At 41.6% G+C, this 144,179-nt stretch overlaps 4 protein-coding genes across 7 annotated transcripts; 1 reads left to right on the forward strand and 3 right to left on the reverse strand.

The window, feature by feature from the left end:
- Nucleotides 1–1,300: 1,300 nt before the first annotated feature.
- Nucleotides 1,301–73,415, reverse strand: DDX58 (DExD/H-box helicase 58). Of its 3 annotated transcripts, XM_045840247.1 has the most exons (19): nt 44,893–45,124; nt 39,125–39,259; nt 37,725–37,906; nt 34,078–34,225; nt 33,193–33,312; nt 31,633–31,734; nt 29,958–30,111; nt 29,184–29,442; nt 27,322–27,484; nt 25,714–25,833; nt 20,144–20,301; nt 18,677–18,812; nt 17,782–17,930; nt 15,587–15,677; nt 13,192–13,362; nt 11,918–12,069; nt 4,726–4,869; nt 1,868–2,019; nt 1,301–1,435 (listed from the first exon to the last, which is right to left on the reverse strand). In XM_045840247.1, exons 1-19 carry the CDS (start codon nt 44,996–44,998, stop codon nt 1,378–1,380), a joined length of 2,700 nt encoding a protein of 899 aa, XP_045696203.1. In that variant the 5' UTR covers nt 44,999–45,124; the 3' UTR covers nt 1,301–1,377. The 3 variants fall into 3 exon arrangements, with proteins under 3 accessions (XP_045696203.1, XP_045696204.1, XP_045696202.1); XM_045840248.1 differs by lacking the exons at nt 1,301–1,435; nt 44,893–45,124 and adding an exon at nt 73,286–73,415 and having other exon boundaries at nt 1,525–2,019; XM_045840246.1 differs by lacking the exon at nt 1,301–1,435 and having other exon boundaries at nt 1,525–2,019; nt 44,893–45,123.
- TOPORS (TOP1 binding arginine/serine rich protein, E3 ubiquitin ligase) lies at nt 64,196–75,151 on the reverse strand. Its single transcript, XM_045840245.1, has 4 exons — nt 74,955–75,151; nt 73,981–74,057; nt 73,286–73,480; nt 64,196–67,743 (listed from the first exon to the last, which is right to left on the reverse strand). Exons 2-4 carry the CDS (start codon nt 73,990–73,992, stop codon nt 64,888–64,890), a joined length of 3,063 nt encoding a protein of 1,020 aa, XP_045696201.1. The 5' UTR covers nt 73,993–74,057; nt 74,955–75,151; the 3' UTR covers nt 64,196–64,887.
- On the forward strand, nt 74,851–75,557 carry SMIM27 (small integral membrane protein 27). 2 transcript variants are annotated; one of them, XM_045840250.1, is made up of 2 exons: nt 74,851–75,000; nt 75,337–75,557. In XM_045840250.1, exons 1-2 carry the CDS (start codon nt 74,956–74,958, stop codon nt 75,448–75,450), a joined length of 159 nt encoding a protein of 52 aa, XP_045696206.1. In that variant the 5' UTR covers nt 74,851–74,955; the 3' UTR covers nt 75,451–75,557. The 2 variants fall into 2 exon arrangements, 1 of the variants encoding a protein (XP_045696206.1); XR_006785854.1 differs by having other exon boundaries at nt 74,857–74,964.
- Nucleotides 75,558–76,194: 637 nt separating this feature from the next.
- On the reverse strand, nt 76,195–89,225 carry NDUFB6 (NADH:ubiquinone oxidoreductase subunit B6). The gene is made up of 4 exons (XM_045840249.1): nt 88,938–89,225; nt 86,464–86,556; nt 79,692–79,736; nt 76,195–76,375 (listed from the first exon to the last, which is right to left on the reverse strand). The coding sequence occupies exons 1-4, from the start codon at nt 89,115–89,117 to the stop codon at nt 76,307–76,309; spliced, it is 387 nt and encodes a 128-aa protein (XP_045696205.1). The 5' UTR covers nt 89,118–89,225; the 3' UTR covers nt 76,195–76,306.
- Nucleotides 89,226–144,179: the final 54,954 nt, after the last annotated feature.

The raw sequence follows: 144,179 nt of genomic DNA on the forward strand, positions 1-144,179 counted from the left end.
TCATCTCCACCCCCCTTGGAATGTCCTAGGTGCTGAGAGTGACAAAGATGCCTCTTGTTCTGTTCATGAAGTGACTGCTGAACCACCAACATGAGTTACAAACAACTAATCTGAATCTGTTTTAGAAAGATGTTTAAATTACTGCAGAGCCCACCCTGAATTCAACACAAGATCCTGTGGCCTGGAGAGAAACAGCAAATCTCAGGCAGCTGTCTCCATGTCTGGAAAACCCCACACTAAGCTCTGAAGCCCCAGCAAACCTAGTTAAACCACGGGAGTGTCATTTGGATATGCACTCTGATTTTTTAAATAAAAAGGACAGCCAAATTAAACAGCCTCCTCAGTATCATCCAAGGGAGCTGAGAACAGAGTCCAAGTATTGACTATTAGCCATTATTGGGAAATGGCTTGGTTAGACCACTCCAAGGGGACAACAGCACAGGCTATGAAAACAACAGGGCAAGATGCACGATAAACTAAAAGAACAGAAATCAGCTTCTCAGGAAGTACTGGACCACTTACATGCTCCATTACTAAAAGTCCTCCTCTACAGAATTTTAAGATTACATGCCACACACATTGCTAAACAGAAAACATGAGCACGTGTCACTGTTACATTGATATATATGTATATATGTTGAACCCTTGGAATTGTCAACATTTAAGGGATTAGCAAAACGGAACCAACAGAACAGACTGAAATAGAGCTAGAAGACACAGAAGCCAGGAAAGAGTTCCAAGAAAGGAGTACCCAATAGGGCCCCAAGCAGCAAAGAGCTTGGAGAGAACTAAGAGGTGCCCAGCGGATTTGGGCACCAGAGTCATTGGTAACCTTGACAAGAACAATTTCAGTACATTATTAAAGGCAGAAGCTGGTTTACAGTAGGTTAAAGAAAGAAAAGGAAGTATGAAAAATCTTTTAAAAAAATAACATTTTGTTAGTTTATTAAATGGGGAGTCATAAACACCATTGTTTTTTTTAATTGATTTTTGGAGAGAGAGGGGAAGAAGGAAGAAAGAAACATGTTGTTCCACTTGCTTACGCATTCGTTGGTTGATTCTCATGTGTGCCCGGACCAGGGATGAACAACCTTGGTATATACAGTGGACACTCGAACCAACTAAACTACTCAGCCAGGGCATTGAGAAACCTTTCAACATTTCTTTCTTTCTTTCTTTCTTTCTTTCTTTCTTTCTTTCTTTCTTTTCTTTCTTTCTTCCTTCCTTCCTTCCTTCCTTCCTTCCTTCCTTCCTTCCTTCCTTCCTTCTTCTTCTTCTTCCTTCCTTCCTTCCTTCCTTCCTTCCTTCCTTCCTTCCTTCTTCTTTCTTTCTTTCTTTCTTTCTTTCTTTCTTTCTTTCTTTCTTTCTTTCATTCATTCATTCATTCATTCTCATGTGTACTGAGTGGCTACTGGGTATAAACCAGTGGTTGGTTCTGAAGGGAAGAATGGAAAGAGAAGTTGAGGCTTTAAAATTTTTCCCAAGTACTTGGAGCCCTATTGGCCTATGAAGCATTCAGTGTTCTGACTCACTCATGCATGCTTTATGTATATGATATAGTACAAACTGTTGAAAGCAATGAATAAAAGGTGAATTAAGTGATCAACATTCAGTGCAGTATCAGCCTCAGGTAAATATCTTCACAGTGGTATGATTTCTCCACTGGGGGTAATTCTCCACTCAAGATCACCCATTCTCTGTAGCTGAAGATGAGTCCTGAGGTCATTTGGACATTTCTGCAGCATCAAATGGTAGCTTCTCAAAATGAAAGTCCCTCCACTTTGCATACAGTCTCTGAGCTCCAGTGGCAATATCCTCCACCACAAAACTTTCAATTTTTATAAGTGGGATGTCAAATGTCTTGTACCTCACACAGATCCCCCAGTCGTGGCTGCAGTCCTGTCTACCGCAGAATATCTTTGCTTTCTTCTCAAAAATCCCCAAATTCTTTGGTTTGGGATGTGATCTAGTCACAAAGCACTCCCTGAAAGCATCTCCAACCACAGTGTAATGGCATTCCTATAGAGGAAGGGATAGAACATACAAAACAGAATGTTACAAGTTCACAATTGTTTTTTAAAAACCTCCACAATAATCTGAGATGAACAGCAGGTGGGATCCTACTTATTTTACATAAGGGGAAAGAAGGAAATATGGATTCACCTGAAGGCCAACGTAGAATCCATACAGCCTGATGCACAATTACAAGTGAGGGCTGGGGGTGGAGGGGCAAGTGAGTTGACAGGGGACTCTCAAGAAGAGGAGGACTAGGAAGTTTCCAGGCAACCTAGTTTCTTGAAGTAGATACTCTTTATTAGTTTAGAAAGAAAAGGGGTATTTGTTGCAGATCCGTGAAGCCTGAGTTTACCAGTGGCCTGACAGGCATCATTCAAAAGATACAGGGAAAAACAGCAAAGGGTCAGTGTGGATCTGAACAGGGGGAGGGACTACGTGTCCACAGGCCCCACCTACAGGTAACTTTAGAGAAAAACTTAAAAAAAAAAAAAAAAAAAAAAAGGCTGCACAGAGCAAATGCAGATCCAACTTACCAGTCCCTCAGGAAAACACACAGTCTAAAAGGGCCATTTTCAATAGAAAAATCACCCAGCTGAAAGGATCTTTTATAGTTAGAGAAGCAAACTCAGAAAGGTCTGGAAACCTGCCAGTATTGCCCCTAATACAGCTTTCTGAAGAGCAAACAGAACCCTAAAGAAATAATCATCTGAACCAGCACAGGCCCTCCACCCAGCCCCCCAATAGCAGCAAGTGAGTAATATCCCATTTCTGTCTTCTGAGATTTTTCTAACCTTTTATCTAAAAGTGAAAATAAATAAATAATATATATAGCATTTATTTATTTATTTGTATTTATTTATTTATTTATTTATATAACCTGCAGATACTGTGTTTTAAAAATAAGGAGATATTTTGCTTGTAAAAGTGATTTGCATCCCAAAAAGAAAGTTTGGAAAACATAAAAAGTACACAGAGAAATAAATCATGGAGTCTTGCTGCAAAATAATAATACATGTTAGTATATTTCCTGTAGTTTTTTTTCTGTATAGTTTTTCTGTATTTTTATACTGATAGTGGTATTGCTGCTACTATTTCACACAGCTATAATCGTAGCATGTTTATAATTTTGTATCCTGGTTATTTTTCCACTTTACAAAGAGTTTGTAAGGAGTTTTCCATTATACTATGTAAACTTCATAATCACTTTAATAAACTACTTTGGAATACTTTTAGATTTATACGTAAGTTACCAATGTAGTCCAGAGAATTATTATATACCCTTCAGTACCTTTTCTGAATACTAACATCTTACATACCATAATGTATTTCTCCAAATTAAGAAGTTAATATTGATACATTACTATTAACTAAACTACAGATTTTACCTCTTTTCCTAGTAATGTAACAGGGTACAAAGTGGGGGTTCCTGAAAATAGCAAAGCATTTTCCCCACAAACCTTGATTGGGGGGAGGGGGAGCAGATAATATGTTAAGATACTTTGCATAACAATGGCAAGTCAATAGCTGTGCTGCCACCCTGGGCAAAGGTGTACATGACAGTCAGAGCATTCAGTGACTGATGACATATCCAGGGGAGGTGGATGACCCTGTGTCATGGGAAACTCTTGCCTTGACTAATGATGGCAGCCAAAAAAAGGTAAAAGATAGCAGGGAACTGGTAAAAGTAGCACATGGTAGGAGGGGCTGGATATGAGGTCACAAAGGAAGTTCTGGGCAGAGCTTTCAAAATAAGGGTGGGCTAAAAGATAAAGGGGTTCCGCCTGAGGTCTGGAAGAGAGGAGGGAGAAGCCATGCAGGAGGAAAGGGTATAAGGAGAGAGCTGATGGAGCTGTGCAGGAACCTGCCTAACCAAGCACAGATTCCTGGGAGATGCCTGGAGCTGAACTGAACTGTGACCGGGAATGCTGAGCTGCAGACTTCGGCCTTTCTGCAGGACATACGAAGAAGTCACTCTCTTGGGACGTGTGCCTTTCCAGATTTCACCATGATCCAGTGCAATAGGCATATGTTTTCCTGAACCACTACATGGAGACTGAGATCAATGTACCCCAGGTCCTGAAGGAGAGAGCTGCTGCGACAGGATGGCGACTCTGAAACCCACAAGAGCATTTCCAGAGGGGATGGAGCCCTGCTTGTGTAGCTGGCTTAAGAACAGATAAAGATATGAGAAACTTCTGGGCATGGTTTTGGCTTATAGCCTTTTGGAGAGCAAGGGGAGTGCTGGTCTTGTGGGAGAACAGGGCTCTGAGCAGGAGTGCTCTCAGCATCCCCCTCCCAGGTTGGAATTCTATAAATAAAAACCTGTTTCCTTCAACACTAATTGTTGGGCCGTGCATCAAGGTGCCACATGGACAAGCCCCTGGTTACTTGGTTACAGTAATACCCTTTTCTCTGTTCTAAAATCTAATCCAGGAAACCACAGTGCATTTAAGACACCCATTATTTTTAATGGCTACATAATTTTTAATTAAGTGGCTGTGCAGAAATTTTTAAAACTATTTCTTTTTTGTTGAAACAAAGGGTTTCTTTTAACTTCTTAGTTTTTGTAAAATACATGGACTATAACATGATAAAGTTGTATGGAAATAATAGTAATCTCATCACAAATAACTCATCATTAGTTGGTTATCTTTAATTAGTGCTAAAAAAATGACCCAGTGCTCTTTGTGGAAAAGGCTGCTTACTTACCTCTATCACTCTTATATCAGCCGTATAACATGCAAAGGCTTTGCACTTTCTGCAGAGCAGCTTTTTATTTTCCTTATCAAGTACAGGTTCTGTTTTTCCTTGATTATCCCTGATTAATTTTTCAGTAATCTGTATCTGGCGAATCTAAATGGGAAAAAGAAAACCCTCATAAATGTAGTTTAAGTATAACTAGGACACACACAACACACACACGTGTATCGTTTACTCTGCATTCACATGCACTTCCACGAACATGTCATACCTGGCAGCTGTGTAAAAATCCCATAGATAATTTTATTGGTTCGCCTAACTTTCTGTTAGTCAATGTTTAACTGTGGCCTCCAACTAGTCTTTTAATTTCCTCATCAAAGTTGCCTATAAAAGCACTAAGGATGGCCATAAAATAATTAATGTGAACAATGCTTTCTACTTCAGTAGCTGGCAAAACTTAAAATGTCCTTCACAAATAGGCATATGATATGCATTGACTGTTTCAGACATAATGACACCCACTTCCAAGGCAAAAACCCACCAAACAGAATGGCAGGCAGAAGAGCCCTCACCATTTAAAATCTTTTTATCTCTCTCCTCTTCCAACCACAGAGAGTACTGACTGCATTCTATTTCAAAATTTAGGCCTTGGCCAAGTACAACTTATGTTTATTTAAAATTAACATAAGAAGGTTCTAAAGGGTGCAGAGAGGAAGGCAGACCAGCTAGGAACCTTGGAACCCTAGGAGCCCTAGGAGCAGCACGGCTGTGAGTGCCCTGGGTTTTCTTTTCACCACATCTACCCCAGACTGGAGCCGAAGAAGCGGGCAACCAGAAATGCCTGTGGGCACAGATAAAGTCTTGACAAAAGCTTACTCTCTCCAGCCAAAGGGCCAGGAAAAGAGCAGTCTAGAAAGACAGAAAACTTTTAGCCAGTAAACATTTGACTCCAGCCAAACACCAAAGAATAAAACAAAACAAAACAAAACACTGTGACCCAACCTCCATCCACGCCAGTGCAGGCTCAGAGGGAAACCTCGATTTTCACTCTGAATGGCTGTAACGAAGCACCCCAACACTCCCGCCTGGTGGGGTCAGGGAAGGCCGAGAAGAGAGCCAGGACTTCTATCCCTGCTCACTAGTAGCTCCCCTTGCCTCTGGTGTCAGCAGAGTCCACATGGGGAGCCCAATCTCCCACTTCCACCCAGCAGTAACAAGGAGTCTCCCCTTGTTGGTATCAACAGAGGCTAAACGGGGAAGCTAGGCTTGTACCTCCACCTACCAGTGACAAGACAATGTCCTCCGCCTGCTCTGCCAGAACAGAAGGCAGAAAAAGCCAGCTAGCACAGAAGGTTAAATAAGATCTCAAGCCTCATAATGTAATATGAAAATGTTCGGGTTTTAATTAATAAAATCACTCCTCATATAAAAAGCTAGAAAGATCTGAAACTGAATGAAAAAAAAAAAGACAATCGATACATGCCACCACTGAGAAGACAGAGATGTTATAATTATCAGAGAAAGATTTTTAAAGCAGCCATGATAAAAAGGCTTCCATGAGTATTCATAAATGCTCTTGAAACATGAAAAACTGTAAAGGCTCAACAAAGAAATGGAGGCTATGTAGGAGGACCAAATGGAAATTTTAGAGTTGGAAGACGTAATAGCTAAAGTAAAAAGCTCAGCGGATGGGCTCAGCAGCAAGATGGAGCAGACAAAGGAAAGAATCAGTGAACTGGAACAGAGAGTAACAGACATTACCCAAATGGAATGACAGCAAGCATGCAGAGTGGAAAAAAATGAGCAGAGCCTCAGGGACCTTCAGGACTATCAAAAAAGACCTGACATTCATGTCACTGGAATCCTGGGCAGAGAGGAGAAACAGAGTTTAAAAAGCACTAGAAGGAATAAAGGCTGGACATTTTCTAGATTGAACATCATGTAATATAAACTTACAGATTCAAAAACCTGAACAAACACCAAACAGGATAAACCCAAAGAAATCCACACTAAGATACATTATCATTAAACTTCTGAAGACTAAAAACATAGAAATGATGCCTTACCTAAGGAGGGAAAACACTCTGAAATTACAGCAGACTGTTCGTCAGAGACCATGAAGGCCAGAAGAAAGTGAGACAACATTTTTCAAAGGCTGAAAGAAAAAACTGTCAACCTGGACTCCCATACCCAGCAATATGCTTTCAGAAATAAAGGGGAAATCAAGACAACCTGAGATGAAGGGGAACTAAGAGAATTTGTTCACCATCGGAACTTCCCGAAAAGAATGTCAAAAGGAAGTTCTCTAAACAGAAGGAAATGATGAAAGAAGGAATCTTAAAACATCATAAATGAGGAAAGAACATGGTGATTCCACACTGTCAGCTGTAAAGGGTCTGCCCTGTCTCACCTGTTTGTGGGGTTGACTCTCTTTTCTCAGATTGTATTTTATCAGGGTTCCAGGTAGAACCACAGCCCAGGTGCAAACCCTGTTCCTATCAGCTGTGTAATGTAGGGCAAGTGCCTCAGTTTCCTCGAATACAAAATGAGAACAACTATAGCATCTACTCTGTGCGCTGTTGGGAGGTGACATGTGTGAAGGACCACCTGGCACAAGCTAAATGCTCATCAGTGTTATCCTCGGCTTATTAGGCTAATCATGTGCTTAAAACAATGAAAATATTAATGACAACATTTTGTGCTTTAGTATTGGGTTAGGGCAATCTCCACTCATCACTTATCTTTTCAGAAATATCACAACCATGTTTATGCATTTTCTGTATAAACTCTGAAACCATTTTATCACGTTGGAAACATACTTTGATTCTGGGTTATGATGAGCCTCAAAGTGAATTTGAAGCAAATACACAACTTTAAAATATCCAGCCATTCCATTCAAGAGCAGAGCATTTCTTTTCTTTTGTCTTAACTTACCTCATACATCTCAGTAAAAGTTTAATAGTCATTATTCACGCTTCAAACATTTGTGGTTAGGCTAGTAGGTGTAGTAGTTAAACAGGTGAGCTTTGCCAGCTCTACCCTAACTGTGTGATTTATTGCTGCTGAAGCTCTTCATGCCTCGGTTTCCCTCCTATAAAATGATGTTATAAGAGACTCTACCGCAGGGCTTGGTGGAGGTGGATAATCCATGTTCTGTACGTGTGAGTTACAATTATTGTTGTCACTGTGAATGGAAATCTCCCTCTCCTTCATATCTTCTAACTAGTTACTCATCAATCATAGAAAATGCATTGATTTCTAAAGCTCTTCAAATTCAAATAAAATTTGACTTAAATAAAGTTAGAGCTGGAATGTAGGAAAACAATCAAAATATGAGTTCCCAAACCCTACTCCCAATTCTTTCACCTGAAATTATCTTCACTGTTTTTGTAAAAAGAAAGAATGTTTATGCCTCATATTTTTCTTTTTTTTATAAAGATTTCATGTATTTATTTTTAGAGACAGGGGAAGGGAGAGAGAAAGAGAAGGGAGAGAAACACCAATGTGAAGATGACATATCAAATGGTTGCCTCTCAGGTGCCCCGAACCAGGGACCTGGCCTGCAACCCAGGCATGTGCCCTGATGGGGAATTGAACTGGTGACCTTTTGGTTTGCAGGACAATGCCCAACCCACTGAGCTATACCAGTCAGGGCTATGCCTCCTTTTTTCAACTCAATTTTTCACTGCTGTAAAACTGTTACATTATGTGTATTTATTTCCGTTTCCATTGCCATTATTTCCTTTGGATAGATTTCTAGAAGTGAAATTCCTGGGTTACATGATACACGTTTCCCTTTGAGCAACTTAATGTCCTTTTCCCAGATATGGATCTAGTCACTACTTAGAGCAGACGGGGGGGTGGGGAGAATGTGATAGGAATGAGGGTAAAGATATAAACTTGCCCTTCAAGCATCCAACTTTTAAAAATTCACTTAAATCCAACGATATTAAATTATGTACTAAAATTCGATTAAATACTCATAACCCGAAATATTTTACTTTATTTTTAAATCTTTATTATATTTTATAATCCCAAATATTTTACATGTTACTACAGGTAATAAATCCCAGTGAGTTAAAACTATTACAGCTATACTTAAAACTAACTCAATAACTGGACAAAGAGACTCAACCATCACCACAAGTTAGCCTGCACGGCACACTGCCTCTCCCCTCCACCGGCGGCTGGAGAAGCCGCCCAGTACTGTGCCCTGAGGCAGAAAAGAGCAAAACTCTGAAACCCCAACTGTGCTGTCACGGGTACAAATCACACTGGAAGGTCTTTCATCAAAATGAACTTTGTTTTACCCTGCATCTCGTTCTCTGCTCTATGAGGAAGGAAAGTGGGCTTCCTCATTTTGATTTCAAATTAGAACTGTGAAAAATACCCTTTACATCTTATTTCTCTAGAGTGAAACACTCCCAGATTCTGAAGCTTCCCTGACGGCAACCAGTCCTTGGATACCCCTAGACCACCCACATGTTAAAAAGGCAGCAGAGTAACCAGCGATTCCCCAGGGACCACCGTGCTCTAAGGCAGGCCAGCCACAGCAGGCAAGGGACAGCACGGCTTTGGGGCTGGGGAAGAAAGCGTACACTCTCCATCTCCATCCCCCCGGTGACTGCCCTAGAGAGCACCAAACTTGTCCCCTCTCTCCTGCAGAGTTTCTTCCTCCCATTAAAACCAACACGCAGGGGCCAGGGTGCTCAGATCCAATACCCGAGCCCTTATCTAGACGGCACAGAGAGGCGTCTCACCCCAGGAAACATTACTACTTTCAGTTTTAAGAGTACAAGGTTGCCCCTCCCTTGTTACACTTCCACTAAACCTCTGAGAGCAAAGCCTTCCTCTGTCAAGGGAGCAGCTGCTCATCTATGACAGGTCAGGGGCGATGCCAAGCCCCTGGGCTCCTAGCGGCTACAGAATGACCCCGAGCTGCATGTGTCTGGGTTCCCTCTCATTCTTTGCCATCTCTGCTGATTTTCTTTTTCTTTTTAAATTTTTATGTATTGATTTTAGAGAGAGAGGGAGGGAGAGAGAGAGAAACATCAATTCATTGTTCCACTTACTTATGTATTCACTGGTTGATTCTTGTATGTGCCCTGACTGAGGATCGAACCCACAACCTTGGTGTATCAGGACAACACTCTAACCAACTGAGCCACCTGGCCAGTACAGGGACCTGTTCCTCGTGGCGTGGGAATGTAGCCCAGCTCTCACTCGGAAAGGCCAGTGGGAAGTGAGGTTCCGGCACACAGGAGCCACGCCCATGGATAGGTTCTCCTGTGGGGAATCAGGCCTGCATTGTACCTAAGCTGCCATGAGACTTGCTTTTGCTAAAACTCCCTCACCCTGGATTGAGGCAGCAGGTGCTTACTGTGACTTCCTAAAATCTGTGCTAAACCTGGTATGGAGTGTAACCAGTTCAACGACTTTACCCCTTAATCTGTAACATCCTTCTCTTTGAAGCAAGTAGCAACATTCTTTCCTTTGTTATCTGTAAAAGGTAATCACCTACAGCAAACCTGTGCGTAGCAAATGAGGACCATCCTCAATGTAACGTACCCAGAAAAGCAATAAAAGCCTGTCCAGGTAGGGGCCAGGGCCCTCTCTCTCTCTCTCTCTCTCACTTAGAGAGTGGCTGTGCCATCCCTTTTCTCCACAGGACTTCTGCAGTCCATGTGTATTTGTGCATAGCCGCCATGACACACAGATCCTACTGGCCAGGGTGCACGTCAGGCCAGGGCACTGTTTTCTCTCTGTGGGTGCCAGGGGAATCCCAAATGCTATTCAATAGCCCAATTCAACAGATCCATAACCTGTTTTCTCCCCACTCCACGACCTGACCTGGTGTGCTGGCTACAGAAGACTGTCTATGCCTGGTCCAGCCTCCATCTTCCTCAGTCGACCTTTACTCGGTTGTTCTGCCACGTGTGAGTCTAATAAGTAGCTTGTAAATTCGTGGAGTAGATAAATATTATCCCACAGGTACTAAAGCTAATATGGTTTTAAGGCCTTTATTGGCAACATCCCAATGTCCTATAGGCTCGGTGAAAGTCCCCTATCCCTCAGTAAAACTAAGGAGGAAACTCAGGAGGAACTAAAGAATTTCCCTGCAATTCTTCTTACTGAAAATATGGAAGAGGTGTTTTCAAATATCTTGGTCTCCAAACTTTAGGAATAAACATTTTTTAAAATGAGTAAACACTGACCTAAAGTTGCATTTTTTTTGCTAAAAAAATGGTCAATTTCCTTTACATCAATGTTTCTCAGTATTTTTTAATCATTGAGATTATGACTTAAAGTTGTGGATACTGTGGAGTTGCTCTCCTGAATTGGAAGGTCCATCTTCATGAAAATCGTGCCTCACACCTGTGTCCAAAAACGACTCATTTTTTGAGCTCTTATTTTATATCAGCCCTGTACTAAGCAATGCATACACTTCATTTCATCCCCTAAATTTCCCTGAGAGTTTACTGCTGTTATTTCTCCAACTTCACAAATGAGGGAATGGATGATTTAAGACAGAGTAACAACCTGAACTCACTCATAAGTGGCAGCACTGAAGCTGGGACCACTGATGGTTACAGCTGTCCTCTGGCCCTATAGTGCTCGATGATTCCAGAGATCCTGAGATGGAAATCTCTGCAAAGCCTGGAGAAAGTGTGGGTGTGCACGCATGTGCGTATATATGCATGCGCGTATCTTCATTTCCCCTCATCTCATTCTATGTGTCCGAGGTGTAAAGGAAATTACATTAAAATGAAGGTTACCACCAAGAGACTGAACTGAACTGAAAGGTGTGCCACTCCAAAGTACACATTATTATCCATGCCTACGATCAGGCATTCCGACACCATTCTGGATGTTAGAGAGATCCGAGGAAAAGATCGAGAAGGGCTGTGTTTTGCGGTATTTGGGTGTTACCCTCAAGATAAACTGTCAACAGCAATCCTAGCTCAGTTTTCCTTTTACATAAAAAAAAACCCCAACTTTAGGTATTAGCATTAATAGAATATATTTTAATCTCATTGAGACTTAAAAGTAGAATGAATCTGATGTTCGCTGCCAGACAAATTTTTAAGCTTACACTTATTGTTCTAAGGTAACACTCAGCCATCTGATGCAACATGCTCACATTCCCCATTTCTTACTGATGGTCAGATTCTGAAAGAGTAGCACAGACAGAAAGACTTACCTTTTCTTTAAATGCTGCTTCATCCCATGTCTGAAGGCTTAAAATGGAGGTATTCATCATTTTTTCTTTGCACATGTTCATTTTTTCTTTTTCAATTACATCAGCATTACTAGTCAGAAGGAAGCACTTGCTACCTCTTGCTCTTCCTCTGCCTGTTGGAAAATAAGTATTTCATTTGGCATCTTTAACTTAAAACACTGATAAATCTAAGAACTGGTAAGCAAAGAGAAAGGGGTACTCCTAAAATTCCACTCTGGTGTACTGGATCCTGCTTTGCAAGTAAGCTGAGCTGTCAGGGCACAGACTCAGGTGCAGGTAGGCACCTGCACCCTGAACATACACGTGAACTAGGAGTCCGCCTCAGACTGGCTCCCTCGGAGTCTCCATGCTGTCATGTGATCAGAGAGCCACATCATCAGAAACACTGCTTTAAAGGCAATCCAACATGAACCCTCAGGGTGACACCGTGAGGGCTCTAAGCTGAGTAACAGAGATCCTCACCCAGGAGCCTCCTAGGAAATGGGGAAATAAGCTATGTGCACACCCACCAGAATTAGGTGCGAAATGGTAAGTGCTGAAAGACAGATGTAAAGAGCTACAAATGTTCAAAAGAGAGATGATTGACAGCCAGGGGAATTAGGGACAGGTGATATGGAAGGAGAGGGAAAGTAGCAGTACATGAGCAATTCCTTCAACAAGGAAAAAATCATGAAGTCAGGTTGGGAAACAAGGTTGGAAAGGTACGTGGGTGCTAGATTTGAAACCTGTGTAACATCCAGAAAACTGGGGAACCACTGGGGTTTCTGTACAGGGAAGTGACACGCTCAGAGCTGTTTTCCAGGAAAAGTAATGCGGCAGCTGTTGTGACAGAAACTGAAAAAAGGAAGACCAGTTAGGAGACCCTCTAGTTCAAGTGGGACGGAAGTGCCCCGTGAATACAGAGGGCCCAGCGGCAGCACAGGCACAACCGGGAAAGGCCCACGTGGTGACTGTCAGAGCCTTGGTCGAAGTGAGAACCATCCTCCCGTAAACATGTCAGTCAGTGCTGGTCAAGTGTGTGTTTTTCTTCATGAACGGGAATTAAAACAGTGGACAAAACTGTAGCCACCTGGTCCTGACCAAATAAGCCACATTTATAGCAGTGATACCACAGCGCACCATGCCATTGGTCACACACACAAGTATGACCCGCTAAAGAAGGCCAGAGCGGAAGACACACTCACACATCAGACAAACTGGCAGACACTGAATACAAGCACTGATGCTGCCCTCACCTCTGGTCTGGATCATTCGGATGACGTTGCCCACATACTCGTACAGGATGACCAGATTGCACTGCGCAATGTCAATGCCTTCATCAGCCACCGAGGTGGCGATCAGGATCTTGTTGTCTCCGTGGGTTCTGAATGCATCCAGTACACACTTCTGTGCTGGGAGGGTCATTCCTGTGGCAGAGTCAGAGGGCAAGACATAACTCACCAAAGAGGGAATTTCACCCTTGAAAAAAATAGCTACTAATAATGGGGTGCTTATTACATGCCAGGTACTGTGTAAGTGCTTCATATTCACGATCTCCCAGCAGCCCCAGGCAGTAGGGCCTATTCCCGTCATTGTTGCAGAAAGGACATTTAATGTGGTGACAATTTGGACTCTGCTCCAAGACTGCCTGAGTTCAGATCCCAGCCTCAACACTTACTAGCTGTGTGGCTTTAGCTGTGTTGTCTCAAAACAAATACTGATTTTTTTTTTGCAAAAATAAATAGTAGTGCCTCTGCATGTGTACAGGAGTTCACAGCTAACAAAACACTTTCATCTACTTACTCACTGGAACTTCACAAAGCCCTTTCAAACTGATGTGGCCAGTGTTATGATTCCCCTTCGTGGATGAAGGTTTTGGAAGTGTGGTAAACTGACAGCCTGGCTCGCAGCGGGGCCAGGCCTTGACTTTTTAAGTCTAGGGAGCTAATAGTGTGCAGTTCTCAGCCACTGATACACTGAGCGGAGAAAGAATTTCAGAGATCATCGCTTCAGAGTTCATGGAATTTATAAAAGTTCCATTTTTTCTAGTACAGTGGCAGTCAAAATCTTGAGATATGTTTTGTGAAGGCCAAACTAACTTCTTTTCACTATCTCCTAAACAGTGAGCATGCCCAAGACGGACACCATACTTTATTAATTTCTGAACTTCTCCATCTATCTGCACATTAAACATTTCTTCAGCACTATGGTTTGTCAAATAAGGGCACAGTGGTCAAAGGCCCACCTTCACCCACACGGAGCTCACAGGTGGAAGGAGAGGGATGTCACGGGAAGCTAGGACTCCAGTCGACGAGCGGTGAGATGGAGGCAGGACAGGGTGCTGTGGGAGGGTGGAGGGGCGCGGGGGTGGGGCGGTGCTTGGCAGAGGGACAGTGGCTGGCACAGAGTAAATTCTAAATAAATGTGGATGGATGGGTGAATAAATTAAGAAACCAATAAGAAAATGTTTTCTGAGTGCTTATGTGTGGGGAAATAACAAAGTTGGCAAATCAAATTGCAGTCTCAGAGTCAGATGGCAGAGGACTTGGAATTCCAACCTCAACAATGTGGTTTTCAACTGCACATGGCAAGCCAAGTTTTCAAGATATGAATTTGCTCTTTAGAGTCATGAAATTTAAAATCTGTACAAGGGGGAAGTTCAAATGATGACTGAGGACTGGTAAGGTGGGTACTGCTTATTATAAGCCACATGAACTAGGAGGAACAGAGTGAGGACCTGAAGCATGGGGAGCAGAGCTGTGAGGCTGCCAGGTGGAGGCTGGCTGCCTGGGCTCCTCCTGGGTGATAACGGAGGCAGCCTTACATCCTCTGACCTCCTTGCCAGATTTCAAGATTGTCTGCTTGGACTATTTTTTTTAAGATTTTATTTATTTATAGACAGAAGGAAACAGAGGGAGAAAGAGAGGGAAAGAAACATCAATGTGTGGTTGCCTCTCTCACGCTCCCTACTGGGGACCTGGCCCCCAACCCAGGCTTGTGCCCTGACTGGGAATTGAACCAGCGACCCTTTGGTTTATAGGCCAGCACTCAATCCATTGAGCCACACCAGCTGGGGCTGCTTGGACTATTTTTTAAATTATAAAATGTATAATATACACAAAAGCATCTACAGTTTAAAGAACAATAAAATAGAAGCAGATCATTTCTATTTCCAGTTAATCTATTGTTAAAAATCTATATGTTAAAAAAAAAACAACAACTTTGGTTTTGTCTGCAGCACATATGGAAGGAGATGTAATTAAAGTTCCTAACCAGTTGACATTAAGTTAAACAGGGGTTCCCCCCTAGGTGGGCCTGACCTAATCAAGTTAGCCCTTTAAAAGACAGCTTTGGAGTTTCCTGAGCTCAGAGACTCCGAACAGCTCATGCCTATGGAGTTCCAACCTGCTCCTGACCACCTACCCTTCAGACTTAAAACTTGTTTTGCCAGTAAAATAGTATATTCCAAGTCCTTGTAATAAATCCCTGTGAGTGTATGTACACATATGTGTGTATGTATATATGCATATATGTACATATATATAATCTTCTACTAGTTCTGCTTCTTTAGTTGAACCCTGACTGATACCAACATTAATAAAAAAATTGAATTATATATATTCTTATATATAGTATACCATATATAAATACCTATGTTCTGATTTGTTTTGCCACGTCCAGTCAATATGCCAGGTTTTAGAAAGCTGAGTGTAGAATGTTCCTCAATCCAATTCTTTAAAGCCTGAAAATGAAAAGCAGTTATCAGTTGGACATTATTTGTATCCCATCTGTATTAATTCAATACTGAAATGTATGCAAGAAGAAAAAAACTTTAAGTTAGTATGCAGACAGGTTTCAGACTGATAAACCTAAGAAAAAAAGCTTCTGGGAACTGAATCATTTATATGCAATAATTAATCATAAAAGTACAAATCTTTGTGATCTGATATGGTTTAATTGCTAAGATATTTTTAAGTGAGAAAAGCAAAGTTTAGAAGAGTGTATATGTAGAACTGAGAAGTGAGCTTATTAGCAAGATCTGAGGACACAAGATCAGCATACAAAAATCAGCTGTATTTCCACATACTAGCAACAAAAAATAAAAGGACCATTTACAATTGCATTAAAAAGCAATACTTCAGTACAAGTCTAACAAAACATGTGCAGACTCTGTATGCTGAAAACAACAAAACACTGGTGGAAGCAAAGATGTGGCAGGTGCCCTCTAAGGCAGCCCTCCATGATCTGTACCCCCGGTATTCAGATCCTCATGTCTCTCCCCCTCAAGCATGAGCTGAACTTACTGACTTGCTCCTAATTAATGAAATACGACAGACATGATCAGATACCACTTCCACACCAAAGTTACAAAATGACTGTGACCCCCATCCTAGGCATTCTTTCTCAGTCTCCCTTGACCACTCGGTCTAGGGGAAGCCAGCTGCCCTGCTGTGAAGCAGCTCTGGGGAGAGGCCCCATGGGTGAGCTCAGAAGCACCTGCAAGGCCTGCCAACAGCCAGCTAAGTGAGGCTGGAGGTCCAGCCCTGAGGTGACGGCAGCCATGGCCAAACACCTTGGTTACAGCCTCGTGAGAGACCCTGAGCCAGAAACACCCAGTTGTTTCCAGCTTCTGGATCCACGGATACTATAAGATAATAGATGTCTTTGTGATAGTAGATGTCTTTGTCCAGTCACTAAGTTTTGGGGCAATTTGTTATCAGTGAGAGAGAGCTAATACAGAAGCCCTATATAAGTGAACAGATATACTATGGTCAGGAATTAGAAGGTTCAATAGTATTAAGATGTCATTTCTGCCCAATTTGTTTACAGATTCAGTGCAAGCCCAAAAGAAATCCCAGTAGACTTTTTCACAGATGTGAACAAGCTGATTCTAAAATATAAACGGAAAGGCAAAGGAAGATAACTAAAACAATGTTAAAGAAAAGAAAAAGTTAGAGAACTCAAACTAGCTGATCTTAATAGTTACTATAAAGCTATAGCAGCCAAGACAGAGGGGAATGGGTGAAAGAATAGATGTATAGATTTATGGAACAGAATAAAGAATCCAGAAATAGATCCAAAAAGTACAGTCAACTGATTTTTGAGAAAGCTACAAAGGCAGTCAAGTGCAGAGACAGCAGAGTTCCCCACACACAGCACTGCTGGAACAGCGGGGTGTCCACAGACAACAAAGGGGAAAAGCACCTCAACCCACACCTCAAAGCGGATTGTAGACCTAACTGCAAATTGTAAAACTACAAACTCCTAGAAGATAACCCAGAGAAAGTCTTTGTGATCATGGGTAGGCAAAGTGCTCTTAGATACCAAAAGCACAATCCACAGAAAGAAAAAAATCAATTAACTGGGCTTCATCAAAAGTTACACTGTTGATCTGTAAAAGACAGTCTTAAGAGAATGAGAACACCAGAACAAAACATTTCAAATCACATTCCCGACAGAGGACGTTTTCGTGAGACTATAAGAACACTTAAAAACTCAACAGTAACATGACAAACAATCCAACTACACCCAATTTTAAAATGGGCGAAACATGTGAACAGACACTTTACCAAAGAAGTCATATGGATAGCTAATAAATACATAAAAAATGTTAAATGGCATTAGTCATTAGTCAAACGGAAATTAAAACTCTAGTATATGTATTACTATATACCCATAGAATGGCTAAAATTTTTTACATTGATGAAAAGAATAAAAAATGCATAAAGGTACCAAGACACCATTATAAACTATAGAGTGATTACGACAGTGAAGTGAAGAAAATAATTTTTTCAATAAAATGGTGCCGAGTCATTTGTCATCCACAAGGAGGAGAAGCAGCTTACGTCCACAAGCGCTCTGGTTTTCACAAAGAGAATGGTTCTGGTCTCTGGGTTCAGGTGGTACTCCTCCTGCAAGACGTAGCAGAGGTCCCTGAGTTTAGGGTTCTCGTTGCTGGGATCCATGGAAATGCTCTCTAGTTCCTGCAGCTTTTCTGCAAAAGAAGAATGTTTTTATACATGACTTATAAATTCTAAAAATCTAGAACACACCGTGACTTTCAGCTATAGTTCAGGTAATCTCTCAATCTATGACCAGAGTTTTATAAGTGATAACTACTGATTTAATGCATACATTTAATACACTAATAAATGCATTTTCCCCCGAGAGCTGGTTAGCAGCCCATCACTGGGTTACACATATGCGTAGTAAATACTTCCGTATAGTCCCCCCAAAATTACTAACTGTAATTACCTTTGGGGGAAAAAATTGGGGGAGAGGGAAAAGGAAGACTTACTTTTCATTTAGTATCTTCCTATATTTTTCTTAATATGAAGGATGTGGGACTATGAGCCAGTTTGGTTTTTTTCTTTACACAGAAGTATATGTAAATTAGAGTATTTTAAATATCATTAGAATACTTTTTTTGCATTTTGTAAACCTCTATAAAATCACTAAAATTAAAGTAAAAATATGCTATCAATTAACTATTTCTATGGAATGTATCCTTTGCACATCCTACTAGTTTTCCTTCTTCAAAACTGGAAATGCAGTCAGCTGCAGATTCTTTCCCTAAGTACCAGACCCCACTGAAGCTTAACAGTCCTGCCATCTACGATACCCTCATAAGCCCAGGACAAGTCTGTGAGCATCACCACGTGCTAAGTACAACACCACACCACTATGCAGCCACTGGAGTCACCAGGCCCCATGGCTCCCTCCACTGGGAACACCACCCACCTTCAAATCTCCGAGTGAGATCCTGCTCAATCTCATCAAATCCTGACGCTCGGACATTACGGAAGAAGTCTTTCAAGTAATCCAGAGCATCTTTTGTCCGTGCATGCTCATTGATAATGAGAGCATCATTAAATTTCTGTGCAAAATGAAAACTTAGTTTCAATATATTTCTAATGTCTTAACACACTTGCCATACTTAAGTTCAATTAGCTGTAACTTGGCATGGAATTAATTTGAAGAATAAACTTTTCTCAAATCTATTCCAACTTAGGGTGTTTTTTTTTTTTTAAGATTTTAGTTTTAGAAAGAGGGGAAGGGAGGGAGAAAGAGAGGAAGAGAAACATCAATGTGTGGTTGCCCCTCGTGGGCCCCTTACCGGGGACCTGGTCCGCAACCCAGGCATGTGCCCTGACTGGGGATCAAACCCTCTGGTTTGGAGGCTGCCACTCCATGGAGCCACACCAGCCAGGGCCCAACTTAGTTTCTTAAAATGAACAGTCCCTAGTGGTACTTAATAAAATCACAGATTCACATACTCTTTGAAAAAAACTCAATTAACTAGAATCATTAATTAATTAGGATCACTTTGGATTCAAGTTCTACCTTGGAAAAGAAGGAAAATTACAAGAAAAATGCATGTCAAGATTAAAACACACACACAGAAGGCAAATCAGCTTCCATATCAACCTGCCTCATAATTCAGACATTCAATTTAATCTCTTTATACATCTAAAGCATCACTAAATTGCAATTGCACCTGTTTATAATGACAGCACTGAGCCCTGGCTGGTGTGGCTCAGTGGATTGAGCGCAGGCCTGAGAACCAGGGGACCACTGGTTTGATTCCCAGTCAGGGCATGTGCCTGGGTTTTGAGCCAGGTCCTCAATTGGGAGTGTGTGAGAGGCAACCACACACTGACATTTCTCTCCCTCTCTTTCTCCTTCCCTTTCTCTAAAAATAAATAAATAAATAAATTTTTTTGAAGTGACAGCACTGACCACCTATACCAAATATTCAGTTAAATTCATTAAAATTCTATAAATGCATACTGAGTGTGTTCTAGAACACCCGCATCTTCCTTGTGTGCATGTGGCTTTATCAAGGACAAGAAAGCATGTTCCAGGACAGGGCGGCAGGAGCCCTCACTGCACTCACCAGTCTCATGCCTACAGTAATGTTTCCTCATCCCCCAACTTTTTCTAGTTGTGTTAGTCATGGGGATGCCGGAGACACAGCACAGAACCCCTCTTTGTTTCTGTCCTGTGGGCTCTTGTGTTAAGTTTCAGAAAGCAGGCAAAGAAGATGCTGAATGGGACAACTTTTGGAGTTGCTTCATAAGAACCTTCTGGAAAATTCCTAAGCGGGCTGTTGGGAACAGGATGAAAAGCTGATGTTCCCTCAGCTGCCACAGCACAGCTCCCAGTGGGGCTACAACCAAAGTGCGCCCCCCCAAAGGAGGAACGTACCCGCAAATGGGAAGTGTAGAGAAACAGCGCTTTGCAGACCCTGCTCTCTCTCTCTTTGTCCGGCAGCTGCAGCACGGTGCACTTTTTCTGAACGTCAACGATCCACTGTTCGTATTTCTGTGTTCCAAAACGCCTATTTCGAATTCGAGATAAGCTTTCTGGAAAGAAAAAGTTTTCCGTTGCACCATAATGTCAGTCATTTAAGGTTGGTTCTAAGCATGTTGTACCCTCCAATTTCCTTTCCTACTCTCTGTGCACAGAACGGTCCTCCTGAAACAGCCCCGGCTCTGTGCACGGACTGGGGACAAAGGATGGGGAGACACAGCAGCCCTGTTCTCAAGAGGTTCAGTCTGTGAGTTGCTCGAGGAACAGTGCCCTGGGGCTTCTCAGGAACAGCACACTTCAGCAAAATTCACAGGCAAGAGCTGTATTTCTGGGTTGAAATGCTCCTCTTTTTAAATAAAAGGAACAAAGGAGGCTGCCCAGACAAGTGGCATTGACATGCTGCTCCTTCCTGCCCCAAATTCAAGGCCAGCAGTAAACTAAATGAATCAGCAAGCATTTACTGAACTTGGGCAGGCGTTAAAAAAAAAAGCTAAGTTGGGAACAGGAGGTAAATGGGAAATCTCTGTATATTCTGCTCAATTATTCTGTAAACCTAAAACTGCTCTGAAAAATAAAGTCTGTCAAAAAAATAAGCTAAGCAATCTGGAAACGAGAAGTTGACTGGTGAAAAGGTGGAGGTAGAGTATTAGAGGTGGAATGAGTAAGAAAGGAGAAATTCACGTCTCCCCACCCCTGCCACTGCCCCCCAGCCATTCAGACAGGTTACAATGTTCCTGATGGTATCATGGCCTCCTAAGTGTTCTCCCCACATCTCGCTGCATTGCCTCCCATCCATTCCTCAGTCAACAGTTAGAGGGACTTCCCAAAATGAAGATGAGAACCTATGCTACCCCACTGCTTCAGAGCCTTTATTAGATTCCTCCGGACAAACTCCCACCCTGGCTCACAGGGTCCTCAGTGATCCAGCCCAGCCAGCTTCCAATCCCCATCTCTAGACGGTCCCCTCCCTGCATTTTACAGGACTAATGTGAGACCCCACACTCCCCCTACTCTCCTGGCCTTCTACATGCTGTTCCCTCTGCTGGAAACATACCTATCCCCACCACCCACCCACTCCATCCCCTGTTGCTTTATTTTTATTACTTACTAATTTGGCTTTACTATAATACTGGAAATGCCATGAGGGCAGGGGCTGTGTCTCAGGGACCACATTGTAACCCCAATACCTAGCACACTGCCAACACTGAATGAGTGAACAAGTGAATGAACATGTTCAAGGAACGACTAAATCAAAGGAGTGGAAGGTGAAACTGGAAAGGTAAGTAGAACCAGATTGTGCAGGTGGGGCTCACACTGTCAAATTAGAGACTTAGAGGGCTCTGCCTGCACGGCAAAGGGATTCAGGCAGGACACTGACATGGTAACACTGATCCTTCAGGAGACTAATCAGGCAATGGGGAGGGCATGTTGGGATGGATGGAAAAGAGAGTGAAAGTGGGCAAACCAGTTAGAAGGCTATCAGAATGTCTTAGATCAAGCCGTAAAAGAAAAGGAAAGAAGTGCAAAATAAGTGTGAGAGAAGGCGCGACACCATGAGACATCTTGCAGACACCAGAAATTCAGTACAGTCGTCCCTCGCTATATTGCAGTTCACCTATTGTGGCTTCATTGTATCAAGGTTTTTTTAAAAAAGATATCTAATTCTGTATCACGGAGCTTTCGCTATATCCCAGGACTTTATATACTTCACTGGTGAGTACCCATATAGAATTTTATATGTTGTTAAAATCACGTAGGTTTAAGAGTGTAGAAAGTGTTAGAGAGCATATGAAGTATTTACGAGAGTGTGGGAAAGGTTAATAAGAGAGTGGGAAAGGTTTATAGGAGTGTGGGAAGGGTTTATAAAGCCTTAAAATATATATAAATAATAAACTAAATATAACGCCGCTACTTCGTGGATTTTCACCTATCGCGGGGGTCTCTGGAACGTAACTCCCGAGATGAGTGAGGGATCACTGTATTTGCAAAACTCTCAATTCACCTTGTACCTGCCAAAGCGGCTCCTAGTTCTGGAGAACCAGTACCACCCACTGGCGTACATGCAGCTGCCCAAGCGAGAGCCCGGGGCAAGTCTTCCACTCCCTTTCCTCCCTCGCCCCTACCCAATCCCAGTCCGCCATTAAACCTGAACACTTCCTGTGTGCAGCACCTCGCACGGTCCTTCTCCCTTCACCAACCCACCTCAACCACCTCTGGCCCTCTTCCTTCACGGCTGTCCTTGTCACATCACTAATCAGTTTGAAATCTTCAGCTGCTGCCCATTGCTTTTAGGATAAAATTCAGACTCAGCTGGGCCTACCAGGCCCTTCCCTGTCTGCCCCCGGCCACTCCCTTTAGTCTCACCCCTTTCTACCACTCACATGTTCAATTACCATGAAGTGCTTGCAGTTCCTAAAAGTCACTGTGCTCTCTCTTCCCTCTATGCCTAATGCCTCTTAGACCTTACTTAATCATCTCTCCTTTACTTCGTTGACTTCAAGATCATCCTGGGAAGCCTTCCCTACAGCCCCGCCCCGCCCCTGTGTGCCCCCATAGTGCCCCCTGTGGGACTCTGCCCTGTCCCATGGAAGCTACTCACATCTGACTCTCATTGAGTGACTGTCAGCTCCCTGAGGGCCTTGAACCTTGCCATTCCCATCACCTAGCACACCTGACACAGTAAATCTCTGGTGAATGAGTGTATGGATAAAAAGAACAGAATGTGATGATTTCATGAGAGCCTCAAAAGAGGAAAGGTCAAAGATCACTTCTAGGTCTGAATGAGCCATCACAGGGAATGGTGGTTTCATTCATATAAAAGGGAAGTCAGGATAGAAAGCTAATTTGGAAGGTCAGAAAAAGCAATAAATTGCCTTAATATAATATTTTTCAGCTGTCTGTCCTATATTTACTTTGGATTTGGAAAGAAAAACAAAGGCAAGACAAAATAAAGAAGGACTTAGAAGGTTCTAGAATAACCTATAATCAAGAAACTCAACCTCTGGGTTGTTTTTTTTTTATCAACCTATGGTTGTGATGGTGGCATAGGCAGACATGGCTCACTTCTTCGCACAATCATATGAAAATTACAACTAAAATACGAAACAATCATCACCCAGAACCATCAGAAATCGAGTTGCATGGAAATCTGACAACTACAGAATTAAGAAATCACATCGATCCAGAATGAGCCAGCAAGCTGATGCCATATCCGAGACTCCATCAACCTGGCTAACACTATTTGACCCACCTTGGAGATCCCTAGAGATTCTACTGCACCTAACTTACAAGCCCAACTAAGCTGCTTTTCCATATGAATGGCTGGTCTTGGGCCATGCTTCACAACTACCTAAATCCTATCAAACAAGCAACAGCTGGCCACAGTGAGTTCCAGGCCCAGCACTAGCAGCAGCCAGCTTAGATTCACAGCTTAGCTTCACCTGGGAATCTCCAAACCCAAGCCCAGCACAAATAGCAGCCATCTTAGATTGCTTTTTTGCTCAGGCAGGGTGGCCCTGGACAAAACACAGGAGGAGGCTGACCCTGGCTTGCACTACCTGGGAACCGCTCACCACACACACCCAGTGGACAGCTACAGACCATGTCAGAGCACCACCACCCTGCCCCCGCACAGCTGATCCTCTATGGAGGGTGGAGGTTGGTGGTAAGTGGTCACAGCCAATCCTCGCAGCTGACTGGCCTGGGTAAATCCCTCCCATTGATCTGCAACAGCAACCAAGGCACAACTACAAGAGGAGGGTGTACTCAGACCACAGGAAGGGCGCACCTCAAGTACCCAGCTTGGGTCATAGGGCAGGCTGTGCCACTGGACCCTACAGGACACCTACTACATTAGGCCACACTACCAAGACAGGAAATCATGGCAGCTCTAACTAATACATAGAAACAAACACAGGGAGGCTGCCAAAATGAGGAGACAATGAAATATGGCCCAAATGGAAGAACAGATCAAAACTCTAGAAAAAGAGCTAAACAAAGTAGAGATAAGCAATCTATCAGATGCAGAGTTCACATCACTGGTTATAAGGATGCTCAAGGAACTCAGTGAGGACCTCAGCAGCATTAAAAAATAGATCCAATCAGAAGCAAAGCATACAGTAACTGAAATAAATAATAATTTACAGCCTTGGCTGGCATAGCTCAGTGGATTGAGCGTGGGCTGCGAACCAAAGCATTGTAGGTTCAATTCCCAGTCAGGGCACATGCCTGGGCTGCAGGCCACGGCCCCCAGCTACCGCACATTGATGCGGTCTCTCTCTTTCTCCCTCCCTTCCCTCTCTAAAAATAAATAAATAAAATTTTAAAAAAAGAATAATTTACAGGGAAACAGCAGTAGAGTGGATGAAACCAAGATTCAGATCAATGATATGGAATATAAGGAAGCAAAAAACCACCAATCAGAACAACAAGAAGAAAAAAGAATCCTAAAATATGAGGATAATGTTAAGCAGCCTCTGGGACAACTTCAAGAAGTCCAACATTTGCATTATAGGGGTTCCAGAAGGAGAAGAGAAAGTGCAAGAAATTGGAAATCTATTTGAAAAAATAATGAAAGAAAACGTCCTTAATTTGGTGAAGAAATAGATACGCAAGTCCAGGAAGCACAGAGAGTACCAAACAAGATGGATGCAAAGAGGCCCGCTCCAAGACACATCATAATTAAAATGCTAAAAGATAAAGATAAAGAATCTTAAAAGTAGCAAGAGAAAAGAAGTTAGTTATTTACAGGGGAGTTCCCATAAGACTGTCAGCTGATCTCTCAAAAGAAACTTTGCATGCTTAAAGAGATCGGCAAAAAATATTCAGCTATGAAAAGTAGGTACCTACAGTCAAGATTGCTCTACCCAGCAAAGCTATCATAAAGAGCTTCCCAGACAAGAAAAACCTAAAGGAGTTCTTCATCACCAAACCATTATTATTTGAAACGTTAAAGGGACTTATTTAATAAAAAGAAGATCAAAACTATGAACAATAAAATGGCAAAAAATACAAATCGATCAACAATTGAATTTAAAAAACAAAGAAAAGAAGAACAGAGACAGAATCATGGCTAGAGAGAGCATTTTAACGGTTGTGAGATGGTAGGAGGCTGTGGGAATGGGTGAAGAGGGAAAGGGATTAAAAAGTACAAATAGGTAGTTACAGAATAGCCATGGGGATATAAAGTACAGCGTAGGAAATGGAGTAGTCAAAGAAGTTATATGTGTGTCCCATGAACATGAACAATGGTGTGGGGATAGTCTGAAGGAGTGAGTAGTGCTCAGTGGAGGGGGTGAAGAGGGAAAAATCAGGACAACTGTACTAGCATAATTAATAAAATACGTACATTTTTTTAAAAGTGAACCTCTTGAAATTGTCTGAACTAAGGAGAATGCAAACAAATGATAGTGAACAATTCATGGCTATTCCAAAAAGGAGAGGACACAAAACAAGATTTATCTTACCGAGGCTTATGGTACCGAGTTCATCAAAGACACTCTTTACCAGACTCTCTGTCTTTTTCATCAGCTGAGAGATGATATATTCAAATCTGTTGGTGCTCCGTGATTCTACTTTCCTGAACACTAGAACCATCAAAGGAAAGTGACTATGTTTCAGGAAGTATACATGAGAGTTTAAAGTAGGCATCTCCAAACCTTTCTCTACTTTTGTTATATCCTCTGTAAAACCTGAGGCCCCAAGTTCACAGACAGCTCACTTAGATGATTTAAAAAATTCTCCCCAAACCTTGCAACAGCTCTCTCATGCTTAATGCACTTCTCCAACATATCTGCTATGCTCTGGGTCTAATTCACCTTCTTACTCTGGCTCTCCTGTTTCTCAGCACAGAGCCCCTGCTCCAGTGAGGCTGGTATCCATCTTATCTCTGCAAATGCCACACTTTTTGCCTGTCTCTGTTCTTTGATCCTTTCCCATCCAACCCTCAGGAGTGTTCATACTGTTCCTAACATTCATTATTGCATCGTTTCAGCAGAAATTTATTAATTGCCCACCACGTGCCATGTTCTGGTAATAGAGAGTTGAAAAGAACACACTGCATGCTCCAGGGAGGTCTGTGTTCTCAGGGGAGAGGAAGTAGCCAATAAACACAGTAGAGTGCTTCAAGGTAAGTATACGCAAATGTCCTGGGGCACGGGGAAAGGGCTCCAAGAGCTTTCAAAGGAGGCAGTGTTGTGGGATAAGCAGGGGAAGAGGAAAGGAGAAAGCAAACACAGTCGTGTACAACGTATAGCATGGACAAAAGTCACAGAAAGCATCTGACACACCTGAGGGACCCACAGGAACATGACATGATTGGGCTTATGGGGGCTGGGAGGGGATGAAGCTCAGAGGGCAGGGGCCACCGGATTATAAATAAATGTGTCCTTGATTCCAAAAAGTTTAGACTGTGTACCTTCTCTAAACCCCCCACAGGCAGCTCCCAGAAAGAAATGTAACTGCCCCCTCCCTGGCTATGTCATGTGTGTTTGCTCTGCTGTCAACAGTCACAGGCCATTCGGAGAGCAAGGGTGAAGCCATGTGTGTCTCATCCCCCTTTCGCCCTTGCCGAATGAGTACAGCATTGGTATCCAATAAACATGCCCTAGTCCATCTCATATAAAATCACATTCTGATCTTTTGAGGTAAGGTATGATGAGTTCAGATCATTTCAACCAAAATTTTCAGATAAATATTGAAATAATGAATGACCACACCATTTCCCCTTCAAGCGTGGAACCCTGGGAAGGCCTGAGCCCGACGTGAAGATTTACATGCTTAGATATTCCCATCCCCTCTCTCTCTCACTGCTAGTATCTTTATAAGACTTTTATAGAACTGGAGAGTAAGGCTGTTTGCTTTCTATAGGCCATTCCTGAGCTTCATCCATTGCTTGAGGAGAAAGCTCAGTTGAGGAGAAAGGCCAGAAACGAGACTATTTCCCAAGTTTGGGGTTCAATACACCCTACTAAACAGAGAAAGGGTAAACATTTAGTGTTCATCCAAACAGCTCTGAACTAGAAATATTAGAAGGTAAGAAAGTCCCAAAGGGCTGGTTACTGGATCCCACTTACACTTATGGGGCTTATATACAACTTCCTCCAGTTCCTCCAGGTTGTCCTTGACTGTTGCTAGCACTGATGTGTCCAGAGAAGCACACAGCTTGCAGATATACTCCATGGCTTCCCTTGTGTTCTTGGCATCCCCAACGCCAACTGAGGCGGTCAGCCCAATGACCTGTGAAGAGCATGCCAGATAGTCAGATGTCTGGGGAAAGTATGACATTTCCACAACCCCCCACGTAACCCTCTCCTGCTAAAGTAGGCTTTTCCCCTAACTTCAGACAAAGAACAAGAACATTTTTTCCCTGAAATTCTCTATAATGTTGCAAATGGAAAGGTTCTCATTAAGCAAAGCACTGAATAAATGCAGAAGTCACAACTCATCAGCTGAACATAAATCAACACAGAAACAAAGAAAGGAAACCCTTGCAAGGCAGGGCTTCTCTCTGCTTTACCCTTGGATCCCCCACGACCTGTAGAAGAACATAAGGAGAAGGAAAAGGACTGAAATCAGACAAACTTCCATTCAGATCTCAGGCATGCTTCATGGGCTGCAAATATCTACTGCTCTCCAGATAATGTTAGCAACTGCTAGGTAACAATTGCAATTGAAAATGGTAGCTGGGTGAATTTAGCAAGAAAACATTTGTAAAGAATTTAGCTTAATGGTCACCTAATATTTATTTCTTTCTCTAATAGCCACTCAATAAATAATTGAATAACTGACTCATTAACAAGGAATCTAGTTAACTACCATACTTTTTTTCTGGATGAAAAAGCCGTAAGAAATGTGACTGCTACTGAATGTTGTCTATGAGCACCATACTGAATTTCTTCTCACTTGTGTTTCCTGAACAAGTGATTATTAGGGCTGGAGAACTTCACACAGTGTGAGATCAGTGTACTATAAATCCATGGTTTCCAACTTCACTTGAGCCCCAATGTGACACAGTCAGTTCTTCTGTGCATGAGTTATCTGCCTTCCGTTTCAAATCCGCTCTATGTGCCCTGAGCCCCCTCCCCCATTCCCATCTGATTATACTCAGCAAATGATCCATCTGCCTGTCTTACCTTCAAGAGGAAGGAGGGTTATATGCCAGTTTCCCTACCTTTCCTGCTCCCATCTAAGAACTACTCTCTGTCTTGACTCTTCTCACACTCTCCCCTCTGACAACACCAAAAATAGCAAAAATGGTTTTCCATCTGGTCCCCCAAACTAATCCATCTGCATGCCTACTTATTACAAACCTCCGGTCGCTGCTGGCATATTGTTCTATCAATCATTCCCTCTCTCATCCTGCCTCACCTACTGCCATTCACTGCTTCACACTGTACACTCAAGGATTTGTGACTGCACCATGTACATTTCGGGATTCGTGAATGCACCACGTTCTTCCACAGCTCTGAGCCTCTGGACACACAGTAGCCTTTACCAAATACCACCCGGCTACCAACCTGGTAAACTCTCTTCGGTTTTTGCCTAACCTTACTTCTGTTAGGTTGTGCCTTATTGTCATAGCACACTTAGGAATTCTTCTACCTCTGTTCTGATTGAACCATGTACATGTCTCCATAGTGTGCCATCATGATAAATTATGACATAATTCTTACATATTTGGCTCCCCACAAAACTCCAGCTGTTTGAGGGCAAGAACTATGTCTTTTTATATTTGTACCCCCACTGCTTTGCACAGAGCGTGGAGGCACCCGATACATATATGTTGAGTTGATAAATGAATCAAAATTAACCAAGGAGTTATACAATATGCACTTAGGACCTGAGAAGGACATCCTCACTGTGGCCACAAGAGTAAGCTGACAGGATTTAGGAAAGTCACAGCTCTTATGAGAAATCCATCTGACTTTGCAGATACCTGGGGCAGTGGGTCTGAAGATCCTCCAAGTTTCTGATCTAGATAACTGAACATGATCATATTGTAAGGATGGCGCTTATTGGTATTGTGGCATTCATCAAATATCATCAAAGTGAAGACAGAGAGTGATGGGATAGTCCCCTCTTTAAGGCTGTTCACAAGAATCTGTGGAGTTAAAATGATGATGTCACTGTCCTCAATAATCTGTTCCACTGAGATATTCTCAAATGTTAATCCAGATATGCCTGAAACTCTGTACCTGGAAAATGACAGAAGTTGCCTGTTACCAACCACAATGTGAATCAGGAACCACAAAGACATGAAACACTAGATCAGAACACAGATTAAGTTCTCCTTAAGTCTAAAAGGAGACAAGTGCTTAGCAGTCTTACACACAGTAAGTGATCAATAAATGCAAGCTAGTTAAAACTGCTAAGAGTATTTATTAAGTCTTTCAAGCCACCAAACAAAGGAAACAGTAAAGAGTAATAGTAAAGTTATAAAATCATTAAGAAGTTAAATGTGCCATTTAACGTAAAATTTATCTCTTAAGCCATTTACTTATTCTGCAAGAGTTAACCAAAGGAGTTTAGGATTTCAGGTATAGATAACAAAACAGACTTCAATCCATGAAGGAATTACATCTAGATTATATAAAATCTGAATCTACTGTAAATTTTTTGAATCGTGGTTTTCCAAAAACAAAACAAAGCAGAAAGCACACCAGTTACATAAAGTTAGAGAAAAATAAGTTGGAGCAACTGTTATACCTACCCAAGTCTTTCAAAATAGTTTAAGAACACAGATTTTTGCTGTTCATACACTGGGAGTTGATTAGCAAAAAACACAACCTTCCCCTTTTGTCCTTGTGGAAATTTTTTAAGATGATGTTCACATATAAGAAGTGCAACAAAGGTTTTTCCACAACCTTTTAACATATAAAGAAAAAGAAAACATGTAACTAATATAATACTGTAGCAAGGTGTAGAGCAAGAGGTCCCCCCAAGACCCCCTTAGCCCTTAGTTGGGGGTGTGGGGGAGCTGATAACTGGCAGTTAGGATACCTTTCATAGCAATGGCAAGCTGAAAGCCAGCTAATAGCTGTGCTACCACCCTGGGGCAAAAAGTGTGTGCCTGACTTTCAGAATGCATGGTGACTGGTGACATAGCCCAGGGTTTGTACAGTGCCTGCACAGGAGGCAGGGAGGCAGTTCCTCCTGCATCACTGAGTCACTCTCGCCCCGACTAAAGGTGGCAGCCAAGAGAATGTAAACAATACAGAAAACTGGCAAATGTAGCTCACTGTGGGAGGAGCCACATAGGGGGTCAGGTAGGAAGCTCGGTCAGGATTTAAACTCAGGGCAGACAGAAGGAGGTGGGTCTGCCATGAGGGCAGAGAGAGAGATTCTGCCATGCTGCCAGCAGTGAGATCCAAGCCACGCAGGCTGTAGGAGCTGGTCAGCCGTTGGAGGAATGATGTAGCAGCCGTGTGAGAGGAAGCCATGAGCAGGCAGCTGTGCAGCCTGTAGTAAGGGAGGGATTCGGTCATGTAGCCTGGGCTAGTAAGAAGGCAGATTGCCGCTGCTCTGATCGTGCCCACTCTAGCTGACTCCAAAGCCACCAAGGACCCTGCCTTGCAAGACGCTGACCTATTGCCTTGCAGACCCGGACCCTATATGGACTCTTGGGACTTCTGCCTTTCCTGGACTCCTCCATGATCCAGTGCAACACAGCACATGCTTTCCTGGACTATGACACGGAGGCTGATGATGATGTACCCCAGGTCCTGAAGGAGAGAGCTGCTGCAAGAGGATGGTGACTTTGAGACCCACAAGCGTTCTTTCCAGAGGAGATGGAGGACTGTGTGTGCAGCCAGCTTACGATAAGGAGATGGGGAACGACTGGGCTTGGTTCTGGCGTACAGCCTGGTCAGGAGCCAGGGAAGTGCTGGGTCTCATGGGAGAATGGGGCTCTGAGGAGAAGTGCTCTCAGCCCCTCAAGGTTGGTAAATAAAAACCTGTTTCTCCCAATACTAGTTGTTGGGTCACACAGCAAGGCACCACGTAGTGCCCCTGTTTGCTCGGTTACAATACCAAAATATTTCTATGGAAAAGTAATTCTTTTTAGCTCTCCTAAAACCACTGCTAGACTAGTAAATTGGTAATGTGGATGGGTTAACAATGGCAAAATTTACACCATGACTAAAAAATGTCAAGCTGCTTCCTAGGGAATATGTACTCAGGGTCTGATGCAAGCTAAAAGATGGCATTTTTTTTTCGCTCGTGTTCTTTAAAATACCTTAAGACTATATCAATAGGATGGTTTCTCAAAAGACGAATGGGACAGCGGACAAACTAAAACATGCCCATTTCACCCCAGCATGTAGTAAAAGGGAAAAAAGGAAAGCAAACAGAGGAACAGACCACAGGAGTAATGGCAATCACCTTACCGGTGGGAGCACATATTATTGTGTTTTTTCCGTGTATAGCAGGAGAAGCCAGCTCTAGTTGGTAATGTCTTGGCTTCAGAGGGCTGTGAGCAAGAGGCACTTCTGAAACACAAAAGGAACAAAATTACCAAACAGCTACTGCTCTGAGGAACCGGGGCAACAGCTATCTACTATCAAATAGACAGGAATTCTGGCTCCAGCCAGAAGGTCCTCATGTAAGAAATGTATGTTTCTTGTTAATCATTCCACTTCTTGTTAATCATTCCAGCTTCTCCACTGACTCTCTTTCAATGGCAAAGTGCTGATGGCAAGAAGGCAAGAAAAAGAAAATTAAATTTAAAAAATGAATGGCTTCATTCAGGGTGAGACAGATGGCCTCCAGTCACAGGAAATGCTACATGGAACAAAACAGCAATGAATGCCTCCAAGATCTTTGAAAAACACTTGCACTGTAAATACCGAATTCCCAAAGCAATCTCTTATTGAAGAGCAATCATGCTTTGTAATTCCACAGGCTCACACATGGTATTTTCCTCTCAACAGAACCAGACATTTTAAAAAACAATCAGAGGCTTTATCTCACTAACAAGATTAAGCATACAGAATGTTAAGAGCCACAAATACCTTGAAAATCATCATTTGAGTCCAATCTATCCATTTTAAAGAAAAAGAGAATTTCTAAAAGGTTAAGAGAGTTCACCAAGGACTCTTACATGTTGGAAAAGCTTAAAGCAACTTATAATCATTGATTTTATTCTGGAATGACAAAAAATTTGTATCATCCGCTTGTAGAAGTAATCTATAAATTTGGTTCTTGTGGTGTTATCAGCAAATCACATTTTCTAATACTACTCCTTGTGAATCATAATTTCTTCCCTGATGCCCTTTAGTAAATAACTTTTTATGATGGCTTATTACATAACTTTCTGGTCTCCTCATGAAAATGTGCTCCCAGAACCGTAACATGGGCATTATCCGGCCACAGCTAACTCATCCAGTGCCTTTGTATGAGTCAGTCAAAGCGCCCTGTGGGGGACCGAGCCCCTCAATGCACTGTTTGACGAGCAGCACAGGCTGGATCTCACTCCCCGCCCCACCGCTCAGCCCAGCACACACGTGCTGCGCACACACTTCACCCACTTACACCGCAGCCCTGGGGTCACAAAAGGAAACTGACCAAGGGACTCTCAAATGGAAGTATTTCTTTGGAAGGCAGGGCTGATTTTGAATCCTGTCTATGAAAGCAGGATTTTATAGACATTGAGTTTCTGGGAAAACTATTTACATTTTAAATGTACACAGGCCTATACTTTCTTAGTGATAAAAGAAGACCAACAACAAGATAAAAGAGGAATAAGAAGGGGACAATAGCTATGGAGGGAGGAGAGTGACATTGCTCGTCACAGAAAAAAGTAATATTATAATGTAAATTCTCTTTTTCTTTCTTCCTTTCCCTTAAGAACCTTTCCACAGGGCTGTGACTTTCAGCACTGAGAACGTGTCCCCACACAAAATATTCGAAGAGCACCACTGTGGAAGAGAAAAAACAGTGCTGGGTACCTGAAGGTGGGCATGAATTCTGACTAAGATTCTGGTGTTCCGGTTCTTCCTTGTAGAAAATCTGCACCTCGGAAGTTTCTGCTTCCTCATCCTCAAGATCTTTCGTTTTCTCTTGCGCACCTTGATAAGATCAAACCACATCTTAGAACCTTGATAGAACCTGATTCTAGTGTGAAAGCCTTACAATGAGCTTCTAACATAAAATTTTCAAAGTTTGGCTTGTAACAAAACCTTTGTGAGTTCCTATCTCAGTTTGGAGTTTGAACGCCAACGTTATTTCGGACTTTCTCATTCAAAGTGAGGAACACAGAGCAGGAATTTCCAGAGCGTGTTAGCAATGCAGACTCTTGGGCCCCCACGGAATCAGAACCTGCCTTCGAGCAAGATCCCCAGGTGACTGGCAGGCACACTAGGAAGAGCAGCATGATTTAGCAGTTACTCATGTCCTCCATTCCCGGCCCAACCCAAGAAATCGGAAATCAGATGTGTATTTATACAGACAATTTCTGGAACAACTTGTGATCCAAAGAAGCCTGGGAAAAGTAAGACCCTCAGAGGGTTTACCAAACTCAGCCTTTAAAACAGTGCTGTGAGGTTGGCTTCAGGAAGCCAAGTGATGGCTCAATTACTTAATCCCATTTCCCAATAGGTTCTTTTTTTCCAATCCTGTTCTGGTTCGGTTCCAGATGGCTTCCAGGCAGAGAACCAAGCTATGTCTGTCTTCAGTCTACTGTGAAAAATGGGTGAGTCCTTTTTCGCCTTTTTAACTCTAGAATTTGTGAGCTATTTCTCCAATAATCTAAACCCAGACAGTGAGCTCAGATTCTGCCTTCCCCAAATCCTCTGGACCACATGGGCTAATGGTGGTGAGAATGGTTTGCCTACCTTTCTCTGTAATCCACAGTTCTCTGAAATTGCTCTCTTCTTTCTCCAAAGCAAGTGTCAGAGATTTGGGCCAGTTCTCCTTGTCGGATCTGAGAAGGCACTCAACCATTTTCTCTGCACCTGCCATTGGCCCCTTGTTGGAACAAATCTAAGCAAGACAATTATAGTTGATTGATCAAGTGTTTCAAAGTTTTCCTTTTATGAGTTTTTATTGAAGAAACATTTCAAGTGCTATCATGGTACACTATGGTTCAACAGATCTTATTTGTGACCATTTTTGCTCCATCCAATACAATCTTTTCTTTAAAGATTTTATTTATTTATTTTTTAGAGAGAGGAAGAGAAACATCAATGTGAGAGAGAAACACTATACACACCTCAACCAGGGACCAAACCTGTAACCCAGGCATGTGCCCTGACCAGGAATGGAACCAGTGACCTTTCACTTTGTGAAAGGATGATCAACCAACTGAGCCACACCAGTCAGGGCCCTCCAACACAATCTTTTAAGATACCCTGTTCTTTGCCCTTGTCCTCCACATATTATATTACTATGTCAAGCCAAGCCAATCATTATCAGCAGCATTAGGAAAACAACCCACTTAATAGCTATTCAAGAGATGGGTGTATTGACATAGATTTTTGGAAGGATAAAACCAAATATTAATGAATTTTTTTTCAGGGTAGTGAGACTCACATGACTATTATTAATCATAATAAGCAAAATTTATTGAGCACTTATTATCATGTATCAAGCATATGTTAGCACTTTACATATATTATCTTAATCTTTATAAAAATATAGTAATGAGGTACTATAACTATTTCCATATTATACGTGAATAAACAGGGGCTCAGAGAAACTACGTAGCTTGCCTGAGATCACACCACTAGTAAGTGGCTGAGCCAGGATTCTAACCAAATGTATTTGAGTCCACAGCCTGAACACTTAACCAGTTGAGTCTACGGCTTTTTTCTTTTTATTTGCTGAACTGTTTGCTTGTATTTAAATTTGCGTAGAACATTATTTACAAATAATATAATTTTAACTGAACATAGGACAAAGCTGAAAAAAAAAACTTGTGACATAAAAATTACTCAGTTTGAGACAGGATAGTAAGAAGCTAGGAAAATTCCTGGGCAAGTGGAATGGAGAAACCAAGACGAGAAAATTAAACAAAGCCACCTCAAGACCTTGTCCTCCTAACCAGAGAATACATAACCTCCCTGGTCATAAACCAGTCCTCTGGGAAGAGAAGAAGAGGAATTCTAACGCAAAGAGAGGTAACACCTGAACAAAGGAACCAACTTAGGAAGAGGCTGCAGGTTTCCCTTTCAGCTCCCCCTCCCAAGAGAAACTGCACCTCTACAGTCCCCCTAGGAATTTCCCCCTCCGAAATTCCTATATTTCCCTTAGATAAACTTGCTCTTGAAAGCTCCAGGAAGGCCTGGATGTTAGGGTTTTAACCAGCCACATTCTGACTGCTAGCTTCTGATGTTAATAAAAGTGTCCTTATAATCCAATCCCTGTCTCTGCTTTGTGGTGACAGACAGCACAAGCTCTGGACTCGGTTGCCCCTGGTTTCAAGTTCACAATTAAATGTATTATTCTCGACTTCCAGCAAAGATGGAGGCATAGGTAGACACACTGTGCCTCCTCGCACAACAAAAACAAGGACAACCAATTTAAAAACAACAAAAAAAACCCCGAACTGACAGAAAATTGAACTGTATGGAAGTCCAACAACCAAGGAGTTAAAGAAGAAACATTCATTCAGACCAGTAGAAGGGGCGGACGGTGACAGGCAGCCGGGTACAGAGGATTCACTGCAAGGTAGCAGCTGGCAGACTGAGCAGTCCCACATTTGAGTGCAGATAAACTGGAAGGAACAACTGGGGAGCAAAACAGGGTTCCAGTGCAGGGAAATAAAGCCTCAAAGCCTCTGACTGAAAACACCTGTGGGGGTTCAGACGCAGCAGGAGAAACTCCCAGCCTCACAGGAGAGTTCATTGGAGAGATCCACGGGGTCCCAGAATGTACACAAGCCAACCCACTGGGAATCAGCACCAGCAGGGCCCAATTTGATTGTGGGCAGCTGAGGAAGTGACTGAAAGCTGGTGGAGAGCTGAATAAGAAGCATTGTTCCCTCTTAAACCCCTCCCCCATATACAGCATCACAATGTAGTGCTGTGGGTTGCCCTGCCCTGGTGAACACCTAAGGTTCTGCCCCCTACTATGTAACAGGAGTGCCAAGACAAAAAAAAAGATGGTCCAAATGAAAGAACAGATTAAAGCTCCAGAAAAAATACAACTAAGCAATGAAGAGATAGCCAAACTATCAGATACACAGTTCAAACACTGGTTATCAGGATGCTCCAGGAACTCACTGGGTACTTCAACAGCATAAAAAAGACTCAGGCAACAAGGAAGGTCGCATTACGTGAAATAAAGAAACATCTACAGGGAACCAACAGTGATAGGAAGGAAACCGGGACTCAAATAAACAGTTTGGAGCAGAAGGAAGAAAGAAACATTCAACCAAAACAGAATGAAGAAACAAGAACTAAAAAAAAATGAGGATCTTAGGAACCTGCAGGACATCTTTAAACATTCCAATATCCGAGTCATAGGGGTGCCAAAAAGAGAAGAGGAAGACCAAGAAATTGAAAAATTATTTGAACAAATAATGAAGAAGAATTTCCCTAATCTGGCAAAGGAAAGAAGAGACTTCCAGGAAGTCCAGGAAGCTCAGAGAGTCCCAAGAAGTTGGACCCAAGGAGGTATACACCAACGTACATCATAATTACATTACCCAAGATTAAAGATAAGGAGAGAATCTTAAAAGCAGCAAGAGAAAAGGAGAGTTACCTACAAAGGAGTTCCCAAAAGAAACCTTACAGGCAAAAGGGACTGGAAAGAAGTATTCCAAGTCATGAAAGGCAAAAACCTATATCCAAGATTACTCTATCCAGCAAAGTTATCATTTATAATAGAAGGACAGATAAAGTGCTTCCCAGATAAGGTCAAGTTAAAGGAGTTCATCATCAACCAGCCCTTATATGAAATGTTAAAGGGACTTATCTAAGAAAAAGAAGATAAAAAACATGAACACTAAAATGACAACAAACTCACATCTATTAACAACTGAACTTAAAAAAAAAACAAACTAAGCAAACAACTACAACAGGAAGAGAATCACAGAAATGGAGATCACATGGAGGGTTATCAGCAGAGGAGTGGGAGGGGGAGAGAGGGGAAAAAGGTACAGAGAATAAGTAGCATAAATGGTAGGTAGAAATAAACAGGGGGAGGGTAAGAATAGTATAGGAAATGTAGAAGCAAAAGAACTTATATGTACAACTCATGGACATGAACTAAAGTGGGGAAATGCAGGTGGGAGGGGGCGTGCAGGGTGGAGGGGAATAAAGGGAGGAAAATGGGACAACGGTAATGGCATAATCAATAAAATATATTTTAAAAAGAAAAATAAATAAATGTATTATTCTAGGTAATTATACCATAGATTTGAGGACTTTTGTGGATGTCAATGATCTTTCTTAGCTCTAAAACAGTATAGAAAACAGAAAATATTTTCCATGTTCAAATTATTTCCCCTAAATTCAGAATTTTATTTTAATTAAATTACCTGTATAATTTCTTCACATTCCTGATTGATTAAGCATTTAGATATTTCAGGAAGAATATCATTTGGGTTAATTCTGGTTTTAAATTCTGGTTGCAAACGCCTTAATAGCAATCTATATTCCTCCAACTTTTCAATTTTTTGGAAATCCCAACTTTCAATAGCTTCATAAAGTCCAGAATAACCTGGGGGAAAAAAAAAGAATTAACTGTTTTTATGAGACCAACTTAAAAATTGTGGGGTCACTACATGGCCCTTCCCCCTCCCATAACTGAGGGCTGGTCAGGTGGCCACTGGCCAGCAGGGATGTGCATTGTTTTGGAAATGGATTGTAACTTCCTCCTTATAAACTTTTCAGAGTGCCTTCCTGTCCTGTGACTGCTTCCTGACCTTTCCTTTATACTGAGGTAATGTAACTTAGAGTCACGTGTAGGACACGTGCCTCCTTCGTCTGGGACCCCTTAAGACAAGTCTCAGACACAAGGGGGTGCAGGCTCTCTTGCACCCACTGGCTGCGATCAGTGCGCCCCCTGTGACGTAATAAGCAGCAGGCATGTTCACATCTGCTAGTCCACTGGGTGGGGTTTGCTTTTTTTTTTTTTGAATATCAAGAGCACTGAAGCAGCTCCCTGGTTTGAAGGCTCTCTGTTCTATCTCACTGGTCAGCTGTCAGTTCTAAAGCCAGAGTTACACTGTCTTGATGCCTATGGCTTTACAATAAATCTGATATCGAGCAGAGAAAACCCAGCCTACTTAATTCTTCTTCAGGGAATTCCTGACTATTCTAGGATCTTAGTTCTTCCATATAGATTTTAGAATCACCCTGTCAAACTCATGAAAAAGCATGTAGGATTTTTATCAATACAATACAACTTTTATTCCATACAATAGAACTGTATTGAATATATGGATCAATGTAGGGGGAGAGGGCATTTTTATGGTATCAAGTCTTTCTTTCCATGTGTATATCTCCACTTAGGTAGGACTTCTTTAGTATATTTCAATAATATTTTATCATATTTCCATCAGACTTTACACATCTTTTGCTAGGTTTATTCCTAAACACATGCTAACTTTTGGTACTGTTATAAATGATACATCATTTTAGTTTAGATTTTCTGTTTGCTTCCAATGGGTGAAAATGCAACTAACTTTTGTATACTGATCTTGTACCCAATAAACTTGCTAAACTCTCCCATTAGTTATAATACCCTGTATATTCCTTTGGATATTTCAGGTAGATAATTACATTTTTTTTGCCTGAAAATAGTCTTTACCCTGCCTCAGATTAAAAGACATGAGCTCTACATGGATACCTCAAAATTAACAGCAATTCGCTTTTGCAGAATTCTGAAACAGTCAGGCGACATACTCCGATTTGTGAGTAAAAAGAATGAACTGACCTGCGTGGTGAAGAGCATCCAGAAAGGCACGGAACCAGCCTTCCTCCTGCAGCTCCAGGAGGAACTTGAGAAAAAGCGAGGCAGCCTCCATCACGCCCTTGTTGCTTTTCTCGGCCTGAATATACTGCATCTCATCTACAGACAGAAGCAAGAGTGACCCATCAACTGTAGAACCACTAATCGCTGGAGGAAAAACCTGAGAAAGGCTGTCGACCACTCTCAAATGGGGATGGAAACTAACGAATCACAGCAATAGAAGGAACTGCAAGCAGACAGCAAATTCTCTGCCCAGTCTTCACCAACCCACCCTCCTGTCCTCTCTGAAAATTCTCCTGGTTTGCTAGGGAAGTCTGGGAGCACACTCTAGGGCAGTCTTAAAGAAAAGGGGAGGGAAGATGGCAAGGCAGGTAAATGTGTGCTCAGCTCCTCCCACGACCACATCAAAATTACAGCTGAAATACAGAACCACCATCCCTGAGAACCGCCTGAAGTCTAGCTGAAGAAAAGTCCTCTAGCCAAGGGTATATAGAAGAAGCCACATTGAAACTGTTGAAACATAAAGAAATATATATTAAAAAGAAGGCAAGTTTCTTAAAGATGTATGAGAAAGTCTCCCACAGCACGGCAGAAGTCACAGTAGCACTGGGTTGGGTGGAAGAACAAAGGCTCCCTCTGAGGCAGGAGACAGCGCAGGGAGAGCCCTGAGGCTGCACAGCTGTAGCGGGCCAGCGGCTAGCATCCTGGTTACCAGGAAACACCCCTTACCACTTAGGTAGAATAAATAGGAAACTGAGGCAGGGAGGAGGAAGGAGACAGGTCTCACACGCTAACTCGGCAGTCCTGAGCCTGGTCTGATAATATTGCCAGGTGTTCCAACATCATAAGAAACACTATATTAGCAAGAAAGAAGGGAAGTCCTTGAAATTCTGTGTAACATTTCCACTATCTGGGAAAGCCTTGAAACTGTGCCTTCATCCCAAGGCCTGGAATGCAGGACAGGGTCCCCAGTGCCCCAAGAAGAAGCCCATTAAACAACTTTGGTTAACTGTCTACCTCTGGTCACCAACTGTTTTAGGAGGGAGTCCCTAGTTCTTACAGAATAAGCCTATAAATAACTTTGGAAAGTGCCCCAATTTTAATTAACTGCCTCCTGTCACATATTTGTTTTACAATAAGATGAACAAATGGAGTCTGGAGCAAGATAAGGATTCATGCTAACAGACCCCCATGCATAGTAAGTTTGGGTAGTCACGTCCCCCTGGGAAAGCTGGCACTGCATTTTCCCATTAATCAATATGTAACCTTTTTCTCCTATCATACCCACTATGTAAGTCCTCAGAACAAAGGACTTGCTCTCTCTCCCTTGGTGGCTCAGGGTACTCTTGGCTCTCTAGCCACCTGGCCTCAGGCCACCTGGGGGCTTGCCACCCTGGTCTTCAGATGCTCTTACTTTTGCCGTCCTGCTTTGCCCTGACACTTTGCCTTTCACCCCCTACTCTACCCAGTCCTGTTCTCTTCCATGGGAACAGGCCACTAATAAACTGATTACATACTACTAGATTTGCTGATCTGTAATTCTTTGCATGCGTCAGCAAGAAGAACCAGATCCCTCCCGTCAACACGTCCAACACTTTGATAGTCTCTGGTTCAAACGTCTGAATGAACTGCAGGACTACGACTGTGAGGACAGACCCACTCCATGGCATCAGTAACAATTAGAGTGGACTCCGCAAGCAGAGTTAGAAAGAAACAGATATTTTCATGGCCCTTTTGAAAGAAAACAACAGGAGCTAAAGAGAAACACAGTGAGGCCAGATAGCAGAAAACCATCCACCAACCTGCAGGCTGTCATACTGACTGCACACTAACTCCAAGTATGGGGTGGTAACCAAACAGCTGCCTTCGTCTGACCTGGCACTGGTAATTTTCCACTTTCTTCCCATTGTCAGGGGAATGTAAATCCCAAAGGAGCAAGCCAGCTGTCTAGATGGTTAACCACTGTGTTCTCTGAGGTTAGAAGAGAACATAGCAGGTAGCAGGCACTGACAAAGATATGCTGAATGAAAGGAAGGAGTGTTTTCCTTCTCTGTCTTAGCAAAGATCAAAGTAAACCTCTTGAAGTGTAAAATTCGGTGGTTTTTGAGAGTTGTGAAACTACCTAATTTTAGTACATTTTCATTACTGTACAAAGAAATCTTGTACTCACTAGCAGTCACTTCCCATTGACCCTCCCCTTAGCCTCAGGAGACCAATAGTCTACTTGGGTCTCTAAAAGATTTGCTTATTTTGGACATGTCATTTGAATGTTATCATACAGTACGTATGCTTTGCGACTGGGTTCTTTCACTGAGCATACTGTTTTCAAGGTTCATCCCTGTACATAGCATATGGGCCATTTTCAGCTTCCCAAGGTAGAATGTCTTGTTCTCTTTCGTGTGCTTTCTCAGTTTCTTCATATGCCTCTGACGAGAGCACTGACACTGCACAGTATATAGTAACTGTTTGAGGGTCTGTCTTCTCCCTTAGGCTATGACCATGGACATGCTGTGATCATCTTTGTCTTCATCTTTATATTCTAACCACCAACAAAGTGCCCAGCTCATGAATGTGTCCAGAAAATGTTACTGAAGGAATGGACAAATGTTCAGAATACTGCCTCCCCAGTGCCTCTCCAGTGTATAGGGTTAGCATTTAACTCCAAAGGGATATTGCAAAAAATCTGTAGCCCACACCCAGGTCTACCTTGAACCATCACGTATAAACTAAGTAAAGCCCTGCAGACCCCAGTGACCGTGAAGCTCTCCAGAAGAAATGCGTCTTCAAATGCTCCTTCCCCAATATCTAACACAGGGAGAGGAGAATTATAGGAAAGGAGACACCGGATACTGCTAAAGTAATTTAAACATACTGGTGTATTTGTATGTATGCACACGCGAATGCATGCCTAGCATACGGATAAGCTCCCACTGCCTTCTAATGAGGGCAACAACAACAAAAAAGAAGTCAAAAAGTGTACCTGCAGCCATAACACTCATTAGTGTTTCTACTCTCTGACTGAATCCTGACTGATAGAATATACTTGTCACAATTAAAGTTAACCAATAAAATCCAGAGCTTCCAAAGAAGCCAAGAAAAAAAAATTGGACATAGAAAACTTTATCAATCTAATAGAAAACAGAAAAATAATGGGGAGAAAAAAAAGTTTATGGATCCACGTGTACGTGATAAAGTATAAAGAAATGAACAGGAAAGGTAGAAGCCAACTAAATGACAAAAGTTGCCCCTGGTGAGGGGCTCGACTTTAACATTCAAAAAGAAGATAATATTGCCCTGACTGGCGTGGTTTAGTGGATTGGGCATCATTTTGTAAACTAAAAGGTTCCTGGTTCAATTCCCAGGCAGGGCACATGCCTGGGTTAAGGGCCAGGTCCCCTGTTGGGGGCACAGGAGAGGCAGGTGAGGATTGATGTTTTTCTCTCCCTCTCTTTCTCCTTCCCTTCCCCTCATAAATAAATACAATCTTTAAAAAAAGGAAGTAAATAATAATAGTATACATAGTATTCTTCAGCTTCCTTTAAAAAAAAAACTTACATTTCAGTTACTTTTATTGTGGCTGCATTTTAACTATAAAACAAATACATTAAAAATTATCCCACCTTTGTGCTCCCACAGCACACTATGGTTTTCCATTAAAGCACTTACTGATAGGGGAGTCAAGAGTCGGAAAATTTTAGTTTAAGGTAATAGTTAATAAGCCTAGTAGTTGATGCATGTAAAAAACTATTGTTTCAGTAACTGCAGGTACAGCTCACCCTGACTCCAGGAGAGCAGAAGCCATTGACCTTTGTGCTCCAGAAGGGACCACAAGCAATCAAGGTGGTATCTGAGCCATTCTGTTCCAGGGAGAGACAGTCTGCCACCCAGATCACAGATAAAGAAAATGACACAGGACACAGATAAAGCAAATCACAGGCCCTGGCTGGTGTGGCTCAGTGGATTGAGCGCCGGCTGCGAACCAAAGGGTCGCCAGTTCGATTCCCTGTCTAGGGCACATGCCTGGGCTGCAGGCCAGGTCCCTAGGGGGGCCATGTGAGAGGCAATCACACATGTTGCTTTCCCTCTCCTTCTCCCTCCCTTCCTCTCTCTCTCTAAAAAAAGAATAAATAAATAAAATCTTAAAAACAAAAAAATAAAGAAAATCACGGGTCAGCAGATGGAAGGATGTCAGGGAAACTGCTGGACTGCAGCTTTTATCTGATTAACCTGTTCCCTGAACCCTAACCCTACACTTTTTTCCCTTGAATTCCAGACCTGTCACATACACTTTTCTTCTCCTTATAAAAAGGGTTGTCTTAGAATGGAATTTTAGGCAGTTTGTTAGGGTACAAACCCACCGTTTTCTCAGACCGCTGGCCATCTGAATAAAGCGCCCATAAAGATTCAATACCTGTCTGTGCTTATTGGGTCTGGTAGGTGACAGGCAGCACAAAAGCCGGCTTTTCCAGTTTCGTTACACCTTATTATCTATTGTTTGTTTAGTTACCTGCCTCCACATATACACTCTAATCTCTATTAGGGCAGGAACCAATTCTATTATGTTCACCACTAATTCCTCAGTTCTAATGTGATGGTTCCTATTAAATAATATGTGCAGTAACATGGTAAATTACCACACTAGCATAGTGCTAGCATAATGCCTGACACACACGAGTTGCTTGTTTATTGAATCAGTACATGAGCATATGAAAAAATGGAATTCACACCAGTTTGTTCATGTTTCACTCATTCTAGAGAAATCTAAAAGAATGCCTTGCTGGGGCTTACAGTCCTCAGGAGCAGAAGCTACTCCGTGGTCGGTCATTAGGCTGTTGTTTTGTTACTCCAGTCTGAGCACAGCTAGGAAGTGGAGGTCCACTGTTGGTGGCATTGTCTCACTCCTCACTCCACAGCCTGTGGTTTGGTTTGACAGAAAATCAGCAGAAAAGTTACCCCATCTGTTTTAATGTAATTTCCAAAAACTGTCTCACCTGAAGAAAGATACTTAGGCACTTGGAGTCTGGAAAGGCACTGCCAGATCCACTCTCTCATCTCAGTTCCCTGCAGGCACATACACCTCCCTTCTCAATGCCCGAAGCCTGTGCGCACCTCCAGCACAAAACACTTGAATGCAAATGTACAAAATGCCCATTATCCATGTTGAGTCGTGTGTCTCAAAAACTGGATAGAAACACCTGAATTGAAGCCTACAGCTATTCAGCCCAAGTCTTGCTGCTCTCAAGTGTCCAGCTTTTTGGGAGAGGCAGGCAGGTTAAGCATCAGCTTCCTTGCAGCTCTGTGAGCACTTGGTAACCATTTGTGTACTCCTGTCCCACCCCCAAAACCTTGAGTTGTAAAGGATTTTAAGGCAGGCCCTGCATCTTATTTCTGAATCTCTGATGTCAGCACAAAACTGAACACCCAGTAGACGTAACTTTTAGTAGAAATAATGAAATGGACAGCGACTTGTTTCTTCAGCTTTTAACCTAGAGATGTGCACCCCTAAGAAAGTCATTTCACCTCGCTGGGACTCAGTTTCCCCACCCGGTCCCCCAAGCTCACACTCAAACTCTGACAATTTCTAGTCTCAAATGTTGTGGGGATGTTGCGTTCCTCGCGTTCCCAGCAGGCTCCCGTATCGATTATAAGAAGGGGGGCGGGGGAGCAAACGGAAAACACATCCCGAACTGTTTTCCTGCCCCAAGGGGCGGGCGCCGCTGGGGACCACTCACCCTCCTTAAACCAGGGCGCCATGTAGCTCAGGATGTAAGTAGGGTCCAGGATCTTCGTGACATAGTCCCGGAAGGCGTGCAGGTTCCGCCGCTCCTCGGCCGTCATTGTCCCGTCTCGGATCCCTGCGAAGTCCCGCTGCGCCGGACCCCGCTCCTTTTAAAGCCCGCGGCGAGCGGGTGGGAGGCCCGGCTGACGCGGAAATGTCCATCGTAAATGGAAACGGAAAAACGAAACTGCAACTAGCTAAGCGGAGGCAGGGCTCCTGCAGGGCCTGGCCGCCGGCCCAGCCTACCCGCGCCGTTTCGTTTTTCTCTCTGGCTCCCGGCTTTTCCCACCTGTGGGCTCTCGTCGGCCCAGTGGATGGGGAGGAGACTCCTGGGAATGGCTTTTTTGATTTTCATTTTACCTTATTATTTTTTTGTTTCGCTTGTGTAGCGTAGCATAGGTGTCCAACCTTTTGATGTCTCTGTGCCACACTGGAAGAGTTGTCTTGGGCCACACATTAAATGCATTGCAACACGTAAACACACAAAAAAATTCATAATGTTTTAAGTAAATTTACAATTTTGTGTTGGGCTGCAGGTTGGACACCCTTGGAAGTGTAGGTTCAATAAAGTGCACAGATTTGATGTGTACACTTCTTTTATTTTTCTCAGATAGTAATGAGGCAGGAGACTGCGTAGAAAGAACTCTGAGACTGCAATATTGTCACTGGCCAGCATTTAGCACCCTGGTTGCCAGGAAACGCCTTTTACCAATTAGGTAGAATAAATAGGAAGCCGAGGCAGGGAGGAGAAAGGAAACTTGTCTCACACGCTAACTCAGCAGTCCTGAGCCTGGTCTGATAATATTGCCAGGTGTTACAACATCACAAGAAAGACTATGTTAGCAAGAAAGAAGGAAAGTCCCTGAAATTCTATGTAACATTTCCAACTATCTGGGAAAGAAAGCCTTGAAACTGTGCTTTCATCCCAAGGCCTGAATGTGGGACAGGGTCCCCGGTGCCCAAAGAAAGAGCCCATAAAACAACTTTGGTTAATTGCCTACCTCTGGTCACTATCTGTTTTAGGAGGGAGTCCCTGATGCTCACAGAAATAGCCCATAAATAACTTTGGAAAGTGCCCCAATTTTATTTGTTTGTCACGTATTTGTTTTACAAGATGAACAAATGGAGTCTGGAGCAAGATAAGAATTCGGGCGGACAGACCCCCATTCATCCCTAAATTTGGGCAGTCACATTCTCCAGGAAAGCTGGCACCACATTCACCCGGTTAATCAATGTAACTTTTGTAACTTTTCCCCTCCTATCCCACCAATTATATAAGTCCTGAGAACAAAGGACTCAATCTCGCTCTCTCAGGGGCTCAGGATGCTCTTGGCTCTCAGGCCACAGGGCCTCTGGCCACCTGGCCTCAGGCTGCCCAGGGGCTTGCCACCCTGGTCTTCAGCCGCTCTTGCTCTTCTCACCCTGCTTTGCCCTGAAACTTTGCCTTTCACCCCCTACTCTACCCAGTCCTGTTCTCTTCCATGGGAACGGACCACTAATAAACTGATTACATACTACTAGATTTGCTGATATGTAATTCTTTACACGCGTCAGCAAGAAGAACCAGGTCTCTCCCGACAACATTTGCACGTACTTACTGGCCACTTATATATATCTGTGTGTGTGTGTGCGCGCGTGTGCGCACGCGTGTGTGTGAAGAATTTCCTCCAATCTTTTTGCCTGTTTGAATGGTTTTTGTTTGTATTAAGGATTTACAAGTTATTTATTTATTCTGGATACAAGCCCATTGTCAAATATATGTATCCCAAATGTCCTCTCCTAGTCTATGACGTATTGTTACATTTTCTTAAAGGTGTTTTGAGCAAAAGTTTATTTTGGTGAAACCTAGTTTATCAGTTGTTTCTTTTGTTTAGTGCTTCTTGTGTCCTCGAATAAATCTTGGCCTACTAGGTCATTAAGTTATTCTTTGTTTTCTTTTAGAGTCTTAGAGTCTTCGTGTTTTTAGCTTTCACATTTAGGTCTATGATAATCTCAAATTAATTTTGTTGTGGTGTGAGGTGGGGGTCAATGTTTCATTTCCCCCCCAACACTTCAACTGTTCCAGCAAAAAGTGTTTCTTTTGTTGAAAAATTTTCCTTTTCCCATTGAATAGCCTTGTCACCTTTGTCAAAAAATCAATTGACTGTTATGTGTGCAGATGTATTTTTTAATTCTAACCAGTTCTATTTATCTATTTGCTGATACTGCTTATTCTTTGTAAAAACTATATTGGCTATTCCAGAGCCTTTGCATTTGGCTATGACATAACCACCAATATGTCAATCCCTCCCCACCCCACCCCCCTGTCCTTCCCCTACCCAACACAGACACAGGTAATTGGGATTTTGATCAGGGCTGCACTGAACCTATAGATGAACTTGAGGAGAACTGACATCTTAACAATTTTGAATTCTGATCGATGAGTTTATTTATATTTGTTTAATTTCTCTCAGCCGTATTTTAGTGTTGAAAGTACAGGTCTTATACATCTGTTAATTTTACCTTAACTATTTTATGTTCTTTGATGCCACTCTAAAGGGAATTGTTTCTGAAGTTTCATTTTCAAATTGCTGCTAGTATATAGAAATACAAGTGTTTTTGTTTTTTAATCTTATTTTACACAACATTGCTAAATTCACTTCTTGGGTCTAGTAATTGTTCAGTAGATTCCTTAAATTTTGCTAGATAAATAATCCTGTCATTTGTGAATCCATATTTTTTACTTCTTTCCAACCTTTATGCTTTGTATTTTGTTTCCTTATTGCACCACCTATGACCTCCTATAAAAAGTTGAATGAAAGTGGTGAGAGTTGACACTCTTACCTTATTACTAATCTCAAGGGAGAAACATCTGTTTTGCTTTAATTACAATGTTGCCTGTAGGTTTTTTTAGATGTTCTTTATCAGACTGGCATTCTCTTTTATTCCTGGTTTGCTCAGTTGTTATCATGAATGGGTGTTGAATTTTTCAAATGTTTTTTTAATCAGTTGAGGTGATCATATATTGTTAAAAAATGAATTTCACTGATTGATTTAAATTTTTTTTTCTATTTTTTTAGAGGAAGAGAGGGAAACATCAATGTGTGGTTGCTTCTGGAACTCCCCTTTCTGGGGACCTGGCCCACAACCCAGGCACATGCCCTGGCTGGGAATCAAACAGGTGACCCTTTGATTTACAGGTAAGCATACCAGCCAAGCTCACTGATTGTTTTTTTTAATATTAGACCAATCTAGAATTCCTGGAATAAATCCCATCTGGTCATGATATAGCATCATTTTTTATATATTTTTGGATTCAATTTATTAATATTTGTATATCTATGTTCATAAAAGATACTGGTCTGTAATTTCTTTTCTTATAATGTAAGGGTTATGCTGGCCTCATAAAACAAGGGTTTGTGTAAGATTGGTATCAATGCTTCCTTAAATCATTAACAGAATTCATCAATGAAACCACTGGGCTTGGAGTTTTCATTGTTTGAAGATTATAATGATTCAACTTCTTTACTATATGTAAGGCTTTTATGATTTTTTATTTTATCTCATGTCAGTTTTAGTAAATTGGGCTTTCTAAGGAATTTGACCATTGCTCTAAATTATTAAATTTATGGCACAAAGTTGTTTTTGATATTCCTTATTATCCTTTACCTTTTTAAAAAATTAGTCTTGCCAAGAATTTAACAATTTTATTTACCTTTTCAAAAGACCAACTTTGGCTTTGATATATTTTAAATTGTTATTCTACTTTCTATTTCATTGATTTCCATTCTGATCATTATATTCCTTCTACTTTGGGTTTAATTTGCTCTTTTTTATTTTTTTACTAATTGGTTAAGGTATAAGTTTAGCTTATCAATTTCATATACCTTTCTTTTCCAGTATAAGCATCTGCAGCTATAAATTTCTCAGCTGCATTCTAACACCCCACCAATCTTGACATACTGTTTTCAATGTCATTCCATGTGACATAGTTTCTAATACCCCTGTGATTTCTTCTTTAACCTCTGAGTTATTTAGAAATATGCAGCTTATTTTCCAAATATTGGGAATTTTCTAAACATTTCAGGGTTATTGACTTCTGATTTTAATCTGTGAGACACTCAATATGTTGTCAGATTTTGATCTTTTGAAATTTAGTGAAACATGTTTATGCCCAGCATATGAATAAACTGTATTGATGTATGTTCCAGATACACTTAAGAAGAATGTATATGTTGCAGTTCTTGCGTAATGTTCTGTAAGTGTCAATTAGTCAGGCTGAGTTCTAGTGTGGTTCAAGTCTCCTACATCCTTACTAATGTTCCCTTACTTGTCCCATCAAGTACTGAGAGGGGGTGTTAAAATCTCCAACTATGAACATTTATTTGTCCATTTGTCCCTTTTGTTCTATCAGGTTTTGCACCATAATTTTGTAACTCTGTTATTAGATGCATACACATTTAGGGTTGTTAAGTGTCAGGAGCAGACCAACAGTTGACCTTTGACACAGTTAGGTAGGATGAGAAGCATCTGCACAGCAGAGGCGACTGTGGCCGGATCTCCTGTCTATCTCCTCCTGCATGCCTGTCCCTGCTAGCAATAGGTGGTGGGATTTTGGGATACCTGCGCGTTACAACAAAAAATCTGTACAATGCCTCTGATTCTGCACGAAATGACTTGCTGAAAACAGAATAGAGACCCCTAGTAACACTAATGTTGCCTGCTTCCCCCACCTGGGAAGTTAAGGACAAAATTAAACTATGGACAGACCAACTGCCAGAAAGCTGAAGGAAGCTGTTGCTAGGAATATTTCTTAGGGAGTCACCACTCGAAAGCTTAAGATTTATTAGAGCCACTACCCCTCCCATACCCTGGAGAGGAGTGTATAGAAGCAAGGAGTTCTAGTTGAAAATAATCTCAATACATGGAAACGAACACAAAGTATGCCCCCCCCCCAAGATGTATAATCAAAAAACCTAGGCAAAAAACCAGTTACCTAACCCGAGATAAATTTAATCTCAATGGATAATAGTTGATTTCTATATACTTATAAATCACCCCTTGCACCCTTTTAATTTAGACCAACTCCTAGAATCTTAATAGATACCTAGTTACTAATTGGCACCAGAAAGTTTGTGCCCATATGGCTTCGTTGGCTATCTGATTAATGACCTTCTTGGTCAAAATAACCTTTGTTTAACATGGTTGATCTGTGGGACCTCCTATACTTTTTGGTCATTTCTTTGTTTAACATGACTGATCTATAAAACCTTCTGTGTTTTTAGAAATTATTTCTATGGTCACCGTTTGTTTCAATAATCACACTACACGTTGAATGTTGTATAACCTCCCCTATAAAAATAAAGATTGATTTTTCTCGGTGAGTCAGTCAGGCCCAAAAAGCCTGGCTGTCCCCGGCACCCCATGGGGTGTCTCACTTCAGTCACTTTGCCTTAGCCATGCATCCTTCAGGGACCCTAAGACCCCGCCGAGGCTGGACCCCGGCAGTTAAGTTTTCCTGATAAATTATAACTTTTATCATTATAAAACAGCTGTTTTTGTCTATGATATTACTATACCTATAACAGGTTTTTTTTTTTTTAGATTTTATTTATGTTTAGAGAGAGGGGAAGGGAGAAAGAGGGAGAGACATCGATGTGCAAGAGAAACATAGATTGGTTGCCTCTTGCACGCACCCAGCCAGGGACCAGGCCCACAACCCAGGCATATGCCCTAGCTAGAAATAGAACCAATGAACCCCTAGGTTCACAGGCCAGTGCTCAATCCACCAAGCCACACCAATCAGGGACCTATAACAGCTTTCTTATGCTTACTGTTTGCATGGTATATCTTCTTCCATCTTATTGCTTTTAACTTCTCCATTAATATTAAAAGCACAACTCTAGTATTAAGCTTATGGTTGGGTCTTTTTTTTTTTTTTAATCCAGTCTGACAATCTCTGCCTTTTAATTCATGCAATAGATCTATTACATTTAATTATTGACATCAGCTTAAAACTGCAATTTTGTTTGTTGCATCCAGTTTTGTTCCTCTGTTCCTCTGTTCCAACTTGGGTTAATAAAATACACTTTTATCTTTCATTTTTTAAAACATTTTATTTACTTTTAGAGAGATGGGAAGAGATGGAGGGAGGGAGAGAAGCATCCATGTGAGAGAGAAACATCAATTGGTTGCTCCTCAAATTCCCCTAACCGGGACCTGCCTGCAACCCAGGCATGCACCTCAGTGGGGAACCAAACCAGCAACTTTTTGGTCTGCAAGCCGGCACTCAACACACTGAGCCACACCAGCCAGGACTACTTTTATCTCCTCTTACTATAACTCCTGGCACAGTCATATGCTGCTTAAAAATGGAGATAAGTTCTAAGAAATGCCTCACTTGGCAATTTCATCATTTCGTGAACATCAGAGTGCACTTACACAATCCTCGATGGCATAGCCCACTACACACCCAGGCTACGTGATATAGCCTACTGTTCCTAGGCTACAAGCCTGTACAGCACGTTACTGTACAAAACAACACGAGGGTGAATCGAGCACAAAAGAAAATAGTGCAATAGACACAGTGACCATGAACTGTACGAGGCTGCTGCTTGTGTTACATGGCATATACTGTTTTGCAGGAAACTATTTTTGTAAGTATAGAGTATACTCTAAAATAGCAATATTTAAATATAGTGAAGTAAATACATAAACCAGTAACGGCCATTTATTCTCATTATCGAGTACTGTGTACTGAACATGATAGTACATGTTATACTTTTATATGACTGGCAGTGCAGGTTGGTTCACACCAGCGTCACCACAGACATGTGATAATGCACTGCACTATAATGTTACAACAGCTATGACATCCCTGGGTGATGTGAGTTTTTCAGCTCCATTATAACTTTATGAGACCACTGTCATATATGCAGTCCATATATGTTGGCCAAGACATTATCGTGCAGGGCATGACTGTATTTCTTTAGCTGTGTGCCTCTCTCATCTTTAACTTGTATCAGTGTACTTGGAATTAATATTATATCACATCAGGTAAAATATAAGATCCTTGCAACCACGTAATTCCATCTACCCCATAATTTTTATTTTCCCATGTAACAAACCACATAATGCTGTAAGCTTTACTGCAAAAAGTCAGTTGTTTTTTAAGTAAAATAAGAAAATTATAGTCTTTTCTATTTTGCCATTTCTGGTGCTACTCATTCCCACCTATAAATACTGGTTTCTATCTAATGGCATTTCCCTTCTGTCTTCTCCAGTATATATTTTTAAGTAAATTGTATTGATCATGTTATTACGGTTGTCCTATTTTTTTTCTCCCCTTTATCTCCCTCCACCCTGCAACGCCATGGTTTCTCCAATGTATTGTTAAAGCTTCCAGTGACCTTTTCGCTTCAAATAGCTTTTAAAAATTCTAAGCTTTCCATTGGTTCCTTTTTTCTATTTGCCACTTCTCTGCTGAGAACCTCTATCTGTCCATTCATTATGAGTATCTTTTAAGTTCATGTACATATTTCTAATAGTATCTGTACTAATCCACCATGTGGATTATCTCACAATATGTTTTTATTTTTTTAAGTTGACAAGACTTTTGTCTTTATTTTTTAAAGATTTTATTTATTTTTAGAGGGAGGGGAAGGGAAGGAGAAAAAGAGGGAAACATCAGTGTGTGGTTACCTCTCACATGGCCCCCACTGAAAACCTGTCCCACAACACAGGCATGTGCCCTGACTGGGAATCGAACCAGCAACCCTTTGGTCTGTTGCTTGCACTCAATCCAGAGCTACGCCAGCCAGGGCACTATGTCTTTTTCTCTCGACTATGGGCACATTCACATGTCTAGTAATTTTTAATTTTATACTGGACATTAGAAATGTGCTATAGAATGTTTGGATTCTATTATTTTACTCTGGGGAGTGTTGCTTTTTGTTCAAGTATGTTAATTTACCAGCTCCTCATTTTGAATTTATAGGGGCTTTGTGGTTGGTCTGTGTCCTTAATCCAAGATGAATCACTCAGTCCTCAGTCAGACTTTTCAGCTAAGGTGTGGTCCTATAGGGTTTTCAATGAAAAGCAATATGTTTCCCCTGCCCTTCTAAGTGGGTGGGACTCAGACTCCAAATTCTGTCTTCTCTGTGGTGGCAGCTAGATGTCTGCTGACCTCTTTCAGCCTCCCAACTATTACTTACCTGTGCTCCTTGGAGTCTCCCCTCCATGTCTGCACTTCAAAGTCAGCTAAGATTTGAGTGCAGGTCATATACAAATTTTCAGGCTTTCCCTGTTCCCTTTCTTTCTGAAATTTCACCCAAAATAGTCACTCTGGCAGCCCCAGGGTTCAACTGCTAATTCAATGACTATGGCTTTCCACTTGTGTCCTAACCTCCATGTGGACTGGGGAGGACCCTCAGAAGACAAATAAATGCAATTCTCATGCACACAGTTCTGCAATTCTCATGCACACAGTTCCTGTCTTTCAGTGATCTAATTCCTTCCAGTTTCTGCCTTTTTATTTTTCTCCAGGGCCTTCAAATATTTCTTTTTGTTTTGTCCATTTTTAGAACTGCTATCCTACCACTACTTAGTTTTGGATTTTTAACCAAGAAAAATCAATCAGATCCAAAATTCCTTTAAAAAGGTAAAGGTATGCCTCCTTTCATGCTAATAGTGGGAAATAGCAAAGCCTTGTTATTTATTCAGAAGAAATAACAATGCATTTATCATGCATCAGCAATTATAGTGTAGAATGAAACTGAAAGAACTGAAGTCCCAGAAATGGAATCATTTGGCAGACTTATAGGTAAAACTTTACCAAGACCCAGGAAGAAGGGGAGTGTCACAGAATAGTGAGAAGAAAGAACTGTCTTAGATCTTCTCCTCACCTGGGCATACTTTCCCCACACATTTACAGGGATCTGTTATATTTCAGGCATTATGAAAAACCACTAGGTATATGGAGATAAGTGGAAGAGTATCCTTCGTAAGCTTAGAGTCTGATGTTGAGGAATAAGACAACAAAAATGTAAAAACACAATTAAGTCACTGCCAAATGTGAAGTGATACAAAGAAAGAGTTATGAAGCAGAAAATTATGAAGGTTGGAAAAAACTACTTTAATATGGTGTTAAGGGAATATCTTTCTGAATAGGTCACATTTCAGCTGAATCCTTAAGAAGGAGAAAGAATCAACTATTCCAGAAAAGCAGGGAGAAGGGGTTCCATGCAGAGGGACAGAAAGCACAAATGGGTAAAAAAAAAAAAAGTTAAAAAGTAGATGGAACTTCATGAACAAGGGGTGAATGGCATGTAGTGCTGCTGAACAGGTAAACAGGACCTGGTAAGGCCATTAATAAAGTGCAGTGGGAACATACTGCAGTTTTAAGCAAGGAGTAACTGTTGGGAACCACCCTGCCTGGTTTTAGAAGCTGTAACCCCACCATGACTAAGGCTGAGTGAGCAACTTTCAGACCAGAAGCCACTAAGGAAACAAAGCTTATCTCCCTGGCAGGAGCACTGCTTCTGCTCCTTTTACTTCACCCTGCCTGGCCCCCAGTGCTTGATGGGTTAGCCAATGATGGGTAAGATTTCCCAAGGGGGGAATGACCTAAGACAGGCATGATCAATGGAGACCCCCCAGGGAGGGACTTGGGGGCTATAGCAAAAGAGGGTGATGGACCCTCACCCCTCAACTTTGACATAGCCTGAGTGCTCATTCTGTCTGCAAGAAGTCTCCTAATCTCTTGGCTGCCTTACTTCCCCTGCCTGACAAGCCTGAAATAATGCCTTAAACCTGCAACAATGCTGGTGGTGGGTGTTGCCCTGTGCTGGAAAGGGCGGGTTCCCTAGGGTGATCAGACCTAAGAAAGAATATGTAAAATCCTGTGAAATCTGCTTTGTTTAGAATGCTCTCAATTAAATGATAAGGGTCCAAGCAAGAAGTGAGTTTGTTCTTCAAAGTTTTATGGCTCTTTAGCTATCTGACCCTGACTCAAAATAGGCCCTCAGGGTTCTTGGTATGTTATCTATTGTTTGATCCTTACTGCATGATAATGATTAATCAGCTTTACCTGTATTCCCGTGTAAAACGAACCCAATAAAAGCCCACTGAGGAAAAGGCTCTTGGCCCTTCTCCTTTGATAAATCAGCCACCTTTCCTCCCCAAGCAGATCCTGTCTTGGTAGACGTAGTCTCATCCATGGTGGCCGGATGAGAATACGTCTCCTGAGGGGTGTGGGGGCCTGTGGGCGGAGTCCCCCAACAAGTAACAATGTAATCACATTTTTAAAAGATATCTTTGCTTCCTATGCACAATGAGCAAATCAGGTGGTAGGCGACTCAAGAAAGAAATGATGAGGATATAGATAAGGACAGTAGCAGTGAAGAGTATAAGAAATGAATTGCTTGAGATACATTTGAGAGAGAGGATTGAGTGTACAGTAGCAGAAAGAGAAAACAAAAGGCTGTATTCCAGGTATCTGGTCTGAGCAACTGTGAGCATAAAATGGAGAAGACAGGTTTAGAGCTCATTACATTCTAGTGTGGGAGATGAAGAAATAATGTTAGACAGTAATAAGTGGAATGAAGAGAAATAAAACAAGATAAAGGAATAAAGAATGATGGGGGCAGTTTACATCAAATGAATTATGAGGGAAGACGTAAAGAACATGCCATTGGGTGAAGAGCATTCTATTCAAAAGAACAGAAAGTTCCAAAGCCTAAAGATATGAGTGAACTCAGCCTGTAATAGAACAGGAAGCAAGCAGGGTTGCTAGAGAAGAGTGGCTGGGGGATGAGGGTGGAGGAGAGAGAGACAAAGAGCAGACAGGTGGCTAAGGCAGTTCACTTAAGGCCAGACAGACCAAGATAAGGACTTTGGCTTTGTTCTGAAATACGATGGGAACCATGAAATCATGTTTTAAAAGGATCACAGGGAATGACCGGAAGACAACAAACTGTAGAGGGCTAGGGTGAAAATGGAGGGACAAGGTAAGAAGCTGCAACACTAGTTCAAGTAAGAGAGCATGGCATCTTGGGTTAGGATCAAAGCAGTGAAGTAGTGAAGTAACAGGATATGTAATCCTAAAATCCCACACAATTTGCTGATGAATTGGATGTAGGATGTAAGACAGAGGAATCAAGGAGAACTACAACTTGTTTAACTGAGCAGCTACCTGAATGGTGGTGCCAACTATTAACATTGGAAGGGGGACAGGCTTGGAGGAGGAAATTGAGAACACAAGTGCTAGCTTGCTGATAAGAATGATCCACAGGCAGTACTTTGAAAACATCAGTGTGCACACGGATCACCCACAGGTCTTGTTAAACGCAGATTCTGATCCAGTAAATCTGAAACTCTGCATTCTTAACAAGCTCCTGCTTGTTAAGGTGGTGCTGATGTTGCTGGACCACAAACCTCTGAGTAGCAAAATCACTAAAAAAACAAGAGAAAGAAAAAACAGTAACTTAAAAATCAAAACTATTATTGAAGGTAAGTGAAATCCAGAACACACAGGCAGGCATTAGTCTAGAACAGTGGTTCTCAAACTGCAGTTTGCAGGCCAGCAACACCAGAACCAGGCTGAAACTTGCTTAACGAGCACATTCTTGGTATCCCAGCCGTTCTGAATCAGACACTGTGGGGGTGTGTCTCAGCAATCTGTTTTAACAAAACTTCCAGAAGGTTCTGACGCATGTGAAAGTTTGAGAATCAAAAAAGTACAATTTTTGTTAATCTGACACACACACAAAAAGTAGGTAATTCACACCAGACCACTTTTGTTGTGTTGGCTGTCATTTTTTTTTTTTAATTTGACAATCTAAGGGAAAAGAAGTTAGTGCCCCTAAGCAGTCAGGTGTTGCATGTTTTAATAATTCATGTAGCACACTGATGTGCCATGGCACGCTGGCAGAAAATCACTGCTCTAGTCCCATATACTTACTTTGCCTCCAATTTTGTATCTCCTCTACCAAGTGCAGTGCCTACTAGACATAAGCAGATGTTCAAGAGGTTAATCTCAAGTTCTTGGGAGCATCCCTCTCTTACCTTCATGTGGTCATTATGTCAGGAAATGCTGCTCTAGGTGGAGGAGGTTAGGCTGCTTCCAAGGATTTCTAGACAATTCAGGACTAGGAACTACGATCTTTTGATCCTACTTCTGTCAACCACCCTCCTCTATACTTCCCTTCATGTGCAGCTATGATTTTATGGATTATGTTTAAATAACTCCATTGTTGCCCTGGCTGGTGTGGCTCAGTGGACTGAGCACTGGCCTGTGAACCAAAAGGTCACCTGTTTGATTCCCAGTCAGAGCACATGCCTGGATTGCGGGCCAGGTCCCTGGTTGGGAGTGTGCAAGAGGCAGCCAACTAATGTTTCTCTCTCATGTTGATGTTTCCCTCTCTTTCTTCCTCTCTTCTCTCTCTGAAAATAAATAAAATCTTAAATAAATAAAAAGAAAAGAAAATACTGCCTTGCAATACCTTCTAACTCTTGCCCTTCTTTCTCCTCTTTGTTCACCTAGCTGAGAGATTGGTAACCTTGTCCTGTAAAGGGCCTGAAAAATAAGTATTTTAGGCTTTATGGGTCATGTATAGTCTCTGTTGTACTGTCTCTTTTTCTACAACACTTCAAAATGTTAAAACAATTTTTAGTTTACAGCCTGTATAAAAACAAGCCATGTGTTAAATTTTCCCTGCAAGCAAGAGTTTGCTAACCCATTACCTAGCAAGACCTCAACCTGGATGAACCCAGCTTTTCAGTTGTGCCTACATGTTAAGTGTTCGTAAAGGAAATCAGTAACTGCAGATCAGTGTCACCATAAAAACACAATCCTCAGCCCTGGCTGGTGTGGCTCAGTGGATTGAGCACCAGCCTGTGAACCAAAGAGTCTCTGGTTTGATTCCCAGTCAGGTCACAGGTCCTGATGGGGTGGCACATGAGAGACAACCACATTGTTTCTCCCTCTCTTTCTCCTTTCCTTCCCCTCTCTAAAAATAAATATTTTTAAAAACACAACCACTGGCCTCAACTCATACATCACACCTTAGCAGACAAGCTTTTTAGTATTTTTACTCGTTAGTACAATGGCTATTTCACACCTTTTCCTCCTCAAACCTGCCACTTCTCTCTACCACATACTTTGTATTGGCTGGGCACTTCTGGTTGGCACCAAGTTCAGGCAAACACAAACCCTGTGTGTTTACCAAAAACAATACCTCTAAGTACATTATTAGAGGTACTGCCTGCCCCATTGGTCCTGACTGGCTTTCTCGTATGTCTTCAGTCACCACGTAGGTCTGCTGATCTAGGATGGCCTCAGCTAGAAGTACCGGGCTTTCGCTGTGGTCACTCCTGTTCCAGCATGTTAGCCTGAACTTCTTTACATGGTGGTACAGAGGTCCGAGAGAGAGAGGGGGCAGAAGTGTGCAAAGTCCTTGAAGCCTGGGCTCATTTCCTTATTCTATTGCATCTAACAAAGTCATAAGGTCAGGCAGACTCAAGGGGAGGGAAGACACTCTACTGTTAATGGGAGGAGGAGCTGGAAAGTTCAATTGTAAGAGGTGTCAATATTGGGAAAAGTGAGGGATTGTGGTAATTTTTGCAATCAACCTTCCACAAAGTCATCTTACCAACCAGAGGATGAAGCCCTCTTCTGTTAGCTCATCAATTTCCTTTTTTCTTGTTGCTTTTTCCTAGGCCAACAATTTTCAACCGGTGTGCTATATGGCACATTGGTGTGCCACAGAATCTTTAGTGGGGTTTTTGGGTTTCTTTAGAAGGGAAGGAGAGAGGGAGAGAAACATCGAAGAGAGGAACATCAATTGGCTGCCCTTCGGGCATGCCCTGACCAGGGACTAAACCCACAACCTAGGCATGTGCCCTGACCAGAAATTGAACTAGCCACTTTTTGCTTTGCAGGATGATGCCCAACCAACTAAGCCACACAAGTCAGGACAAGAGAATATTGAAAGTTTTTTTTTAAATCCTTACCTGAGGGGATACCCATTCATTTTAGAGAGGGGAGGGGAGGGAGAAGGAAACACTGATGCAAGAGAAGCATTGATAGGTTGTCTCTATGTGCCCTGACTGGGGAATGAACCTGACCAGGAATCAAACCCATGACCTTTTTGATTTACGGGACAAGGCTCCAACGAACTGAGCCATGCTGGGCAGAATTTTTAAAATATGCAATACCTACTAGTCAGGGCCACTCACCCTTTCCCCTTTAGATTGTCAAATTTAAAAATCACAACAGCCAAGACAATAACTGTCTGGCGTGAATGAATCAAAATCACACCAATTTTTTTTGTCAGATTGGCAAAAAAGTGTATTTCTTGGTGTGCCACATAATTTTAATAATTGGTTTGTGTGTGCCATGAGATGAAAAAGGTTGAAAATCACTGCTGTAGGCCTTTGGACAGTGCAAAGGCCTTTGCACCACATTGTCCACCACATTGCACAGTGCAGCTTTAGGCTGCTCAGTCTCAAACTGTGCTCATTTTCCTCTCCACCCGTCCCTATTCCTGTTATTTCCTACTCTGAGTACTATCACCATGCAGCTCTCACATGGGCATCCGGACCCACCTGGCTTTTCCTTCTCCCTCACAGTCCCTTCTTATCTCAATGGTGTCCCCATCTCATCTGGTCTACCTCAGGAATCTACTGAATCCAGCCTCTCCTCTAGATCCTTACTGTCACTTTCTTCTACAGAGCCTTCTGCTTCCTGGTCTCAGCAGTTTCTTAAACAGTCTATTACTCAGGCTATGCCCAGTCCAATTTGTTCTGAAGAACAAATATAATTGCTTCATTTCCACCCTCTTGAAATTCCTGCTGGTTCCATGCTATTCATCCTTATACTTCTGTTATTTACAGAATCTTGGACGATGTATACTCAGATGTATAAAATTCATTTGTTTGGTGAACAAATGAATTTTAGACAGTAAAGCAGAGATATCTTGCCTCGGAAAAACCTAATTACCAATTTAAAGTGCAGATCATCATACAAACAACTAGAAGCCAGCCCATCCAGGAGTATCTTATGCAAAAAGATACTCCATTTGCATAACAATATAGTGTACAACATTCTGGCACCCATTGCAGTTGCAGCTTATACTGGGATAAATTTAGCCTCAGACTTTTCCCTAACTTAAATTCCATTTTCCTTGCCTCTTGCTATTTTCAGGCAGATCCAGTGGTATTTACCATCTCCCAATACTTTTGCAGGTAAAGTAGTAAAGAATTACTAATTTTCATGACATTGTAAAATGGCCATATCCTACTCACTGTTTCCCAATACCTAATTCAGGTATTGACTAAAAGCTCAGGATGAGAAAATATTTAGCAAGTTTTGGTTGTTTTTTTCTGTGCACATGCCAGCTACTGTGACGGACTCAGTATAAAGGACAAGATATAATACCCATGACACAACTACCATTTTTTCTCCATCTTTCATCTCCTGCCATCGCCGTGTCTTCCATAGAGGACAGATTTACATACAGCCTCATAAATCACTGTCCTCAATTGCAATCACCTTCACCCATTTTAGTTACTTCCAATTATGCCTAGAATTAGATGCTAAAATATTTTTCAATCTGTTTACTCCCATCCTTCACTTTCCCCACTTGAACCTCGTTGGAAAACTAATCCCTTGATATCTCACTGTTCTCAAGTTTAATGGTCACCTGATGACTTCACTTCCTCCCCTACACAGCAGACACCAGAACATATCAACTCAACAACCCACCAGTATTTCCCTCAACTCCCTTGCCCCTTTGTTTTACTACTCACATTCAGCAGAACTTCAGCCATAGATAAATCCACCTATGTACTCATTCACTGTTATCAATGCTGAATGCATACTGTATGTTCAACATTAGTTTCTGCTTCCACCCCAGAGTGCCAATATTACTAGAACAAAACCACAGATCTTGAAGTCCCATAAACTTAAGTATTACACATCTGAGGCGAGGGCTCAATACTCATCAGCAATTCTTAGCTCACTCTCCATATCCCTTTCAAAGGGCATTTTCCCCTCCACTCCTCTCCTCAAACCCAATCCTACTCGTGCTTCATCTTTCTCATAAGATGGCACTGCCTCCTAGTTAATGGAAAGAGGCTTTAGAGCATCAACTACTTCATCTTAGTCCGTCTACGCCCAAATGTCTCCGTGCATATTACCTCCTTCTGCCCTTTATTATGAGACTTGCCTCTGATTCTATCCACTATTAATTCGCTTACCTGGGGCTACGGATCACCTCTCCCATAGAAGGAACTTTGCTGCATAGTTATCACTCTCCTTTATTTTCAACTTCACCTTTTCCAGAGGCCTTTTCCCAAAAAGCCCATGTCTCCTCATCCTCAAGTTTTAAAAAACAAACTCTCATTTGATTCTGTAACCTTACAAGCTTGATTCTGAGAATGGAACCAAGAGTAGTATCTCAAGAGTAGGAACTTAACTGTGTATCTCAAAGATCCTGATCTCCACAGGCCCAACCTTAAAAAGGGACCAGAATACTTTATGTAGTAACTTTGACTCTTTCTCACAGAGAAAGTGGCTTTACTAGTCACTGCATGTTTGCCTTTGTGATTTTGCCCCCTTTTGTTGAGCATACATGACTGAGAACTCTCTCACATACTGGCAAATTTGCAGGACTAAAGGCACTTGTAATATCAAGCTTATAAAAAAATTACAATAGTACAAAGAATTCTTCCATTTTTACCCTTAACCATTTTTATCATTTTGCCACTATTTGCTTTATCCTTCATTCTCTCCATCTATGCATTTTTTCCTGAACCATTTAGATTACATACACAATGATTACAATTTTAGCTTCCCATGTAGGTTTTCCTAAAGGTACCAATCACTGGGCATGTCTATCCAAATTTTGATTTCAGTGACATCTACATTACCATAGTAATTGAGTAAGTCAGCTAACATGTCAATTGTACATGGGTCTAATGAGCTGATGTTACAAATGGATCCACGCTCTGAATCTTGATGAAATCCACTGAGGACGAACCCCTCTCCCCGTCCCCCCATGGTTGGGGACAGTGGGGCTGGCAACAACCTAAACCAAGTTCTATGTAATTTATGGCAGTCCAAAGCACCTTCTGAAAAATTTACCAAGTCCAGGATTGTACTACTGGCTGGCTCAGAGTATCCACAGCCCCACACTAGCAGGGGACTGCAATTACTCCCAATAATAGAATAATTCCCAGTAAGTATGGGCCATCAGCTTATCTTGCATAAATCCTTGCCCCTCTATACACTGTCCATCATTACTACAGGGAAGCCCTTAGATTAGCTCCCCCAAGGGCTGAGGTCAAACTTGACTTAGACTAGGAAGTAAAAGTGTAACCAAGTTCTGTTGTGAATCTGAGGACAATGAATGAGCACGTGCAAATGCTTGGTTGCATTTCCTGTATACAAGGAAAATCACAAAATCATTGACTCTGAGATAAAATAAAATGTCTTACGGTCACTCAATTCAGATGAACAAGTTAAAAGGATACAGTATTAAGCTATAAGCTTACAGTGGAGCTCCCTGGAGGCAAAAAAGCAGGTCTTAGCTAATTTTTAAAAACCTCTAGCATCTATTCATCCATTTGGTAGGTCCTTTAAGCTCTTCCATATGTGATAGAAATAAAGGTATATAGCAGAACACATACATATAGTTGCCAAAGTTGCCAAAGAACTTTCAGGCTGGTAAGACATTTAGTAATCAATTATAATTTGTGATATATGCTCTGAAGGAATCCAGGGTTAAGACAGCAAATAATGAAGGGAATAGTGGGGAGAAACCCAGTTTAAAAGAAACTCAGTTTAGCCAGGATGGAATTCAGTTTCCAGCAGAAGAAATATGCCACATGTGAAGGCTCAGAATTAGTAGGGAGCAGCACCTCCATAGATCCGAAGCAGGCTAGTAGTGTGGCCAGAGCACAAAGGAGGTAAGAGAAAAGCTAAAGATGGACCAGGAACTAATCAGGCAAATTTGTAAACCATGTTATATTGGACTGTTTACTTGTAATAAATATTCTAATAAAAGGAAATTACTAAAGGATTTTAAGTAGGGAAATGAGAAAAAATTTTTTAACATCTTTTAAAAGAGGATGATGTGAAATGGGTTTTCATTAAGTGTTTAACTGAAAACATCGTGTAAAATCAGAATATGGGGAACGAGAACAGCATTCTTGTTTGTAATCCTTAAGAAAACTACAGTCATTTCATAATTTCAAAGTATATTCCTTAACCAACTAGTCTTCCTACAATTTGTCAATTTATAAACATTAAAAAGTTAGTATCAATTTTAGATCCTTGTCATTTTAAACCAGTTTCCTACAGCCCTTAGGATAAACACTAACTCTACAACAGGGCCTACAAAAGCTTGGCCCCACAGTCTTTGTCCTTTGGCTAACCCTGCCTTCTTTCAGCTCTTGGAACCATGCAGGGGTGTCCCACCTTTGGCATCTCTGGGCTACACATTAAGTACACCAACACTATCAAAAACTGGTGAGCAAAAAATGGTTTTAATCTATAATTTTGTGTTGGGCTACACGCGGCTCCAGTGCTGCAGGTTGGACACCGCTGTAGGTAGGCTTTCCCTTCTGCCTTTGGATCTTTGCACATCTTTACTTTTGCTAAGAGCACCTCTGTACCTACTTGTTTTCTGGATTTCAATTCAAACATCACTTCCATTGAGATTAGACCCCCATTGTATGCTTTTATAGTAAATTATACTTTCTCTCCAGACAACTTATGTTTTATACAGCCCCCACCACAGGAGGACAAGGAATATCTGTTTTGCCCCATCACTAAATCCCTGAGTACAAAACCCAACAGCAGGCATTTCAATTTCTGTTAACAATAAATGAATATCGTATTAAAGCAAATGGAAAGCTAAATTTAGATTTAATCCAAGTCCTGCTGTCTATATCAGGCTATAGATGAAGAGCAATTTTTATTATCGCTAAAACAGGATAATTATAAACATAGCCACTATGTTTAAAAGAACTACCAGTGTAGAGGTCTGGCAAAGGTTTCTTCATTTGTAAGCTAAGTGCTACAGTGCAAGCTAAGCTTGGTGAGACTGCATTCTTCTGAAGATAAAAAGCAAATAATATACTCTTCATGATCAGATTAAAGAACTAAATCATTACAACTAAAATGCAGCTAACCTGAAATTCAGTCTCATAAGCATATCCTTATTTTCACTGAAACAGTAACTTAAAAATATATTAATACTGCACTGGAAAATTTCTGCATTCTTGTCTTAAAGTGTTACTGTTTTATTTTTCTTTTGCTGAATATACATTTTTTTACTGATAGATCAGATAAACAAGTATATAAAGGAAATATTAAAACTTTTCTTTTGGCAGAAGTCAAGATAAACTGTAAAGATTAAAACACCTCAATTTAACCTGAAGTAATGCTTCCGTCATACAAATTTTTAAGAAGAAAAATAAAGACTATTTAAACAGATTCTCCTAGTTTATAACACATTTCCAGAATAACTCTCAAAAAAAATTCAAAAATACTCAATTTAACTACTTTAAAAATATGTCAATACCATATGGCTTTATGAAATAACTTCTAAAATTATATATTTTTATTAAAAAGGATCCCAAGTTTTAAATAAACTGTTAGCAATAACATTTTCTTCACTTAAAAGTGCGTATTTCTGAGGATGCAACATACTTCTTGAACAAATAATTTTTACAGATTTTTAACACACACACAAAAAAATCACTTAAAGTATTTTTAAGGGGGAAAAGTTTTCACCAAAAGTCATCTAAACAGACTGCAGTAGGTGACATTGTTCCTTTTTCTTCTTCATTTTATATCATCAGAATTCTTGGTGAGATGCTTTGGCAGTTTTTAAATGTATCATGGTCTCTACCAAGAAACACTGACATTAATGATGTCCGTGGAGATGCCAGTTGCCTTGATGGCTCAGTTTGAAGACACATTACTGGGCTGGTTCTCCAAATCAGCAGCAAAGGTGCTTTCTTCTCTTACATCAAGAGTTTGTTCAATTGAAGCTGGCTGAAGTGGAGTATTATCTACAGGTCTGTTGGCATTATTTAAGTTAAATGAAGTAGTATCACATTCTTTGTCCAGAACACCAACTTCATCTTCTATTGTAACTATATCTTCAGTTTCAAATGTTTGCAAAGGAGCCAAAAACTCACTTTGTACAGGATCTTGAGGACCACTATTGTCACATTCTGTACTCTCCTTTACCTCAGAATCCTTATCACTGTCACTGTCAATGGTAATTACAACTGGGGAACGTGAAACATTATCTCCATGGTGTTTCTTATGCTTCTTCTTATGCTTCTTCTTTTTCTTTTTATGATGTCTAGTTGTATCGGTAGCTTTCCCTTCATAAACTATCTCTACACTTAGGCTCCGGGTCCTTCTTTTTCTTCTCTTGTGTCTTGTCTCTCTGTCTGTTGACCGGCTATCTGAAACACTATCACTCTCATTTTTGTAATTTCCATCCAATTTTGATGAAGATTTTTGGCAATGACCTTCCTTTACTTTTGAAGTAAATTCACGAGATGGTTGAGCCACTTCATTAGTACCCTCCAAATGTCGGGTTTTATATTTTCGTTTCCCTCCAGGCTTTTCATTTCTCACCCGGTCAGGTCCTGTAGATGCAGTCTTTGACCTGTTACTAGACAGGCTCCTTGATCTGTGCCTTTCATAGTAATAGTATTTCCTTTCACTGTGATTATTTTTTTTCCTAGCATTTGTTCTTTCAGAAAAGGACTGAATTCTAAATTCTGGACTTGAAGATTGTCTGGAATAATGAGCTCTAGACAGAGTCTTTCTCCTGTAAGATGATTCATAGCCATCCCTATCCTTGTTTCTACTATAGTAAGTATACTCCCACTTATATCTGCTTCCATAATTATTTTTTAAATAATAATGATCTCTAGTTCTGCTCCGTGATCTTCTTTTACCATGATCACTGCTACGAGATCTTGATCTGCTTGTGCTTTCGCTACTTAGAGAAAGAGTTTGGCTTCTTCTCGACCAACTGCTATCTCTTGATCTTTTTTTGTCTCTTCTATTCCTAAATCTACTACTTTCCCTGCTTCTGGATCGTTTTCTTTTCATTCTTTTCTTACCATGATGCTTTCTACGATTCTTCTGATCATGCCCACTTCTACTCTGGGAACGTGAATCCGAACTTCTTGATCTTCCCCTCCTTCTGTGTCTACGGTTATATGGGGAATATACTCGGTCCCCTCTGACAGCTGAGCTCAGGTCTCTGGGAGAGGGCAATAACGTAGATCGTTTCTCTTCCTTCCTTGACTTGATTCTTGTACCAGAATCACAATGACCTTTATTTATTTCCTCATCCTTTCCAAGGACAGAGTGTGGAGATGAACATCTACTACCATCACTATCACCAGAACTGTAAGACTGCTCTTGTTCTTGTGTCTTCACAGGCTCTATTTTCTCATAAGAGCCTAACTCCTCAGAATCTGATGACAGCTCAACAAGTTCTGGGGTCCTCTCAGCTAACGGCTTAACAAACCCAACAATGACACAATTATCTGAAGAAGAATCACTGTCATTATTTAGGTCCTCATTGGTTTGTACTGCTTGTATCTGAGACGTGGCTCTTCCTGATACAAGGTCTTCATCTGAGCTATCAGAAGTATTTAACAGGGAAGACATGACAGCATGTACCTGCTCTGAGCTTGAGTAAGATGGCCCTGGAGTTTCATCATCCCATGGTGCCCGACTAACAGTGGCTACGTTCATATCCAGCTCTTGGGTATCAGCTTCATCTGGAGATATTGTGATGACTGAAGAATCAGAATGGCTACCTTCTTCATAAGAAGGAGCAGGGCAATCATAATTAGCATGTTGATCAAAAGCTGCCATGTTAAAAGGAGATCGAGCAAAACTGATAAATTCATGTATAAAATGTTCAGTCCGATTCAGTAAAAAGGGCCTTAAATCAGACACAAAGGCCTGACTCTCCAAGTCATACCGAGTAACATTACTCATGATGATGTGCTGCACTATATTCACTAAAGATCCATGAGCTCCAAAAAGAACTGTAAGTTCGCGTTTTAACCAGGGGACTAATCTGTGAAGACAAGCTGGATTTCTACGAAAGAATTCAGCTGAAATATCTCGGTAGCGACCACCATCTTCAATATTTCTAACACGGGCACCAGCTCGATAAAGAGTTCGCCTAAAATTAATAATATCCTGTTCCTGAATTTTCCGCAAAGATCTTTCATCTGTAGTAGTTGGCCTCCTTGGAATCTGTCTCATTAACTGAGAAATGTCACCATCTCTGGGTCTTGTTGAAATGCTTAACCCTTCAAATAGTACACCACTATCTGGTGGAGTTGTTGTTCTTCTATTCATGGTACTACTGGGTGAATGAAAAGCACTTCGCTCTCTTGTCATAGTTGTACGATAGCGGAATCGTTGAACATCAGGGGTGGCAAAAGAACCCCTGACGGCCCCTTCATTATAGGAAGGTCTTAGGAAGTACTCTTCGAAGTCATTTTCTGCCCTCACAGAATGCAAAATAGAATCAAAGGGCTGTTTACATAGTGGACACTCAGCTTTGTTTTTAGACCACTCCTGTACACAGCGAAAACAGAACTTATGTAAACAGCGATCTAAGTAAGACACGTTATCAAATCTATCCAAGCAAATAGGACACTTAGAATCAGGAGATGCATCAGCTGGTACTGTCTGTTGCAATTTGCTAGTGCCAGCTTTAGGTGAAAAGTTGTCCATTTTAAATTCCTTAGCTGCTGATGCCATTACCTGTAAAAGGGAAAAATTTACATCAGTAACCTGGTAAAAGAGAAATGACTAAACCTGAAATAGGTTTATGACTATGAAACATACTTTGGTGAAAATAGTTCAGTAGTTCATGATCTTTGTAATAGAAAGAGGCAGTGTCACCTAGTAAGAGTACATAAGTACAAGCTTGAAAGACCAATGAGTGTGACTATGCACAAATTACTATCTCTATCCTTTAATTTCATCTGTAGGTCACCATTTCACAGGGTTTATTGAAGATGTAAAAATCCCTTTAAAAAGTTACATAGTAACTCTCAAATGTTATGTGATACTCTATTCTTTAAAGTACAAAAGAAGATATTCCAAGTATCCATACTCAGATGTAACACATTTTTTCATGGTTATTCCAGGCCTTTAAAAAACCCTGAAACGTCATAGTCTTCAGTTGGTGTTACTGCTATGTATGGTTTTATATCTTTCAAATATGTGTGCCCCAAACAGTATAGACTACTGGTTTGTTTTATTTGTGGTTAAGAGTATATATGCACCTTTAAAATAACTTTAGTAATAACCTTGTATGGTGACAGGTGGTTACTAGACTTACCATGGTGATTACATAGTAGGTATGTAAATATCAAATTACTATAACGTACACTTAAAACTAATATAATATTGTATTTCAACTATACTTGAATTAAAAAAAGCATTCACGAGATAATTCACCTGAAAGTTTACCTGTTTAAACCATTTCTGTGGTTTTTAGTAAAAGATTCTTTTACACACAAAAAGGATTTTTAGTGAAATGTAAAATGAAATACTAAATATAAAAGCACTCAAGTGCAGTGCATGGCTCACAGCAAATGCTCATTAAATGTTAGTTGCTGTTATGATTATTACTACACGGTTGGTAACAACCGTGTAGTAATACACTATTACAGTCAATTCATCACAGATTCCTTTCACCCCCCTTAAGAAGCCTTTCTTAGCCTTTTTATTTAATCCAAAGTCAGTCATCAAGTATCTTCATTACACTTTTGGTCCCTTTCCCTTATTATCTTTTCCCACAAGAAGAACCAGAATCGTAAAGATTAGTTTCGTTTTCTATTAAGTTTATCAGCTTATATTGCTCAATAACTTACAATATGAATTTGCCAGAGCTGAAGTCTGGTATGCTTTACATTTTAGCCTTCTTATCTTATAAAATTCCTCTTTAGCTGCATTTTACAGTCATCATTTTATATATATTAATTAGTTTGTCCTTTTATTTTTTCCTGGGCCTGTAATTCATCTTTCTCTACATCCTCTATCACAGGAAGTCCCATCACTTGTCAATTGCTATTAAGTCACTCAAACAACAGAAATGTAGTTTTCTAAACAATGGACTCATTGGCCATACCAAGCTCTAACAATAACAACAACAACAACAACAAAAACACAACAAAAATCTGAGATTGTGAAGTAAGTATTTTACCATAGATTTCAAATTAAACTTGCTCATTAGGGCACCTTAATTTTCTCAGGGCCATAACTTAATACAGACTCAACGCTGCACAAGTTTTTTCAAGGGGTCCGAATATTTCTAGTCTTCTATTTTTTACAGTGGAAATGCAAAAATCACCAGTCTTTAAAGAGAACAGAATTATAAATACAGGACACAACTGCTTTTCTGCTAATATATTTAAACTCTGAAACCTTGATATTGTGTAAATTTCTCAGCATTTCCACCTACTTCTGACATTTTTTATTCTCATACTTGGGGAGGGGGACCTTTAGGATAAGAATGTGTTTGGGGTAGGAGTAGTGTAGAGACAGACCTGGAAAGGTTATCAGAAGATCTGGATTAAAGACCAGGTGTCACCTAAAACTAACTCTATAATATAAACTGGAAAAACTGACATTAACTATTGATTTAAGTTTGCCCCTCAATATAATAAAGGGATTATAAGACTTTTAAAGTGGTGAATATCAAGTTAATACATTTTATCATAACTTATATCTTTGGAATACAGAATTTTAGTGTTTACTAAACCATTTCCAGTTCACATCAGTAAACTTTGCCTGCGAAGCAAAGGATCACTGGTTCGATTCCCAGTCTGAGCACATGCCAGGGTTGCTGGCCAAGTCCCCAACAGGAAGCACATTTGAGAGGCAACCACGCACTGATGTTTCTCTCTCTTTCTCCTTCCCTTCCTCTCTCTCTAAAAATAAATAATTTTTTAAGAACAACAAAAAAATAAATTATAACATAGAAAGAATTTACTAAAGAAAATTATTGGGCAGTAAGTTTGAAGTTCAAATAAAACAAAAGCTCAACTAAGTATGATTTTTAAAAAATGTTATCTTAGTCTTCCTTAGTTTTATAAGCCTGTTAACCACTTTGACTGCACAAGTCCAAACAATGTCCACTAATATCATTCATATCAGGTAAAGAACAAATTAATTAAGAATTCTGTTTTGTATTTCTACACAGGAATATCTTTAGCTACAAAGAATGGCATTCATCCAAAACATCAAACAAGAGTAATAAATGTAAATCAAGTAAGGGATTTACTTCTTCAAAATTGTCACTCAATAGTACTAAAACTAAAATATTTCTGAGATACAAATGAAGTAGAATTACCATTATGACCCAGCAATAGCACACCTATCTATTCAATAGAAATAAAAACATATGTCCACACAAAAACTTGTAACTCAATATTCCTAGCAGCATTTATCATAGAAGCTCAAAAGCAGAAATAACTCAAATGTCCATCAACTGGGGAGGATAAATAAAATGTGTTATATCCATACAATGAAATATCTGGCAATAAAAAGGAATGAAGTTATACATGCTACAAATGGATGAACCTTTCATTACATTAAATGGAAAAAAAAAATCAGTCACAAAAGACCACATGTTGTATGATGCCATTTACATGAAATGTCCAGAAGAGGCAAACCTACAGATGAAAAGTACAGGGTTGGGCAAAAGAAGGTCTACAGTTGTGCACATGGAAAATAATACAATAATAAATAAATAATTCAAGAATAAACTGTTTTGTGTACTCACAACTGTAAACCTAGTTTTGCCTACTCCTATAGATTGGTGGTTGCTGGGAGTTGTGAGAGGGATTATAAAGTTTCTTTTTGGGATGATGAAAATGTTCAATTTAATTATAGTGGCACTCTTTAAGTATACTAAAAACTATTGAATTACATATATTTAACAGATGAACTATATGGATGAAATGTAAGTTATCTTGCAACAAAGCTCTTTGTGGCACAAAATAGGGATGACTAGAAGCTGATTTAAGTTTCTGTGAGAGGTTCTGGTTTAGGTAACAAAGGTGGGCTTGAGGGTAAATTTAGTGCTTTGGGCTCTAGAAGCTCTACCCTAGCTCTTTAGGAATTAGAATTTCAAATCCATTCTTCCACAAGAAGAAAATCAGTTCTTCTGATTCCATTTTCTTAACTGCCTCCAAAATTCTAAATAAAGTTTACTACTTTTAGGATAAACTGATTAACCCAAGCCGTTTGGCTTTAACAAGAATAAGAACCCATCACGCCACATTTGAGGGGTATTTCAAATAATTACCAAGCATAAGTATCTGGGGAAAATGAGCTCAGGGTTAGTGAAGAATCAGGAGACTGGAATATTTTTTTAAGATGTTATTTATTTATTTTCAGAGAGAGGGGAAGGGAAGGAGAAAGAGAGGGAGAGAAACATATTGGGGAGCTGGTCTGCAACTCAGGCTTGTGCCCTGATTGGGAATTAAACCAGTGACCTTTAGGTTTGCAAGCCAGCACTCAATTCACTGAGCTACACCAGCCAGAGCAGGAGACTAGAATCTAAATTAGACCAAAGCCTGGACATTTAAAAAACTGCACAGTGATATAAACAAAGATACAGTACAGTATAAAGAACTAAGAGTTTTGTAGACCAGATTTCCTATAAAAGCCATCTTCTATGGCATTTCTTAAATTACCACAGAATATAAAATCAAATCACCAGCTGATTACACTTGTAGGAGTGATGTTAATGCAGGAGCAATTTTAATGCAGAGCCAGGGCCGAGAATAAAAACACTTAATAGCTGTGTGATCTAAAAAAAGTTATTTGTTAAAACCCTAAGTAATAGTACCCACCTGAAAAGGGATATATTCCACAAAAACACTTAGAATAGTGGTTAATGAACATTAAGAACTGAATACCATTTCCCTATGTTATGTGAAAATAAAGTTACTTCTGGTTGTTTTCATCAACCATAACTTGTAATAAAAGCCCAGAGAGATGACAGTCTGTAACAACTTATCTTCCTACCTAACATAATTATTGTGCTTAATATACCCATGCAAAGCAGCTAAAAAGGATTGCAAGTGAATAAACTGGAGATACATTCCAAGTATTTAAATTTTAAAATAAGTTGTGTTCTATCTCATGACCTTAAATCGCTGTACCTCTGAATTGCAATTTGAATTACATATATTTAACATAAACTATAGATCATGTGGAAGTTATAGGATCTCTTGATCAGATCCTATAAAATTCCAATTCCAGCAATAAAAAGAATTGTTTGGGCCCTGGCTGGTGTGGCTCAGTGGATTGAGTGCCAGCTTGTGAAACAAAGGGTCACTGATTAGAATCCCTGTCAGCACACATGCCTGAGTTGCAGGCCAGGTCCCCAGTAGAGAACCTTCGAGAGGCAACCACACATCGATGTTTCTCTCCCTCCCCATCCCTTTCCCTCTCTCTAAAAATTAACAAATAAAATATTTTAAAAAAACAACAGCTTGAGAACTATTGCCCTCTAGAGCCACGAACTCCAGACAAGCATGTTTGTTTACACTGACTGTATAGCTTTGCATATCATTGACTAAAAACAAACAACCCCCCCAACCCTCACCACTATTAACTAAAATCCTGAATAGCTCTTTCTTATTTTATCTTAATCTTGAAAAGTACCTACCAAGAATTCTATTCACTTTTCCCCTTAAATCACCATTTGCCTCATCTCAGTACTGCCCTTTCCAGTGTAGGGATCTGCAGCCCATGAGGGAAACTACACCAATTGGATGAAGAATAATTCACCCCTAGCCCACAGTATATAACATTGTGCCGACAACCCAAACAATCACGGTGATAGTAGCTTCCTTTGGCAGAGAACTGCTCCGGGCCAGGATTTAAGACAAGCACCACGTGCATTACACAACCACAATGAACTAAAATACTGTTCTTCTCTTTTTACAGACAGGCTCAGAGAAGTTGGAGAACCCATCCAAGGTCACATTTCTGACAGTGGACATGACACGATTCAAAGTGGAACGTTTTGTGTTGGGTTCCCCCTCAAACCCCCACCCAGGCCAAGGTCTTCCCAGTTTGTGCACCACCGGGAGCGCTTCTTGGGAACGTAGCCCTCTCCCACCCACCGGCACAAATCCACAGGTGCGCCGCAGATTCTGTCTGCCAGCCCTGCCCAGACCCAGACGACCTGCTCCTTCACCTCTGGGCCTCGCTTCAGATGGCAGCTCCAGCTCCCTCAGCCCTTTCGACCCCCGCGCCCATTGTTTCCGCTCTCACTCACCTCGGAGAAGGTCGGCGCATGCCTGACTGGTACGCTCGAGGCAAGGTCCTGGCGGTTTAGGAAGCTAGGGCGGTGACGGCAGGATCCGCGAAGGCGTACCCGGCGACTTCTCCGCGGACCCTCGGGATCCCGGGCACGCGGGGTCGTTTCACCCTCCTCGCGAGACAGCGGAGACCCCAGCGGCTGTTGCGACCCCTGAGACGTAAAGTGTTCATCACCATGGTAGCTTGGAGGCGGCGGTAGGAACAAACCCACCCCGCGGCCCCGGCGCGTCAAAACAAAACACCCGCCGGCATAACGCAAGCGCGTTAGAAGGACACCGGCACTGAGGGCGGGGCTTAGAGCGCTCGGCCTTTCCCCCTCCCTTCCCCCACCACCCCTCCGGTTTTAGGAAGGAGAGCGACCTGACCCTCCCAGGCAGAAATCGCTATTATCAGAGTCTTTATTGTGACCAGTAATCTCTGGTCGTTACAAAGGCAGAAACTTAATGTTCACTCCTAAATTACCCAAAAAACACGATAACCAGTTTTATCTTATTTAGACCTCACCAAAGTCTGAGAAGTTACTAAAATTATTTCTAGTGAATAAAAGAACTGAGCTACCTCTTAGGAAATAACACCGAAATTCGAGTAGAATCCAAAACCAGAACCCAACTAGTAAAGAGATTTACTCCAGTCCGGGGATAAAGAGATTACCTTAAAGGACATAGCCTTGGAATCTTCGCAAAACAGAACGTGTTTCTCTCAAGACTGCTCTCTCCCTTCTCCACTCCCTGAAATTAGGATTAAAACCCTATTTTTAGATGGTATCTGAGCTGTACAAAGAGCGCCTGAGCCTAAGGCGGCCCACTGCCTCATTCTACTCTCTGGCCTCAGAGGTGAGCGTTCCAAACATTCTAGAGCTGAACCTGGTATACCTGCCCGCGTGCTAAACCGCCGTCCTTTAAGCTAATATTTGATTCGTGCTAACGTTCTAAGTACATAATAAACGCTCAACAAACGCTTGTTGATTGGCAGACATTAAGCCAGGGAATTGGTGCCACGTTATTTCTTCTCACAAGTTATCATTTACATGAACAAGCCTTTGCGTTATAAAAGCCTTGTTTCTTGGAAAAAAAAAGGCTGAATTAACAGGATTTCCCACAACTAGTCGTCACCGTTATATAAATGTGGGTAGTATTTTTGCTTACGTCAAGGATGAATATAAAAAAGACTATCAATATGAAATGGGAACAGAGGCGAGAAGAAACGTTAATTCAGCGTTAAACTGATGTTATATATAAAACACATTAGTTTCTCAAATAAACTTTTAAATGCACATGATGGTACATTACCTTGCATTAACACTGCACTGAAACTGAAAGAACCGGTTGACGAGGTACGCCTATCTCTCTAAGCGTCAAAAGGGGAAAAAAAGCCATTTTTAAACATTTTCTCGTTTGTCTAATACCCTCCCTGAAAGGCGGGCTAGGCCCGCAATCTCGCAAACCCGCCCCCAGCTCCGGGCGGAAGAGCCCCGCTGACCGATGGGAAACGCTCCTGGCGGCAAGTGGGCGGGCACTCGTGCCCAGATGTAAGATGGCCGCCACCACCCGGCAGCCGCCGCCCCGGAGGTTACTCTAGGGCCTGCAGGTCCTGCCCGTTCCCGCGGACCGCCGTCGCCTCCTTACCATGAAGCCAGTGAGTCGCCGCGCCCTGGATTGGATTTACTCAGTGGTAGGTCCCGAGCCAGGAGAGGCTCCACGCGGTCAACTCCCTAGGCCCACGAGCTAAAGCCCAGGTGTTTCTTCAGTGTCCAGAAACTCTCAAACCCATTCCTGAATTTCTTTTACTCCCTCATCTTAACTCCGCCTCTTCCGGGAGGACACGCTCTTCCGTTTCTTACGTAAGGAAAGCTTAAGCGGGTACGCCTCCGGAATTCTATTTATTCGCTTGTCACCCTAGCAACGTACATGGCAACCAATGGGAGTGGGGAGCAGAGAGGCGGCACTACTCTTACTAGTGAATTTTTTTTCTCTTTTATTCCCCCCCCCCTTATTTTTTTTTTTAAAGTTGCTCCTAGCGATCGTATTACTCTCCTGGGGGTATGTCATCTACGCATCAACAGTAGCGGCTAGACGACTGCTAAGGAAGAAATACCCAGACAAAATCTTCGGGAATGAATGAAAATTTGTAATTCCTCTTATTTTATTCTATGTAAATACTTCTTTACCCCATGTTTACCTGACACATGTCTAAATTTAAAGTAAAATACATAATACAAGGGCTCCAAATTTATTTTTGCATAATCCTTTATTTTTTAATTGATTTTTTAGAGAGAGAGGGGGAGAGACAAACATCGACTTGTTGTTCCACTTATTTATGCATCCACTGGCTGATTTATGTGCCCTGACTGGAGATCAAAACCCCGCAACCTTGTCATACTGGAAGGACACTATAACCAACTGAACTGCCAAGCCAGGGCCTGCATACAGTCCTTTATAATACACCATCAATGTGCAAACTTCTCAAATACTTTTAAATTCTTATATAACAAAGCAACCTAGATCTGACAGCCTTTGAGTATCAGATCATAGATGGAATGACATGCTCTGCAATTTAGAGTTTTTAAAATACTTCTTTTAAAATGTCTCAGAAAGCCACCTCTAAAACAAAAGTGTGTGGAATTTCTATTCTTATATTTGTTTATTGCAACATTTTATTGTTGCATACCTACACATCAGCTAGATTAAGTACTAAGTAAGAAAAAAAAAACTATTGTGACTATTTTTCAACATGCTGTTTTCCAAGTCAAGAATGGTCAGAAAAGGGTGATTGCTCACATCATTTTTGTAGCATGTCCAGTTTTTACTCATCCTTAAATAAATCAGTCTTAAATTGTACAGTGTTTGCGAAGAAACAGGCGGCACATACCCGAGAGTACACTTTATTCAAGTTACTTTTCCAGAAAATATATTCAGTAAATATGGTAATGTAGCAACAAAACTTGGGCTCATATGCCTCTGAAATTTTAAATTAACCTTTAATGATGTTGATCAGGAAATTCTTTCATTGGTGGAATTACTTCTCCAGTCTCCAGAATTGTATCACCCTAGGAAAACAAACATGCATTAGCAGAAAAATCTTGTTTACAGAGGTGTATCCACTTTGGCAGACCTCACACCAAAAATCTAGTTCAGCTTTGGCATTCATACTGTAAAAGAGACTTAGGCAAATCAAAGGCTGTCTAAAGACAAGAAACCAGTATTCAAATTTTAAGGTTTAAGTGAAAGAACAGAGGAGGTTTCAAACAAAATGACCACAAAGGGCATGAAAAGTGGCTTTCACAGAGTGATAAAGAGATGTTTGTTTGTATGGCCCCCCAAAATAGGAGAAGCCCTAGAAAAGTTACAGGGAAATAACCTTCAGCTCAATATAAGGAGGTAATGTATGCCCAGCAATTAAATATAGGCAATCACCAGTTTACTGTTTGGCCCAGATAGTAGAGACAGAATGCACACTTTGCCTGGGTAGCTTGGTACAGGTGTCATTTCAAACCTAGACAGTGTGTGTGGCAGAAAAGGCATAGGCTTTGGAGATCAGAACCAAGTGGTAAGAATTCTGGAAACTCCATGAACAAGCTGTATAATTGTAGGCAAATTACTTACTTAGCTTTAGTTTCAACTTTGTGTTCAAGTTAGGTTCAAGTCACCATGACAGTTCATGAATGACTGTGTAGGGTGGAATTATCCTCCATCCCCCACCCCTGCCATTTCCTGACCTGTTACCTAGTAAATAAACTTTTTATGTTTAAGCCATTACACATTTTGGGGGTACTTTGTTACCATAGCTAACACTACCCTAACACAGAAATTAGTCCTCTGAAGTGGTACTAATGCTGCTATAAGAAAAATTGAACCACATGGTATGGACACTGGCATTAGAAGGTAAAAGATGGAAATAAAAGGCAGTAATAACTTGGAAGCAGACTGTCTAATCAACCTGAGGTTCTAGCAGAGGTAGCTGTAAAAAAAGTTATAATATATGTTTGACTACTTGCTGCCTTGGGAATGTACTTTAGGAAATTAACTCAGGCAAGAAGTCACTGATTTGAAAGAAGAGAATGAAAAAATTCAAGTCCTTTCAGGATTAAAAAATCACATTGCTTCTGAATCTCTAAATAGTAAGGGTTAACACTGAAGACATTCTGAGACACAGAAGCCCGATGAAGCTCAGTAAACAGAGGAACCCTATGGTAAAGATCAGATTGAAGTGAAGGTGGCCTTTGATCCAGAGTCTGTTTCAGGTAGTCTCCACACAGCTGCCACTGACTTGAGACAGGCAGTTGCAGGAGGACAAAGTGGAGAACTTGGTAACTATAGAAAGTACATATGGATGTGGGACTAGTTACAAGTAAATAGACTCTCACCAAGTTTTTTTCTTTTAATGCCTACCAAATGTTGTGAGAACTATATGGTCAAAGAAACCGTCATACAGACAACCAAAGCCTGTGAATGTCTGAGCTTAATACAACCTCTGGCACTCAACCTTCTGTGAGTAGGAGGCAGATAGAAAGACTGTGGGACCCTAACAAGGGCATACATCCCAGTACCCATTTTAGGTGTGGTCAAGGTTGATAATGGAAAAGGAAGAACCCCTGGACACAGCCAGGGGCCAGGAAGGACAATGAACAAAGGTGTTACTTCAAGAAGACAAAATCAGTTTCCATTCAAGTAACTACCTATACACAAGGGTTAGGAGTCTTTATAATATTTGACAACAATTTCAGGATTGCCAAGAACCAGTGACTGCTCTGCTGTCTGAAACACCATCACTAAACAATGGGTGTGGTGGTGGTAGGGGGACAAGGGATACAGTTTACTTGCCATCTTAGTTCATCGATCCTCAAATCTCCAAGAGAAGTTGTATCTAAAGCTGACAGACACTACTAAGCATCATCTGGAGATCTTGGATTTGAGGCTGGTTGCAGTGATGGAATGGGACTTTGGGATTTTCCTTAGGGAAGGAATTGTGTACATGTGTGGGAAGAAGGAAGCAAAGAGCTATTTTGCTTAGAAGGATGGACTACGGCAGAATTCCAGTCATGGGAGGCTGAGAAATATAGAAAAGCACATAACTGTTTGGGACAATGAGAACAAGTTCTGGCCAATAGGATTTAAGACAAGTGATGTAAGCTACTTCCAAGTTTAGGCCTTAAAATCATCTTGAGACATCTAGCCCTTTCTTCCCCTTATATGATTTTGGAAGCCTCATTCTAGATGGCATAACCATAAGACAGGAAGATTGCCTGCTTCACATTGTCTGTGATAGCAATAAGAAATTGTTTCCTTTGTTTTGTTAAGTCATGGAGATTTAGGGGTGTTTTTTACTACTTATTCTATTCTGTGTACAAATGAGCATTCTTCAGGTCCTCAAATGGGAAGCTTCTCAAAGGGGTCAATGGCACAGAAACAGAAAGAACCACAGTGGCAAAAAATAGAGAAGTAGGAGAAATGCTATTGAAAGAAAGAAATAATGAATATGTATATGGAAGAATAAATAAATTCCCGAACTGGTGAAACCAGCAAGATAATTGCCTATTTTGAGACTACCTACACCCTGACACACATCAATTATACACAATACAATATAGAAGAAATCCCCTACTATTTCCTAAAGCAGAGTTCCAACTGGAAGCTTAGTCAGTTTTGGTGGTTCTCCCTGAAATTCCCTTCTGTTGCAGTAGATAATGGATTATTGTGACTGTTATTTGACTGAAGCTAAGAATCAACACTGAGTTTTATTTTACAAAATAACAGAACTTAGAGATTGATGGTACTTTATTATCTGTGACAAGATATAGAAAAAAACGTTTTTTATGTTAAACAATAACTTCACAAACAACCAACTGACTACTGTGTAATCTTTTAATGTTGAAAAGACTCATTTTAAATTAGGATAATAGCTTATCTTTTCATTTTATAAAATTTAAGCACACATTAACAAATTTTAAATTCACACACAGAGACATTAAGGTCAAACTGCCATGAGAAATAATGGTTTGGAAATAGTAACAGGAATTCAGTTGCTATTACTATTCATTACATTACCATGCTCAGGTATCTGCTTAGGCTAAGTTCTTAACTGTACATAAACACAGAATACCTACCTTCAATTCACCTTAGGACTACAAAAGTCATACAAGTTTTATAAACAAGCTGAAAAGAAATGTGTCCACCTCACATTTCAACTGTAACTGCTACCTCACACTATTTCCTTTTTTTTTTCCTTTTTGAACAAGAATACACAAAACAGGCACTTGAACTGACAGTGAGAAGAAAGGAACATTTTAGTTTAACAATCACTTGGAGAGGGAAAGGAGAAAGAAAACTGAACAAAAGAAAAATCAGAGATGTTTTAAGACTTACTGGGAATATTCTGGGCTTCCTTTCAACAATGGCATATGGTTTTGTCTGAAATAAAAGTAATGCTCTGTTAATTATGGATTTAGAGTCTCTTCTAAAAAAATAGATCATATCCCAAATGTTTAACTTAGTCCCAAATTTTCACCAGACTCCAGACTCATACAACCATTTACTCAAGATCTCTATTTGGTTGTGAAACAGGTATCTCAAACTTAACCACTAGCCCCTATCAGTATATGACCCTTTAATTCTCCCAATTAAGGAGGCCAAAACCTGACTCCTCAGCAGATCCTGTTGAGATTATAATCTGTTGACAGAATCTGTTTCTTACCACCTCTATTACTACTATCCTTGTCCAAGCCTCTAGCATTTTTCAGCTACGAGTCCTCCTATCTCCACACTGCAAGCAGACCAGAGTGATTCTTTTAAGATGTATCACTCCTCTGCTCAAAGTTTCTTAATTCTTAGAGACAAAAGGCCAAATTCTGGCGGTGATCTCTAAGACCCTGCACAGTCTGGACCTCAGCTACATCTCTGAGCTCCTACCTTTCTCACTTTCCTTGTACTACAGTCATGGTGGCTCCTTTGCTGTTAGTCCAATCAGCTGGACCTGCCTGAGCCTTAGAGCCCTTACACTTAATGACTCCTCTACCTGAAAGGCACTTCTAGTTATCTGCTTTGTTCAATATCTTCATGTTATTTATGTTTCTCTTCAAGAAGCACTTCCTCAGAAAGGCCTAATTAAAATAGCAGATTCTGTCATTCTCTAGACTTTTACCCTGCTTAGTTTTTCTTCTACAGACTTAGCACCTCCATTACATACCTCTTTGTTTACCTATTTATTGCCACTCTCCAAGACTAAACATTTCATGAAGACAGGGATTCAATGATTTGTTCACTGCTGAATCCCTGCGTTTAGAACAGTGCCTTGCACACAGGAGGAACTAAATAAATATTTATAAAATAAATGTACTTATTAAGCATATACATCTGCTTAATGAAATACCAAACCAAAAAAATTTCATTACTTGCATGATGTAAAACTCAGAGAAATTGAAGCCATAAGCATGAGAGAAACTTAGAATACAATGTGAGGACATTAAAGTGTCTTTTTGTTTTAAAATAGAAATGTTTTATCTTAAGATTTTATTTAATCTTAGAGGGACAGGAAGAGGGGGAAAAACATTGATGTGCGAGAGAAACATTGATGTGTTGCCTCTCACATGACCCCAACTCAGGTCCTGGCCCGCAACCCAGGCATGTGCCCTGATAGAGAATTGAACCTTTTGATTTGTGGGAGGACACCCAACCCACTGAGCGACACCAGTCAGGGCTAAAGTGTCTTTGAAAACATTTTACATAATACAGCCCTGGCCAGGTGGCACAATTGGTTGAAGCTTCGTCCCATGCAGCAAAAAGTTTCGGGTTTGCTTCCAGGTCAGGATTCAATCCCTGGCTGGGGCATGTAGAAGGCAACAGATCTATGTTTCTTTCTCTCTTTCTCTCTCTCTCCCCCCACCGCTCCATCTCTCTCTAAAATCAATAAACATTTCCTGAGATGAGGATTAAAATAAATAAACAAAACATTTTACATGAAACCACATAAAAACATTAAAATGTCTTTAAGAACTCAGGCCCGAGGCAATAAGACAGTGAAATGTCATCAAAGAAAGTAAAATTCACGTAGGCAGTAAAGGTGTTAGATGAAGCAAACTGGCTGCAAAGGTTACTAAGGATGCAGTCCTACCCACATCAAGAGAATATAAGGCAAAAGAGCCCTACTGACATTTTTTTAAAAGATTTTACTTATTTACTTTTTTAGAGAGAGGGGAAGGGAGGGAGAACAAGAGGGGGAGAAATATCAACATGTGAGAGATACAGGGTTGCCTCTCCCATGCCCCGATCTGGGGACGTGGCCTGCAGCCACCCAGGCATGTGCCCTGACTGGAAATCAAGCCAGCAACCTTTCAGTTCGCAGGCCAGCAGCATTCAATCCACTGAGCCACAGCAGCCAGGGCCCTACTAACATCTTTGACTCAGGAAAAATCACCTGGAAGTTTGAATTCCTCAGATAAGCAACTATATTGTTTTGAATTGCTGACCTAGTGACTGCAGCTTGTTATATGTGCTTCTAGAAAAATTTAGTTAAATATATATGACAAAGTAAATCAAATCCAGAGTAAACAGGTGAATGTCAAATACCATCATTTCCAAAAACAATGGGACAACCCATATATTCTGTTATTTACAGTATTTGTAATGTGTAAGGTAATCTGGTTTTAAAACACTAGTTTTAAGATTCTAGTTAGAAATGCATAATTGATTTAGACTTGTAATTTTAAGTTTAAAAAGATTTTGCTCCTTAGGGTCATTAATTTGCCCTATAAATATTTTTTAAAGGTTTTATTTATTTATTTTTAGAGCGGGGGAAGGGAGAGAGAAAGAGAGGGAACAAAATATCAATGTGTGGTTGCCTCTCACATGGCCCCTGCCAGGGACCTGGCCTGCAACCCAGGCATGTGCCCTGACTAGGAATCAAAATGGTGACCCTTTGGTTTGCAGCCCACGCTCAATCCACTGAGCTACACCAGCCAGGGCTGGCCTATAAATACTTAAAAATAAAATATGTAAAATTTATAAATGCAGTCTAAAACATTTAAGAGAATTTGATTATGTTTGTAAGTGGAATTATTTTAGGAGTGTTCAACTGGGATTGATCTAAAAATAGTAAGAACAAAGAAAGGAGACTGTATTTCACTAGCTTTATAAGCAGTTGAACAGAATTTTAAAAATAAATTTAAAGAATCAGAAAAAAGTTTTTTTAATTTTATACTAACAAATTGAATATTTATACTCCAGATAACTGTGAACAGTTCTTTTGCACATAAATACCACTCTTGGATGTTAAAAAAAGCTGACAGAAAGTACAATACTTTGCCATGTATAATGCATACTTTTTTGCCCAAACATTTGAGGGAAAAATAAGGGTGTGCATTATACATGGGTAGTACTAATTCTGTATCTACAAAAATGTTTTAAATTATTTTATTTATGCTTTTGTATTAAAAGTGTAACTCTAGAAAGCAATAAAGATACCTGTATGCAAAATAATACCCTGGAATACAATAATCAGTTTTGTTTGTAAATATAAATAAATAAAAAATTGAATTAAAATATTAAAATAAAAGATTTTTTTCCTGAAACTTTCGGCCAAAAACATGGATGTACACTATACAGAGGAGTGCCTTATACATGGTAAAGTATGGTAATATTTTGTCTTTTCTAGGGTCCTACATGTTAAGACTGAAAAAAAACACAGACCTATAATGATATGAAGTGGCCTGTAGACTTGCAGGTGAACATATATATAAAACTGTTTAAGCCCATCAACAACAGAAATATAAACTATACTCTCACCCTTAGACATATAAATTGGTAATCCCCTTTAATGGTTGCATTAAGATTTTCTGTTGGTGTATGGGTATATAGTGAAAACACTAAACCCCAACTCTAATTCCTACATTAATCTCATATTTTTAAACATAAGACAGGCCACATCCACTGGGACATGCCCAGAAACTACTGTGGAAACACATGTTCCTAAACAACTTTCCTTCCTCCCAATGACCAGAAAACCCTCCTTTACAACACCCTACTTATAATTTCCAAGGCGAGGAATTTTAGTCATAAATGACTCTGAACTTTGGTTTTACCCCCAACTTGAGCTATTTCTTCCTTAAAAAGTATCTCCTGCCTTCACTTTTCCATTCCTGCTAACCAAATTCTCATCAACTAATACCTACTAAATGGTGACAGCCTCCAGCTGGTTTGCCTGATGTCAGTACTACTTTCCTCCCTCCAATTCACTCCACGTATCAATGTTTTTTTATTTTCCTAAATGTATCATTTTACTGTCACTTTCCTGTTTAAAATGGAAAACTTCCCACTGCCTACCACATAAAGTTCAACCCCCTGTGCCTAGCTTTCAAGAGTTTCCATTAACTGGCCCCAGTCTACTGAGCCAAAAGACCTGCTATTCTAGATACCTTCTCAGTCTTGGGTTAGATATGGTCGTGACCATTACTGATTCCTTATCTTTCTTTTTAACTGGAATAGCTTTTCTCCAGCACAGGCTTACCCAAATCACACCTATCTTCCAACTGTACTATAAACTCCTAAAGGTCAGGAATTTTGTCTTATATATTTTTGATGGCAGTAAAGGAAGAGAACATAGTAGGCACTGCATAGTTGTTGATCAATGGATATATCTGCTTAGTGAAAAGAAAAAAGATGATGTCAGTGGTCAGAATTTTAAGGAGACATCCAATCAACAGAGGACCAGTCATGTTAGAGGGAATTTTCTGAGAACCCCAGTTATTTGTTTCTCTCCTTTCAATAGGCTAACTTCAGCTGGATTACCTACAATTTGTTAGGCAGTCCCTAACTTTTGTTTTTATCTTGAAATAATTTTAAACTTACAGAAGGTTGTAAGAATTATAAAAATAATTTTTTTACTGAATTACTTCACAGTAAATTGCTGACCGGTTTATTGCTTTAGGATATTTCCTACAAATAAGGAAAATATTCTTAAAACACTCACAAAAGCCATCAAAATCAGGAAATTACCATTGATACACTATTATCTTCTACCTTCTCTAAAGAACCCATTCAAATTTTACCAATTGTTTCCATAATTGTTTGAAGTTCTCAGAAAATCCCATCTGACTGGACTTGTTCTTCATTGTTTAGGCTATTTAAAATTTTGACTGTTAATACCATCTTTAATCTTTTGACTAAGCAGATTATGGCCTATTAATATGAAATGCATTTAGTTGACAAGCCTACTTAGTTTTTTTCAATCTGGAATGAATCTTAGTTAATCTTTAACTTTCACCACTTGAACACTTTTAAAGGCAGTAAGTCAATTATGCAGGAAAGTCCCTCAGTTTAGATTTGTCTTAAGTATCCTCATGATTAGATTCAGGTTATGTGTTTTTGGCAGGAATATTGCAAAACTGATGCTGTTTTCTTTTTATTGCATACTATCAAGTAGCACACAATTTGTCCCATTATTAGTAATGTTAATTTAGATTTCTTGATTACCGTGGTCTGTGCCAGGCTTCTCTAACACAAAATTACCTTTTTCCCTTTGTAACAAATGAATATGTTGAAAATAGGTATTTTGAGATTAATCTTAGTGTCTTTTGATGTTCTTTGGCTGAATAAAATATTACTATGATGACTCAAATGATGATTTTTCTGGTCCTATTATTCCTTGACTGTTTATTATTTAGCAATCTATTAAACAAAGAAGCTTTGTCTTTTCCCCATTTATTCTTAATTATATGAGGATGGACTCATGGATTTATATTTTATATATTAGATTGTCTATCATCTATTACTATCATTATATAGTTTGATGCTCAAATTATCCCAATGTGAGTTCCTTCAAGTTTACTCTGTCTTTTTGATATATCTCCATCATTCTTTGAACAGTTCTTTACTTTGTGGCACAAAAAGCCAATTTTGTATTTTTCCTGCCCCAGCCCTGGAACTGGCCATTTCTCCAAAGAGCTCTGGCTCTTTCAGTGAAGCACTTTATTTAGAAAATAAGACCAGGCCGCTAGACATTGCTAATTTCCATGGGGCAGCTCTGCCACCAGGAGCTGTCAGTGGACACAGCTAGAGAATATACACACTGACACCTATACTTACTTCTATATCTGTCAATATGTACTAAAAACAAGTTCACACCGGTGCTTCCAATTCCATCCCAGTAGCACAGAGTTTTTTCGACTTCCAGTTCCTGGCAATGGGAACCTGGGTACCCCTATCATCAATATACAAGACTTAGGTATTTACTTGACCAATGTTCTGTGTATAACTAATCTCCTGTCACCACCACCACACTCCAGTATAAATAACACCCTCCCCTCACTCAGGTTCTGACATTTTATTTTGTGCTGCCACCTCCATCATTGCCCCAAATCACCCTTCCAATATCCCACCCACATCAGGCTGCAGCCACTGCTCTTCTCCAAACAGGTGTACTCACCAACACCCCTTCCCCTCGTAGCAACCCACTCAGGATCTAACACTCCCCAGTGGGTACAAGAGTACCCCCCCTACTCTGTGTGGGTTACAACACTCCATGCTTGGCAGCCACCCCTGCTCTCTCCTCATGAAATGCACTCTTTCCTCACCATGCCTGGCTCCAACACCCTACACCAGGCTATCCGTTTAGCCTTCTCAATAAGACAACTGGCTCATTTCAACCACAACATCCAAGATCTTTCAGTGAAAAAGTTCAAGCTTTTGAACATCTTGGATTCTACAGAAAAAATGTTGTAAATATCAGATAGAAGAAAGGAAAGGGAAATAGAATGATGACAAAGATAACCTTTGACTATTTTGAATTGTTATCTTATACCAGATGTCCACTCAAAAAGAGAAACAAATTTTTTTCTCCCTCCTACTCACAATCCTGAATTTACACTACTATTGTTAGGTCACTAGATTCTAATCAAGTGTAAACACTGTTTCTATGAGGAAATGCATTTCAAATTGAAAGCAACAAAAAGATTAACTTTTTGAAAAACCATACTTAAATTTCATTAAACCTTTTATTTAATAGGATACAAAGTTATTCAAAATCAGTTACAAGTGACAGTTTATTTCCACTAAGTAAAGCAGGGTAAGGCATACCCACATAGAAAATCATTTTGGACAACATTAAAAATAAATTCTGAAAAACACATGTTTAAAACGTACTTACAGTCACATGATATTTGAGATAATAATGAATAATCCAGGCAGGTATAAGTACATGAGTAAAAACAAGGACACTGTGTCGGTATGTCTTATAGATCTGGGGGAAAAACATACAAAAAATAAACAGGTATTCTATGTTACATTTGTGGCAAAGAAAAAAAACCCAACCATCAATGATATAACAATGTCATGATTGTTTTAAAATTTCTAAATGCTACAAATTTCTTTATAGTCTATAGCTAACCTCACCCACTCAAGTATTTTTACTAAGCATAGGGCCTTCTAGGGGGTAGGATACCTGGAGTTCGGGCAAAATGCGTTAAGACAAGTAGCATTTTGCAACACTATATAAGGCATTTAAAGATTTTTCTAAAAAAACTTCTAAAATATCCTTATTGTAAGTTTAAGACAAGACATGGCAAAAAATGCTAATCAATTTAACCAGAATAATCAAACCTACAGAATTTTGCAGATAAATTTATCTCCCTAATTTATCAAGTTCCCACAATCAACTCCACTTGCATCATTCCAGGTGTGAAGCAGACAACCTGAGCACACTGATGCTGGAAGAGTGTTTTACATACTGACATAGGAGTGTTTTGAGCTCATTTTCAGATGCCTTTATACTATTTTAAGAGAAAGGCAAAAGAGAACTAAAAAAATGGAACTTTTCCATGGCAGCCAATTTGACTGAAACACACTTATCCTTTCAGGAAAAGAATTCTAAGTGTTGTAATAGATATGATTGTGGAAGAAAAAATAAACTCAAAGTAAGTTAAGATGGATTTCAACGAATGATCACTTTTAAAAAAAAAAAGATTTTATTTATTTATTTTAGAGGGGAAGGGAGAAAGAAAGGGAGAGAAACATCAATGTGTGGTTGCTTCTTGTGCATTCCCTACTGGGGACCTGGCTTGCAACCCTGGCATGTGCCCTAACTGGGAATCGAACAGGCAACTCTTTGGTTCGAAGGCCTGCGCTCAATCCACTCAGCCACACCAGCCAGGGCTGATTATTTACTTTTTCACATCACTAGCTGATGGGAGGGATGTCTACTTTCAACCAATGACTGCCAAAATGAACAAGTAATGTGAAGGATATAAAGGGTTAGAGAAGGGTTGAATTAGAGTGTAATGTTACCATCGTAAATAAGTATCTAATACCACTTTCTCAGAAAAATTTGCACCAAACTTTGTAGACTGTAAAAAAGTAGAAACACACATTTCAATATGAACTTCAATTTCTAGCTCTATGACAAGTAGATCACTGAATTTTTGTAGGCCTCATTTTCCACTCACTCAAAATGAGAATTAGGAATCGTTTTCTACTTTATAGGAATAAAGCATTAAGTAAAGTAACACATATATAAAAACCCTCAGCAAACTGACCCACACAGAGTAAGCACCCAAGTGTTACTTAGTACTATTCCCATCATTATCAGCCAATGTCTTAGTTGAGAACAATTCTGATAGTGTTCATCCCTCATAACTGATGTGATTTAATTTATGACCTCAAAAGTATGTCCTGAGACCCTAAAAATAAAGATAACTCTTTAAAAAAAGATTTATTTATTTTTTAGAGAGAGGGGAAGGGAGAGAGAGAGTGACAGAAACATTGATGTGTGAGAAATCCATCCATCATCGGTTGCTTCTCACACGCCCCCAACCGGGGACGCGGCCCGCAAGCCAGGCAGGTGCCCTGACCAGGAATCGAACTAGCAACCTGCAGATCAGAGGCCGGGGCTCAGCGCACTAAGCCACACGAGCCAGAGCTAAAGACAACTCTTGAATGAGTGATTGTCTGCAGAGTAAAGTCCAGGAAGGGCATTTCTCTTAAATGAAAAAGTTGGTTAAAAGTACATGGTGGTAGTTTAAAAAGGTGGCTCTTGAACATGACTCATTACATATACTAACAGGACCCTGTCTACTACGGTAATCACACGGGGGGCTGCACTATTAGCTAGGGGCTTATTGAGCTTTCTGGTAGTAGGCTGTGTTTGTTAGTATCTACAATCTCAACCTTAAAAATCAGCCAAGTGTCCTCAAATATTAAAATCATAGAATTTTACCTACTGAATCCTTGGCTATCAGTCTGAGGGAAGATTTGTGCAGTCAAAAGAGAACCAAAAGTGCAGTGTCCTGCCAAATCTAAGCAAAGATTCGCCTCCTTCTGATCATACTAGAACGCAGAGGCAAGACTCCCCCAAAGCCGTACGAGCTCCTGGACTCCTGACTCCCACCCACTCTAGGGACAAGGCAGCGTTCCCGCTACACTTGTCTTTGTTGAACCTATTGTCCCTCAGGGAACTATCCGGACTTGCCGGCGCAAAGCGATGTCAGTCCTTGGTGTGGCTGCAAGGAGCAGGCATCTCAGCAAGCTGGCTGGGGGTCGCGGAGGATTGTGCGTACCGGAGGTGGGGGGAGGGGAGAGGGGGAGGGGGAGGGGGAGGGGAGGGGGAGGGGGAGGCCCGTCACTCACCAGGTTCTTCCACGGGGCCTGGTCTTGAAGAAACTTATTCCAGAATCTCTCCATAGGCCACACCCTCTGAGGGGGCAGCACCGGCTCCCGGGGACTCAGCTCCTGGTCCTTCAGCCATCGCCGTCTCAATTCTCGCAGCTGCTGCAGCCGCAGTTTCTCGTCTGGCGTGTACCCTGTCATGTCACCGCTGGTACGCAGGCAGAAGGAGACAGCGCGTCCCCGGATCTGGGTCTAGTCACTTGGGCGCGCTCCCGCTGGGCAAAGCGACCTTGCGGGGACGCCTGGGAGCGGCGCGCCGTCGTGACGCCACTCTGGCCTGCCGCGGCTCCAATCGCCGCGCAGTACCTGAGCATGCGCAAAGCTCTGCACCCGCCTTTCAAGGGCACTCCTCACCAGCGAAAGTGCCACAAAGGGGAGGAGATGTTGAGAACCAAGTTTAAGAAGTCGGAGGACTTGCGGTTCTGATAAGAACCTTCCCTGCTGGGAAGGATGCGAATATGTGATTCATTGAACTTTCCAAATGCAAAATTCTTTACTTGCCTTCTTCACCCTGGAATTCCTCTTCCAGGAATTTGTGGAGTTTGTGGAGTGCGTGACAGCTGAGTTTAAATCCCAGCCGTGTCCGTGACTGGTAAAGTGGCCTTGAGCAGCTATCCCAGTATGTTTCTTCATCTGTACTGCAGAAGTAAAAAGTAGTTTAATATCTAGGAGCATTAGATGCATTCACGCTTTGCCTCAGCAATCCCACTTCTAGGACTCTGTTCCAATAATACGGTGGTAAAAACATGAAAGGAATGTGCACAACTATTCATTGCAGCACTATTTATAATACAATAATGGGAATTGCCCCCAAATTCCTCATTAGAGAACTGGTTGAATACTTATAGTACGACAATGTAATGAAGTACTCTATATACAACTGTGGATTGCTCTCCAGAATATTTTAAGTGGAAAAAAGCTATGGGTAGAAAAGTGTATGTAGTATGTTACTTTTTACCCAAAAAAAGGAGGGTGGTAGTAATAATTCTAAATACTAAATAATACTATATATAATGGTATATGTGTATATATGTGTATGTGTATATATATACATACATATATGTATGTGTGTGTGTGTATACGTTTGGTTAAATTTTTTAAATAATGGAAAGAGAACTCGGTTTTTAAAAAATGTTACCTATGGGGGAAGAAGGACTAGGATAGAGGAGACAGGGATAAAAACTAAACTTCTCTGAATATATCTTATTTAACAGAATTAACTCTAGAGCCATGTAAGCATTTCATATTATCATAAAATTAAATTTGCAAAAAGCAGCCTGTGAAAATTAAAAGTAAAAACAAAGAGATCTAATTGATCTGCATGGTGGCATAATCTTGAAAGTACATCATTTCAAGTAACTTTAAATTGCCAAATTACTTACTATACATCTATACAGAGATGTGCCTCAAAGACAAAAAGAACTGCAACAAAAAAATCTCATTATTTTAAGTAATCATATTACTGGTGGTGATGGTAATAGAGGTATTGTTAATCTGACACTGAAAATAAATGGTTATGCTGGGGTTTTTGTAATGGGAGAAAGGAGATACAAATGTAAGAGTTTAAGTAAAAATTCTATAGTCTTTAGTTTGAATACGTACGTATGTATTATTTTATCTCATTGAATGGCCTAAGAACAATGGCCAACCAAGTAACCACGAATGTCTGTAGCTCCTAGATTGTGATCTCTAGGAATCATTTTCTGTTAAAAGGAACTAAGACTCCTTGGAGCAGCAGTTCTCAAACATTTTGTTCCCCAAACTTCTTTAAACTCTTAAAAATTGTTGAAGACTCCAAAGAGCATTTGTTCATGTGGGGTATATCTACTGAATTAGAATTGCATCAGAAATTAGAACAAATTTGAAAATAACAAAACATCCATTAACATTTAATGAGAGGAGTGCCACTGTTTTTACATTTTTGTAAATTTCTTTAATGCCTGGCTTAATAAATGACAGCAGGAATCTTATAACCACTTCTGCATTCACTCGTAATAGCATACACCATACAGCCTTTGGGAAACTTCATACACATTTGTGAGAGAATGAGAGTTAAAAAGGGCAAATAGCGACTAGTATTATTATGAAAATAATTTTGACCTGATAGACCCCAAGGAAGGATCACAGGAACTCCCAGGAGTCCTCAGATTACACTCTGAGAACCATTGCTTTAAAGAAATAGCTAATTTCAGGTCTGAGTTAGGAATTGTAAAAGAAGCCTGGACCATCTTGTCTTAACAAAAAGCAGGAAAGTTTTTAAGGGCTAGTAGAATCCTGTCAAGAGGATTCAGGAGCCAACCTGAATAGACTTCCACTCATGAAAGACAGAACAATTTGAGCATCAGTGAATATAATGATGTCAGTGGATTGAAAAATATTAAATATGTTCACATACATAAGTTCATAACACTTTTTTAAAATTCAGTGATCACTTTTAAATGGTGATAGGGAATTATTTCCTTATTTGGAAAAGTGGTAAGTAGAGGAAAAATTAAGCATTCTTCTGGCCTCACTATATAAATTGTATCTTAGAGTAATAAAATAGGTGATGAGGGGAAATTCCTTCAAAGAAGCATAAAAGCCTAATAAAAGAAGAAGCGATGGCAGTTAGAATATCACTGTTTTGCAACCATTAGTTCATTAATGCATCACCGCAGTCATAAATAGTTGCTGATGTCTCGAAAAGAGAGCAACTGAGTCTCCTGGTGGAAGGCTGCCTCACTGCCTGTGAAGTGACTTTGCCAAACAAAAAATTCAACCTGAATCTGATCAAGTTTCTAGATCTAACTACTCATTTAATGGAAATACAGGGGACAGAGGAATTCCTATACAACACTGAAATGACACATTCAGAAAAATTCAGATTATAGAAATGGCAGAGAAGTGATTCTGTTTCTCAAAACAAAATTATATATAGATATAGACATAGATACAGATATAGATACAGATATAAATGTAGATAGAAAGAACCACAGATTAAAAGAGACAATGATAACTCAATAACAACAAAACCTGATTTTAAAATGGGCCAAAGGCCTTAGCAGACACCTCACTGAAGATGTATGATGGCAAGTCAGCATATGAAAAGATGCTCTATATCATATGTCATCAGGGAAATGCAAATTAAAACAATGAGATACCACTAAACAGCTATTAGAGTGGCCAGAATTTGAAACCCGGACAGCGCCAAATGCTGGGGAGGCTGTGGAACACGTGGAGCACCAGGAACACTCACACTGCTGGTGGGATGCAAAATGGCGCAGACACTTTGGGAGACTCTTTGGCAGTTTCTTATAAAACTAGACATACTCTTACCATATAATCAAGCAGTTTCATTCTTTTGACATTTACCCAAAGGAACTGGAAATTTGTGTTTACACAAAAATCTGCATACAAATGTTTATAGCAACTCTATTCATAATTTCCAAAACTTGGAAGCAACCAATATTTTCTTCAATAGGTGAGTGAATAAATTGTGGTACATGCAGACAATAAAATGTTATTCAGTGCCAAAAAGGAATGAACTTTCAAGCCGTGAATAGACATGGAGGACTTCTAAACATGTATTATTAGTGAAAGAAACCAATCTGAGAAGGCTATAAACCATGTAAGTCCAACTACATGACATTCTGGAAAAGGCATAACCATGGAGATAAAAAGATCAGTGGTCACCAGGGCTGCTGGTGGTGGGGAGATAAATAGGCAAAGCACAGAGGATATGCAGAGCAGTGAAGATATTCTGTATGATATTATAATGATGGATATACGAAGGTCCATCTGGAAAAAGCCCAGCCATTGTTAATATAACAAGAAAGGTGCACATGACATCAATGTAACCTGGTGGCCAAGGAGAGTGGACTGGAATGCACATGTGTGAACAATGATGACTTCACTGTGCTAGTCAGTGAAGGCGGTACACACCACTGAGTGAGCATGTGTATTATGTGGCCATTGGCATTCAAAATGACTGAGTAGAGCAATGAATCTATGTTAAATTTTGCATTAATCTTGAACATTCCTCTGGGGAAACTATTTGGATGATTCCAAAGGCCACATCTTTGAGCAACTGGTGATTGGCAGCTTCATCAGGACAGTGCACCCACTCATGTGTCACATTTCTTAGAGAGTTTTTTGGCAAAACATCAAGTCACCTAGGTGACTCAGCCCCCGTAGACCCCAGATTTGGAGCCCTGTGACTTCTGGCTTTTCCAAAAACTAAAATTATCTTTGAAAAGGGAGAGATTTCAGACCATTGATGAGATTCAGGAAAATACAACAGGACAGCTGATGGCAATTGGGAGAACTATGTGAGGTCCCAAGGTGCCTACTTTGAAGGGGATCGAGGTGTCATTGTCACATGTACAATGTTTCTTGTATCTTGTATCTTAAGTGTCTCTTTCATAGCACATGGCTGCAGACTTTCTGGACAGACCTTGGATGTTACTATGCATTTGTCTAAACCCATTGAATGTGCAACACGAGTGAACCCTTAGGTAAACTAAGAATTTTGGTGATTATAATGTGTCAGTGTAGGTTCATCCTTATTTTTTAAAAAAATTTATTTATTATTACAGAGAGGGGAAGGTAGTGAGAAAGAGAGGGAAACATCTATATGTGAGATCACGTCAGTTGGTTGCCACTCACACACACCCCTACTCCAGCTGGGGGCCTGTCCTGTAACCCAGGCATGTGCCCTGACTGGAAATCAAACTCACAGCCTTTTGCTTCACAGGCCAGTGCTCAATCCACTAAGCCACACCAGCCAGGGCCATCTTTTTTTTTAAAGTACTATTCTGGGGAGTGATACTGATAATGGAAGCGGCTATGCATGTGTGAGAATAGGGGGTGTATAGGAAATGCCTGTACCTTCAACTGAATTTTATTGTAAACCTAAAGCTGCTCCCAAAAAAGAAAAATTTTTTAAATTAAAAAGGAGAGATGGTGTGGGAAATTTGAATACTACCTCAGTTTTTTGTGATATTAAGCAATTATTGTTGATTTTTGTATGTGATAATGTTCCTTCTTAATTTTTTTGAATTTTTTATTTATTGGTTTTTGAGAGAGAGAGAGAAACAGTAATATCGTTTTGTTGTTCTACTTATCTGTGAATTAATTGGTTGCTTCTTGTATGTGCCCTGACCAGGAATTGAACCCACAACTTTGATGTATCGGGATGATGTTCTAACCAACTGAGCTACCTGGCCAGGGGTTTTTTTAAAGGGATGTCTTATTTCTTGGAGATACCTTTTAAAATATGTATAGATGAAAGGATACAATGTCTGGAATTTACTTCTTAGTAACTGGAGAGGGAGAAAGAAGTATGGAGGGAATAGACTAGCAATGAGTGGGTCATTGTTGAAGCTGTCTGATAGGTAAATGGAAATTACAATAATTATACTCCTTTCATATAATTTTGTGTATGTTTGAAATTCTTCCAAATAAACTTTTTAAAGATCTGTGCCTTGAAGTAGTTTTCTTAATCCTCATTTTGTTTCATGACAGCCACACTTTGGATAAAAATTCCACAGCCTCCTTGGGCTGGAGCCTCCAACCCTGTCATGAACGCCACCCAAACACTTGGTGCTCAAGTGAGAGTGCGTCCAAGAGTGATTAGTCGTCCGGGAAGGACTGCACCTAGTTCCTCTGTGAGACATTGGATAACTCAAATAAATATTTCCTTTGTGATAGAGTTAAAGACATCAAGTAATTTCTTGAATTTGGAGCCATCTTTCTGACTTATTCTGGAAAATTACTGCCCTTTCCCCACCTCCTACCACCACCACATTTAGAAAGAGAGAAAATTAATATTGTTTTGGAAAATATATACCTACGCCACAGGCTTCGGCCTACCACATCTCCACCCCTTCCCATTTATTTACGCCTGTGAAACCCATGAAGATGAGTTGAATAAAAATAACGCCAGTAGTGGCGCACGTTCAGTTAAGCACCCCTGGCAAGTGTTTGTAAACAATTACTGTATGGTCCCACAAGGGGGCACTCTAGCTTACTGACAAATTAATGCAATTCAGTTGGGTTGCATACACAGTTCATTAACCAGCCCACAAAACTTGGAAAGGGTAAGGTTGGAGTAACTAAAGATATTTTAATGTTCTTCTGAGATTAATATAGCAGAGTAAGCTGGCTTCTCAAGCATTTAGGAGCCCAAGGCAATGTCCATTTGCTCAAGTGTTTGCTTATAGTTGGATCCCTGCACTTTGCATGGCAAGTGATGCCAATCAGACAATGGAGAAAGAGTGATTGATTAAAATCACTAGCTCTGTAACACAGAAGGCAACCTTGCCTCAGTTCTCTACAACAACCAAGAACTCAGATTTGCATGTTTATTTACAATTGCTTGGGTGTTGGGAACCGCCTTGCCTGGTTTCAGAAACTGTAACCACCCCCGCTCCCCCATGGCTAAGGCTGAGTGAGCAACCTTCGGACCATAAGCCACTAATGAGACAAAGCTTATCTCCCTGGCAGGAGCACCGCTTCTGCTCCTCTTACTTCACCCTGCCTGGCCTCCAATGCATGATCGGTTAGCCAATGATGGGTAAGATTCCTCAAGGGAGGAACAGCCTAAGACAGGCATGATCACGGGGAGGCCCCCGGGAAGGACTTGGGGGGCTATAGCAAAAGGGGGTGATGGGCCCTCACCCCTCAGCTTTGACATAGCCTGAGTCCTCATTCTGTCTGCAAGAAGTCTCCTAATCTCTTGGCTTACTTACTTACTTTCCTTACTTGTCCTGCCTGACCTAAGCCTGAAACAATGACAGAGGGTGGTGCAGCCCTGTGCTGGAAAGGGCGGGCTCCCCAGGGGTGATCAGGCTTGAGAAAGAATACATAAAATCCTGTGAACCTGCTTTGCTAAGAATGCTTTCAATTAAATGATAAGGGTCCGAGCAGGAAATGAATTTGTTTCCCACAGTTTTGTAGCCCTTTAGCTGACAGATTCTGACTCAGAATAAGCCCTAGTAGTTCTTTGTATGTTATCTATTGTTTGATCCTTACTGCCTGACAATGATTAATGAGCTTTTACCTATATTCCTGTGCAAATTGAAAGCCAATAAAAACCTGTCAAGGCAAGGATCAGGACGCTCTCCCCTAGAGAGAGTAGCCAGGCTATCCCTTTTCCTCCACAGGACTCAGTAGTCCATGTGAATGTATCTCGTCTCATCCATAACACTGCGGACCCTGAGGGCCGGTGTCCAAGACACTTGGAAGCTCAGTGAGGCCTTGTGATGACACGGCACATTATGTGAATAAAGGTTTCAGTCATTCAGAGGTAGAGAAGTAGTGAATGGAGCCACCTCGCAGCAAAGATTCCATCTTTGTGTATATGGACTAGCAACAGTTCATTTAGTGAGATACTAAATAGGCAAAATGAAAAAGTTTTCATTATCCCTTTTTATTGTTAGGGTATTTTGTTACTATCGCAATTCAGAGGGTGCTATTAAGCACTGAAACAATGAAAATCAAAAAAACAATGAAATGGTTAAAATTAACATCATTGTTTAAAAGGAACAATAAAAACAATGCTCACTGACTCATATAATGTTCCAGCATGTTCAAGACCAAGGCAATACACATGAAGCAGAAAACCCCGGAATGCATCTTTCCACTACTCAACCCAACACCATTGTTTTTGTTTTTGTTTTTAAGATTTTATTTATTTATTTTTAGAGAGGGAATGGAGGGAGAAAGAAAGAGAGAGAAACATCAATGTGCGGTTGCTGGGGGTCATGGCCTGCAACCCAGGCATGTACCCTGACTGGGAATCGAACATGCAACACTTTGGTTCATAGCCCGCGCTCAATCCACTGAGCTATGCCAGGCAGGGCCATTGTTTTTGTTTTGTTAAAACATATCTATTATGTGAATTGTATTAGAATTAGATTTTTGTTTGTATTTAATCTGAAAATTTTGGGTTTGTAGTTAAAAAAGAACATAGATGCAGATTATATTTCTTGTGAATATTTCAGTAAAGTTATAATGAAAATATATTTTAAGATTTTATTTATTTATTTTTAGAGAAAGGGGAAGGAAAAGAGAAAGAGTGGGAGAGAAACACCATTGTGTGGTTGCCTCTCACACGCCCCCAACTGGGGACCTAGCCTGCAACCCAGGCATGTGCCCTGCCTGGGAATCAAATTGGCAACCCTTTGGTTCACAGGCTAGCACTCAATCCACTGAGCCACACCAGCCTGAGCAAGTTATAATGAAAATATTTTATTCTAGAAATATGCATGAATTTATTTGCCTTCCTATAAAAGGGATTATTACATTACCTAAATTTGAAAAACACTATTGTAAACATCATACAAGTTTGTTTCTTTTCTGTAAAGTTACTAATGACCAACAAAGAATAAACAAAAGAAAAAAAAGAGTGAGCATGTACTCATAATGTTAATGAGAGAGGCCTGGCTCTTCTTGCTGATGCATAGAAAGAATTACAGATCAGCAAATCTGTTAGCGTGTGATCAGGGTTTACTAGTGATCTGTTCCCATTGAAGAGAATGGGCCTGGCTAAATTAGGTGTGAAAGGCATAGGTTCAGAGCAAAGCAGGGTGGTGAAAGTAAGGGCTGCCAGAGGCTGGGTGGCCAGACAGCCAGAGTTCTTTGTTCTGAGGACTTAAATAGTTGGCAGGATGGGAGTAAAAAAGTTACATACTGATTGAAAAAAGTTACGTATTGGTCCCAAAGTATCATCTTGTGAGGAACAAGTGGGATGTACCCCTCAACAGCCCCTGCCTTGGCTGGCCTCAGTGCACCCAGCAGATGGAGGTCAGCTCCTCACTGCTCCATATTCCCCAAGGCTACTACATCAGAAACAATGGCTTACTCTTTACTGGCCTATTTACTGAGAACCACTCACAGAAGCAAGACTAACTACAATGGGCTCAATTCAGTTTACCTTATACCTTCTACTGGAAGAAAAGTTTTAAATATCAAAACCCAAAACGTTCCTGCGGCCAAGAGCAAAGTTCTCTGTAATTGGCTTACTTCAAACTATATATCCTAACAATACCCTAAGTTTGTGCCTTTCCACGTGTAACTGTGTAAGCCCTCTCCTAGCAACTGTTTACTTGTATCAAATATCTTCCAAGATCTCCTACCACCAAATCCTTGTAATTTGTGAGTGCTCATAGCAGGAGCCACCCATGCCTCCACTCATCCAGTAAACATTTAACTTTGTTTCTTATATATACCAGAACTGTGCTGAAAATACATTTATGAACAAGACTTAAGGAGCCTTACAATCTAATGAAGGAAGACAAATACAAAGACAGATAAGTATGCATACTGGCTATGGTGGATGTGTGAATGAAGTCTCTGGCCTTAGGAAAATAAACGTATCACCTTTTCATTCATCCATCCATCTGCACGTTTATCGTGTGTTAATCTCGAGTACCTACCAAATGGCAGTCCTTGCTGTCAGTATCAGGGATACAGAGTTAAATGAGACACAGCCCTCCCTGCCTTCAAAGAATCCACAGTTAGGCAGACAGAGAAGTAATAAATACTTGCAATAACCAGGAGACAGTGGGGCATATACTGTTCATGGCTGCACAGGGAAGGAGTGATCATCGACCAGGGTGAGGTTCAGGGGAGGCAGTGCACTAGAGAAGGCGATAGAACTGGATCATGAAGGATGGGCTGCTGGGTAGATGAGAGGGTTCTCAAAGAGGAAGCACCATCTTGTACATTTCATTATCTCAGCACATTTAGATTTAGGAGCAGGTGTTCAGTCAGATGCTCTCCCACTGGGGAGAAAGTAAGTGATTGGCAGGTACCAGAACCAATGACTGGGTAAGTCCAGCTTGTCTATTAATTATATTTGATTGGTCTGGGAGATCTGGCCTGAGCCTTCAAATCCAAATCCCAGTCATGGTTTTTAGGTTCTTCATAACTTGCCCTCATTTTGTCTATGGGGCTTAATTTCACCCTCTTCTTCTGCCCCAGTCCTACATTATTAGGACCAATAGCCTTCCTACCCCTCCACAATGTCTCCTCATTCGCTCCTCTCTCTTGGCCTTCTGCCAGCACTCCTGCCTCCTTCCTCTCTGCCAGGCGACAGTTCAGGTCAAGTCTCACCTCCTCTGCAGAACATTGACCTCTGCAGCTCACAGATTTCTATTCCTTTAGGGCATTCAAAGGACTCCGTATGTGTTAAATCTGTGCCAAGTATTCCACAAATGGCTCAGATGAACAACTCTGCTGACATCCCACTCTGCCTAGCTACAATGTACCTGGAACATCTCTGATGGGGAACCAGGCTCATGCCTCACCTTACAGGAGGACGTCTTGGAGTGGAGTTAATTGGGAAGATTAATTAGCATGAAACAATTAGTAAGTGTCTGATGGCCAAAGCTGACAAGCCCTGTTGTCAGGTTGGAAACTTTACCAGCTGAGCTGGGGGGAGCCTCTCCATCCACAGCCTGCCTCCCCCTCTCAGACCCCGCGCAGATCCTGTAAGGTCAAGCCCTGTCAGAAAGCGCTCTGTGGTTCCACTCCCAGCTGTTCTGCTAGATGTTCTCAGAATTTACCAATCACATGCTTACTCTGAAACCTGGAGAAAAGAGTCGTCAGATTGCTCACAGATGTCTCTGCAGGAAATTTGGACCAGAATGCCTTTTTCTGACATCATCCTCTTTCCTTCCTTCTGGTTGTTCCTTCTCTCCTGTGTTACCTAGGGCAATTCACAACGAGCCACAAGTCTCACTGCCTTAAAATGATGAAGGCATATTTCCTGTCCCTGCCACAGTTCATTGTAGGTTGTGGGGAGTCAGGGGAGGGGCAGGCTCCGCAAAGGTGTTGAAGGACCCAGGCTGATAAAGGCTCCCGTGGCCCTGGGCAGTGACCTCTCCTGGGTGACGGGTGGGGAGGGGAGATGAAAACACATGAAGGGCGACTCGGGTGCTTTAGGAGCCAGGACAGGAAGGGGTGCGCATCTCTCCCAGCCACATTCCATCTGTCGGAACTCAGTCACAGGGCCCCACCCAGCTCCACGGGGTACTGCAAAATGTAATTCAGCTATTTCCAGGAAGAGAACCAGACGAGCTTGGTGAACAAACTCTCCATCCCACTTGGTTAGGGAGAAATTCAGGTACACATTTCCCATAGAGGCCTGTTTTCTCCATGTGGTCCAAGGAAACACCCTCTGACATCTTGTTTAACTCCAACAATGTGACTGATGGGTCAGGTACAGTCCAACTGCATCTATAACAAACATCTGGGCCCTACATCACGCGCTGTCTTGTGTAATTCTCAGGTTGTCTCACGCACACACTTCTTACTTCTTCAGTGAGATTTCATGGTGTGAGGGGAGGCGGGCTGAAAGTGCCATTTTCCATAGCAAGGAGAAAAAAGTAAACAACTTCAAACTTTTAGAAACGTAACTGAACATGTATCCACAGATTAGGATTTTGCCAGATTAATCAGTGCAGGAATTTGAATGGAAAGATATTTATTTCCAAAGAGACTTTTAATATCAGGGACAGTTCATTTGGATTTAGAAGCATCAAAAGGCTATTTTAAAAACTTGAATGTGTGGTCTGAGGGGACAGACTCCTGCTTGTACTGTTAGAGGATTCCACTAGATGGCCCCATTTGAAAACATCACACACCTGGAGATGAACAGCTTTCTGAAAAATTGCGATTCTCATGCCTTTTCATGTATTTAGGGCATTTCATTATCAATTATAGGTGGCTTTCTTAAAATACTATTGATGTGGCGAGTTTCGTCTCTTAATGGGACATGAAAACTGTTTGTGGTAAAAGAATCTATCCCAAAGTTTTCCTAACGAAGTGTTTTGTTCTAAACAGATCATTTAAAATGAGCAACCTGGCAACACTGAAATGACAACCCGTCCCCCAAAGTGCAGAATCAGCAGTGATGTCTGGAGAGTCCAGGAAGCAGCTCGAGCTGTAAACTTCCCAGTTCCAAGTGGGTCTGAAAGCAAGCACAGATTCTACCCCTCCTCTTTTTCCAGCCCTGTTTGGAGACACACATATCAAAACCCAAAGGTTATTCTGCTGTGCTATATGGGTTCTGACAACTCCAAATAAGTCAAAACCACCCAATTAAAATATGCTTTGAAACTTAAATGAGATGATTATTAAAAAAAACTGCAACCCTAGTATTTAGCAACCAGAGCCTGGTGGAAGGTGCCATAAGGCATCTCCAGAACTGCTGATGGGAGAGAACAGAGGACACTAATGCCTCTTTCTGCTACCCATGCATCCATGAATACTGGCATCCTTTGTATCAGGTGCTAGTTCTCAGTGCAAGAAGGGAGTTCATCTGATTAAAGATAAAGAAAATCAAGGAAATGTGTAGTGGGCTGTGAATCTCCCCTCCCTTCCTTCCCTGCCCCCGAGCCCTGCTCAAAGAGGACTAGTGGTGGGATCTCCTACCCTTTCTCTCTCACCCTCTCTCCAGCCAATCTCATGATCGCAACACTGGTTTATTCCCAGAAACAAAGGAATTCAAAACCAGAGCCTTCTTCCTTCGCTTCTACCATCCTTCCAGATGCTTCCTGTATTTAAATGAAGCCCTCATACTATACTCAACATTACGAAACCATTCTAATACACATCCACAATTATAGACAAGAAACCAAAGTACTACATGCAGGCTAAAATAATGTCCCATCGGCAGTGTGGTTTTCTTATTACCTTGGATATACTGAGAACATTCCCCACCCTGGTTCTTCCAAACTATGGCAGCCATATATTTCCTTATCCACTAGATCCCAGACCACAAAAGCTGCACATTTGTGTGTCCAGAGAGTTGAAGGATTAAGTTTGGCCAAGCTAATGTGTATGTAATTCCACCTTTGGCTATAATAAAGTAACAGCAACCTTTATGACTTAAATAATTAGAAAATCAGGCACACTTGGAACACCTACTGTGAGTCAGGCCAGGTGTCAGTCCCTTTATAAAAACAAAGATGAACAAGACAAATCATGTGTCCTTAAAGTCAAAACCAGGATTTCAATACAGAATTATTGACAATAATTCAGGGCAAAATGCTACTGAAATATACAGAGTGAGCTATCTACTCATCTAAAAAACATTTGTTGAGTACTAATTATATTCTGGGCACGGTGTTAGGGTATTTAAATACAATGGTGGGCAAAAGACAAGACAGACAGTAATTTTCTCTCCTCATTGCCCAGAAAGGCAATATTAGTCCATTCAATGAAAAATATTTCTTCAAAAAATACATGACCTCAAACATGTCCCAGAATCAAGTAGGAAAAACAGATGGGCTGAATATCCTTAAAAATCCTATCCAGCCCTAAGACTCTATTATATTGTGTATGTTTTTAAAAAATTATCTAGAATATTGATTTATTCCTATTCAAACAAATTGGTTCCATTTCTTAACAGTAATGCTTTTACTGATGATAATGATGAAGATGATGTTAAGCGAACTGTCTGAGTTACTGTGATGTGAATATTTAAGAGGCAGTAATGATACATGTTGAATAACAGCATGAGATTTTGGGCAGAGTCCTGGGTTCAGATACCATCAAACATAATGAGCTGTGCAAACTTTTGTATCTCACTTGTCTGAGCTTCAGTCTTCTAGTTTTCAAAGTGAGAATGAGAACAGTGTTTACATTATAATTTCGATGACTATTAAAAGAGCTCTTGAATATTAAAAAAGGCAATGTCAAGTTGTTGGGAACCGCTCTGCCTGGTTTCAGAAGCTGTAATTCCCCCATGGCTAAAGCTGAGTAAAGGACCTTGGCACCCTAAGCCTAAGGAAAGAAAGCTTATCTTCCCAGCAGGAGCACTGCCTCTGCCTCCTTTTACTTCACCCTGCCTGGCCCCCAGTGCATTACCGGTTAGCCAATGATGGGTAAGATTCCTCAAGGGAGGGATGACCTAAGACAGGCATGGTCATGAGAGGGCCCTCAGGGAAGGACTTGGGGGGCTATGGAGAAAGGGGAAATGGACCCTCACCCCTCAGCTTTAATATAGCCTAAGTCCTCATTCTGTCTGTGAGAAGTCTCCTAATCTCTTGGCTGCCTTGCTTCCCCTGCCTGACTTACACCTGAAACAATGCCGGAGGTGGGTGAGGTCCTGTGCTGGAAAGGGTGGGTTCCCCGGGGTGACTAGACCTAAGAAAGAATGCATAAAATCCTGTGGAACCTGCTTTGCTAATACCCTCAATTTAAATGATAAGGGTCTAAGCATGAAATGAGTTTGTTTCCCCAAAGTTTTATGGTCCTTTAGCTATTTGACCCTGACTCAAAATAGGCCCTCAGAGTTCTTTGAATGTTATCTATTTGATCATTCCTACCTGACAATGATTGATGAGCTTTCCATATATGCCTTGTATTCCTATGCAAATTAAAGCCAATAAAAGCCTGTCAAGGCAAGGGTCAACACACTCTCCCCTTGAGAGAGTGGCCGTGCTGTCCCTTTTCCTCCACAGGACTCAGTAGTCTGTGTGAATTTGTCTCGTCTCAGCCATAACGCTGCGGACACTGTCATCAAGTAGGTGGTTGGATCTATGAGTCGGGAGGACGAGTCTGTGTGGGAGATGTGACTGTGCAGATCACAGGTGTGCCAGTAACTGAAGCCACATTGTGAATGATGGTTACTAGGGAAAGAGTCTAGAGAGAGGAGGGGAAAGGCCTGGGACTAAGAAACTCCTAATTGGACCTCCTAGGCATATCTTGTCCAGAGTAGCAAACTTCTTGATGGGATTTGAAACTATGAATGATCGTCTTTGCAGAAAAGGAAGGGAAGGGTATTTTGACAGTGGGAACAGAAGGAGAGGGGCCTGAAGCCACACGGAATATCCTGGGAAAGGCGAGATGCTCAGTGAGGCTGGAGGGTGCGCAAGGGAGTGATGGGTGCTGAGGCCGACAAGGGGGGCACTGAATGACTGTGTACACCAAGGAGTTTAGACTTTCTTGTAAATAGTCCAGGAAGTTTTATAATCAAAGTAACAGGGTTTGTTTGTCCAGAGAAAATTTGTCCAGCAATGAAGAGGTCGGCCCAGAGAAGGGAGAGCTCAGAAGCAGAAAGACCCAGTCAGGAGGCTAGTACAACCATCCAGCCACTAGGAGGTAGGGGCCCCTCAAATGCAGTGGCAGAGGGCAACTGTGTGACATACAGGGTGGGCACAAATAGGTTCACAGTTAAAGGATGCGAAACAGAGTTCATTCTTGTATTATCATTTATTAACTATTATGTCTTATTCCATGCAAACAACTGTAAACCTGTTTTTGCCCACCCCTGTACGTAGAAGATGTTTCAGAAATAGCACAAGCAAAACTTGCTAATGGACTGAGTGTGAAGGAGAGAGGGGCAACCAGAGGGGAACCCAGGCCCCTTAGAGAATTAGAAGAGATGCACACATTCAGCAGTGTCCCTTCTGAACAGGCTGCCAGGAGCATCGGAGCAGAATCGTCACTTCTAATTAGATGAGGTCATCCCACGCACTCAGTGCACACACGGGCCGCAGCCTGCGGTGCTGCACAATCCATTTCGCCTCCAAAGTTCTTGAATTCCCAATCACAGGTGGTGAAAGCAACAATGTTGGACGGTAGCCTGTATGACCACTTCCTTTCTTTCTTTTTAAAAAGATTTTATTTATTTATTTATTTTTAGAGAGAGGGAAAGAGAGGGAGGAAGAGAGGGAGAGAAATATCAGTGTGAGAGAGAAACATTGATCGGTTGCTCAGGGGAATTGCACAGCCGACCTTTCACTTTGCAGGACGACACCCAACCAACTGAGCCACACCGGTCAGGGCATGACCACTTTCAGAAGCATTATGTCACTTCACGAGTGACGCAAATCCCTTATAATGACCAAATATTCCCAATTCTTGTCCCTCATCTCTTGTATCATTGCTGTCACTCATGTCACTTATACATGAACTACAATTGTCAAATACATTGCTATTATTACCTCAAACAATTATCTGTTAGATAAAATAAAAAGGTTTTATTTTACCTTTACTTTTTTTTTCTCTAATGCTCTTCCTTTCCTTATGTAGTGGATTCGATTTTCTGACCTATATGACTTCGCTTCTCTTTGAAGAACTTCTTTTAATATTTCTTGCAAGGTGGGTCTACTTGCAAAAAATCCCTCAATTTTTGTTTATTTAAGAAAGTATTTCTCCTTCATTTTTGAAGGATAATTTCACAAGGTACAGATTTCTAGGTTGGTAGGGGTTTTTTTCCTCTCTCAGTGCTTTAAATATTTTGTTCTTCTCTTGCTTGCTTGAGGAAAAGTTGGTTGTAATTCTTATCTTTACTGCTCTACAGGAATGGTGTTTCTTTCCTCTGGATTCTTTCAAGATTTTTCCCTCTATCCTTGACTTGCTGCAGTTTGAATATGAGATGCATAGGTGTACTTTTGCAAGCCTGTTAACGTGTTTGATACTTTCTGTGTTTCCTGGACTTGTGGATTTCTGTCTAACATTAATTTGGGGGAAATTGTCATTATTGTTTCAAATATTGCTCCTGTTCGTTTCTCTCTTCCTTCTCCTTCAGATATTTCCATTATGTGCCTGAGAGAGGCAACCCAGGATTGGAGCCTAGTTCTAATGCCAAAACCCATGATAATTCCCATGATACTTTAAGAACTGTTTGCTAGCAAATATTTAGCTTTAGGCCATGAATTACTCAACCTGAAGAACTACAGTGGCATAAGGATGTAAGGTGAACAACACAAACACCAGTGTGTAGACAGTGGGCAAGGGACAGGGAAGGGGGAGAGACTGCAGTCACGGGGCACTTAGAACGTCAGGTTCGGCAGTCCAGTCTTTATACTCACTTTCTCTTTCACTCCCCCCACAGCTCCGTGAAGCAGGCATTGTTATTTGCATGTTACCAATGAGTTGATGGATCACAGGGAAGGTTAACCTGGTACAAAACTATCCACTTAATGAAACTTGGCTTTTATGCTTTTGTACCTTTTTGCCCATTCCCACTCCCCTGTCCCCAACATTTCAGTCCTCCTTCTTGACACTCTCAAGTAGGTGGGGTTTTCTTTGAAATTTGAAAATCTCATTCTTGATCATTTTCCTCCCACCCTTCCTTTCTTCTTTCTCCTCCCATTTTGTTACGTGTTTTAAACGTCTTAATTAATGTCCATTGTTTCCTATCAAATAGTTTCAGGGTATACTGTGTACCCTTCCATAGCAGATTTTATTCTTTCACTTTGGGGAAATTTTCCTTCATTGTGTTTCTGAATAATTTTACCCTCTGTTGTTGAGTATGCTATTTTAAGGACAATAATTATCTTTATTTTGTATCGCCTAGATATGAACACCGTATTTGGTCTAATTGTTTTAATTTGTTTGTAATTTTCTGCTGTGTTCAAAGTGGTTCTTTTAAGCCTTTCTTCAATGCCAGTAACACTTCAGTTGCATCTAGGCTGTTCCTTGTTTCCCAATTTATCTGTTAGACCTTAATTGTATTATTTTCCTTAGCCTTGCAATTTTTCTTTCTCTTTCTGTTGCTTCAGCATTTGGTCTTTGAGCTCTTATTTTATTGATAGCATATTTTTATTAAGTTTTTCTTTAGCACAAGGCATCTGGGGTAGTTTTCTTTTGTTTTTTGGGGTTTCTCTCTCTCTGGCACATTTACAAGGTTGACATGCTATTTATTTTCATTGTATTCAAACTACAGTTGGGCAGTTCCGTATAACTTCATTTTCTCTGATTGAATGCATTCTTGATCTTCTTCTTACTTTCCTTTGGAAACTATTTATCACCCCTCTGGCCAACAGTTTGGGGGCTGGATGTCATTTTCTATTTACTTTTCTGTAGCCTGAGACTTGACAGTGGGAAGGAGAGAGCTTCTCTGGAGCTGCCTGCAGTCCTGGCAGGGATTCTGCACTCCATTCTTTCTTCTGAGCCCCAGCCCATGCCCTCCACCAGGGTCAGTCCTCCCAGCGAGAGCCAGGCATTGCCTACTCCACGGGCTCCCGTTGGTTCCTCTCACTCAGCAGCACCCTTGGAGCACGGCTGGCCTGTCAGCCCCACCTGCCTCAGTGGGATCTGCAGCAGTGCAGAGACTGAGTATTTTCCCCACCTACTCAGCCTTCTGGCCACTTCTGTTCAAATCAGAGTGTATTCAGGCTATCAGAATTTCCTCAGTTCTCTTTCTGGGGAGTAGGTGTTAAGAGTCACTTTTCAAACTTTATGACATGAAGTTATGCCCTTTTTCAATTTTTGATTGCTGCTGATGAATTGTTGGCCTTTTAAAAAAAATAACATTTTGTTCATTTCATTAGGTTCTTGGGGAGAAATTTTCTCTGATATGACTTCCTTCACCCCAAACTTTCAGAGCAATGTTTAAACAAACACTTCTGGTTCATGGAACACACTTAGAAAAAAAACCAAAGCATGAAATTCAGAGTCAAGGCAAAAAGAATAATAAGGAAGGGGTGGAAAGCAGAGAGCCTTATGAGCTTTAAATATTGAAATGGTTCCTAATTTTATATTTACTTAAATGTAAATATTTACTTAAATATCACTTATGTTTCTAAGAGCTAAAAGAAAAAGAAAAAGCTGGCCACAACATTTTTGAGTTTTTACCTTTGCCAGTGATAAAAAGCACTGAAGGTGAGCAGTTGCGGGTTAAAATAACCCCATATATTGAATATATTTTTAAAAAGAAACCCAAAGCATCATCATCACCTAAGGAATCAGAGTGGCACTCAAATGTGTTCCGTGCACGCCACACCTTTCTCCTCACAGGTCTGCTTCTAAGAGCAGCTGAGCCGAACATCCCTGACTTCGCCATCCTTCGCATTTATTTATCTCCCAGAGTGGAACTAATTCTCTCATTACTTTTAGAGCTTAATTCTGTGTGCTGACTTCAACAAGACTCGATGCATTCCCTTTCTGCTCAACCACATTTTAAGCAACACCCTGGGAGATAGAGTTGGTGCTGTGTACAGGGATTTCACAGCACAGCACACATCGAGATCTGCAAAAGGGTGGATAAATCCCTAGGTACAGTTTTAATTTTGTTGCTGGGGCCGGGGGGGTGGGGTGGGGAAAGACCACTGTTCAGAGTTCACCAGGCTCATCTTCTCTGATGTGACTCTGTGAACTGCAATAGGCAGGAAACAGCACCTCTTCGAGCCTGACCCCCTGGAATTGCAGCTGTCAGCCAAGCCCAGGAGGTTTGGGCCTTGCGGTCCAGCAATCACGGACCTTGCTCCCAGCGTCGCGGGTCACCCGTTCCGTTCAGGAGGGCTGCTGATCTTCTTTTCAGCATTTGGCAGGCGTGCTCCACCATGAGCTTAGTTCTCTCTGTGTTCCTTAGATGATTCACAGTGATTGCTTCCCATGTCACCTTAACCTAGTGAGCAGCTTTGCAAGAGTTGTTTATTTCATTTTAAAGCATAATCATGCTTCTCAGTCACAAGGACTGAAGAGGCCAACAGCCATTATCATCGATTTCCTCCTGGCAGGCGTTAGGATGTGTGGTTAGGGATAGTAGTTGTGGGGGAGGGTAGCAGCGGCTGCACACCTGTGCTCTGGACTCAGAAATCAAAATCTTAGCTTGGCCACTAACTAACTACATGACAGGGCCAGGTACTTACCTTCTCTGCATCTCAAGTTCCGTTTCCGTAAAATGGTATGATAATGGCACCCACTGTGAGGGATTCTTAGTCTTGTGCAAATGATGCAGCTACAAAAATGAGCATCATCTTATTATTTTATTAGAGAAGGCTGGTACCAAAGGTTCCAGCTTAGATGTTTTAAATTTTTTAACTTTATTTTTATTTTTGACACTATTACAGATGTCTCCCTTTTACATCCCTTTGCCCCCTTGAGTTTTTTACCAGTAAAAATAAACATAGTGAAATACTTCTGAAATCATGCTTTTTATTTTCAAGTTTTAAAATTTTATTTTTAACAGTATAAAACTACCTTGTTTTATGAATAAGAACATGGAGAAATATAGAGACTTGAAGAGGTCACAAAGCTGACTAGAGGTAAAGCAATACTAAAACTCTAGTAACTTTATTCTGGGGCTAGTCCTAAAATTAGGACTAGCCCCAGAATAAATGTAGGCTTCCTGTGCCTACAATAAACCTTTCCAGAAGGTATGGATTGGCCAAAAAGTTCGTTTGTTTTTTTTCTGTAAGATGGCCCTAGTAGTGCTCAGTTGTCTTTAACTTCACTCTAAACAATTTTGTTAGATTGTATTGTGACAGTTGCCATATCAGCATGCATTTAAAAAAAAATCAAGATTGGTGAATTTTTATGTAGCCATTTTAATATTGAAAATGGAAGAAAGGTGACAGTTTTGGCATATTGTGTGCTTTATTATTTTAAAACAGGTAAAAATGCAACTGAAACACACACACAAAAGGTTTGTGCAGTATATGAAGAAGATGCTGTGACTGATCAAACATGTCAAAAGTGGTTTCTGAAGTTTCATGCTAGAGAGTTCTTGCTGGATGATGCTCCATGGTCAGGTAGACCAGTTGAAGTTGATACCAATCAAATTGAGACATTAATTGGGGACAATCAACATTATACCATGCAGGATATAGCTGACATAGCCAAAATATCCAAATCAATGAAGTTATTGGTGAAAATGAAAAATGTGTTTTTTATTTTATGGAAAAAGAAATCACACAAACTTTTTGGCCAACCCAATACTACCTTCCCATGTCTCTTAAATGTTTTGTTGTCTTTTCTTCATATTACAAAATACCTTCCACGTTCACATACAAATATTACAAAATACTTACCAAGTTCACACATAGCCACAATGTACAACTACAGACTTACATGTGAAAAAAAAAAGTTAAATGACTACCATTGACTCAGTTTCCAATCTGAATACCCGTAACAAAGGTTTTTAAATGAGTTTCTACCATGTCAAATAGGATTTCCTCAAGAAATGGAAAGATTTTTTTAATAGTAGGAAATATACTAATAGTAACATTTGTGACAGACTAAAGATGGTCACGAACTTTTTGACAGTCCTTCTACTGAGAGGTGAGGTCCCTTGGGCCTCCCTCAAATCTGGAATGACCTGTGACTGCTTTGATCAGTTCACAATGGTGGAAGTGACCCATGCCAGTTTTAAGTCTAACCTTTGAGAGGATCGGGAACTTTCATTTTGGTTACTTAGAGCCCTGAGCACCTGTGAGCAGTTAGACTACCCTGTTGCAGAGTCCACACAGAGAGGCTTTGGGACTATATGGAGAAGGACCAGGGCCCAGGTGAGTGCGCCAATCCAGCTTTCCCATCAAGACTAGGAGGAGGTGAGTAAAGCCACCTTGGATGCTCCAGACTACCCCAGGTGCCAGCTGCATACCATCAGGCAGCCACACTGAACATCAGGTGGAGAGCAGTGTCACCTGGCTGAGTCCCACCCAAATTCCCAACCCACAAAAATCATGATATGTAATAAAATGGTTGTTGTTTTATTTGAGATAGTTCGTTAAATAATAACAGACAACTAGAATAATGGCCTAACACATGGAAACATACAATCTTAAAATTCACATGAAAAAATATCTAACTAATATATACAAATCTTCAACCATGCAAGCATTGCCTAGGGAGACCAACATTCCCATGCTATTGCTGGGCACAGAGTTCGTGCAACCTTTTTGCAAGGTAGTTTGGCAAGGTGCATTCAAATATAAAACTTTCAGACTCATGATATAGAAATTTCACTCCTATACATCCCTTCTAAGGAAATAACATATTAAGGGCATAATGAATGATCTATGTATAAAGATATTTTCAATAGAATGATATATAACAGAGAAAAATTGGTAACAGACTAAATGCTAATCAGTGTAAGAATTGTTAAATAAAATATATACATCCCTCCAATGACATTGTTTGCAGCTATTAAAAGGAAGATGCCTGGAAGATATTAAACCAAATTGGTTATGATGTTTGTTATGATAATTCTTGAAGTCTAGAATTATGAAGAACTTTCTTTCAATTTCTGTTTTATATCCCCCCATTGTATATTACTTTTATAAAAGAATAATGAGTAGTACATAAATTAAAAAAATAAAGATACAGTATTTAAAAGAAGTCCTCCATATGGTTCAGCCTAGCTGGACTTCTGCTCCCTTGGGACCCACCTTCAGGAGTAGCAAAAACTCCCCATTTGTCTGGCTTGTCCTCTGTGTCTATACGCTATTTCCTCTTGGATCTTGTAAGCCAAAGGTTCTTCCATTGTGCCTGAATGACTAATAATGTCCTCTTAGAGAATGAGGCTCTTGAGCTCAATTTATCTTGATTTGGAAAAATAACTGATACAAAACATTCTCCCAAATGATTCAAAAACCATTTAGCATCCATAAGCATGAACATGATTTGACTGCACATATACAAGATTCCAAACATTGGTAGATGTTTTATTTGTTTATTCCCACCAATAATTTGTAAAAATCAGTGCCAGTACCCTAAACTAAACATGAGGCTCTGTACTTGGGGATGACAGGTCACTAAAGGAAACGCCAAACAAGGTTCTGCCCTCAAGTTACAAGTCTATTTCTCCCTCCTGCTCCAGGGGATGTGAAACAGCGACCGAATTAGTGAGGCAGCTGAGCCCACAGCAAATGCCCTTCCTGTGCAAACATCCTTGGTTGTCTGGCCCTATCACAGGGGCCATGGGCCCAACCACAGGAGACAGCAGGAACCACTGAGGGAGCACAAAGTCGGATGGGGGAACCGAGCGAGCCAAACGGAAGGGAGCAATGTGAAGTGACAGGGCTGCCTGCCCTTCCCTGAGTTAAAGGTTTATCATTGTCTTGCTCTCAAGAACTCCAATACATTCCGCGGGCCATTCACAGAGGCAACCGAAATGTCAGACCAATCTGAAAGAGCCAACCTGGCCTTTGGAAAAGCAGTTCTCCTAGCAAATATTACTGAATAGTATTTCGCGGTATATTCAGAGCAGTTTTTAAAAATCCATTTACCAATTTTAAATATTTCCAATTTTTGCCAATTATAGATAAAGCCACTATAAACATTGGTTGAACAGGTTTTTGTGTGGATGTATATCTTCATTTCTCTTGGACAAATATCTCCAAGTTGAATTGCTGAGTCATGTGGTAAGTATATGTTTAACTTTTTAATAGCTGCCAAATTGTTTGCCAAAGTGGCTGTACCATTTTACATTCCTGACAGCGATACGCGTGAGCCCCAATTGCTCTTCATCCTCACCAGCTCTTGGTGTTACCAGCTGCTTCGCAGGCAGTGCTGCGTTGTTGTGCATCTCCCTGATGACTAATGATTTGAGTGTCTTTTCATTTGCTAAGTGGTGGCTTGGAACTACACGATTTGCCATTTGTCTTGAATCTTTGTTTGCTTTATAATTTTTTATGGTTTGCTGGACCAATTAAAATTATATTTAGTGATAGTTTGAGGCCCAGGGTGATATTATTTTCCTCCACTAAGTATTCTCCCTTTCCTGCCTACAAAACATTTGAGTATATTAGCAGTCTGGGACCAAGGCTTGAAGTTTTTGCAGGTTTAAATAAAATCCAGGCCTCTTCCCTTCCTCCCACCCTCTTGCTTTCAGGTCAAGGCCTGTGTCTCAAGCCAGAGGAAGGGATATTATATTAGGGCCTCTCTGTCTTTGAGGTGGATGAACTTTTGTGCAACTGAGTCCTCAGAAGCTTAGCTCTGAGTCTCAGCTGCTTCTTGTGGGTTGCCAGAGAGCCTCAGAGCCAGATTTCAGCCCTTTTGGGTTACAGGATACCAAGTGGGTCATTTTCTACGTTCTCACTGAAACTTTGTCTTTCAGTTTTCTTTTCACTATCAGTAATTCCTCCTCTTCAAAAAGGTTTTTGTTCACCTCTTTAACTCTCACTGTTTCATTGTTCTCATTTCTTACTGTCTCATTAGGTGTCAGATACTTGTAGGAATGTGTGTGTATGTGCACCTGTGTGTACACACATGCATGCCTTAGGCTTGGTTGGAATCATCCAGTCTGCCAGTTCTGGAATCTGGAATATGGGCTAATATTCAAATGGGAGACCAAAAAAAAACCCCAAAAAACAAATAAACAAGTGATTACATATTGAGTCAGGTGGTAAAAATTGCTATTAGGAAAAATAAGGCAGAATAAAGGAATGGCAGTGGCGGGAGGTGGGGGAGAGTTGTCAGGGAAGATCTTTCTAAAATTATAACATTTGAGCAAATCACTATGAAAGTGAGATGCAGTTGTTTTAGGACATCTGGGGGGGGTAGCTGGGGCACAGTGTGTACAAGGAGGGCTGGGAGCAAGAGATAAAAATATGAGGTGAGAGAGGTAGCTGAGGGCAAGGTCATGCAGGGCTTTGCACGTCATATTGTCTTTGGATCTTATTCTGAATGAAAGGAGGACCTATTACAAGTTTTGAGCAAAGGAGTGACTTGCTCTTACCTGCAATTCAAACAGGTATCTTTGTTGAGAATAGACTGTATAGGGGGAAAAGAAGAAGAGGATCTGTTTGGAAAGTTGTTGAAATAATTCAAGTGAGGAAGTAAAATATGAAGGAAGCTTGGGTGAGGAAAATAGCAGTGGAGGTGATGAAAAGTGTTAGATTTTTGTTATATAGTGTTTTGAAGGTAACGCCAACAGGATGTACTGATGGGTGTGGGGTGTCAGCAGAAGACAGGTAAGACAGAAACAGCCTTTCCTGAGATGTCGAAGACTGTAACAAGGAGGAGATTGTCAGTAGAGGGGTGGAAGAAGTTGGTGGAGAATCAGGAGTTTGATTCTGGATGGGTTAAGTTTGAGACCCCTGTTAGATATTCAAGTGAAGATTTGAGTCAATGGGTGAGAATGAGCCTGAAATTTAGAAAAGGAGTCAAGACGAGAAATGTAAACTTGGGAATCATTGGTGTACAGGTGCTTTCGAAGCTGAGAGACTGGGAGAGTATTGCCAGGGGAGTAAATAAAGACAAAGAAATAACAATGTTTTAGGGCTAACCCCTGAAATGTTTTAACACTCAGCAGTCAGGAGGCAAAGAGGACCAGAAGAAGGAGAACCAAGAGCAAGCGATGTCTCAAGCCAAATGAAGGAAATGTTTCAGGAAAGAAGCATAATCTGCAGTTCTTAGAGAAGCAAGTAAAGTCATGTTCAAGTTGTTGTTAACTTTGCCAGGAGCTATTCCAGTAGAAGAATGAGAGGACAAAGTGAAAACAATTCCTCCTTTTCTTTAAAATTAGCCTTAATTGAGCTTAACAGAAAAGATGCTATTATTTATTGTACCAACATGAGATTTACAAATTTTCCTCTGAGACAGTTAATGTGAATTACATCAATGAGCCAACTGCTCAAAGACACTTGACCTACTCTGTATAGTCTCATCATTAGTTAAATTAGGGCTTTTAATATTCTAGAAAGACACACTTTTACTTAAGAAAAGGGCAAATTTTAGGAAAGTAAATCTAAGCAATTACTGGCACTTGATAATATTGGCATTAGAATGACATTTGTTCTTTTGAGCAAAACCCCAAAAAAGAATTCTAATAGGGCCGCTGGGTTGCAGCAACTAATGGTCTTGTACAGAGTCGACTTGACCAATAAGAGTGACTCCCCACCTCCACCATGAAAAATGCTCATTGGTTTGACCCTTTAATTAATTGTTTCTTTGGCCTCAGAAATAGCTTTGTCTATTTTAATTTCTGAATTGTTTCTTGTTTTCCATATTCTCAAATTTCTCATGTTTATCCAAGATTATCATATTTTGTGATATTGGAGCAGGTGGGTATTACATAATTTTTGAGCTCTTATAGAAAACAAAAGTAACATTTGGAGTCTTACAAGAATACAAACAAGCTTTCGTGTCTACAAATTCTCACACATTTTTGTGAATCATAGAACATTAATAATAAAACCTCAAGTACTACAATTATTTCTAAATTGTGTATATCTATAATTAGTTTTTTCAGATATTGGTTTAAACATAATTTATTTTCTTTCTCCCTGGAATACATTTATTCTTTAAATTTCCATACAGAATAAAAAAAAACTCATTACTTTTTCATCAAATGATTTCCTGATTGTCTTTCAATTAAAATTTTTATTTCAATAAGCTATTAAATATCTTTAAACTTCACGTATTTTAAATTGGGAATACTTCCCTTTTAAAGCACACTTTGATAACTCTTCTAGACACAGAAAATCTCTTGGTTTGAGAAAAAAATAGGTGAACGTATAGCATAGATACCATGTAACATAATGGTTAAGAATGATAGTGTTTGAGTCAGTCACACCTGGGTTCAAATCCCAGGTCTTTTAGTTTTGCAAACTTGAGCAAACCGCTAATCTTTCTTAATGTCATTCCTCATCTGTAAGTGGGAAAAATAGCACCTGCATTATAGGTTATGATGATGATTTTATGAGATAATACATGAAAAGCACTTAACACAGGGTCAAACCGTGGGTAGGTGTTGAATAAAAAATAAGTATTCTTCAGCTTCATCATCACCATCATCATCATGATCATCATCAGAATTGAACGATCTCCAAAGTCAAGTAGTTTTTTAAAAAGAAGCTAGAGTAAGCACAATCATTACTAACAGTTGGAACTTGGTTTCAGCTGGGAGATATCTATTTCTATTATGGCTGTAATAATAAAATACACTAAAGGGGAACAGTCAGGGTGATTCATTGCATTCCTTTTGATGGATAGCAGGTGTTTTTACATACAGGTGTTTATACATACACATATCAAGCCTGTCGACAATCCCAGAAGAGAGGTAGTAGATAACCATTTTATAGATGAGGACACTGAAACTTAGAGGAGTGAAGTGATTTGGCCAAGACCATACAGCTGTTAACTGGCAGAATCACTAGACAACTTCAATTCATTTGACTTCAAAGTCCTGTTTTAACTGAACTTCAAAATTAGAGTCCCTTTGTGGGCTATGCAAACTAGACCACTCACCCTCATCCAGAGCTAGATCTGAATTAAAAGCATGAGCTTGTAGGTAACACAGAGTTTATCAGCCCTCAGCTTTTATTCTCTCTTTTGTGATATATCTAATCATACCAAAAGAACCCTAGAATTCAGAGGGCTGGTAACCATGCCTGCTGCCTGTGTATGAGGGGGGACCCCCCAAAATGGAATTATCTTCTGGAGGGTGGGCCCCTTGTAATATAGTCTTCCCCTGCTGGGTGAGCGTTCTGGGAACCATCTATATCAGTGTGCCAGCTGGCATTGTTGTGAGAGGCGGCATTTGGCTTCTGTGAATTTTTTTTGAAGACTCTCAAAGCATTTGCCCATTTCATGATGGGTGATTTTACAAGTGCACCTTTGCACACCACACTGAGTGTTCAGCAGTTTTTAACCAAAAATGACATGACCTCAGTGCCCCACCCTCCCTATTCAGCAAACCTCATCCTAAGCGAAATTTTTCTTTGTGTGTTTGCCCAGATGAAAAAAGTTCTCAAAGGGAAACATTTTGCAATGTTGAAGAGGTGAAACAAAAAACAGCAGAAGCACTAAAAGGCATCAAAATTGATGAGTTAAAAAATTGTTTTGAGCAGTGGAAAAAAATGTCTCAATTGGTGTGTTGCACCATATGATCTCATCTTTAACTAGAACATAATCAACAAAAGAAAAAAATCAAACAAAATATAACCAGAGACATTGGAATTAAGAAAAATCTGACAGTAACCAGAGGGGAGGAGGGAGGGGACAGAGGGGAGAAGGGTTTTCAGGAACTACTATAAAGGACACCTGGACGAAACCAAGGGAGAGGGTGGAATCAGGGGAAGGAGGTAGGTTTGGCTGGGGTGGGGGTGGGGGGAGAGGTGGGGAGAAATGCAGACAACTCTAATTGAACAACAATAAAATAATTAAAAATAAAATTAGAAAAAAGTACAATGGAAATTTTTTAAAGGGAAAAAATAAAGGATTGTAAAAAAAGAAAAAAGAAAAATAGGTGTATTCCATTGAATGGAGAGTGCTTTGGAGGTGACTGAAATTTAATCATGTAAGAATAAATACACAATTTTTAATAAATAAATTTCAGGGTTTTTGGGTGCCCCCTCAGATAGCCTGACTGCCAGCCGCTCCCTGCATGGAGTTGGACTGCTTCAGTCTCCGGGTTAGTGTCCTGACTGAGAGAGTCTGACGGAGCCAGATCTGGGCTGATTGTACCTCCTGTGGTCCCATGAACATAGTCACGACAATTACCAGTCAAGTTTGGGATGGAGAAGTTGCCTGACTCAGCAAGACTGGCATTTCCTCCCACATAGTTCTTTCCAGCTCATTGGCAATGGTATCCAGGAGTGGCTGGAGAATTCTGATAACAGCTTGCTGGTTGGAATCCAGAGGAATAGCTCAGAATCTGCTGAAGACTCATGGGAAGGTGGAGAAATACTGACAAAGGAAGTTAATGATGGACCACTCCAGAAACTTTACCTCCAAGAATATCTTCGCAACTATTTAAAGCATCCCCTTAGAGGTAACTGAGACACCAGAAAATGAAACAAACCCCATGAATGGAAATGAACAATCAGGCTGTGACCCACTTAAGTAGGTGTTACGCCTCTTGCCAAAGGCCTGCCACAGAGTGCATCCTGGGTTAATGACTTGGTGCCTTTAGTTTCACCATTTTTAGATGGAAATTGTCTCTTTATTCCCTTGCAGAATTGTGCCCTCTTCTTTCCTCACCTCCATTCTTGGTAGCTTTTTCTAACTACTTAACCATTCCATAAAACACAACAAAGAACTAGAAAAGGTGGCTGGCTCAAACAAATGTGGATATGGACATGTTACAGCTATACATCCCATGCAGTATTGAAGCCATGAATCTTAAGTGAAGACACCATGCATTTCTGTAAGTTATGGGTGATATTTGACAGCTCAGAATGATTCATGGTGTTCTCCAAGGCCTTCCAAATTTGAGACCCAACCAACTTTTCTAGTTACCTCTCTTTTATTAATTAATCTATCTATGCTTTTAGCTAGTCCTGACCAATAGAAACATAATGTGAGTAGATTTATGTCATTTTAAAATTTCTAGGAGCCCTTAAAATATCAAACCAGATAAAATTAATTTTAATTATATAGTTTAACTTAACATGTATGAAATATTATTTCAACATGTAATCATAAAAAAGAATTAATGAGATTTGTTACTTTTTTCTCTTTGGTCCCCAGCCTTCCGATGCTAGTGTGTATTTTACAGGTATAGCACCTCTCAGTTAGAACAAGCCATGTTCAAGTGCTCAGCAGCTTGATGTAGCCAATGGTGACCTCGTTGGTCAGAACAGCTCTAGTCGAAGAAGATGGAAGAATAAGCAAATAAGGAAGTAGTGCAAGTTCTCAGAGGAAAGTAAACAGAGAGGTTGAAGACGTTCTTGTTTTTGCATAAACTTTGCGCCAATAGCTGGGAACCAAGTCACACTGGCTCACAAAAATCATATAGGTTTTAAGTGTACAACTCAATAAAACATCATCTGCACACTGCGTTGTGCTCCCATCGCCTCAAGCAAAGCCTCCTTTCGTCCCCATTTCCTCCCCTTAGCCAGAGAGAAAGGGGGTGGGGGTAGGTGGGGGCGAATGAGTCTCTTAAATTCTCTACACATCACTTGCATGATGGTGACAATAGCATCTCAACCAAGCTTAGTGAAAGAATTTACTTAGATAATGTGTAATGCTCCTACAGATTTCTCCATAATTATTAGTGATTGTGCCTTGTTACTTTATTGGTTCAACCATTCTAGTGAAGACATTCCCATCTAGTAAACTCTTTGGAATTGCTTCTTCATGTCAGTGGAAATTTGCCTTATAGTGACAGCCCAATAAATGGCTATATAAAATATTATTTCATCCAGCTTCAAGGGCCTGCCTCCCAAAACAGTCACTTAGGAACAAGAGCCACTGGAAAGTGATTAATGTTTTCCCTTCTCCACCCATAGCAGGATTTGGCTTGTGTAGCAGCATCGGTGTCTACTGAGAACCAGGGACCAGACATGTCCTTTGCCAGGGTGCTCCCAGTGGAGTTCTTGCAGATAATTCTACAGCATGTTGTGGCTCAAATTCAATTCTAAGCACTAGCTGTGTGCCTAAAAGCCTAAAGGAGCAAAAACATAGCCTCAAAATCCTGCCTGATTTATACAAACCTCTAGCAACAAGAAACTTACGAAGCCATACCTCTAAGAGGGCCCAAGAGACCAAGAGAGGCATTTCCACTTCATAGCTCTCTTGCTAACCAAAAACACAGAGAGGTTTTCAAGTAAATGTACATTCATGAGGAATAAACAACTCACAGCAGAAAGAAAACAAAAGAGAAGCACAAGGTTGGTCATCTATAATCAGCAACACATGTTCAGGAGTCTTGTTAGAAATGGTGTGCGTTCATAGGACCCATCTGCTTTTAAGTTGTATTGTTACATCATCAGCTTATTCTGGAAACAATATATTTCTAAGATATCACACTGCCCGGAGTACTTGGATGAGCTCCACTGCTCAGGGTATTGGATCCTTAACTGATCAGGCCCCACCCAAGGGACTGGTGCACACAATAGATAATTTAGAGGTCAAGAACCTGGCTTTGGGCCAGCCAGACTGACTATTAGAATTTTGGCCCTGCTCTTTATTAGCTTATGACCTTGACAAATCACTGCACCCTCTAGGCCTCAGTTTCTTCTTTTATAAACTATGGATAAAAAGATATCTACTTAAGAGGATTGCTATTAGGATCAAATAAGAATGCCTATAAGACGATCAACATAGTGCCTAGCACATGGCAAGATTTTAATAAATGTTTCTTCTTTTCCCATACGAGACTGGTGAAGATGTGTCTAAGCATTTCCCCGAGATTCTGTCCTTCCGGAAAATTGCCAAATAATATCGATCTATCTAATGCCAACAATGTATGCACCTGGGACAAGACTGCGGCAGGACCACTCCCCTGGCTCCACACAAGTCCCAAGGAAGGAAAACCTCTGTAGCTAAGGGAGCACCACCTATTACAGTGGGGAGGGCCCTGGGAGACCATTTAGTCCAAACTTCCATCTTCTAAATAAAAACATGAAGCTCTGAGAGATAAAGTAACTTGTCCCATGTCCAGAGCTAATTAGAATCAGGGCTGGGGTTCAAATGTACATTTCTTGATGCTTAACTCTGTGATCTGATTCTGTGGTAAAAACAACTCCTGAAGTGGCAGAATGGGAATCATCAGGGAAACATCTCCTGTATTTCTAGTTTATCCCATTAACCACTCATTTGAGAGTCCATCATTGTATTGCAGTATACTCCCCAACAGCAAACAGAGAGCAAGTGATGACAAGATGAACCTCAGAAGGAAGTTTCTATGCTGTTGGCCCTGCCAGCCATCACCATCATGGCAGTTTTGCCTAAACTTCTTGGAGAAAAAGGTACAATGCGGGAAATACTTCATCAAATGCCTGTGACTATTTATGCCAAAGAATTGGAGGGAATCATAGAAATCTATACTATGACCTAAACCCTGGAGGCATTTCTGGGGGTGAAGAAGGTTGTGACAGACAGCCTCTCTGAGACGGCACCCAATAAGCCCCACTACCTGGTGCTCACACCCTGGGTAATCAGTTCGGATTGGATTTACTGACCTGCTCCTAACAAATAGAATATGGCAGAAGTGGTAGGATGGCAATTCTAATATGAGATTATAAAAAGGCTGTGGCTTCCATCTCGGGTACTCTCTTTTGCTTTTCCTTGAATTGGTCATCCTGGAGGGAGCCGACTGCCATGTAGTAAAGCAGCCTCATGAAGAGGGCCACACACGCAAGCTTGGAAGCAGGTCACCCAAGGCCTGCCAATAACCATGCGAGTGAGTTTGGAAGTAGGTCCTTCAGCCTCAGTCAAGCCTTGAGATGACTGCAGCCCCAGTGGACAGCTTGACTGCGACCTCACAAGAGACCTTGGGCCAAAGGCACCCAGCTAAGCTGCTCTCAATTCCAGACCCAAGGAAATTGTGAAGTAATAAATGTTTGCTGTTTCAATCTGCTAAATTTTGGAGTAATTTGTGTCCACACAACTCTAAATAACAACTACAAAATGCAGACAGGGTTGGGCTATAGCACCCCTGAACAGAGGACTTGAGGCAGTGGTCCCTCAAAAAGCAAATATCTTTATTTTAATCCCAGTCAGTCAGAAAACCACCTACTCATCTTCTATGAGATTTCCCTAAGGCTCTGTGAAAATCAGACAATTATTACTTATGGATGATCTCAGAGCTATTATCTGGGCTGTGAAAAGTGGGAAAGTTCAGTTTATTGCTCTCCGCAGTGCCTGGCCCATGTTGGCTCTCTATAAATATTCATGAATAAATGAATGAATGACTCATCCTGAAGGCATAACTGTGGATCTTCGCTAGTGTCATGGGGATAATATTTTTTTGAGTAGCTTTCATTATTTCCTCAGTAATTTCTAAGTAACCTAGGTGTTACTTTCTTTTCTTTCCCACACATTCTCTCTGCCTTACAGATAAGGGTAGTATTGCCCCGGGGGAGGACGGGGTCGGTGCCACCTCAGACAAATGTCTTTTTGGTCTTAATTCCATAGCAAGACATATATAAGAGCCAGACGCTGCAGAGAGAAAGAAAAAATTATAAATTCTAAAACCTCCTTTTTTCCTCTTAAGAAACAATGCTTATAGCTTTCCTCTAAGAAAATGTATAGTTTTCCTCTAAGCCACAGGTAGAGTGGACTCAGAGGTGACGCCAGTAACATTCCTGTTAAGACAGGAATAGGAAGTAGAAAGTCTTTGACCAAGAGAAGAGTAGCCAGATGCGGCCATCCTGCTTCTGCTTGCCACCTTTGCTTCTGGGGGGCTGTGCAAAAGAAAACCCCAGCAAGTCTGGGAAAGGAGCACTAGGGCATTTGTGTCCCAGGCCCAGTTTGGGGTTTGGAAGGAGATGGCCTCACAGACCACATGGGATACGACAGCAGTATTAGGAAGACAAAAGAGAAGTTATACAAAATAAAGAAACTGTACCAGTCGCATTGCTTAGTATTTATTTTGTTCCATTTACCCCCGCCATTCACAAGCAGTTTTGCTCAGGTCTCACTGGCTGTGAGAGAGCCCCAGGCGCTCTGATTTAGTCTTTGTACAGCCCGTGCAAGAAAGGCAGCAAGGACTGTTGTGGATGTGACCGGTTCCCACTTTCTTAATTAATGAAATTAATTAATTAAAGTAAAATAAAATTTTTAAAAATCTAAAAGATTTTTCTCAAAATCAACTGTTCCGCAGCAGCACTAGCTGGCGAGTTCCACGTCTGCTGTTGGTGCTCCTGGGGTAAACGTGCATGTCTCTGCTGCGGCAGTGCGGCAGCGTGCAAGCAAGCTCAGGTGGGCAGCCTGGGCCCTCGTTCACCTGGGCCCTGCCTGCTGCTAGTTGCCTGACCCTGAACAACTTCCTCTGAGCCCCAATTATTATTAGTAATTAATGATAACAAAAACCACAATAAACAAGTATAATACTTCAGGGCTTACTAAGTGAAAAGCAATTTACAAAGCAAGGAACATGCATTATCTCATCGTTTAATCCTCACAGTCATCATATATGAGGTAGGTGCTCTTTTTATCCTCATTTTCCAGAAGAGAAAAACTGCCCAAAGCCACACAGCTTCTAAGGAGCAGCAGGAGGAACTGAATCTGGGTCTGGCTGATTGCAAAGCCCACAGAGCTTGATGGCTAAACAGGAGGACCCCACAATGGGGCAGATGTGCTGAGCACCTTGAACCGTAGGGATGCCTGATGTGTAATTTCCCTGCTAGTCTGTATTAATAGTTGGTTCTGAATATCTGCACTGATCCCTGTGTGGTCCAGGTAACTCTTCTCTGTGCATGTACACAACTTTTAAACAAAGGCCTGCATTTATTCTGACAAAAACATTGGATCTGTAACTATGCCTTATCACTTTCCATTAGGCCCACTGGGGCTGGGAGTCATGTCACTGCAAGCTCCCCCTAGATCTGGAGACGGGGCCTGCTGGTGACCGCCTGCGGCAGCGTACCTTAAAGCCAGTGACAGCCCAGGCAGGTTCCCAGCTGGTGAAATTAGCCTGCAGGATCCTTGCAGGCAAAGGTATATTTTAGGACAGCAGTACCAATCGACATCACAGAGCAGACCTGATCAGAACACAGCCCCTTCCAGGTCTCCTCTAATGTCCTAATCACTCCTACTCATACTTGACCTTATTGCATAGATTGCCTGTATGGATGCCAGAATCTATGCAATGGTTAAATCAACAGATATTCATGCATGTACAATTAAGGAACTAGTTAATAAATATTAGTTATAATAAAACAAATTCTCTTCTTCCTAGTGTTACAGAATCTACCCGTGGAGGGGGCCAGATGCTATTACAGAAACAAGCCCCCTCCCCCAGGGTCTTTCTGTACTAGGTTCGTCTTGCCCGCCACCAGGTAGGAACTGTGGCTCTCAGTGCCAGAGTTTGATAAAAAGGAAAGGAACTATTTATTCAAAAGTTATACAGATTTAGAATAATGGTGGGATGTCGCCATTAAATCTGAAAGTCCCTTTAAAACACCCACAAACACACATAGTCCTGACCTCCTAGCTAAACCAGGCCAGTCAGGGGTACCGCATCTCAAGAAAAGAAGTCCGTAGCCCGGCTAGACTCCAGGTTCCTCCCAGTAATCTGTGCTCAGCTAGGCAGGTCTCCCACAGTCCCCCCAGCACCATCAGCTGTATAGCCACCTTGATCTCCAGTTCTTAATCCAAAACCGGGTGGCACCTCCTCATGGCCCACCATCGAGAATCCTTTCACCTGTCTTCTTCCCGCATGCTCTCACATTGTCCTCCATATAGACTCTATCCCACAAGGTGGCCCGACTTTAGTTTAAATCCCAGCCTGGAACCTCCCCCATAACCCCATTTCCGACTCCTCCCACAATCGGCTACACCTGCTAGCACTCCCCTATTTTCAGCCTTCCTGGGCTGCCATAGTTAGTAGAGGAAGGCGTGGTCCCATGGCACCCATGCCAAGCTCTCATGCAGGCTCTGTAACCAGGGGAAGCTGCCTTCCAGTTACATTGTGGGTCAAAGTTATGCATACCTTCTTGCTGGTCAGGCTGGAAGACTAGTCTGCTGTTACTGATATGCAAAATAACCATTTTTGCATGTCAGATATGAAGCTATCTTGCTGTTATTAATATGCACAACTCTCAATGGCCCTGCTCCATGTCTCCCATCTCCCAGCCAGACTTATGGGGGATGTCTTATATTCCCAGACACCCCAAGTTCTGGACCCCATTACAAATCCCCCCTTTGGGGGGTCCCTGGGTCCTCCCAGCCTACACTCTGTTACACTAGGACAGCACCACATTTTAGTTAGCTAATTCATTTATTGTGAGTGATTTCATTAGCTGTTAAATTCTTCCATGAAAATCATCTAGAGTTACTGGAAATAATAATGACTGCTAATAATGCTTCTTAATGAATTACTGTGAGCAAAAGTATGACTCAATAGCCCAGTAGGGAAAGAATTTTCTGGCCTAGATCGAGTATATTCAAACAGAGAAAACTTAGAATGCATTTATTTCATACTGCCATCCACACTGTGACCATAATTTGCAAATCAGGAAGCAGGCTCACAGAGTCAATATTATTTTCAAGGTCACTCAGTGGGTGACAAGTATAGCCAGGGGTCTTAACTTCCAGAGGAACGAAGTCATGTTGAGTCAGGATAGTAAAAAGTTAGGAAAATTCCTGGGCAAGTAGAGTAGGGAAACTGAGACAAGAAAAATAAACAAAGGCCAAACAGTTCTAGCGGCTTATGGCCAGCTGGTGAATCACAAGACCTTATCTCCCCTAACCTCGGACACTTGAGAGAAATGGTTTGTAACTCTCTTCCCTAATCAAAGAATACACAACCTCCTAGGCCATAAACCACAGGTGTCTGGGGAAGAGAGGACTGCTATTGCAAACATGCAAACAGGCAGATAACAGAGAGAACACCAGAACAAAGGAGCCAGCTAGGGAAGAAGTTGCTTGACTCCCCTTCCAGCTCCCCCTCCCAAGAGAAACAGCGTGTCTTTGCTCCCCCTAGGAATTTCCTCTCCCCAATCCCCATGTTTCCTCTATACAAATTTGATTCTGAAAGTTCAGGGTAAGGCGATGTTAGAGTTTTTACCTGTCGCCTTCTCAGACTACTGGCCTCTGATGAGAGTAAAAGCGCAATTATAATCCAATTCCTGTTTCTTGCTTCTTGATTGAGTGGTGACAGTCCGCAGGAGCCCCAGGCTGGGTTGCCCTCTGGTTTCAAGGTCACTTCCCCATTTCTGTTCTGCCACACAACTATGGCAGTAACGGTGAACAGGTAACTCATTACTTCCCATCTGGGGGATAGAACTTAGACATTATTACACAGGTTATATTCACAGGAAGAATATAAAATATGTTGAACAGGAAGTAGAGATGTTCTAGGAATCCAAATTCAGGAGGAATTTATTGGACCTTCAACATGCCAGACCCCTAGCACCTCCTCTCACCTGTACAACAACAGTCCATGAGATTGATATACCCTAATCATCCCATTTCACAGCCAAGGGAATGGGGCTCAGTGAGGGCATGAGGTGCCACAGCTCACACAGTCTGTAACAGAGCTGGGTTGATATTGAACTTGTGACTCCAGTCTAGACCCTTTCTATTTCCTCATGGTAGCAATTTATTAAAGCTTCCATAAACACATCCCTGGGGAAGAACTAAGGATCCCCTTGGCTCCATAAACATTCAGATACTGCCCCACGCGATATTTCCAAAGCCGTTTTAAGGTGAACACACAGCATTAGGTGTATGACCCTTACCCTTGGGAAGTTATTCTTCCTTCTGGCTGATGAACTAAAATTATTCAGAAAGACCTGGATAAAGTGTGACTGGACACGATGTACCACATTAAGTGGAATAATAATAAATTACATACTCAAGCATCTTCCCTACTGTTTCAGCCTGAAGAGCTTATTACCACATAGATAAATCCTGCAACTCGCTTAGGAAAAATATAAACATCAGCTCCTGCATTTTACCCATATTGATGGTTGGTCACTTGCCAAATGGGTTTGCAATTTAGTATGTGATATTAAAACCCCTAAATCCACCATATTTGGCTTGCATTTGATGCCTCCCAAGCACTCAAAGGCTCCACCATTCATCTCGGGCCAGCTGGGAATTTGTAACTCTTCATTAATCTCTCCTGCCTCTTACTGTTCAGCTTTTTTTTTTTTTTGCATTTATTGCATCAGCTTGTTAAGTATGCTGAAAACTTTTAAATATTTAAAGCTGTAATTTAGCCAACCACAGAGAAGCCAGAAATAGAAGTATGGATTTTTAAATTTTCTTCTTATAAGAAAAGATTAGAAATGCATTAATCCAAAGAGGGAAGGCTGAATCTCCTGCACAGGTGTGGGGAGTTGCTGAGTGTGCTGTATTTTTAAGGTGGCACCCCATCACCCATTGCATGGAGAAGCAAAGTGCGTATAGTAGATATTGTCTAATTATCTCCCCTTCACAGTTTCCCCTGAGAGAGCCAATGCCCTCTTCCTGCTTTTCCTTCCCAACTTCCCATTTCCTCTGCACCTCCCTGCAGTGCAGCTACAGCATCTCCCCATCCACTGGCACAGTGCTCACCGTGACCACCAATGACCTCCAGTGGTGAAATCTGTTGAGTATCTTCTAGTCCTTCTCATACTTGCCCTTTATGCCACACTGTTTATTGTTCCCTCCTTCTCAAAACTCTCCTTTTTAGGTCAATAATAATAATAATAATAATTGCTATTATTATTATACATTCGCATTCATAGACTGCCTACTATATATAATGTGGTGTGTTAAACAATTTACATGCATTTTGCCCTTGAATACTCATAACCCCATGGGGCAGATATCATTATTATTATTCCTATGTTACAGACAAAGAAACTGAAGCACTAAAGGTTAACTACTTGTCCACGGTGACACTGCTAGAGGACAGAGCCAGGTTTTCAACCCGTGTTTGTGAACATTATGTTACATTGCCTCATAAAGTTTTCAAGAGAGTGATTATGGAGACATCAGAGTCGTCAAAGCTAGATCTACAGTGCAATTAGTTTTTCCATTTTAGCTGGAGCACTGTCTTAAAAAGAAAATCTTTTCTTATGGAAAGAAAACAGAACAACGCTGTATCGAAACGATAACAGGTAGAGAGTGAAAATGTACCATAAAAGCACCATCAAATAAATTCTACTCCTTTAGAAACTAATTAAAGTAACATGGAACTTGTTTGATCATCTACAGAATTCCACACACCCCACTCCCACATCTTGTTTAACATAGTTTTGATCTGTGGCAGACAGACTCTGGAGACCCATCAGGATCTCTAACCCTTGGTGTTCACACCCTTGGACAATCCTCTCCCACTGACTGTGGGTGGGGCCTATGACCTGCTTCTAACCAATAGAATGCGGCAAAGGTAATGGGATGCCGCGTTCATGACTAGGTTACCTTTGATAAGACTCCTTTTTAGCACACTCGTTCTATAGACTCTGCCTACTGGCTTGGCAAAGTAAGTGACCATGTAGTGGAGTCCACTGTGAAAAGAAATTGAGGGTGGCAGTGAGAACCTGTGCACATCTTCCAGGCAAAAATCAACATCTTCCAGGCAAAAGATTCTTCCCCCAGTGGGGCTCCAGATGAGGATGCAGCCTAGAAGACACCTTGACTTCAGCCAGGTGGGACCCTGAGCCCAAGACCCAGGTAATTGTCAAGCTCGACCCTCAGAAGCTGTGGTATAATACGTGTGTAGTAATTTGATATGCAGCAATAGATAAATGCTATACAGCTTCAATCATGGCCTTTCACAAATTTCAACAAAAATTCTTATGAAGTCACATACAAAAAAAACTGGGAAAAATTCATAGCAAAACTGACTACGGTGAGACTGGGAGTCAGTCTATCCTCAGAATCTGGAAGGCACTGTCTAACCACAAAGCCAATGAAACCGAGTTGAAAAGAACCTGTGCCATGACAATTGTCCTAGGCTCTAAAAGAATGGTAATTGCTATGTATCCCTGCATAATACATTCCCCCAAGACATTAGTGATTTAAAACATCGAAGAACACTTATCAAAAAGTTAAAGGTAGAGTTACCATATGACTCAGTAATTCTACTCCTGGGTATGTACGCAAGAGAACTGAAAGCATGCATTCACACAAAAACTTGCACGTGAGCGCTTGTAGCAGCCAAACTCTTCATCTCCAAAAGGTGGAAACAGCTAAAATGACTGACTAGATCGTCCGATGATGAATGGGTAAACAAAATGTGGAACATCCGCACAGTGGAATGTCCTTCAGCCATAAAAGGAATAAAGTGCTGATTCATGCCTCAACATGATGGAGCTTGAAAATGTTACGTTAAATGAAAGAAGCCAGACACAAAATACCACGTACTGTACATTCTATTTATCTGAAATGTCCAGAATAGAAAAATTCATAACGACAGAAAGTAGGTTAGCAATTGTCAGGAGATGTCAGGGGAGCAGAATTAGGAGGTGCAGGATTTAACGTCAGGGTGATGGAAGTGTTGTGGAATTGGGTAGTGCTGATAATTGTGCAACATCATGAATATACTAAAAAAAAAACCCACTGAATTGTTAAAATGGTAAATTGTGTGTACTGTAAATTTTATCTCAATAAAACATTTTAAATAAAATAAAATAAGCATTTATTAGTTTTCACATTTTCTGTTGGTCAAGAATTTGGAAGTGAATTGCCTGGGGGATTCTGCCCTTGGGTCTCACATAAACAGTCAAGAGATCAGCTGGAGCAGAAGTCATCTGAAGAAGTCGAGGCTAAACTGCACGAGAGCAGAGAATTTGCTTCAGAAGTAGTTCACTCAGGCACTAGCAAATGGAGTTCTTTGTTCCAGCCAGTAGGCAGTCATGTGTCTACTGCCTTGGGGACAAGGTGTGGCACATCTGAAAGCCGAAAAAGGTGGTTTCCTGCTTCGGTTCCCATAAGCCTGAACCTCGAGGACAGAGGCTGCAATACAATGGCTCCTGGGGCAAAGCTGGGCCACAGATTTTTGGGGGGAGCTGCAGTGATTTTTTCCCCCAAAATGAATCAATTTCCGGAATTTAAAATCACAAAGTTTTGCATAAGGTAAAAATTTCCAGTTTCTTCTTGAAAAACAAATGAGAAGGGTTGGCAAATTTGGACATCAAAGAGAGGTCCAAAGCACCCTCGTTGCTGGAAGGAAGCAAGACCATAGTGCATTAGCTCAGGCGCACAGAGCCACACACAGCCCAGGGCTTCACTGTGAGGATAGCAGGGAGGCCTGCCGGGGCCAGGACCAGAAGGTAGACACAGGGGACAGGTGAAGTCCTATGGCCCAGGACTCCATGGGATGAAGGATGGATCTCAGCAGCTGACTTTGTGGACAAATCACCTAGAGGACAGATGCCCCCTCCACACCCATCTCCTTGGTCCTCGGTAGGTAGGTACCCCCAATCCTAGGAAAATGCCCCACAGTTGAGACACAAACCCCTGGGCCAGACAGAGAAATAGGAAGTCCCAAATGGAGAGATTAAGTCTCTGTGACATGAATGAATGGGGGTGCAAAACAGAAATTAATTTGAATTTTACAAAAGTAAAAGAAATGCCTATTTTCTCCAGGCCTCAGTTTGGGACTTAGGTATGTACCCATTATAAAAGTAGATTTTACTTACGTACTTGTTTTCTATGCGTACACACCCTTCTAAAAGTCACATCTGGCAAGGATGAAAAGGGTGATGAGGGAAAACCACGATTGTGGCTGAATCTCCTTTTCCAGAGTGAGACGAAAAACTGGTTCATTCTGAAGTTTGGAAATGGAATGATTATTATACCAGGGTTTCTTGACATGTTTGGGTCATGGGCTTCTTTGAGGGGCTGATAAAAACAAAACAAAAACAAAACAAAAAAACAAAGCAGAAACATTTTGTTTCAAAAAACAGACAGAAACACAGACCTTGTATGTATAATTCCAGGGGCTTCAGACCTCATCCCCCCTTGGAAGCCCACCCATGGATCCCAGGTTACAAAAGCTTCCCCATACCCATTGTCTCTGCCTGCCACTCTTCCTGTCCCCATTTTCTCCCAGGAGATTTCAGTGAAAAAAAGAAAATCCTCAGCCTATTTGGAATACAAATTAAACTGCAAACCACAGTCTGTCACCCTGGCACCCTCGCCATCTGCAGCCTTTCAAAACGCCGGCCCATCCCCCGTAATGAGCTGCGCAGGCTTCTTCCTGCAGGTCTGGTGAGCTCTGAGCTCTGCTCCCAGCACCCTCTTCGGGACTGCCTGTCACTGATGCATGTTATAAATAGAAGGGGATGAGACCCGGAGTGCTCACAGTGTCTTCTGCTAGGAGACACTTAGATTTGCTAGGTGTCAGGAAGTGCACCCTGGGCACAAGGTATCCTGGGCAAGAGATGCTCAACCAGAAAGGGTGAGGAAGTGTGTGGCTGAAGGTGAGGCAGAGAGCATGCCCCAGAGGTATCACTGTGTGCCAGGCTTTAGACCAGGCCCTGTGGAGTCCCAGGTGCTCCCAACACCTCCCTGTCCTTCTGCAAGAGGGTGGGACTGGCAATGCCCACCTGGTACTCAGCGTGGTGAAGAGCACTTCTGCATCCAGGACCTACTGTGAGGCTTTCAGCAAGTCGCTTTTCCCAGCTGGAGCCTCATTTGAAACATGAGAGTGTGAGACATGAAGATCCAGGAGTTTCTCTTCCACATTGTGAACAGTCTCTGATCCTTTGGCCTATATACAAAGCTCTTGCAGGGAATTTTATTTCTATCTTTCAGCCACTAGAGGACGATTGTACTTAGTTTAGGAGGAATGCTGACTTAGAAGAATTGCTGGTTTAAAAAAATGGGTTGCTTAGGAGAGTGAGGTATTTTGTAGAGTTAAATCAACAAAATTGAAATGCAAAGCAGCTAATAGTGTCTGCTACCTGTATGATAAAACACGCTCGAACAACACATCTAGCTCATCAATGCTGATTGAGCAGGCACTTGTCTTGTGGCCGTGATTTGGGAACAGGCAGCAGGTTGCTCTGCAGCGATGTCAGGAGACTCACTGCTAGTCTGAGCTCTTCCTGTAAGAGGCTGCTAGACTTTGGGGAATCACCCATCTTCCCTCACCGCAGTTTCTGCATCTTCAACATGAGGAGGGGCTCTACCATAATCTGAATTAGTCCTAACTCTAGCATTTTATGGCTCTCTGGAAAAGACTGCCAACTGCCAGTTAACAAAGATTTCCAGCACTAAATATGGATGAGAAATTCCAATATTGGTGGCTCCTAGAACAAGAGGAAGAAGCCCTGTTGCCACATTCACATTTACGACACATTATGCTGCCACCATGATGTGAGGTGGCTTGAGAGAGTCTCTGCCCTTTGCCAAATTGAAGTAAACGAACATCCTTTTAAACCTGAAATCTGCTTCTGCACAAGGTTGTGAGGCACCAGGTCCGATCTGTCAGGCAGCCCACATGGCCTCACCCACAGGCAGAACCGGTCCCTCAGGCAAACGGCTTGAGTTCCTGCAGAAAGTCTCCAGGTCCGTTCCAGGGCCGCCCACCGGTTCTTTCTGTCCTTTGTTACTACTCCGCTATGGCTTCACTGCCTCTGCTTCCCTTTCTATGGGAGCATCAAACTTCACTCTGGGGGAGGGAGGAGCCCATGGCTCTCAAAACCAGAAAAAGTCGCTTGCTAGAGCCCATTGCCACCCAGGAGCTTGCACCCCAATCCACTGCTGTTTTTCAAAGTGTGGTCTGTTGACTAGTGTATTGGAATCAGTTATGTTAAGAATGCAGGTTCTGGGTCCCACCTGGGTCTGCTGAAGCAGGATCTCTATGGGGAAGCCCAGAATGTGCATTTTCACAAGCACTCCAGATGAAACTGAAGTTTGAGCTCCAGTGCCTCACAGTGAGGCCCCCTCATCAAGGTCAAAGTTACTTGAGTTACAGACAATTTAATGGAATTCTAGGCAGTGACACCAGAACAAGGGGTAACTTTGACTTAAGAAGGCCCACATAGCACTTGTTGAAGCAGAAAAAATGTCAAAGAGAGATCTTCACAGTAGCTCACACCTGGGGCTTCTCTGAGGGATAGTGCTTTTGTAGGATCCAGGCCTGCTCATTGCCTTTAAAGGTGGAGAAATTTACATTTTTTCCCCCAAATTCACCAGGAGCAGCAACTCACCCTAATTAGCCATCTCATAAGAGACTGGTGAATAAATGAGAATGTTATTTTATTAATTACAAGGAAAGACAACACTGCTAAGCAAACTGGAGTACCCACATCAGCATGCCAGGAAGACAAATTGCCCTTAGCAGGTGGTTTGGTGAATGTGGACTGAGAGTGTGGGAAACAGATGACACAAATGTCATGAGATATGACAACTAGTGACACAGTCTCCACCAAGGGGCGCGAGATGAGAATACACCTGCCATTTAAATAAGCACCTATTGCCCTGGCTGGCGTAGCTCAGTGGATGGAGCGCGGGCTGTGAACCAAAGCGTTGCAGGTTCGATTCCCAGTCAGAGCACATGCCTGGGTGGCAGGCCATGACCCCCAGCAACCCCACATTGATGTTTCTCTGTCTCTCTCTCTCTGTCTCCCTCCCTTCCCTCTCTAAAAATAAATAAATAAAAATCTTATTTAAAAAAAAAGAGAAAGAAATAAGCACCTACTATGGACCAGATACAGTCCTTATTTTTAATCCTGTAGAAATATATTTAGCAAGGGACAAGCAACTTTTTGCTAGCTGGTCTGAGCACCCTGTGTGTGGGGACCCAGTGGCAAATCTTCGCCCTTTTTTCCCTTTTGCTATTTTTTCATAGACTCTAGTGGCCATTACACATGGTCAACTCTATCTTTATTTTGTCTAGTTATAAGACGATTGAGTACGATTATGGAAAAGCACCCTAGTCCTATTGACTAATAAAATCCCTTGAGGTTTTTTCCTCTGCAAATGAGATTCCAATCCATTACCCATAAATCTGTTTGCATTTTCACTTAATCTGCATGTTTGCTAAACACATATTTTAGCAAAATGAGGCATACCAAAATGAAATAACTGTTCCTACAGAACTATTTTCAAACTATACACAACATTTAACTCTTACCCCTCTTCCAAGAGCACAGCTGAAGCAGCCTGAGAGGGAATGGGGGCGACCAGTACCTTCTTTGCATGCAGTGCGCACCTAACCTGCACATGCCTGGCTGGGTTTCCGGCCCAGCTTCTAATGTAGGTCACAGTAGTGTGCACAGCCTTCCTGGCCGTCCCATCATCCCATGGGTCCACTTTGTTACCATTAGTCACTTGTCATGTGGGCTCTATTGATGTGATCTGTCCTCTTGAGATTTACAGGTTACATTTTTTCTATCATCAACTTAAATTTAGGGAAAAGGATGAAGCCAGACAAAGCAGATGTATTGATGACTGGCTAAGCTCATAAAGCTGCTGGAACTGTTAAAATAGAAAGCACTGGCTTCTTTCCCAAGAGTATATATTTAAGATAAAAATATAATAATAATAATAATAATATCATTATCCATATAAAATGGTCAAAGCATTAGAGAAATAATACTCTTAAGACCTATTTTCCCATTTCAGTGAAAATAGAATGGGATTATCATATGGAAGAGGGCCAAAGGCATAGGTAATACAAAATTGTAATTTACCATTTATATTTCCATTTGTAATGCACTTTTAGATTCTACAGTACAAGGTGGAAATAGAGGTAAAGTGTAATGGAAAACATGTTTTAGTACATGTATTCTCTGGCCACACTATCCTGTCTTTCCAAACCTTCCCAGTCTTCCTCTGAACCTGCCTGCTCTTTGATCTTCATAAAATCTGCAGCCACTTCAGTACTCCATCATATCTCAGTCTTTCACTTTGCATCAGTCCTTTCCCACTTCTTTTTCTTCTCCTGCCCAGATCCCATGGTCAATAACATCAACCACTCTACCTAGAAAGCCCAGCTTCCACGCTGGCTGGTCTGGCTCAGTGCACTGAGCTCTGGCCTGCGAATCAAAATGTTGCTGGTTTCATTCCCAGTCAGGGCACATGCCTGGGGTGCAGGCCATGGCCCTCAGCAACCACACATTGATGTTTCTCTCTCTCTCTTTCTCCCTCCCTTCCCTCTCTAAAAATAAATAAATAAATAAAATTTTAAAAAGAAAAGAAAAAAGAAAACCCAGCTTCCTCATCCCTTTGTCCTGGCATTACTCCTGTTTTATAAATCTCCATCCCCATATTAACCCAAACATATCTATCTTCTCCAGCTCTACATGCTGGTAGCCACGTGTTACAGAAATGCATGCAGCTGGGTGTGATTGTGCTACTATACATTTAGGATTTCCATTCTTTTCTGGGCCCTTAGTGTTTCTTAGCCAACCTTGTCTATGTCCTGTCAGTTTCTTTCTTTCTATTTTTTTTTTCTTTTTTGCCCTCTTCTCCATGGCAGGTCCAAACTTGCCCCTTTTCTCATGCTATCTAGCCCACATCAAGTATCCCTGCTGTCTTTAACTGATAAAACTGAGATGACCAGGTATGAACTCCCTCAGTTCCCCATCCCTCATTCACAAATTTACCTGCACCCATATCCTTCCTTCCTCCATGTCTTGAAACAGGCTGCAAGGCCAGCCTCACCACAGTGCTCCTGAATTTACTCCTCCTCATTTCCATCCAGAAATTTGCTCTATCAATGATTCATTTGTTCTCCTCTTTTTTCAACTTCTCCCTCCTTCTGTTTTCTTCTCATCATCAGTGAATCATGTTCAAGTCATTTCAAACCTAAAAACAAAATAATGAACATCTCCACCATACTGCATGCCTCTCCAGCTATCCCTCTCTCTATTTTTCTCTTTTCATCCAGGCTCCTGGAACCATCCTCATTCAGCTTTGCCACTTCTTTGCTGTTCGTTCAATCCTCCATTAAATAGGGTTTGGCTTATGGCCCTAGGAATCCACAGAAACTGCTTATCTTCAAGTCATCAAGGACTTCCTCAGTGCTCGAGCCAGAGGACTGTTGGTTCTTTCTGACTTGACTTCTCTGAGATACTGTCTGCTCTCCTTTTTGAAATGCTCTTCTCTTTCTGCAGGTGAGTAAGCTGTAGAGAGTCTGGTGACTCTCAAATCGTATCTCTTGCCCCACCCTTGCTCGGAGCTTGGGACCCTTGTATTGCACCGCACATCAGATCCTCCACCTGGGTCCCAATGCAATGTGTCCAAAACGAGCCTCGTTTGTTTCTCCCCAAAGCTCTTCTTTCTGTGGGTTCCAACCGCCAAATGAGAAGCCTAGGAGTCATCCTTAACACTCCCGACCCCCTCCCTTACAGCTAATGCTTGCCAAGTTCTTTCTACTCTGCTTGAAAAGAAAGCCTCATTTCTAATCTACCTGTGAAAAGAATCAACTGACTATTCTCCTGCTTTCTACCTCACTCCCGAGAAATCTTAGGTGGAAATCAGAGTTCTGTGTTTTCTCACCCTGCTCCCCACATATAATTTTCATTCACTGAATGAGAACGGTGGACTTGGAAAGAGTGAACCCAGCTGCTGTGGAAGTGCGGAATGTCAAGCTGATTTCTTTTTTTCTTCACTATTTGTGTTGAACAAGTGAGATTTTAACAAAAAACTATAATCATCTTGAGTTACATATCTTTGGACTGCTTTAAACAGAAAAGTAAGAGAAAGAAATGTGTAAATGTTCAGGGAGGACTGGACCATGAAAATCACCCCAGTGAAGTCATCTGGTGGGACCCTGCCAGGTTCTTCCCACAAGGTTGAAGCTCATCAGTTCCCTCTGAGATGCAGGGACCCGAGAGGACAGAAGTGTGGCACCACCCTCTCACCTTCTGACACAGATGGGAGGATAATCATCCAACCACTCCAGCCCTAGTCTGGCCATCATGGTGCACTGGCCGGGGGCCATCTGGAAGATGTTTGAGAAGAGAAAGTTCCAGAGGACTTCACTGTTTATGAAACATTCCCAGTTAATCAGACTCAACAGTTTATATCAGAAGAATTAAAATTCCTTTTAGCTCAAAATTCTATGACTTCTTTAAGTCACTGTTTTTTAACTTTGGTGACAGTGGGAGTGGGAAGGGGTGTTGCAGACTCTTTGAGGATCCAGTGGAAAAGATAGACTCTCTTTTCAGGAAAATGCTTAAACACACACACACACCTTTATGTACAATTTCAGAGGGGTCATGCATCCCAGCATAAGACCTCCAGTCTATATCAGTGACTAAGCATGAATTTGAATATGACTGAAAAAAATTTTTTGTAGAGAAATACAAGGTTCCCATCCAGCACCCACCAATATCACTCAGCCTCTCACACCTGTTCCTCTTCATTTCCTGAGGACTCAAGCCATGGACTTCCGTGGGGTGCCCAGCTCTCAGCCCAGCAGCAGAGAACAATGTTCCTGGCTAAGCCCGTGTGTCTCGGGTAGAAACCTTTGGACTTGATCCTACTCTATCTCCATTCCCATGGCTGTGGGGCCAGCTGAACCAGGAATTCCAGACCAGATTCCACCTCTCCCTGTGGGCATTCCTCTCCAGTTGGGCCCTGAGAGTATTTTAAAGTGACCTCAGATTCATAAGCTGGTTCAGAGGTGGGACAGAGGTGGGACAGAGGTGGGTAGGGTGGTTCAAGCTGCTCCTTTCCTAGAGAGACAAGAAAAAAATTGGTCTGGCTTAGCCAGAGGTTTGAGTAAGGGATGGGTGCCAGAGAAGGGGTGTGCCATTAAGACAATGGACTTTGGAGGTGCTGGTAGCTGGGCTGAGCAGGACGTACAGAACTGGAGCTTGTGTCAGGAGGAGGTCAAGGCTGCGCTACCTGTTTCTCACACTCCAACGTTCTCAGTGCGCAGATCACTCCATACCGCTGTGGGAGAGTGCTTGGAGAAGCACTATTCTCTCTCCTTTATCACCACCATTGCTGTGCGGCCCCGTCTCTCTGTTGCTAACAACCGTTCCGGTTCCCTCACTTCCTTCGCTTCCTGGGAACTCCCCTCTACATGGTTTTCTAGTGGCCGATCATTTACCACGTGCGTTTCCCTACAATCCAAGGGCTTTTTCAAGAATTTCAACAAATAGTCAAAATTTCTTCTGACTCTTTTATAATCCTGGGCTGTGAGAAAATATTTTGCAGGTCAGAACAACTAGACAAACACAAGTTGCAATTTCTCCAACTGATGAGAAAGTGCAATTGTGTTTCATGTTATTTATGCAGAATTGTAGAAAACAAAATGTTGGCAGATTTTCATGGGGAAAATAAGAATTTCAGCAATTTCACCTAATTCCATTATTACCATCATTTCTAAGACTCACCAGTTGTCATACCATATTGCAAAATGTCACCAGCAATTTCCCTATTTTATATATTATGAGAGAAGAGAATTTTGTCGGCTGCCGGGAGAGAGAGCAGAAGAGGAACTTATACAAGAGAAGTGTCACATATAGTCATTTGTGCATTTGCCTCCTACAGATTCTAACAGGTGCAGAGAAAAGATTTTGACAGTGTTTTCGTTCGTGATGTTTATTTTTTTAAAGAATAAAACTGCCAACTTTAGTTTGCATCACGGAGCTGTCACAATGTGTCCAGGGCATTATGTAGAATACAATATGTACAGTGAAACAGGCACCTCCTGTGTACCTGCCTCTCCCCTGCCCGCCCACACACACACACACACACACACACACACACACACCCCTTCACTGGCTTGTCCCGGGGTGTTCTTCATTTTTACCAGATTGGACAAGTGATGGTAAGCCACATGTGGGTGGAGAGAGACTACATAACCAAGGATGTGGCGCCAACCTGCTTGTGAAGGAAGGAGGAGAGGTGGGGAATTGGCAAGCCTAAGTTTTCAATGGACACTTGCATTCTCTTCCAGCCCCAATCCCCAGGGCACTGAGAACGTGGAAGCAGCCCCAACCTCCAGGAAGACTAAACCATTGTTTATATATTTAAGTAGTGAAGCCATACAGCGGGTAAGAGCACAGAATGGCTGGACTTTACTCCTCTAATGGTTACTGTTTGATGTCACAGACTTTAGTGAAGTTGTTTAATTACCTTTTGCCTCAGTTTCCTCATTGATGGAGGGAGATGAATAGTAATGATAATATCCAAGGAACACATAGGATGTGTAAGAAGTAAAGTTGTTATATGAGCAGCAGCTTGTTCCTAGGACACAGGATTCACTATAAAACACTTGCTACTATTGCTCCATATGTATAAACTGTTTTAGTAGGACAGGATAATTTTTAAATCACGATCACTGTCTTTTAGCAGCCCTACAACTACACTTCCTTCTTTCTGGGACCCCTTCCCCTTTCACTCACGGGCAACCATTGTTATGCTGGGTGGGATCCTTTGGGAAAAACACTTGCAGAACCACTTTTCTCCCCCTGATGCCTGAGAAAAGATTAAAAAGTTCCTCAGACCTGAGCTTGGAGGGAAGAGTAAGAAGGGAAGCAAAGCAAGAAGCTGGTGGTAATGGTGTCTGAGGAGGATCCTCGGGCTCTGACATGACCGTACCACCCAAGATTGGTACATATGAGGAAACAGTAGGACCTCCAAATGAAAGAGGGGACCTGAGAGAAGAGGTCTCCGCCCTGCGTCCCAGCTGGACTTGCGTAGTGTCAGCCTCACAGAGCGTCCTGCCCCAGCACAGCATAGCATGGCAGTAGTTGGGCTGATGGTGTTGAAGCAGAGAGGATCTAAAAACCCCCACTGAGTCTGCCACTGACTCAAAAGGTGAGGGAGCAATACACCCTCCCTGTTCCCCAGAGGAGTGTGGGAAAACTTCACAGGAGGAGGGAAAGCCAACCCACTGTAGAAGTGGAGAAGATTACACGGCTACAGGCCAGTCAGAAACCCAGCGTTTCACTAGATGTCAGTGCGGCAGGACAGCAGGGCCCGAGTGCACGGAGGAGTTTCGTGTGTGTCAGAGGATAGCAGCATGGAAAGGTGCCGACAACCAGGAGCCTGACCCCGTTGCCCTTGATGCTCTGATGCTACAGACGGCCCCTGAATCTTACACACCAGCTCCGAATTTGCAGGTATCAAGTCAGGGATCAGGGAGGACAAACTCCTGGATTAACTAGAGTATATAAAGCCTCAAATGAATGCCTTTACCCGAAAGTAACCAAAATTAAGTTTTCTGCCAGGAAGCAACATGGGGGTTGAAGTGGAGAATGACTTGAATCACAGGAAAACAAAGAGCGTAGGGACTGAAAGTGCACACTTGCTAACTTGCTGGAAGTGGGAATGGCTAGGGCTCACGATCAAGGGTACCCTGTACACTGAGACACCACAGCCCGCTGTCCTAGGTGACATGGGGAATTCTGCTCAGGCAGCTTTGGGTATTGCCACTGTCTTTCTGAAGGAAGAAGTCCCCTGTGATGATAGCCTGCTAGAAATGACAGAAAAATAACCAAGAGTAGGACATGATACAGTAACCAAGGAAGTAAGTGTATGCTATTCATATGAAATTAAGGAGGAGCAATGTGGAACCCACTGCCACTGAAGGAAAAGGCAGATGGCCTGGTAGAAAGAGCCCTGAATTTGGGTCCGAGGTCCTAGCTTTCATATCCCAACTTCAACTCTTACTTAGCTGTATAAACCTGGGCAAGCAATTAGCCCTCAGAACCTCAGCTGCCTCATCTAAAAATGGCTTCTCCAGAGATTAGTATTAAAGAGAGCAGATTTCATATGGCTAGAGCCATGGTAAATGCTTAGTGAGTAACTGCTGACAAAAAAAGCCCTTCTTCTACCTACATTACCTCCAAACCTGAACAGGCCTCTTCCCCTAAGTCACCATCTGCTTACCACACATACTTCCCTCTCTGGCTGGGGTCTTGCGCTGAATGGGCAGATGACCCAGAACCATGATGCCACTCCACTCTTTTTTTTTTAACATTTTTTATATTTTATTTATTTATTTTTAGAGAGAGGGAAAGGGAGTGAGAAAGAGAGAGAAAGAAACATCAATGTGCACTGGCTGGTGTAGCTCAGTGGATTGAGCGCGGGCTGCGAACCAAAGTGTCACAGGTTCGATTCCCAGTCAGGGTACATGCCTGGGTTGCAGGCCATGACCCCCAGCAACTGCACATTGATGTTTCTCTCTCTCTCTCTCTCTTTCTCCCTCCCTTCCCTCTCTAAAAATAAATAAATAAAATCTTAAAAAAGAAAAGAAACATCAATGTGTGAGAGATACATCAATCAGTTGCCTCTTGCACACTCACCCCCAACTGGGGACCTGACCTGCAACCCAGGCATGTGCCCTAACCGGATATTGAACCGGTGACCTTTGGGTTGCAGGCCAGCACTCAATCCACTGAGCCACACCAGCCAGGGCCTTCCCTACTCTTAATTCAAGTGTTATTGCTCTTTGGATTCCAGCAGCCCTGTTGGCTGGCTGCCCTGACCCCTAACCCCCCATCCCCAACACCACCAACACCTCCTCACACACATACCCCTCCCTTACCAACCTGTGCCAGGTACCAGCACACGGGGGACAGAAACCTTTTCTACGTGGCTGGAGCAGCTACGGATGTCTCACCCCAGAGATGCCTAAAAACAGCACTTTAAAATTAACACACGTGTCTGGCTTTATAATTAAACCAGAACAAAACTGTGCGGCAATCTCCCACTGTCCGATTTAAGTGGTGTTCAGGCACGGTGCTATAGGGGGCTCTTGTGGATGAAGCAGAAAAGACGACCTCTACCCTCTGTGATAAAAGGAGCAGAATCTTAAAAAGCATGCACTTAAAGGAGCACTTTAAAAAGGGTGGCTCTTTATAAATTCCCTGGGGTTGGTGACAAGGGAAAAGGGGTGCACAGGGAAAGAGATGGCGAGGGGCTGTCGGGGCTTTGCCAGCTGGAGGTCTGTGCGCCTCCCTGATGGCTGGGTGTATTTCAGTGCCTGGAACTGCTGACCAGACCCCTTCTGTGTAAGCTGGCACATTTCGTCGGCTTCCTTGTTGTGGGCGTTGAGCTGTTCTTTCCTCCCTCCCTGCCTGTATTCACATTTTCCCTCTTAACACACTTATGTCTGGGCCTGCATTCTTAATGGTGAAGTCAAAACATCCCGTTGTCAAGGCTTTCAGGAAAACAAAAACAAAGCCAACCAACAGACCAGAAAGAAGCAGTCAAGGCAGCTGGACTTGCACCCGAAGGGAGGCATAAATAAACTTGAGCTGCACTCTGTGAACCCTGGAAAACTCCACCAGCTTTCCCAGAGTCTCTGCAGCCTCCTCATCCCCAGGGACCTCATTGTCCCTAAAGGAAGCTGCTAGTGTGCACAGGCTAATGAGACCCTCCAGTCACCGGAGCCGGAGAGACTCAACGGGGCGTCCATTTCTGCACACTTGGCAGTACACTGCTGGGAACACCTGGTCCCCTGATCTGCCGCCCGGGCTCCAGTTGGGGTAGCGCTGGCTCCTTCAACCTTGGTGGCCCGAGGACTTTGGCTTGAAGAGTCTCCCCTGAGGAGTCGGAAGACTTCTTTGGTGGGTCCTAGCCACCAGCTGGGACTCCTGTTCTCACCCAGGGGACACCATGACACAAATTTGCCCTGGACAACAGCTGTTAGGGAAGTCTTGGGAGTCAAAGCCAAAATAAAGACACTAATAGGGATCCACTGTTTATTTAGGAAATAAGGAATTATTCCCAGACTACAGTGGAGAGGGCACATGACTGGCACGGTATTCCCCGTTTAAACAGGGACTCACCTCCATAGACTAAACTCATTGAGTTGCTACCCACATTTCCTCCAATGGAAACCATGGGGTGCCTGGAGTAGCCTGATCCTCAGCCTCGAGAAGCTGTGTGGCAGCCCCTCATCTCCCTGTGCACCTCATCCCCCAGGGAGCACCACACAGCCCAGCCTAGGCAGCCTCCTCTCGTGATGGCACCAGGCCATCTCCACCTCTGCCGAACTTGCACATGAGTTCTAGTCAATGCTTCGTACGTCTCAGGAGTCAACACACCCACCAGTGACACTGTGATTCCTGAGTGACTATCTCACAACCCTGGACAGGGTGGGGGACTTACGATAAGAACACAACTTTAATTTCTACAGAAAGGATCTTTCTCTATTATAGTTTTTACTATGAGTTAAGCAGTGGGGGTGTTCAGGGCTCCTGCAGAGCTTCCATGCGCTGGAGAGCAGGAGTCTCTCCCTGAGGAGGCATCCATCCTCGGCTGAAGATCAGCCCCTGGACTGGGCTGGGTGCTCCCAGGTCCTCATACTTCTCTGTGGGCATGTGTAGGGCCACTGGCCAGCCTTGTGCAGTGAGGCCCGCCTCCTCTGCTCTCCTCTATTCCCCAGACTATAGCATTGGCTTAAAAACGACTGCAAATAGAGGTTCAGACCACACAGCACACGTGGACACACACACGCTGTAGATGGCATATAGAAACCCAGGTCCTGCTGGGCTGCGTCAGCCACACTCATGGCCCCCAAGGAGGAGAGTGTCTTAGGGACTCGGGCACCCAGCTCTCCAGCCTGCCAGGAGCGCTGCCAACTGCTCCATCGTGGGCCTTCTTCAAGAACAATGCTCGTCACCTCCTCCTCGGGGTTGCTTTGTCCACTTGTTTCCCCAAGGTCAGCTGGCACAGAGCTCACCCTTTGTCTTTCAGGAGGCAAACATGCTAAGTGTGCCCCCTAGAATGCCCTGTGCCTCTCCTCTCCACCCACACAGCACCCTTCCTCTGGGGCCAAGGACAAAAGCTGCCTCTGCTGTTGCCTGCTGTCAACACTGGCTTCCCACATCTGGTTCTTCCATCAGGGAAGGGTTTGGAGCTTTCCCCGGCACAGACACAGGGGTCTGAGTGTAGCCACTCAGGGCTGTGTGACACTTCATTCATTCCTGCAGTCGTTCATTCATCAAATGCTGTGGGCTTCCTATACTCAGAAGCAGAGCAGTCTTAGTAGAAATAAGATCACAGATTCAGAAATTTTTGAAACTTGGCCTTTTCACTAGAATTTCATGCTAGAAGAAATGAGAGAAGCACGTATCGACCTGAAGCTGGGTGACCACTTCACCTCGGTTCGGCACACACCAGTTTTCTGGGTCTTCTTCTTACACTGAACACTACCCCAGACCCACCCCCTTCTCCTTTCCAGCAAAGGTTTGCGGATCCACAGGGAAAAGAGGCCCTGGTGTTCACAAGTAAACAAATCTACATGCTGCATTTGAGAAGCAACTCAAGGTTACATTTTGAAAACCAGGGAAATAACAGGAAAACAAGGTAAAATGTACATATGAAAAGAGATTCAGATGCACATTTGGAAAGGAAAGGAGTCACAGCACTCCTTCAGAAGAAGAAAGTGGGTATGGCATTGGGGCAGGAAAGCATTACAGATATTTGAGTTTTCAACTTTGAGAGCATTGTGACATGGAGTTCTGAATTCTGCAGGGTTGGGTTCCCTCATCAGAGCATGGGAGACACAGCCCTGGACCTGGGGTCAGGCTCCCCATGGCTGCAGCAGTGATACTGAGCACAGACGGGGGACGGGGGTGCGGAGAGAGAGAGGGAGAGCAGCCCCACCATTAAGGGGCTCACATCCCAGAAGGGGAGATGCACAGCCCTGGCTGTACATCAGAATCTCTGCAGACATTGTAAAAAAACCAGTAATGCCTGAGTCCCATCCAGCCTTCTGAATCTGAATCTCAAGCTCAGATATCACCTCTAGTGTCAAGCTTTCCCAAAGCCTCAAGAAAACCTGACTCCCTCACCTGGGTACCTGTACAGACTTCCATGCTGGGTTTTTATCCCACCCCTTCCTTCCTTAAGTGTCCGCTGCCCCCCTGGCCACTGGACTCTGAGCCCAGTGAGGCAGAGAAATACCCAGCCTACGGCTAGAAGGCTTTTTTTTTTCCTCAGAAAGTGGCTGAATTTTCTAAATTCAAGTTCATAGTTCAGTTTTTACATGAGTGATTGAAATCATATGTGAAATTTCCTCTTTAATTGGGATCTGGAATCCCATATAGCATCCTAGAATTTAGAAGCAAACTTCTTAAGCCTGCTCTTACATACCCCGAGGTACACTCATTAGTCTGGGCTGTGACCATGGCCCAAATCCTTTTCAGCAGCAGCACTGCAAGGTGAGCCTCGGGGAGGGGACAGCTGCCAGGCTCTGACTTCCTCTCTGTGCCAGTGACTCACCTGCCACTG

This window comes from Phyllostomus hastatus, unplaced genomic scaffold (assembly GCF_019186645.2).
Source record: "Phyllostomus hastatus isolate PE091 unplaced genomic scaffold, TTU_PhHast_1.1 phas_contig_34, whole genome shotgun sequence".
NCBI classification, from domain to species: domain Eukaryota; kingdom Metazoa; phylum Chordata; class Mammalia; order Chiroptera; family Phyllostomidae; genus Phyllostomus; species Phyllostomus hastatus.

What these genes read in the sequence shown, in the direction of transcription:
- DDX58 (XM_045840246.1), bottom strand. Translation starts at nt 44,998, where the DNA reads ATGACGGCCGAGGAGCGGCGGAACCTGCACGCCTTCCGGGACTATGTC. An exon ending in AACTATTTTGAAAGACTTGG is followed by an intron (nt 29,443 to 29,957) that starts GTAGGTATAACA and finishes GTCATTTTCCAG; the next exon opens with GTACAGAGTTTCAGGCATAT. An exon ending in AAGCAGCATTTAAAGAAAAG is followed by an intron (nt 4,870 to 11,917) that starts GTAAGTCTTTCT and finishes TTTCCCATTTAG; the next exon opens with ATTCGCCAGATACAGATTAC.
- TOPORS (XM_045840245.1), bottom strand. An exon ending in ATGCGCCGACCTTCTCCGAG is followed by an intron (nt 67,744 to 73,285) that starts GTGAGTGAGAGC and finishes TCCCTTTTACAG; the next exon opens with GTAATGGCATCAGCAGCTAA.
- SMIM27 (XM_045840250.1), top strand. Translation starts at nt 74,956, where the DNA reads ATGAAGCCAGTGAGTCGCCGCGCCCTGGATTGGATTTACTCAGTG. An exon ending in TGGATTGGATTTACTCAGTG is followed by an intron (nt 75,001 to 75,336) that starts GTAGGTCCCGAG and finishes TTTTTTTTAAAG; the next exon opens with TTGCTCCTAGCGATCGTATT.
- NDUFB6 (XM_045840249.1), bottom strand. Translation starts at nt 89,117, where the DNA reads ATGACAGGGTACACGCCAGACGAGAAACTGCGGCTGCAGCAGCTGCGA. An exon ending in AGGCCCCGTGGAAGAACCTG is followed by an intron (nt 86,557 to 88,937) that starts GTGAGTGACGGG and finishes TTTTTCCCCCAG; the next exon opens with ATCTATAAGACATACCGACA. An exon ending in ATCTCAAATATCATGTGACT is followed by an intron (nt 79,737 to 86,463) that starts GTAAGTACGTTT and finishes CTTTTATTTCAG; the next exon opens with ACAAAACCATATGCCATTGT.